General features: G+C 37.0%; 1 protein-coding gene across 1 annotated transcript; it reads left to right on the forward strand.

Annotated features, from left to right (window-relative positions):
* Positions 1-14,530: 14,530 nt before the first annotated feature.
* Positions 14,531-107,897, forward strand: LOC121418537 (lysosomal-trafficking regulator-like). The gene is made up of 51 exons (XM_041612459.1): positions 14,531-14,614; positions 31,142-31,281; positions 33,883-33,974; positions 37,765-38,005; positions 45,540-45,630; positions 58,138-61,190; positions 65,458-65,625; positions 66,345-66,498; positions 68,887-68,951; positions 70,262-70,463; positions 70,882-70,991; positions 71,561-71,912; positions 72,132-72,276; positions 72,885-73,026; positions 73,601-73,793; positions 74,110-74,306; positions 75,589-75,837; positions 76,578-76,751; positions 77,376-77,657; positions 78,162-78,360; positions 78,925-79,050; positions 79,628-80,212; positions 81,147-81,460; positions 81,915-82,084; positions 82,687-82,816; positions 85,110-85,303; positions 86,084-86,325; positions 87,019-87,084; positions 88,790-88,933; positions 90,003-90,179; positions 90,718-90,827; positions 91,557-91,760; positions 92,263-92,439; positions 92,867-93,007; positions 93,450-93,574; positions 94,169-94,417; positions 95,029-95,158; positions 95,857-96,009; positions 96,650-96,961; positions 98,021-98,180; positions 98,558-98,698; positions 99,310-99,527; positions 99,979-100,224; positions 100,578-100,767; positions 101,247-101,383; positions 102,065-102,163; positions 103,432-103,574; positions 104,039-104,145; positions 104,931-105,120; positions 106,130-106,198; positions 106,608-107,897. Exons 2-51 carry the CDS (start codon positions 31,198-31,200, stop codon positions 106,783-106,785), a joined length of 11,820 nt encoding a protein of 3,939 aa, XP_041468393.1. The 5' UTR covers positions 14,531-14,614; positions 31,142-31,197; the 3' UTR covers positions 106,786-107,897.
* Positions 107,898-121,520: the final 13,623 nt, after the last annotated feature.

A 121,520-nucleotide genomic window follows, 5' to 3' on the forward strand; every position in this document is an offset into this window, starting at 1 on the left:
ACTAGACCATGCACAAAGACGAGTTATTGGCTCGGGCGACCCCGATCCGATTGACCGTCAGATTTTCGACACTATACCAAATATATGTATATATATATATATACATATATATATATATATATATATACATATATATATATATATATATATACATATATGTGTATGCGTGTGTGGGGTGAGGTGTGTGTGTGTGACTCATGAAAAATAGACACATATCTCGACGACAAATTAATGTGAGCGGAAAGCGTGAGCAAAATTTTTTTTAGTATACTGAACTGAAAACAGGAAAAAGGTACCTGTTTATAGGACTGTTTGTAGTGACTCATGAGGAAGATACATATCTCACTAAACATATAATGCGAGTGCAGAGAGCGAGCTGAAATTTCTTTATATTCTGACCTTTAAAAAGCTTGATATTCTAAGCATTTTTGGTACATATGATTAAGATGGGTATCTAAAAGAACAATTGATGCGAGCGCAAAGCGCGCTAGCTGATTTTTTTTCATATTTCGATCTGAGAAAAAATTTGACAGTTTAATGGGCGTTTTTAATAGAGAACAAGATATTATATTCAATAAACGATTATTGCAAACCGAAGCGGGGGTTCTATTGAGGCTTATAACTTAAAACGGGACATTCTATTCACCTTTTTAATCATGAAAAGTATGGGTTTTTGCTAAAGAAATGATGCGAGCGCAAAGCGCGAGATGAAATTTTTTTATTCCAATCTGAAAAGCGGACATTTTTAGCACGATTTTAAATAAAGAACGAGCTTGTTACTCTATTTTACTTGCCTATTTCTGCGTAACATTACAATCTGATTTTCTTTTTGCACATCCTGCATTATTGGATGGGGGCAAAACGTTATGTCTGTCCTCCCAGTATTTTCATTGGTGGGGCGATCGCCCCCCCCCCCCACCCCAGAATCGGCGACGCTTCTGGATTTCGGTAACTACAGACCTACATGTATTTCTATTTTGTCCGCATTTTCTAAGATCCTTGACTATGTTGAAAGAATAGTATACGTTAGAACCAATTTTTTTTTGTAAATGGATAATATTTTATCTGATGTTCAGACATCTCATTCAATATCTGCCTGACAGATTTGATTTTGTTTTCATAATCATGGTTTAAAGTCAAATATTGGGAAAAGTTACGAGAACAGTCAGTGGTCCAGTAAGTAAAACAAAACCCAAGATGGCTTCTAAAAATGGAATTTAAATTGACTGCTGTTACTGAAAAATTGATGTAGTTCATTAAAAATCCACCTGGGTGAATTGTGGTGTCGACGTACCTATCTATTCAAAGGCCAAATCATTTTGGGACTGTTAACGATCTTGCCAAAAAATCTAAGATGGCTTCCAAAATGATTCCCATCACTTAAAAATTGTCACAATTCAGACAATATCCAAATGCAAGAAATAATGGTGTTTACGTTAAAACATAGGGAAATGTCATCCCGTGGTTTCAGGTGTAGGAATATGGGTTAACATTGGGTTTATCCCTTGATATGTCCTAATTAATAATAATGCAAATCCTTGCTTGTTTGTATAGCAGGTGATCATGGAATCGCCCTATTCCTTTTTTCCCCCATTTTACACCAAACTCGTATTTTATTTACCTGGAGCGAATGAAAGTGCTTCGAATAATCCAATAGCAAGACCAATATCAGTTGACGATAGTCCTAATGTCCGCTTCAGGTCCGGTAGATAAACCCCAATGCACTTCACAGTTCCTAAGATATGACACGTCTGAAGAAACAAAGCCAACACCGTTTTATGGGCGCTTGAATTTCTAAGAATCGAACAGGTTTCCATCTTATTTCTGACAAGTTTCGAGGTGCGATTCCCTTCTTACAGCCTTGTTTTTTGTTCCAAAAAAAATCTTTCTGCGAGTTTCTCGGAACTGGGGTTCTTCAGGATCGCAAGTCTAAATAATCTTGCAAAAACTTAAAAAGAGTCTTGACCCCGAGATACTTTGTTGCTTCACGGCGTGAACTTTGCTACTGATCGTTCCGATCATCCGCATAGGCAATACAAGATTAATGATTATTCTCTTTATAGTAATCTGACGTCAGATCACCGCAACATGTGCAATGCAATATCATTGCATACAATTATCTCCTTGCGGAGGCGGAGGAACGTCAGGTTCATGTACAATGATAGTGGAGGGGCACCTATTGTTTGGCAGAGCATGATGTTGCGCCGCCTCTGTTAAAGCCCTGTAGTTAGAAATTACCATAAAGTACTGCATCCGAACCGAATCGATATAGCATGGTACCCCATTGCAAAGAATTAGAAAAGATATCATAAACACATTGGTGCTGAAGTTTTATACTGTTAAGGTGAACCCAACTGGAAAGGACCTTTATATATACATATATAAACATGTATACCCAGTAGCGGACCGTGACCCGGAGGAGACAAAGCATGGGGGGCACTGCATTGTTTGTGAACAATGCCGTGCCCCCCAATGCTTTGTCTCCTCGGGGTCACGGTCCGCCACTGTGTATACCAGTACAGGGGTGACATACGAACTGCTCAAGTTTACACGGTTCCCTACACGGAAAGAATGAGTACATGACTTGATTGTAAAAACACCTATGGGACCTGTTTCATTGCCGTTACAAGTTTTCCAATACCGTGTGAGTAAAAAGTTACTCACAAACCCCCAATTTAAGGATAAGATATTTCATGGACACATTGTATGAAAGAATATGGTTTTCCCAAATAATTTGCTACCATATTCAAGTAGTTTGTGTGAACGCTTGGATGAGCAGTATAGGTATGTTTTGTTGTGATGTAAATTTTGATTTGCGCCAAAGTATGACATGACTGAAATGAATGAAACCAGATGTTAATGATGTCGTAATCCTACAAGGGTTGCATTAATATCCATTTCAAAACACCCTTTTAAATAATTTACATTATAATTGTTCAATACACACTTTTTAATATCAATTCTAAAGTTATTTTCATTGAAAATGGATTTGCCAATATATTTATTAAGTCAATATAACTCATGAAGGATTATGACATCACTAGTATCTGTATTAATTCATTGCAGTCATTCCTTACTCTGACGCAAATTGAAATATACATCACTACAAAGAATGCCTACTGATTATCCAAGCGTGAAGACATACAACACAAATATGGTATCAAATTATTTGGCAGAAGCTACTCTTTCCAATCATAAATGATTATGCGTTCATGATATATTTGTGGATTTGAGAGCTGTCAAGATTTTCACTTACATGGTATCGCAGCAAGGCCTATATACAAGGGCTCAGCATCCATTCATATTTTTGTTTTCAATGAGCCTGTTCACAGTTGTAAACTGGGCACGAGCAGTTTTAGGGTCCTTTTAGATAAACCATGAAGGTGGCTTTCAAATTATTCACTGACATCGGCATTTGTGATTTGATAATTATTCATGTATTCCTTTACAAATATTCATTTTATCACATCCATGCTGAAGAGTAACGAATAAAGCCTTCATGATCACTGGTATTTGACAGTATCCTATAAGCAATAGTAAAAATGTGCCATAGGCAGACAATAAAACAGATTTCCAAACTTTACTCCTAATGTACTATTCTAGTCACCTGGTCTATACAATGCCTTTTGTTCTTAGAATTTGAATACTCTACCGGTAAAGCTTACGCAGCATCTACAATTGAAAATGATAGTGCTTATCCTAATGAAAAAATCACAAAGCTCATGTGAGAAAAGTTGATCATGGGCTAACCGTGAACTGTATGGCTTATTGAAATTAATATTTATTTTCTTCCATTCTCACAAGATATCAATTTACAATATAATCCATACAAAATCATTTATTATAAAAGACTGTAAATATATAAAAAGATTTGTCAATAGAAGAAGGCATAATTCCTTTAAAGCAAGATCTTGTAGTTCCGGACCCCGATGTGAATATTCATGATTAAGTCTTCGGAATAAGAATACGCATGCGCGTGGACTTGAAAAATTGTGGTCGTTTCGGGTCGTTCTCATTAAAGGGGAATCCAGCCTTGGCCATAAAATGTTATGTTGGGAAGGAGAAAAATAAATTAAACAGAATGGTGAAAGTTTGAAAGAAATCGGACAAGCAATGAGAAAGTTATAGCTGCTTTAAAATTGAGATCACTAATACTATGTAGATTTCAAATTGGCAACTGTGTAAGTAAATTATGACAAGGGGCAAGGACAACTATCCCATAGGCCATGTACTTTATTATCAGGGATTTGTGGTTTTCTCCTAAGTACCCATTCCCCTGGGGCAGTAATCTAAATATAACCCAGGTAGTATATTGTAGTATGTCCTCATGAAAGAAAAATATAATTTGAAATAAAACTTTTGGGAAAAATGACATTTTAGCCATAATAATGTATTGGAGTACATGGAAGAGTAGTCCTTGCCTTACATCACTATGACATCCCATATGCGGCCAATTTGAAGTCTCCATGGGTATAGTGATTACCAATATTTACAACTTTTAAAAATTCATAACTTTCTTGTTGTTTGTCGAATATTGTTCAAATTTTCACCTATCAACTTGTCTGATTTTTCTTTTCCTTATGAAAACAAGTTTTTATTTGGGTTGGATTCCCCTTTAATTGCATCATTAAGCATCATAGGCTTCTATAGTGTAGATCCAATTCTGAACACTTATCAAATTACCATGAATGACAAAACAAAATGCTAGGCTGTGTGCGAGGCTAGGTTATGGCACTAACTTTATCTCAAATCTTGACCTGTCTGATAAGCCTGCAGCCGAATAATGCCATGGTTAACTTCGAACTGGTTAAAGGAGCTTGTGGAGCGTGGCCCAGTATGTGGAGCGTTGTGGCCTAGTGGATTAGTCTTCTGACTTTGAAACAGAGGGTGGTGGGTTCGAATCCCAGCCATGGTGTAATTTCCTTCAGCAAGAAATGTATCCGCATTGTGCTTCACTCAACCCAGGTGAGGTGAATGGGTACCCGGCAGGATTAATTCCTTGAATGCATGAGCGCTGAAAGGCAGCTCGAGCTAAAGTCAGGGTAATAATAAACAATGTGCCTCGGAATAGAATATTTCTAGATAGATGGCGCTATATAAATGCCTATTATTATTATTATTAAAGATAAAGGGTATGGGATCTAGATTCTAGTTGCAGCAAACAATTGGACTTTTTCATGAGAAAATCTTGGATCCAGGCTAATTTTCAAATTATTTCTAGATCTGGTACATGAATGTAAACTTAAAGGGCCTATTTGTAAAATAATGAAAAGAGTTTCTAACATAATCAGAAAAGCATTTCATAGTTTAGGTCATGTATACCGGAAATTATGTTGAACAATAATTTTCTTTTTTTAGGAATAATTTGATTTGATGATCTTGTCTGAAAGTTATGTTTACTTGGTACGTGCGTAAAAAGGAGTTTGAGAATTTAAACACGTATGTACAAAACTACATTGCTAAAGTTTATTAACGTCATGTAATCTCAGCAGTTTCAGGGAATGGAATAAAGATTTTGTGTCAGTTCACGGTATGTTGTTGTCTGTGGAAATGATACGTAGGCCTATAATCTTATTTTGGAGAGAGTATATTCCTTTTTTTCAATCTAGGTGTCCATGGTAGATGAAACTATGACAGAGTTTGGTAACCATATCTGTAATTCTTAATGAAACGGTCCATTTGTGTTTGTGTAACATTTAACACAGTGGGGGATCCAGGAGGGGGCACATCCGGCCCCCCCCCCCCCCCCCCTCTTCTCCTTTGACAGTCACAGCATATATTTTTAATGGAAATGTGGACACAAGTAAAGACCTTTTTTAAATTTTGCTTCAAATTTTCCTCAGGAACCTGTGCCCCCCCCCCCCCCCGTATTGGAAAATCCTCGATCTGCCCCTACATTAACATTTTGGTGATAAAAAAACATGCAATTTGATTACCGTTCTTTGAAAAGAGTTAGATTAACAGGGAAATGGCATGGGAAGTGCATTTTGATGGGTAAAATCAAAACAAACACATTAGGAATTTCAGCCCATATGCAGCGGGATTTGAATAAGATCAATATTAAACATATCTTTTAAATCGAAAAGAAAAAGGATCCTACTTTTTTTTTTAAACGAGACAGTGCACACCTAGTAACCAAGACAGAGTATGCGTACACTCTTAAAACAAATTAATCAAATTGACTAGACCAGTATAGTCAGCTGGGTGCAACTGATATGACAATCACTGATAGTCACATCTCTGACATAATTATATTCTAGTCAGGAATAACTCTGTTCTAGTAAAATATGACTAGAAAATAGTCAAATATGACTAGAATAACCCGAGAATTGATCCTATCAACTAGTCATTTTCGACTGATTTGATTTTAGAGTGTATAGCATTTTCATTATTTTATTTGAATGCAGGATAAAAGAGCATTGCCGATTTGTAGCCTTGCTCATAGGGCATAGGTACCGCGGCCGAGGATCGAACCACGGACTTAAAGGCCTGGTCACACCGCCCGAGAGTTGTTAGAGCGGTCGTGGAGCGGTGGGGAGAGAGGGTCGAATTTTGCTCACAAAATTGGGGGGAAAATCGAAAGAAAAAAAAAATCGAAATTGAAAATGGTGAACGGTAGCGAGCGGTGATGATTTTTTCTCTCCGCTCCACGACCGCTCCAACAAAAGGCCTGGTCACAACGCCCGAGCGTTGTTGGAGCGGTCGTGGAGCGGTAGGGAGAGAGGGTCGATTTTCGCTCACAAAATTTGGGGAAAAATCGAAGAAAAAAAAATCGAAATCGAAAATGGTGAACGGTAGCGAGCGGTGATGATTTTTTTCCTCCGCTCCACGACCGCTCCAACAACGCTCGGGCGATGTGACCAGGCCTGTAGTCCATGTATAGTCAGACGCTTTAAATCACTCGGCCACGGCACGATATCATTTAAATGGAAGAAGACTTTAGATTATCCCCTGTAAGCATGTAAAACATTTACATGATGTACTCGTTAATTTGCATGTTTCGTGTGTGCTTTGTTGCAAAGTAAAAGTGTAATTGGCAATGGCATTAATAGGGGGTGTTATGCAAAATATATAATTTGAGTGCAGCATTGAGTAGTTGACCAATAAGCGAAGGAAGAACTGCAATGGATGAAAATATGCTTTGAAAGAGTTAAAATGCTCGGTTAGTTTTGTATTGTAAAACGTTTTTATAAAGAATGACAACACTGGGATGCTTGATGGTATATAGTCTGGTATAGTATAGTAGTATAGTATAGTATAGTAGTATAGTATAGTATACATGTATTAACATGTAGTATAGTATATTATAGTATATCATAGTATAGTAGTATATAGCATTTATTTCCCGTATAAAAAAAAACAAAAACGCAAAACGGATGGATTGCCCATTTTCAGTTTAGTCGACATGACTATACTGTTCTTCCATGGGGTCCATATACAATACAAAGTAAAAAGTAAAAAGTAAACACATATGAAAGAGCATAACATATACGGTAAATCAAACAGAATAACAAAAGTGACATGATATATGTTGTTATAAGAAAAGATCATAAAATTAAATAGTTTGGCAAGAATTTACACTAAATATTTTATAAAATGAATGAATTGAATGAATTAGGCTGCTGTCAAGTTATTAAAAAAAGGTTTTCACAAGGAGCAAGGAATAATAAAATGAATAATATGAATGTACAATGAATAAAAATGAATATGTAATGATTGTAAACTGTCCTAATAACACACAATTCTGGTTCACGCAGCATACAATTTTTAGATGACAACAATATAAGAGCGTAAAAATATTGAAAGGAATTCAGGATAAAAGTACAGATTGCATTGAGACAACATCGAAACAAATATAAAGAAATATGTACATACACTGATTGGATTCATATGAGAAGTAAGAAATAAAAAGTAAAAAGGAGAATGTACTTTGTGGAACTGTTTAGTCGGATAAGCTCAAAATCAGTTTGTAATTTAAAGTTTGTTAAAAGAACAATGGGGAAATGGGGAAGTAAGAAAAAAAACAATGGGTAGAAAGAAAAAAAAGAAAAAAACCTATTGACTTTATGACAAGGTAAGCAGGTCACCGAAGTGAGATGATAATTTAGTTTTGAAATTGTTTACAGTAGGAAACAATTTTAAATCCAAAGGTATAGGGCATTATATATCTTGGCACCTCTGTATTTAAAGGATTTCTTATAAGGAATTCTGTCCGTGGTTTAGGTAAAAGTAGTTTTTCGCCATAACGAGAAGAGTAATATCGAGGTTTTGTTTGTTTGTTTTATTTCCGTAATCAGATTTAAAAAAAATACAATATACAAGAGAGATACGTACAATAACGGAGAATCACCCAATTCAGCTGTATTTGCAAAATACTGCTGTTCTTCCTTGGGGTCCTACATTTACCATACAAAGTAATATACAACATTAAAAATACTAAAAGAGAATCATTTCCAAGTACAATACATTGACAGAAAAAAAATACCAATAATATAAAAACAAAAGAAGAAAAAAAATACAAATACAAATGCTCAATCTAAATAATCATATAATAGAGTATGAAAGGAACTTAAAGTTGGTGCATTACGAATTTCATTGGGCAATTGATTATAAATTGATATCCCCCTATAGAAAAATATCCTTTTACAATCGTTAGAATTTGGCTTGGGTAAATTAAGATTTTGGTTCAAACGAAGTGAATAATTTAAAGTTCTTCTAGAAATGCTATCAGACATATAATTTGGAAAAAGATTGTGCAATATTTTATAAATCATTGTACATATATGCTTTTTATAGCGGCATTCAATAAATTCCCAATGCAAAGTCTCATGGATATGTTGATTGGAGACAAAAGAGTATGGATTTATTTTCATAATTATACGGCGAGCTCTATTCTGGAGTTTTTGAAGGGCTGACAGAGAACCTTGTGTAGCGGAATACCAAATGACATTAGCGTAATCAAAATGCGGCGAAATGGCGGATTTGTATATCAAATTTAAGCTTGATTCGTTAACAACATGTCTGTGACCTTGCGACCTTGTATTCATTACGTAAATACTGAGGAGTTAGTTCGTGCATTACCTTGTTCATAAAGACAATAGAATGCTGATTACTCCTTTTGTTAAGAAATTGCCAGCCCAGAGAATTATGCAGCTCAGCGACAGATATGTGTGACTCTGGTTTTACTCTGATATGATACGAGCTGCTCTGTTCTGTACCTTTTGGAGTTGGTCGATATAATAACTACATGCTGAGTTGTACATTACGTCACCATTATCAAAATATGGGAGTATAAGAGACTTATAAATGGAGTTTACAACTGATTCATTAATTTAACGAGCGTCTTAATCGTCCTAGAAAACCAACTATCTTACTTACTTTCTGGATTAGTTTTTCGATATGTTTATTCCAGGTCATAGTTTCATCACAAATCAGTCCTAAGTACTTAAATTCACGCACTTGGTTTATACGGGCATTGTTTAATGATACATTCAAGACATTGTATTTAGCAAGCATATGTTTACTTCCACTTATGATGCATTCTGTTTTATTACAATAAATTGACACTCAGTTTGCTATTATTCATCCACTTATGAACATTCTTAAGGTCGGAGTTAAGAGCTGACTCTACGTTTTGGATCGATGGGTGAGAAAAGTAAAGAACCGTGTCATCGGCGTAGAATTGAACGTGACATAATTTCACACAGTCCATGAGATCATTTATGTACATGATGAAAAATAGTGGTCCTAGCAGTGAACCTTGCGGGACTCCGCAGGTAATGTTAGATTCTGCAGAAAGCTCAGAGTTGACAAGCGTCCTACAAATTCTGTCGGTCAAGTAACTTTCCATCCATAGCAATGGAGTACCCTGTATCCCAATATTAGTAAGCTTCTTTAAAAGAATTCCCCAGTCTACGGTGTCGAAGGCCTTTTTGAGATCGACAAACACCGCACCGGTATACTCCTTCTTACCAATTGCATGGTACCAGTCATCAGTTACCTTGATCAATGTTGTGATCGTTGAATGTCTTGCCGGAAACCGGATTGTGCTGGCGAGAGAATATTGTTGATATGTAAGTACGAGAGGACCTGCCTCTGAACTACACGTTCTAAAATTTTTGACACACATGGAAGGAGGGAGATGGGTCTAAAATTTGATGGAATGGTTTTATCTCCACTTTTATGAATTGGGATGATTTTTGCAATCTTCCATTGAAATTTGCCCGTTTTCAATGAGAAGTTTATCAAATAGGTGATATTGGGTGTTATTTCGTAAGCACATAATTTCAAAACGAATACAGAAATGCCGTCCAGTCCCACTGATTTCGTGTTTCTTAAATTTCGTATGATATCGAGTACATCAGTTTCTTTTACAGGCGAAATGCAAAATGAGCCCTTATCAGTATCTGTGTTATCCTGCAGGTCTCGGGGAAGGTTTGGTTATTTATTAGCAAGTCAATCAGGTGAGAACATTGGAATCCGGATCACCAAAATAAGAGACACTAAGAGTCGAAGACAAACAGAAAGCGTATTATCATAATACAAAAGCGGATATCGGGCGTTGACGAAGTAAAGTAGCTCCAATTTTCACAAAAGAGGTTATCTTAGGTGCGATGACGCGTTCAGTCGTTGTGCCAAGGTGAAAACACTGAATCCAGTTAAGACAAAAGGCGCAAAAGAAGGCGCACAATCGCAATACAGTAGCGGACAATTCAGGGGATGACGAGTTCGAAGACGAGGGGGGTAAATAGACTCTGTAATCCCCTATCCGGAGAACATGTTATCATGTATTCAGTTTGCACAGATCACGTTCCTTTGTAATGGAGACTCGGTTTTTTCACGTTTTATATCGCACAGAATTCGGCCACCTTGTGTCCATAGAGCATCAAGTTCATCTCTGAAACTAGTTTTGACTTTCCAGAAAAGTTCAGATCTTGTTTTGGTGAGGCTCTCATGAACAAATATAGCGTTGTCTTTGGAACCCCTCAATCTTTTTCGATTTCTGTAGATTTTGTCCCGTGTGTCATTAGTAACTGGTGAATTTCACAATTATTCCTTTACTTTTACTCTCCTTTTTGGGCCCTAATCTGTGATTTCTGTCAATGTCCTTTGCATCTAGTTTTACATTCATCCTTTTTTGACAACATAAAGCGATTATAGTTTCATTTTTGTTTTCACTCTCAGATTCGTTAATTCCATGAAATATTGGACAGTTTCTTCGTGTATACTGTTATGAATCATCGTGTTTCTCGAGCAAAGTTTTGATGTGAGTCTTAAGGGAAGCAATTTCATCATCTCTTGATTTTAGTTGAAACTCCATAAATTCACGTACATTTTCTGTCACGTTTTTTGTAATGACGGGTGTGATTTCGTCAACAAAGGTCTTTTTAAGAGTACTTACCAATTATTTGTTAAGCATTAGCTCTTCGGCTTTCGAATTGCGTGTATTCGGTGTTGGAGCCATGCATGATAAGCTTATAGATCACAGAAAATCAGTCTTCCAAAGGTTTATTCACTCCAAAAGTATGTCACAAAACATAAGAAATCACACCCTTAAGAGATAACATGAAAGTTAATTTTATGCTGATCATGAACAGGATGTCGGTCGGGAGGCACTCAGAAAACACATCCGCTCATGACGAAGACTGGTGTATATAAAGGAAAATAGTAAAATTATATTCTTCACTGGGACGTATATACAAGCCCAACCTCTGTACGCTGTCAGAATTGTTTATGTATTTAGGGTACACACTTTGAATATTCTTTCCAGATTTCATCGAACCTTCACCATGTTCACCAAATTATAAGACAAAGTTTTCAGCAAATTCTTCATGGAATATGCGTTTTGGCTAAGGATTTTGTCTTAGACAGAAAGTGCTTAGGTTTTTATTTACTCAATATCTCGTTTGGAATAAGGGCCTAGGGCCTTAGGATGCTATCTTATTATCATGTTGTAATCATAAAAGTTAAATTTTCCTAAAGCGATTTACGAACAAGCAGCCGCAATAGCGCCACCTCAAGTTATCAAACTACACTGGCCAGAATAAAGCAACATACTGGGCAGTGTAGTTTTGAAATAATAGGCCAAACTTGAATGATAACTTAATAATTCGAATTATGTAAAAATAAAAAAAATAAAAAAAAAAAACAGGAACTTTCCTCTTAAGAACGTTTTTGTTTCTCTGTGTGAATAGGCCGATTCTTTCTCTGTATTATATTGATGGTTATATCTCAAAATGTATATAGACTAGATATTTACAACACGTTAGGGACCACACAAAGTGTCTATCAGTTCGCCCCCTTTAAATTTTAGTCTTTATGATAGCATGCACACCAAGCTTTTAGCTCTTTGAAATGGCAATCGGGGAAACTGTTAACCCCGGTCTTTGGTAAAAGCCTGATCCGCCCCTTGGCTCACTACATTGCAATTAGAAATATTCAATTGTTGATCTCAAGGACTTGAACATGTTGAACAGGACCTGTTTTTAATAAATTATAATTTTCTGCTTATTTTACAACATCCCCATGGGTGTCGAACGAAAAAGAGGAGAAAAGAAAAGCTAACCGAGCATTAAGGGGAAGATGGATTTTCCTTATTTGTTTATCACATGAATGAAAACCTGAAAGAGAAGTCTTCCCCCTCCTTCCACCTCTCTCTCTCTCTCTAATAATATTCAATTTTGCCGCCGCGCTTTAAGCTTGAATTAACCCATTGAAAACTAAATTATGTGATTCAATATAGACTTTTTAAAAATATCGCGCGGTTCAATGAGTTAATGAAAAGAGTGCCTTTCCCTCTGTTTCACACATTCAGTTCCTCTATACCCCGCTTCCCCATCTCGGCTATAGGACTATACACTGCAAAAACTCTAATATTGATTTATATAACACCAGCCCGGAATCTAGTTTCGTTTTGGTCTAATACCAATTAGTATCAAATTAGTATCAAAACAGCATCGGTTTGATTCCAAACTGGTGTTGTTTCAATACTTCTCTGGTGTGGACATATATAGATTCCGGGCTGGTGTTAAATCAACACGGGAGTTTTTGCAGTGTAGTGAATTTCTTGCAAGCAATTCAAAAAGTAAGGAATTAGAATAGAACTAGGCCGGAGTATCCTTTTCCCATTTTCAACTGATTACACAAACCATGGACCTAGGTCAATGCACAAACTATACGCGGTTAAAAGTTATAACAGTACAGGGGCCACGGTCATGAAAGTGGGGGGGAGGGCTGATCATGAAAAAAAAATCACAAATCACAATAAGATGGTAATTTATAAGTTTTTGTACACGGTTTGGGAAAAAAGTGCCTGCCCCTCTCCCCCCCCCCCGCTACCGCGTAGTCTGAAGTACATGGTTTCTATCTATGTCTCATTTTCCTCGTAATTAAGTTTTATATTACAAAAATTCATTGAATATGAGCAGGTGAAGATGCAACAGAAGTTGATAATAATTTGATGAAACATCTGCCCAAATTTATGAGAACCATATTTTCCCTGCATACCCGTCTTTTCCTCTCTTTTGCGAGTTAAATGTTTCCTATGATTATTTTTGTAATCAATTCTGCACTTAACGAGGGAAGTCAAGAAATTCTTGACTTTCCTCGTTAAGTTCAGAGTTTCTAAAAAAAATTGTTTTTAGTTTCGGCGATTTGCGCTGGAAAAAGAATACATTAACATTCTCCATTAACTTTATCCTCTTTCAGCGCATTCACAATTTCTTTCTAAGACAAGTTTCAAAATCAAAGCAAAGTGAATTGAATTGGAGCTGAAAATTGTACTCTAGTCGAGAGAAGCGCCTCCTTTTGATTTGATTTGTGATTTTGAGAATCAAAGATTTTACATGCACATTAATGTATTATAGATAGAACTAGATAGAAAATCAACATCTGCACCCCGGCTCCTTTTTCAAATTCCATTCCAACCAAATCTGACTGAAGGTCAAAGCTAAAAGAGGGAGGCTTTTTTATAAGCATACTGCGAATGCCAATAATTTTTCCCCTGGGGTCTTACTATGCAAATATGAGATCAGATGAACCTTTTTACGTTTTAAAATACGTTTAATAGGAGACTGAAGCCCCCATCTGGTTCCGCAGCCTCTGATTGTTCAGGAGCCTTGGCTGGATGTAATTTTTTTTTGAATTTTCAGAAACTATCAAGCTGTGATTTGGTACCAGGAGGACGGACTAGGGCCCCAGAGTAGTGCGATGGAATGGTCCATTGAAAATAGCCACCTCTTTGACGAATCTTGGCAAAATCCAGACTAACTTAAATTTAAAGGGCCCTTATCGGATTGGACTTTCTATTCAAAGGGAACTTGTTAGAACATAAAAGAACGCATTTATCATTTGGTTCACACACTGTTAAATTTGTCCTTTGAGTGAAAAGGAATGGAATTTCCGCTACTAAAATTCGAAATTGACGCATAATTCATTAGACCACCCGACTATCATAATTCTTTTCTTTTTTTCGTTCTGGTATTGGAAATTTCGGCGACATCATAACAATGTTTTCTCTTTATCTGCTCTGTGATCGCTCGGGACACCTATTCTACTGACGCCGTCTCCTTTAATTCCAGAAAGAATTGCGAAACTTTAGGTGTAATAATAATGTGTGAGTATTTTGAAAGAATTTGATATGGCCTATGTGTAATCTTACGATATTAAAAACTTATTAATGCTTTTATGTAGGGTCTAAGCCTTATTTTGACATATGATGAGGCGAGGGAAAGGGGAAGCCAGGTAATTGCGCCGCCGCTATCTGCTGCAAGCCTAGGGCTAGGCGGAGAGCTCCGCCGCCTCGCTCCCGGAGCTTCGTGGCATAACAGTTCCAGTAGCTGGAGTATTCGTTGGGCCAAACTAAGGGCCTTGAAAGTTCATCAAATTTTTGGACGCGGAAATGTTCGAAATTTTTAAATGGTAAGTAAAACAAGAATCCGATTAGGTATACAATTTGACTGGAAATATATTTGAATTATCAAAAAATCCAAACTTACGCGATTCTGACGCTGCGCAGTCCAGATATAAGAGATGCCAGCTACCCTTGTCACAGCCGGTCTCTCGGCAGTCGAGCTGCCCGATGCGCCTGCGGTTGGCAGGGCGATGCTACCCTTGTCACAGCCGGTCTCTCGGCAGTCGAGCTGCCCGATGTGCCTGCGGTTGGCAGGGTGATGGGAGCGGTCGATAGTGAGTCGTTCATGCTGGATTGAACTAGATCGTAAATTGCTTACTTGATGATTATGTTGTGCCTTTTTTGGGAAATCTCTGTCATTATACCGTAGATAATTATTCTGATATTGATTTTAATACATACATTTTTCACAGAAAGATTTTATCATCCCAAGGTTATGTGACTCAAGTCAAGAGTCTAGTCTAGGTGGTTGATTATCGTTTCATTTGGAAACTGGATTTGCTTTTGACAGTGGAATATCAATGTTGACTTTTCTAAAATTAAATTCATGGGTGGAAATCCCAGGGGGACACGTCCCCCTACCCAAAATAATAGGGGGACATGTAACAATAATACATTTTTTTTTCTTTTTTTCTTTTTTGGTCAAACTTTTTGGGGTTAAAATGACCTTACAACAGTTTGGGGATAAACTTTTTTTTTTAACTTGTCAGAGTTGCCGGCATCCATAGGCGGCGAAAGCTGGGGGAAGTGTACCCCCCCCCGCCCTTAATTTGAGGTGGGGGACGATCCCCCCACCTCAATTTTTTTTTTTTGATAACCTTTTTTTTCTTTTCTTTTTTTTTTTGCTTGTCAAATTTAGTTTTCTGCATCCCCCTATAATTTTTGGTTGATAACCTTTGGTGTATTTTTTTGATTATCAAAATAATTTGGTGGTCCCCCCTAAAATTGTTGGCTTTCGCCGCCGATGCCAGCGTCCCCCTACCTTTGGGGCCAATTTCCGCCCATGATTAAAATGCAAAAAATTTGTTGTTTAATTTTTCACTCTCAGAGGAAATATTTCACTTCCACATGGCTCTATTGTCTATTTTTTTTTCTATGTTATTCATTTTTTTTCTATTTTATTATAATTATTATTTTTTTTTTCAAGAAGGGTGCAGGGGCGGGTTGTGTTCATAAGTTGAAATGGGGATGGGATTTGTATAAATTTTTGTGTCACTTTTGTTCTCTTGTTTTGAGTGTTGGAGCTTTGATGCCTGTTTTTGTTGCTGTTCAGAGCTTTATTTATGTGCAGTGATTTCACGCTAGAATATGAACTTATTTTTCATAAAAAAAGGAGTGCTCGAACATGGCCTTTGTTGTAATCATACATATCTAAGAAATGCATATATTAAAGCTTAATTTTTATGTTTCCTTCTTGATACTTGAATTACATGCAATGCTACATCTTTACACCCTCAGACTCTGCTGCTCATCCTTCCTAAAAAAAATTGTAATCGAATGCCCACGGTCTCCAAAATGAAAGCTACATTATCCATCTATAAACAAATTGTTGAAACAATAAAATACATAAAGAATTGGTGAAACAATCAAATACATCAGAAAAGCACACTTGTATTTTTATACCATACAAAGTACATGTACAAAAGGAATGATATTTTTCATTTGTAAAAAAAAAGACCCCATACATACATGTACACAATACTAAAGTTGAAAAAGAGCTAATTGTAATTTATATCAGAAAAACAAAGAAATACATTAGAAATTACAAAAACAATACTTTAAACTAATTTATTTAGGAAATTATCTACATGATGCTGTTTTGATGCCAACTAAATTATATACAAATTATCTCTCATTATCACCTTCATTTGGAAAAAAAAAAGAGGCGAGTAATTGTAATTTGCATAATTAATTAGAATTAATTAAAAGAAATTATTTTACACATAATAAGAAGAAAAATTACCAAGTGAAATGATTACACATCAATTGAGTTTTCTTTCACCTTTCCATTGATACCTAAATTACTTCAAAGGGCTCAAAAACAAAGAAGTTAGAGCCCGTTGAAGACTTGGGTTCAAAATGGTCACAAAATGGTCACAAAAATCGGTTATGCACTCCATTGACTTTACATTAAGACAATGACCACAAATTTGGATAAATATGCGCGACTTAAACTGGAATAACTTTATAATTTCTTGATGAAAATTTGAGTTCTTGGTATCATTTGAAAGGTCTTTTTAAGGGCTTTCAAATGATACCAAATTCATTGAGATTTGAGGATTTTCATTTTTTTTGTCACATACCTACTCCATGATGATGTTATTAAAAAAATATTTTGACTTACCGTAACCCACTTGTTCACTGCAACCATCCTGCCTGTGTGGAATCTACAGGTAGGACTATGGTTGCCAATGTTGTACATAGCACACACTTTAAAAAAATCATTAAAATATCACTTTTGTGACCAAAATTACTAATTTCCATACAGTTGCAATTTATTTTTCATTAGTAACTTGGGAATAATTTTTGTATTCACCAGAGCGCTCAAAAACTTGAATTTTGGGCATATTTTTGTGTATGCCCTCTATTGGTGGAAAGTAATTATGGCAAGAAAATTTTCATTTTTCAAATCTCTATTTTTAATTAAGAAAAAATAATTTAAAGAATCAAATTTACATAAGAGCCAAGTTATATGATGAACTACTGTATAAGAAACTAACAGTGTAAACAAATCAAGCATTTGTCCCATAGAAAAAGAGAAAATAAGCCAAAATTGCCACCCTTATTTTGCCACACATGGAGATGTAACTGAGAACAAGGTTATGATATAACCTTGTTCATTGAATGAGTGCCGTAACCCAGCCCCAGGGAACTCCCGCCTGCTACGCGGGCGGGAGCCCAGGATCGTACGTGCAATTTGGCATACTCACCTGACAAGCGTGAAGTATGGTCAAAATAATTCTCCGAATAAATAGTTAAAACAGAAATCAAGCACTTACCACGATTATATGGATGATGGTCTAACGAGTGGCAGTTTTTCTGACATCTGGGCACAGACTGGAACCTCAAAAAACGAAAAGTTCTCTCCTACCTCCGTCTCGATCGGGCGGGAGTTCCCTGGGTTAGACATACCGCTACTTGTTCATTGAATGAGTGCTTCATCGTGGAGTCTTCCCATAGTCGATAGGCACACAAGTGACAAGAGACTGACCAAAACAAAGATGAATTTCCCTTGGAAATCCATCTTTAAAAAAAAAAGATAAAAATCACGTAAATGGTGGTGATTTTATTTATTTGGAAAGAGTTCCATATGCACCCCCACCAAAAATAAAAGATTGTTGAGACTTCCGGTTTGGTCACTTCAGAATTTTCTATCATTTTTTACTGTTATAGAACTCACCTCGTTTTAATTTTTATCTGCAGTCAAGACCTTTCCCGCTATGCTAGCGAGAAGTGCTGATACCGAAGGGGTATTTAAACGATTATCAGCTGATAGTTCGACTAGTCTTGACTTACAGACCCTTTACTGACAAAATAAACTGATGTCTATGGACAATTACACGCACTAGATCCTGCTCGAAATTTGACGGAATAAAGCCATATTTTGGTATGTATTTTCACTCCCCCATCATTAACCCAGGGGGCTCCCGGCCGCGTAGCGGTCGGGAGCCCAGGATCGTACGTGCATTTTACCATACCTCACGGAGAAGCATGAAGTATGGTCAAAATAATTCTTCGAATATATACTTATAACAAAAATCAAGCACTTACCACGTTTATATGGATGATGGTCTAACGAGTGGCAGTTTTTCTGACATCTGGGCACAGACTGGAACCTCAAAAAACGAAAAGTTTTCTCCTACCCCCGTCTCGATTGGCCATTTTTGTTATGAATTGTAACAAAATGGCCGATCGAGACGGGGGTAGAAGGAGAGCAAGCACATGTACGTAATACACACAGTTCGCTCCACTCGTCACTTCGGCTAAGTGCTGGAGTGGCATTCAAAATAGCTCGAAAGAACAGTTTCTTCCTTTATTCCGCTGATTTTGATTGGTAAAAAATTCTTGTGGTTGCTTTGTACATCTTTGGCAAACATCGGAAATATACTATACAGATTGTCACTTACCGTTATGCGATGGAAAGACCTAATATTCACATATTACTGCTTCTTTGCTTGAAAGCGCCTTCTCGTAATCATCAGATTTTAGTAAAACTCTGTGATTAATGAAATTGTATGTTTGAGAATATTTTATGAAAGTTTTATTGTATTTGGGGTGTAAAGACCCAGCGGTTATGAACTTCAAATTTGAGTGTTGTGAGGTGTTTGCAAATCTGACTCGGCTTATCGAGCAGGGTTGTTATTCAGCTTCAATAATAATAATAACAGTGAGACAATAATATTGATATTGAGACAGTGATAAAAATTATTATTAAGATGATAATTATCATTATGAAAATAATTGTAATTATAATAATCATTATTATAGGCCTAATAATCATTGAGACAACAAAAAATTATTATTACAATATTACATGTATTATAAAATATGATTATAATTATAATGAAAACAAATATAAGTATAATAATTATGATTGTAATAATTATTGAGAACATAATATTAATGAGACAACAAGCATAATTATAATAATGATGGTTATCATTATATAAAAATTATAATTATATGGCTAATAATTATTGAGACAATAATCATTATTATGATAATAATAATTATAATGATTGTGATTATAGTAATTATAATTATAATAATAATTGGGAAAACAATAATGAGATAATAATATTAATGATATTGAGACAACAATAATGAGACAATGATGAGATAATCATTTAGACAATCAAAATCAATCTGTCTTTTTTTATCTAAACATCCTAAGATTATTATTTTAATTCTCTTTTTTTTTTTAAATATATTCATTGAAAATTTGATTTCTAATATTCGGGTTTATAGATTTTTTTTTTAAATTCTAAATTACATTATATCATCTTAAATGAATGCCCGCTATTTTTGTTAGACTCGAATCTTTCTTTTGATACTATACAAATGCAATAAAATATTGAAAATCTACGTTACGGATGATTTATTCCTTATTTTTTTAATTCTTCTGCTGGAGATGAAAAAATGGCAGCCATGTGTTGCTGCCCTCTACGTTCAATGAGTTGTGCTTTTATCAAAGCTTTCCGATTAGAATTTTCGATATCCTGGCGAATCAATGCGAGCGACAAGTTCTGAACGCACACACATAGATTACAAGCGCAAAGCAGTGGCTCAAATCACAATATATAGTGACTGGTAAACACGTCTGTAAGGATGATGACGTCATCCAAGATGGCAACGAAAGGATCGAAGATGACGGTGTTTCGATCATCATTTGAAAGAAATTAGCGGTAACTGTGGTCTAAGGTACAATATTTCTGAATTTTATACATTTTTGGTAAATATGGATGTAATTGCTTTTTATAATGTGACATTTTATGTACAAAAAATGATCGGAAAATTTCTATCGAATGTTAGATCTAACGTTACTGCTAATATGTCGTCTGTACGTACGGGCCTCCAAGCTCTTCAATATATGTGTTGGTGAGTAAGCCAACGCAATTCAGCGGAACAACCATAATACAGAGACTGAAGCTATTGGTCTAAGAAATCATATGCTAATATGCCAAATCAATCTGAGTACTTTTAGGCCCCCCATTTTTCTTAATTTGCCCATCAAATTAAAAAAAAGTACATTAAAATGCAATTTCTGAATTATGTCTTTTGTCTAATAATTAGTCATTTTGAATATTGAAAATCTGTAGACAAGTATAACTATGATGAACAATGACTTGGTCGACGGTAGACCATTAATATGTCGAAATCATTGTAAAAAAAAGCTTTTCAAAAATGAAAAGCATATGTACATTCCCCATAAGCTATGTACCATGCCCAAAACAAAGAAAATAATAAGATTAAGCAATATTTTACATCATCATTACACAGGTATGAAAAAATGAAACATTTATGATTTCATGCAGTAGCATAAGAAAAAGGAAAGTGGGGATGTGACATCATCTGCCCACCTAATGAATATTCATGATGATGTGCATATAACCATCTTTACAAAATATTTATAAATTTTGAAATTCAATAACTGTTTGATAATTTTTGATGAAATTTTCAGCATTTTGCTCTGTGAATATTACTGTGTTTATTTAAATATAAATATTTTCAGCATAGACTTTTCCTTTAATAATGGATCTTACCCATCAATCCACTCAAGGGTCCATTACATGCCGCTGTGCACAGAAAAATCAAGCCATAGATGATTCTTTGTGAACTTTGCACCGTTTCAATCTGTTTTTAAAAATAAATCTCTTTTGATAACTTATAGGGGGAAGAAAGATTCTGTGCATCTGCTGTTTAGACCAATGCCATCCAGTCTGATAGCTACACATATTTTGTCAAACCTTTGGTGGCATATTATACCCCCCCCAAAAAAAAAGAAATGTATGCCATTAATTCAGCGCATATTCCTTTTCTACAATATGATTGTCATTTAGTGTATTTATTGATCAATCTAATTTCCATTTGGTCACAATAACCATTTACCGGTAGATTTTAATAGACCACAAAAAATACTTGCAATGCACCCAGTTCAAACAAACGTTAAAATCATTTAAATGATCATGACAACTGTGATCTTACAAGAAAAAGTACCTCTCTGAAGATAGTACTGAGTCAGCTGTAACCACTATGATTTCTGATAATCCAGAAATCTTGATTGTTCTTTATAGCTATTCAATTGTTAACCCTGCTGAACTATCTAATGGCAAAAAGGGTATTCGTCCCAGGCCTAATACGCAATGATATGACAAGCTACATGGTTAATCTACAAAATGCAAAATACATTTTCGGGGTTTGAAACTTCATATGTAAGCTTTATGTCCTGTCTTACTTGGTGTGAAGCAGAGATTATTTGAACTTGAAATGTCAAATAATACACTGCTAACAACTTTTTATGACATCATTGTCCAACTATTTTTGAACAGCCGATATAAGCATACCACCATTCCTGAACTTACAGGCCGAATTAGAGTACTGTTAGTTTTTTTGCCCCCTTCAGTTTTGTTGTTTGCATTTAAATTTGAAGAAAATATTGATACTGATAATAATGATGATAATATAGTAATTTATAATAATAACAATGATAGAATAATAATGATAATCATGGTGAGGATGCTGATGATATTAATAATAATAATAATGATAATAATTATTGTAATATTATGATATTGATAAATGTAATGATAATAATAATAATGATAATAATAAGTTCCATCTAGAAATTATATATTTTGAGATGCACTACTATTATTACCCCAGCTTTAGCTCAACTCAATTCATATTTTAGGTGGATTTAATTCCATTCCATTGGAGCATGTACATTTGTTATTAAAGACTGACTGTGTTGTGTAGCATTGCCTCTCTGTTTCAGGTATTAATTGAGTAATAGATAAATATTTTGTGTTGGACTGGTGTAAATGCAGTTTGCAAAATGTAGGTGAAAGTAACAAGCTTAAAAATAGCTTTCTGGGAAAAACAAAATATGATTTATTAAGTTTTAAACTTTGTCCAAATTATACATGATAGATGTATATCTACATTATTTCCTTGAAGCGCCATGAGCACCGAAAGGTGGACCTGTGCGCTATATAAGTAGCCACCATTATTATTATACCATGTTGAATACTGCAAGGACAACCTGGCATTTATTGAACTAAGAATTGCCTTTGCCATTTCATATTATTTCTTAGAAAAGTATGCTCTTTATTCAAACTGAAAGGTTTCCAATGTGGAATATGTTTTTGTTTACAATGTGGAATATAAAACAATCTTTTTCATTTCAGTAGATGGGATATCTGTCACCTTCATACTTCACAGTTCAGTTTCACAGTGCTTTTCAGATAACTCTTTTTTTTTACCTAGGGGCCAGGGTTAGACTCGATGTCTCGATCAAAACAATATTATTGCATGATTGAAGAATTGGTATTCATTTATATTACATTTTTTTTTTCTAAAGGTGCCGCTTTTCCGACGGCGGCATCGGCGTCAACACCAAATCTTAACTGAAGGTTAACTTTTTGAAATGTCAGCATAACTTAAAAAGTATATGGACCTAGTTCATGAAACTTTGACATAAGGTTAATCAAGTATTACTGAACATCCTGCCTGAGGTTCAGGTTACATGACCAATGACAAAGGTCATTTAGGGTCAATGAACTTACACCATGTGGGGAAGTCAATATTGAAATCTTAACCTAAGGTTAAGTTTTTGAAATGTCATCATAAGTTAAACAGTATATGGACCTAGCTCATGAAACTCAGCCATAAGGATAATCAAATATTACTGAACATCCTGACAGAGTTTTAAGTCACATGACCAAGGTCAAAGGTCATTTAGGGTCAATGAACTTTGGCAAAGTTGGGGGTATTTGTATAATTACCATCATAACTTTGACAGTTTATAGGTCTGATGCATAAAACTTAGACATTCAATAAGTATCACTGAACATCCTGAGCAAGTTTCAGGTCACATGACCAAGGTCAAAGGTCAATGAACTTTGGCCAAGTTGGGGGTGTTTGTTGAATTACCATCATAACTTTGAAAATTTACGGATCTGATTCACCAAGCTTGGTCAAAAGAGTAATCAAGGGTCAATAAAAATCCTGTGTGAGTTTCAAGTCACATGACCAAGGTAAAAGGTAATTTAAGATCAATGAACTTTGACCATTTTGGGGGTATTTCTTAAATTACCATCATTACTCTCAAATTGTTTATGTCCAGTTCATAAAACTTGGACATAAAAGTAATCAAGTATCACTGAACACCCTGTGCAGTTTCAGGTCACATGACCAAGGTCAAAGGTCATGAAAAGTATGAATTGTGTTTTTTTTTGTGAATAATTATTTTATAGTAGTTTTCTAAGTCGACACTGCTGCTATATTGAATCGTGTAATGCAGGTGAGACTGCCAGAGACGCTCCACTTGTTTCAATTGCAATTACAATTTTTCCCTTTACAATTACTAAAACAATAATTAATTATGTAATTGATCAATTACCTTGTAATTGAGTCTGACGCTGTCACAATCTACTTTATATCATTAAATCCTTACTATTTGCTTTTGGTTTCAGACTGACTATCGTAACCTCACACTATTTGCATAGCAAGGATTCACACTGTACATGTATGCCTCAACCCCGGACTATTGCACAGGTCATGCGATTATTGACGATTTTGCCATGCGGCACGTTTTAAAACAGGATTTCTTTAACTTTCTGACACATTGTCTGTGATTGGCTGAAGTTAGCCGACTTTTCCTTAGCCCAGTTTAGTTTCAGACTATGCATGTAGCTCTAACCCTTCTTAAATTTTAGAAGGGTCAGATACTACTATTCTGACTGTCATAAACCTTTGCATGAGGTTAAAGAGTGATGAATCTGTCAAAAAGGAAGAGTGTTGACTGATCAACAAGTTTTAAATACATGTAAATACATTTTTTTAAATATATATATCAACCACTAGAAGTGGGACAGAAGGCTTATAGTAGCATAAGTTAACTTTTTTTTTGTCCATTGCATTCCAGTGGTTATTTTCTATTATTTTGTTAATTCTTTGTCCTCTGAATTGTTATGTATTCTTTATATCATCTTGTTATGTCGATTAAGTAAATAATGATTATATAACAAGGCGGAATGTCTGAAGGCATGTTTTGAAGCAAAAACCAAGGAGCCACTTACATTGATAAGTGGATGCCATGCGCAACCCCCAAAACACTTAAAAAGAATGTCTCTTTCAACGTAATAAGGGTGTCAAAAACACTAAAATAATGAAAAAAGGGTATCTATTTCGCTAGGAAAGCTACGTTTTTAGGGTCAAATTTGCGAGGTTAAAAAGACTAAAATGTTATATGAAAGATGTACATTTTGCCCCAACAGTCATCACTACGTGTTTAGAGTCGGATTTGTGCGAGGTGTGGGCGTACTAAACCCATTGATTTAGGTAAAGGTAAAATCTACGTCTGTGAAATACATTATGACAATTAAAATATCGCTGTACCTGTTAAGGGGTCAATTTAGGGAACACTTGCCAAGAGTATCGTTTTGTTTCCAATACTTGTTAAGGGGTGCATTTTCAGAATATGAAAAATACCGGTACTTGTTTTAATGGGGTGCTTTTCGGGACCCCGATGATCGCGCGTGGTATCCACTCATCAATGAGAAAAAAACCTATTAGGATGGACAGTGTGTAGAAATGTTAAAAGAATGGGGGTTTGAGAAATGGAAGTGGTGCTCATCCAAAAGGCAAGGAGTCAAGGATGGTAAAACAAAACAGCATTATGGCCAGAGTCAAATGATATGGGCGGGGGGGGGGCATTTAGTTGTGTTTCGGTAAAGTGCCTGGTGGCAACAATTTAGAAGTTACAGAAGATAAGGAGATTATTACAAACAAAACATCAATTAATTGTTATCTCTTGTTTAAGAACTTTGGTTTAGAATGCAGTATATCATACAATTTACAGGCCATGGAGGCTGCCCCAACTTTTTGATGGTGCAAGGACTTACTATCTTATCAAGGGAAAACACTGATTGTTGATTTGTCACAAAGTTCGGGGTATTCAGGACACCAAGGGATGTTAGTTGACAATGTTTTCACTAAAAAGCATGGATTCACACACACCTTAAACATGTTGACTTGACATTGAGTGGCAATATGCAAATAATGGATAGTTAGTTGAAGGTTCTAGGTATGAGCGAATGGACATAATTGTTAATACTCACATTCTCAACACGAGAGTGCCCATTTTGTTTACTAGACTTGTCAAGATGGACATAGCACAAAACAATAAATGGATTGTCTAGACTGACACATAACTTGTAATTAAAATTGATTTGAGCAAAAATATATGTTATTCGGATTGTCGCTACAAGTTTGACTATATGACATTTGCCTATCAAAGCAATCTCTCTCAGACAAGATTTATTGAAAATACATGTATGTAGGCCTATTTATTAAGCCAAATTTATCCTATGTCAAACAGATTTCAGTAGAAAAGACAAAGCAAATTTGAAAATATGATATTGAAATTGAACTGTACCTTGGGTCATGTATAAGTTCACACTTTTTTTAAATGAAAGTTGCCACTTTTAAAATCATTTCACAGAATATATGTTGAAAGGCATATTGATTGACAAAAGTTGAGAATTTTATCAATGCTTGCTTTATTTCAAAGTAAATCATTTGCTTTTTGCTTGATAATGATTTTACGTAAGTAACCTTGTTCTAGCCTATCTGATATGCGTCGGGCTAGTGGGCAAACTACTGCCGTCAGTTTCCTTCAAGCGATCACTAACTTACCCACAAGCCCGGCACATATCAGATAGGCTACACTTTTTCTTGATCCTTAAAATGCCAAGATCTTCATTGATGAATCAACTTGTACTATAGGAAGAAGAAATTTGGAAAGAAAAACAGGTTATTTTCTTTTACACATATTTTACTAATCATGCAATCAAGAATTGATAACTCATTAAATTGATAACTTGTTTCTTTGTCTCAAGGATAAAAATTGTCCTACTTATTTTACCTATGGTACCTGTATACATGTATTTCAGACGATGTCATGATATGCTGTAAATTATGGCATATTCATTTATAACCCCACATCACTTTTCTGCAAGTAGAAAACAAAAATCAATTACCATGTTATCTGACATATTGTTGACCTCGCTGGCTAATCATCGTCCATGGTCCGCTGAAGATTTGTTGACAGCAAGTCCATAGCCAAGGTCTAATGAGACTGACCTCTCAGGTGTGACAGTCTGAATGTGACATGAAGAGTTAATCAAAATGGGTCTTTTGATGAAAATAGCTTTCTGATGAGACTCTGTTTTAAAGGATGTGCTGTGCTCTTGTTTGAAATTAGTCACTTGAATGACATTAAAACCTTCTGGAATCACTCTGAATTATCCAACTATCCAATGGTTGTATAGTATCTCTTAGATACAGAAAGCCGGTGCACTGTGCCTGGCAAGTGTGTCTTGAAACTCTTCTTGGAATGCTCCCCAGGGAGTGGAGAAAGTGCATTCATTGCGTGCAAGCATGCCGGAATCTGATGACAGGATAATGATACATCTATAATGCACTTTGTGACTTTTTTTTTTCATTTGTATTAAATGCAATTTATTAAAGAAAAATATTGTTATTTCCTTACAAACCCTCTTCTGGAACCATCAAAATTGCTGATAAATGAACCTCAGGTACTTTTGATACTTTTTGTATGAAGTGATTGTGTTGCAGATGTAGGCTATGTGTGATGGCTCTTTTAAGGAACACCTTCAACCTTTAATTTCTATGATAGAACATCGATAACATGTGGAGACTGGAGGGAAGCGATCATTCTGTCTAGAATGAAGTCTTTCGGGTTAGGGTCTTGAGTTATGTCTTCGGCTGGATATGTATGACTCTCCAGATGCTGTGAAAATTGGTCTTACTTAGTCTTGTCTTGAAAATAGGAAATAATATTTCGGAATCGTAGCAATGGATGATTGAAGAAGCACTTATCCCAACACTGGTACTCTTTGTTTCAGTTGGAATTATTTCTTAACTCATCAAGAAGCTACAAATATTTCACCTTTATGGGTGATTCCTCTCTGCGGATTGACTTACTATTAGGCCCGTTTCGGGTACACGTGTACACGTGTACACGCACGGTCAAGTCAATGCACGTGCACTAAATTCCATCACCGTGTACACGGTAGCATCTGCATAAACAAGCTCACAGCCTCACATTAAATCTTAGTTCTCAGACACTGCACATGTTTTAATTACTAATATGTCAACATATTTCAATTAATCCAGAGTGAGTTCACTTCCAAAATCGCCAATTTAATCCACATTCTTTCTGGAGACTCACGTTTTTGTACCACGAAATCGGCACGAAATGGGTCTGCTCCGGTCTCAAAAGCTCGAAAGCGTTGCTCAATCACACTCAGAGTCAATTTGAGAATCACAAATTGCGATAGCGATCATCGCTACAACTTACGTGTTATACGCTCGCACACAAGCCTACAAACAAACGCTCTTCAAATTGGCAACATAATAATGAAAATTAATCGATAACTTCAGTTACACTTATTCTGCAGCGATCTGTGCATGCATGTACGGTACAGTATACAAAATGCGCATCCACCGAGCGTCGGCGATAGCTAGGGCCCTGCACTGATTTTCTTTTGCATTCTTTATTAATTTAATGCGCTGCTAAGCCGAGTAAACTTTTAATTTGCACCAATTTTTGTGGATTGATACTTCAAACTTCTCAGGTAAGCTTTAAAACCGTGACTTAGGCTATATAGACCCCTTTTTATGACATATTGATGCGGGTCCGTGTCGACATGAAAACAGAACTCGCTCTCACAGTGTTTACAACGTGTACACGTGTACACGACCGAAAAACACGCCGTGTACACGTGCATCAAAAATGGACTTTCAAAACGGGCCTACTTACTATATAGTCAGCACTTGTCGTTTATAGGGATTATATGGAATATGAGGCACTTGTACTTCTATTGATGGATGTATGGAAATGAAAATAACCATTCTTTATAATGTGACTGAAACTGAAAGCATGTATACTCTGTGCAATGGAAGATCAACATCTATATCATGGACGGTTGACAAAGAGGGATCATAGACATGTTTAGAGTCAACACTGATTGTCCAACTTTTCAGGTGAAAATTAATTTTCAAAAGGTAACATGAAAAAAATGTAATGTATAAAGGGCCCTGGTTCTCAATTCGCATTCCAAAATAGAGTTGTTGAATTGTGGACGGCTTTACATAGGCCCTACTGAGTTCTTATTGGGATCCAGGATGAGCATGGGCGGTATTCTGAACATGGTCTTTTCTCAGAGATACGACAGAATCGGTATCCTGGTGGATGTCATAAAAGTTGTCATAAACTTTGTATCTTCTCTTTTTTTAAAGTCATGTTATAATAACAAATGCCTAACTTCTACAAGTTTACTATCAGCAAATAAAATTGAATGATTTCAATAGCTTTTAAACTGTCATTGTGAATTTTATGAAATGTGCTCTGATCAATTTTAAATTGATTATACAAGTCTGTCAGACCAGCAGTACAGTATATGACTTGTTATGCAAACATTGTGAGGAGCCATAGCTGAAAGGTCTCATCTTGTCTTGTTCAAATAGGATTGTTAGTACAAACACACATGTATGTCAGGTGACTTGAAGATTGATCTCAATCTCTTGTCAGTTATTACAACACATGATTTAGTGTATTATAAGTGCATAGTCATATTCAGCAGAGGAAGTAGTGCTATTAAAACTTATTGTCTTTTTATTGCACATAATTCCGTGAGTATCATTTTATCTTTATATTTATCTTTATTTTACTATGTAGTTTTTAAGTTCAATAATTTCTGTAAAGGTTTTCATGTGAATATTCTTGGTACAATGTAGTAAGATTATATTACAACTGGAAGCATACATGTATGTGAGTCCGTGAATATTAGAAGTTATAAAGAGGGGGGGGGGTCTATGACCTTTTTTATATCTCTAGGTTTTCTTGTACCCAAAAAGACGCCAAAGAACTTTACATGTAGAGCCCACATTATGTTCCGTCAAATCTCAGGTTCTACAGTTATTGGCCAACTGGCATCCCTGAAAACGTTTCTTGTTTATTAAAGTTGGCATGTTTGTTTGTCAGCTTGTATTTCAATCATTCATGTTTTTTCAGGATGCGAGCGAGTGGTATAACTTCTTGAGGAACTTGCTCCATTATCAGCTTGGTCACTCTTTCCTTCCTCTGTTCTGATAACTTCTGTCCTTAAAACAGTTTCAAACTCCCTTCTCTTGGTATCCATGCATATCTGGAAATGAGTTTGTTCTATTTTTTTTCCGGGTTAGCATGGCTTTATATTTCTTAAGCAGATTTGTTCAAGGGTCTTGTCCTGGGATATTTTGAATAGTATGAGCAGATCTGTGCTTTGTTCAGTATTGTCATCTAAATCATCTGACAAAAGTTGCATTTCTTCTAATGTGTATGCCTGCTGGACAAAGTTACCTCAGACCACATGCTAAAAATTGTGTGGCAACAGGACTGTTTAATAAGAGTAGCGTGGATGAACGTTTTGAGGAGCTTATGTCTTTCCATTTGTCAGCTAAATGAAGGGTTAATCATCGTTAACCTTAAGGCCACCGAACACCTTCCAACCCGACTGGTCTGCGACTGAATGAGGGGAGATGAATCAGGTAGTCAGAGGCCTCGACACCACACACCTTGCGATCCCACTACCCTTCCGTCTACGACTCCCGCATGCGCTTTTTGCCATAGCAACTGACAAAACGATGCTTACTACTGCGTATGCACGTTGCTTTTCATGTATTCGTCGGTATATGATCATTTTTCCGCATTCATACCCACCCAAACCAGAGACTTTTGAGGAACGTTCATGAAATTATGAGCATGCGTAGTGTGAGTCTTTTTAGTCCGAGTTGTAGATGAGGCACTTGATTCAAAATCGTTATCTCAGCAGCCCCAAAGAGCCTGCGGCCAATGTAATCGCTAATTCATGTAGCAGTGATTGATGGGATACAAGTTCTCATAATTTACTTTCATACTGCCTATACAGATGAGCTTGGAAAGATTCCTTTGAAATTTCTCGTAATTTTGACAATATAGGAGGTATTTTCTTTCTGGAATATTACAAGTGATTTCCTGCCACATAGGCCTGAATGTTTCCTGATGGGGTTTAACAGAACAAGGAAAATTTCTCGATCAGAGAATACCTGTAATGTGAATGAGAGAAAACCTTGTCTGCTACTCAGACCGTACTATGAATGCTCATAACTTGGAGAACCTACCCCGTAAGTCTCTGGTTCAGGTGGGAATGAATGCGGCCAATTATCAGGTATTTTTAGGCCTGAGCAAGTTCTCGTAAATTTACAGATATTCTGGTGATTGGACAGGATGTTAGCTTTCCGTACCTGTAGTTGAAGTTGTCATGCTTTCTTTGCCCTCGACCTAAGCAAGAAACCAACTGATCAACCAGATCACATTTGAAGAATTTTTATCCCAGTTCTCAAAGTGCTAGTGATTTGTTTTTTTTAATTTAATGTTTTTATATTATTTCATGTTTTTGACAGGATGTCCTCTGTTATACCTATTTGTGATGTGGATGTGAAGTGATATCTCATCCAGGATGGAGACAGAACGGGGATTACATCAGAACCTCAAGGTTCGCTGGGATCGGTACACATCCTGCAACCAGGAATCTCAGTCTCAGGTACGTCAGTTCTTTCCTCTTATAATTTTTGTCATTGAATAATGAGTATTATATTTACCAGGCAAAACTTACCTTCAAGATATAGCTTATTGTACGTGGAACAATCATTAATGATTATCAAAAACATTGATGCCATTTCGTCTTTTCCTTTGCAATATATATGCCAGAAAAGAAATTACACAGGGGCAGGGGGGGGGAAATTAGCTCCGTATTGTGAATCCACCACATTACCTGGGATAAAACATTGAATAATGAGTATTATATTTACTAGGCAAAACTTACCTTCAAGATATAGCTTATTGTAAGTGGAACAATCATTAATGATTATCAAAAACACTGATGCCATTTCATCTTTTCCTTTGCAATATATATGGCAGAAAAGAAATTACACAGGGGCAGGGGGGGGGAATTAGCTCCATATTGTGAATCCACCACATTACCTGGGATAAAACATTGAATAATGAGTATTATATTTACTAGGCAAAACTTACCTTCAAGATATAGCTTATTGTAAGTGGAACAATCATTAATGATTATCAAAAACATTGATGCCATTTCATCTTTTCCTTTGCAATATATATGGCAGAAAAGAAATTACACAGGGGCAGGGGGGGGGAATTAGCTCCATATTGTGAATCCACCACATTACCTGGGATAAAACATTGAATAATGAGTATTATATTTACTAGGCAAAACTTACCTTCAAGATATAGCTTATTGTAAGTGGAACAATCATTAATGATTATCAAAAACATTGATGCCATTTCATCTTTTCCTTTGCAATATATGTGGCAGAAAAGAAATTACACAGGGGCAGGGGGGGGGGAAATTAGCTCCGTATTGTGAATCCACCACATTACCTGGGATAAAACATTGAATAATGAGTATTATATTTACTAGGCAAAACTTACCTTCAAGATATAGCTTATTGTAAGTGGAACAATCATTAATGATTATCAAAAACACTGATGCCATTTCATCTTTTCCTTTGCAATATATATGGCAGAAAAGAAATTACACAGGGGCAGGGGGGGGGAAATTAGCTCCGTATTGTGAATCCACCAAATTACCTAGGATAAAATATTGTAATAATGTATTTCCCCTTTTAATCTCTTGTATCGATTTCAAACTGTTCTTGAAAGATAAATTGGTCAACAGTCAAGAACAGTGTAAGTAAGCCTAGGATACAATTCAGTGTAAGCAGGCCTACAATACATCATTTGGTGAAATACTGTAAGGGGTTTTTTTTGCAAGTAATTGAGATTAAAGATAAGATGATATTGTTAGTCGTAAATAAATCAAAATACAATTCTCACTGGTCCCGCCGACTATTTGACTAATTATCTTCATATGTACATGTAGCAAGGTTCTAGTCCACTTTGTATAAATAGTCATCCAGTTTATTTGATTGTTAAAGGGGTACTCCAGGCTGAAAATAATATGATCTGAACAGATAAAGAAAAGTTAGACAAACAGAACACTGAAAATTTGATTGAAATTGGACAAGGAATAGCAAAGTTATGGCATTTTAAAGATTTGCATTATTCTGGTTCAACAGTTCTGGTATGTCTTCATGAATATTCATTGAGCAAACTGATGATGTCATATCCCTCACTTGTTCTTTTATATTGTATTATATGAAATTAGGTTTATTTTTTTCCTTCAAGAACCCCCAAAATTGGAATGACAGCTGATTTAGTTGCACATTAGATATTGCTGCAACTTATTTCATTGAATGAAAAAATGAAATAATTATGATTTCATTTAATAACATATATGAAAACAGAAAGTGGGATGTGATATCATCAGTCCACCTAATGAATATTCATGACAACGAACATATACAGGTAACTGTTTTCACAGTATTGCTAAACTTTGATAATGCTATAATTGTTAACAGATTTTGACAAAATTTTCAACATTTCTATAAATTTTACTCTATCTATTTAGATATATGAATATTTTCAGCCCCGAGTACCCCTTTAAAGTGCACACACTATTTTTACGGTCAATATCATGTGCATGGACACATGTCTCCAGACTGTTGTGGGTCATGTATATTTATTTTTCCTGGTTATATTTTGTGTATTATAAGACTCAATTCTTGATGGTCTCCCAGTAAATTGTTAACAAGGTTCAAGTCCACCTGTCATAAATGGTTGTGCAATTTATTTGATTCTTAAAGTGTATACGCTAGGCCCTACAGGTGTGTATCTTGTTTTTTAATGGTCATCGTCCTCATGTGCATATACACGTGTCTCCAAATTGTTGTGTGCATTGTTGTGAAAAGGTGGGTCATGTATATTTATCTTCCCTGTTCATATTTTGTTCATTACAAGACTCAATTCTTGGTGGTCACACTCACATAGTGTATTTGATTCTAAAATGATTGTAATTTGTATTGTAGTTTGTGTACCAGCAGCCAAAATATGATTGTCATGCCATTGTTGATTTCTTTTTACATTGTGCATGACAATAAATAAGAAATAGTTTCAGAATATCTGAATATCTCATTAATTTCCATATCCCCTCTGATTTCATCACTACTTTACTAGTAAATTTTAAAGGTCATTTTTCTTCTCTTTTTTTATCTCATTGCAGAAGAAGTCTCAGTATCTAGGCGAATTCTTGGAACTTCTTTACTCTATGTCTATGAATTCTTCTATTGATACAGAGGATCTTTACAACTTCTGGTGAGTTTACACTCTGATAATCAAATGGGAAGATTGTACTACTTTACAATATTAGTTTTTGCCAGTAGTAAAAAAAAATGAGTGATGAATATTCATGATTGTTTTCTTTAAGTCTGTTACAAGATATCTTTAATGGGATTTTGATTTTTTTTAATACATTTTGTGACTTCACAAGCGGTCCCCCAATGTATGTACTTATGATATAAATTTGATAAAATGTCATTTTCTCAGAAAATTAGAAGTGGTTTTACCTGCGTATTCAATGTGTATTACATAACTATTATGCATGCATACTTTAAAATATATTTGATCTTTACGAACCATTAAAACAGCAATTATTAATTTACACTTGTATGAATTTATGATGTCAATTATATTCAGACTTAAAGGGATGCTCCGGGCTGAAGATATTTGTATCTCAATTGAAATATCTGAGTAAAATTCACCGAGCAAAATGCTATTTGATCAAATTTGGATAACAAATAAGGAAGTTATTGAATTTTGAAGATTTGAATTATTCTTGTAAAACAGTTCTTGGCATGTCTTCATGAATAAGGTGGGCTGATGATGTCATATCCCCACTTCTTTTGTATTTTATTATATGAAATTAGGTTTATTAAAAAAAATTGACCAAGAAATAAAACATTTGGATTTACAACTGATTAAGTACATTAGTAATTTCTTGCTGCAACTTTATTTCATAATAATGGAGACACATTATTTACACATTTACGGAAAAATGAAACAATTATGATTTTATGTAATAACATAAGAAAAAGGAAAGTTGGGATGTGACATCATCAGCCCACATAATGAATATTCATGAAGACATGCCAAGAACTGTTTCACCAGAGTGATGCAAATCTTTAAAATTTAATAACTTTGTTATTTTTTTTCTGATTTTTATGAAAAAAAAAGGAAAGAAAGATTAAGGAAAAAGAGAAGGAAAGAAAATAAAGAATAAAGAAAGGATGAAACTTTAGTGGAAGGAAAGAATGAAGTGAAGAGAGAATTACAAAAATAAAGTAATGGAAGAAGGAAGGAAAGAAAGAAAAGGGGAGGGAGGAAGAAGAAAGCAAAGAAAAAATGAAGAAATAAAAAAAAGTACTTGTAAGAAAATGAAGAAAAGAAAAATGAACAGAGAGAGAGAAAAAAAACATCAGGAAAGAAAGCTAGGAAAGATTGAAAAGAAAGATAGATGGAACAAAAAAGGCAAGCGGGAAAGGAAGAAGAAAGGATAGACAAGAAAGAAAGGAAGAAAGGTAGCAAGTAAGGAATGAAGGAAGTAAGAAGGAAGAAAAAGAATGAAAGAGGAAGAAAGCTCAAACTTGAAACAAAAGAAAAAAATGCACAATCATCTAACAAAAATCTTGCTGTTATTTGTTTGAAATATATTTTGAAAATTGTTAGAAATATAGATGTTTTAGAAATGAATAAAATTTCACAGAGAAACATTGACAAACTTAAAAATCAAATGAATCATCATGGCATCAAGGACTTGCATGCATTTTTCTTCCCACACCGATCACAACAACACTCAAAACAGCTGCTGAAACTTGTTATGAAAACTCAATAACTTGCTCCTTCGATCACATCACCAAATCAGTAATCTGAGAATCCAAATAAGTATAAAACTTTCCCGCTGATTTTGTGAGTATTTTGTTGGAAAAAACTATTTTTCATGTGAGCTTGTTCACTTTGATTCGGAGTTTGATCGGGGATAGTACAGGTGTGCACAGTAGCATGGATCTCCATGCGTGCCTGCCACACAGGCGGGATGCGGCCGGGCGCACCAGCCACATATGCTGACTCTGTGTGTGTGTTTTGTGTGTAGATCACAAAAAATGTTGCAAACTGGCCCCAGGGGGGCCACTTACATTGACGAGTGGATACCATGCGCTACCAAAAAACACGTAAAAGAATGTCTTTTTCACGATAGGGCATGTTACGTACATAACGTGATAAGGGTGTCAAAAACACATAAATAATGAAAAAAGGTTATCTATTTCGCTAGGAAAATTACGTGTTAAGGGTCGAATTTGCGGGGATGATAAAACAAAATTAAAATGTTTTATAAAGGATGTCCTTTTTGTCCCAACACTTCGTGTTTAGAGTCCGATTTGCGCGGGGTTTAGAAGGTGGGGTCGTACTAAACCAAATAAGATAAAGCCGACGACCGAAGGACCCGTAACAATAAAACATTCCTGTATTTGTTTAGGGGTTCATTTCAGGGAATATTTGCCAAGAGTATCGTTTTGTTTCCAATACTTGTTAAGGGTATGGTTTCACACGCCAATACTTGTTAAGGGGTGCATTTTCAGAATATGGAAATTACGTGTTTAGGGTGCTTTTTGAGACCCCATGGTCGCGCATGGTATCCACTCGTGAATGGAAGTGGCCCCCCCCCCCCCCCCCCCCGGGAAACTGGCTTGCAATTTGAATTGGGGGAAGTTGTTAACTTTGTTTTTTCTCTCTCTCTCTTCTGTATTTTTGTGTGTGAAGTATGGGGAACTTTGTAAAATTTCATTTCACAGTGAAAATTTTGCTTGCCCGAATCGGGCAAGCAGTTTTTGTCTTTACTTCAAAACACTTGCCCGACTTTAACTTTTACTTGCCCGGGGCAATCAGGCAAGCACTTATGTTGCACCCTGCTCAGATAAATATTTGGTAAAGGGTCTGTAATGTGAATTAAAATTTTAAAAAATCTTATCATGCCAATGTTTCAAAAGTGTAGTACCCATTCAATTATTTTTTCAACTCCCTTTTCTCTGGGAAAATGTCAAGTATTCACGTCTTAGATATCTGGTGCCCTCTCTCTGCTATATTTTTCTTTTAAAAGGGTTATTTTATTTGAGCACTTGCCTTACAACTCTAATGATTGGATATCAGAGCCCTACAGATAAAGTTTATATCCTAAGACTTGATCAGCCAGTTCCATAACTTTGGAAAACCTGTAGGTTTTATATAAAAAAGAAAAGAACACAAAAATATTTTATTTTGATCAGGGACCTGGTCAAAAGAAACCGTTAATCTAAAATTATGAAATTTGTCCTGTAAAACAAATTTTAATTCCACATGCTCCACAATGTTCATACATGTATAGCTGATTATACACATTCATGTTAATTTAGTAATGAATTGAAATACTGATAGACAAATGGGGGGGGGGGTGGCCAAAGCTAAGGATAGCCTTTAAAAGCTAATAAGTTTTAAAGGATTTTCACCAGACATCAATGAGTATTATTTTACTGTCATTTAACTGTTTTCATTAAAATCAAAATGACATTTGTTTCTGTTAGGTGGTAGGATCTGGGGCTCATAAAAAGTCAGTAATTTCTTTCCTTTTCTTCCAGTTATTTTTCAGAGGCAAAAGTAAGGGAAAGCTCATGAATTTATCGGTCTCTGTTGGAAAATAATAGAAAATAATAATTATATTAACTCGATATATATTTTCAATGAAGTTCATTCAGTCTCGACTACAGAACTTTATTCCAGACTTACTTGTAAATGAAAGGAATATTATGTTTCATCTTACTTATTCAATATTCATGAACTGCATGGATGTGATCTAACTTTATTTTACAGTTTAGGTTTTCAATCTTGTTCATTGTATTGTTTGTTTTTGGATCCGTTTTTCTCTTAAGGATTAAAATGACTTAATTAGTTTGTGAATGAGTTGTCAACACTCCTCTCATTGTAGTCTGGTCAACGTTTTCCTGCGTGTGTGGCTAAATTTATCAACATGACATGTTATAACAACCATTCTTTACACTATCATATTCTTTTACAGCAATGACGTACACAGCACCTTCAACATACTCGCCCTTGAATTCATGACCTCTGTGAAGGACATCTCAACCCAGCCACCAGCAACAGCACTGGCGTCATCAATGACTGATTTCCATAGAACCCTGGACAGCGCCATCTCTAGTCAGGTTTCACCAGAGCTTCCACAGGCTGACCTGATGGACTTTCTGATGCATGGACGAGGATGGTTGCTCCTCAATGCTATGTCTACATTAGCCACACAGGTGAGATAATTAACATGTGCATGATGGTAGTATACTAGCACAGACCCTTGGTTTCCACACAGTCCTTAATGCAGTGGCTGAGATAGGAGACTAGATTTCCTCCTTGTGTACTGTGACTGCTCATGCATATATAGACAGAGCTTTGAGTCTTGTCTCCTAACAAGACATGGTATAATTTGCCAAAGTGTCAAATTGGAGTCTGTGCTAGCAGACTAGCATGGTTGAAAAGGGGAGGGGGACTTTCTAAAACTTGAAGCAAGGTAAGTGCATGGTCACTGTTAAACATGGATTGTCAACTTTGAAATATTAATTGTGAATAATAATTTAAACAGTTCATGAAAATATACAGTAACAATGCAATCAATAATTGCTATTATCTTATCAATCCAATTGATTATTTGAATTGTAATCAATAGCAATACCATAGTTATTTATATTTTTGGGGGGTCAGGTATGCTAATGTGTAAAATTATTTGTTGAATGTTATAGCTGCTATTTCTTTTACCATTTACCAAAATTTAATGACATTTTCAGAGATTTTAAATATAATGCTAACCTCTGCACAAAAGTGCTTTTGTTATTTTGAAAATGTAATTTATGATGTACACTGTACGTTATACTTATAATAATTATGGTGAGTTTTTGTGTAGCAAATACTATGTATGTCTGTGAAATATAACTCATATTGCTCGACAAATTATACCATCCCAATATCTGCTTGTGAGGTGCTTCAGCATTTCATGGAGTGAATTCCTGTCTGACCATTAACCTCACCTGGGTTGAGGGTGGCAAATTTAAACATCTTGACAAAGTATGTTAGTGCCACAAATCCTGAACTTTGTGATCTACTTGTCCAGTGTTATATATATCAATTATACAGTGGATCTGTTGGAAAGTGATATTCTAGAATAAAAAAAAACTTGCAAATTTCGTTGCGTTTCAAAATTATTAAATAAAGAATTTCATTTTTGATGGACTTTCATCAAACTTTCATTCACATTTTCTTTTTTATTAAAGTGGCAACTTCATTTAATAATTGGTGCATTGGAATTGAAGAATTGTACATGCTAGTACATGCTAGTGTTACAATATAATTTATTTTAAAATATGCACCATGCAAATCATGGGGGAGTGCATATGTCCCACTTTTTTTATACAAATACATGTATGTACAGAAATAGAACCATGTGGTATACAATGTGTTCCCTCTATTTTGAAGGGAGGCTGAAAAATAACGTTAGGTTTGGTGATTTTGGACTTTTAGAAGACCCCTTTTCATTTTTTTTATTGAGAGAAAAAGTGTCTGATTTTTACGTGATGATGGGGGAGGGGGGGTGACATGCCTTTACTTCTCAAACCCCCCCCCGGGGGGGCCAGTCAAATATATTGCTGTACACACACATGACCAAAAAAACGCGTTTAAAGGGGTGATTTTCAGTTTTGGACGCAGTCCGCGCATGGACTCGTTAAGGGTATCAAAAACACCGATTTTCAAGAAAAAGGGTGGGTTTGAAAGACTGGTCAATTGTCAATCGCGGGGTCAAACGTATTTAGGCTATGTTTTTTCTCCCCAAAGTTTTTTTTAAAGACTAGCCAACTTCGTGTTTAGGGAATGTTTTTTTCCCCTAAGCTTTTTCCCCAAGGTCATATTTTGGCGACAACTTGTTTAGGGGCCAAAATGTGTATATAAGGCCAGCAAAAAACTTGTTTAGGGGGTCATTTTGTACATGGAGAAAAACTCGTTCAGGGGGTGTTTGGAAATTCCTTGGTCACGCGTGTGTACATCAATATATTTGACAGGCCCCCTCGGGCAAATCTCCTCCCCCCCTACATGCAATGGAATATAAAGATTGAATTATGTTGTAATAAGTGAGACTGAGGGAAAGACTAGACATTTCCATGTGAATCCTCTCAGGCATGGAAATCCTTGAAGCAAACAAATCTATTATTCTCATTCTACCTCCATTCCAATCCCCTGTCATGAAAGCTTGCCAAACAATACCACAGGAATTGAGCGAGGTTTGTGAGCTTCTATTCTAGGCTAGCTTTTCAAAAGGAAGGTACAGTGTACTATTGAAAATGTCTTGGTCCAGTTCACTGTTGTTAATTGGGACCAGAGCGTATGCTGTGTGATATAGGTATGCTTAAGAATGATTTGCTGAACTGTTATGTGACTGGCATGGTTTTGATCAGATCTATCCAGATATGTTACATCCCAGGAATATTCTCTCTTTATGGAAAAATGTGAAATCATGAATGGTGTGATATGCTCAAGGTTTTAACTGAGGCATGGGAATATTGGATATATCATATTTTACAAGTCATTTTGAACTACTTCTGCTAGAAATAAAGTGAGTTCATACTTTATAATTATTCTATTAGTATTAGCTAGTATTATGGTCGATCTGGCCAACTTTGTTTGCCTAGCTGCAGTGCCTTAAAATCCGCAAGTTCAAGTGAATGTTCATTTAATATTAGGTTTCTTGTTGTTTCATTATTGAAATTCAGTTTCAGGTCAAATATTAACAGCATAATGTTCAGTTAATGATAAGTTTCTGGGTTTTTTCATTACTAAAATTCAGTTTCAGGTCCAATATCAATCAATAATTACTGAAAAAAAATATATTAGCACTCAAGAGTACTCATTCAATGAACAAGGTTATGATATAACCTTGTTCTCAGTTACATCCCCATGTGCATGATGTGTGGCCAAATAATGGTGGCAATGTTTGGCTTAATTTCTCTTTTTATATGGGACAAATGCTTGATTTTCTTACACTGTCAGTTTTCATTACAGCTATTCATCATATAACTTTACACTTATGCAAATTTAATTCTTTGAATTATTTTTTTCTTCAATTAAAATTAGAGATTGAAAAATGAAAAATTTCTTGCCATATAACTTTCCACCAATAGAGGGCGTACACGAAAATATGCCCAAAACTGAAGTTTTTGAGCGCTCTGGTGAATACAAAAATTATTCCCAAGTTACTAATGAAAAATAAATTGCAACTGTATGGAAATTAGTAATTTTGGTGACAAAAGTGATATTTTAATGATTTTTCCTACATGTAGGTAGGTTTCATGCCAGTTTGAGGTATATTTGTGTATATATGCAAACCTACTTTATTTCTTCCGGGGGGGGGGGGGGGTATTTCATGAAAGTATTTGATACTGGTCCCTGAAACTAATAGGCCTATATACCTGTAGCACAAAAATTGATTTGTCAGATTTTTTTTTTAATGTGAATTTGGCCAACTTTCTAGTTAATTTGCTATTTTTTACTGATTGTATTTTAAGGAAACTTGTTTCAGCGATAGATTTCACTATATGTTTTAACTATAAATTTGATACTCATGGCAAGAGTGGAATCTCATCTCTATTTTGAAACCTTTCAGCTATTAAAGGAGAATAACACCTTTGGAAAAAGACAGCAAGTGTGAAAACAGAAAAATCAAAGAAAAAGATCAACGAAAGTTTGAGAAAAATCAGACAGATAATGAGAAAGTTATGAGCATTTGAATATTGCGATCACTAATGCTATGGAGATCCTCACATTGGCCTTGCGACAAAGAAGTGTGATGTCACTTGTGAACAACTCTCCCTATTACCGTAGTACAGTATATAATTTATTTAAACTGCCTCTTTTATCACATCAGTAGATAATGTGTTCTTTCTGTAGGAGGGCATGTAAAACAGATTTTTAAAGAATACATCATGGATAAAGAGTTTGTATCACCATAAGAAAAAGCAAAAAGAGGCATTTTGGGGTAATTTATAGTCCATCAAAGGAAAAGTTGTTCACATATGACATCACATACATGTATCCTTGTCGCATTGCCAATGGGAGGATCTCCATAGCATTAGTGATAATTGCAATATTGAAATGCTCATAACTTTCTCATTATTTGTCTGATTTTTCTCAAACTTTCTTTGTTCTTATTCTCTGATTTTTCTGTTTCGACACAAGCCTACTTGTTCCAAAGGTTTCATTCCCCTTTAATCGTTCATGCATGGCAGATTACAAACAATAAATATTGATGCATCTCAGAAACGAATCGCACAGAAACTCACTTGTGAATCTAAATCCACTCTCATTTCAGAGATCAGTGAGAGAATCTTAACAAAGAGTACAAAAGAAATGCTAATGAGCCAATCATCAAAGGAGCAAGGTCGTCATATCTCGAACCAATTTTGTCCCATTTTTCTGCGCAACCTGGTTTTGATATTAAAATTTCAAAATTCGTCTCGCTCATTAATGCGTGAAGTGTTTGTCTCATGATAGGTATTAAAATAAATAGGAATAATTGAATTATGACCATGTAAATGAAATATCATTATTGCCTTTGAAGAAAAAAAGGCATTGGAATCCCAGTTTCCTTTTTTTCTGGGACACACTGTACAGTAGCCTATACAGTTGTTGGAGGCAATCCAGTCAAAGTCACATGGCTGGAAATTAGACAGGCTTTGTGTTATTACATGACCTAGACTTCAAAAAGGTCACATTTGTTTTTGTCACATGACTTTGAGGTCAAAACCATATGTTGAACCTTTATAGAGCTTTACTGTAATACATGTATGATGGAGCTGCTGTTTCTTTGTAGACACGTATGGTATTATAGGATTTATAGCCATATAAGAAGAGGATAAAGTCCTACATTTTTGGCAAGTATTATCTACAAGGGTGTGTATTGCCAGTCTTGCGTAAGTTGTTTTATAATCATTTGATTTAGTTTTAAGTTTCTCTCTATAAGTTTCATGGTTCAACTGATGCTGATGAAATCTCAATGAAATTAGCAGTTGACCAAGCAGAGATGCCAAGTTAAAAAAAATGTTATGCGTGAGATTTTCATGACTCGACGTCTCTGTGCGCGCGCGGCCAGTACGTACTCGTACGTTGCGAAAAGGCGCGCGCGCAACGCATGCGCGCATGACAAATGGGCTTCAAAACCATGCGATGCACACACGCGATTCATCATATCACGTACTAGCTGTGCGCTAACTGCACTCTTGATTCGTCTCACGTGCCGGGCTAGACGCGAAGGCGGTCGGCCAGTCGTATAATCTGGCGAATAATGCTACTTTTTCTCTTTTTTTCTGTCGGGTCCCGATGCTTGAGAAAAATGGGTGCCATGCATGAGATCGTGAGACGGACCCTGAATGCGTGAGTCTCACGCACAATGCGTGAGACTTGGTAGCTCTGGGCCAAGTGATTCAGAATCATGAATGTTTCTTAACTTTCTTTATACCACTTCAGTTTTCCATGTATGTAGGCCTATTTAAAAGGTGTCCTTGTTCAGTGTGCCATATGTGGGTAGGAAAAAGAAACCAATGATTATTTAAATTATGAATTGAAGTCTTGGAGAGGGGAATTTTGGGGCCAAATGCTCCCCAAACAGCTCACAGCCAAGAAAAAACAACAAAAAATGGTGAAATATGAAAGAAAAGGAAAAGAAAATGTTGAAATATTATTTTTTGCCAAGTATGATGTCAAAATCTATCACAAATTGATTAGTTTTTTTGTTTACATAAAAGTAAATTTGCTCGTCGCTCGCAGCTTTTTAGAAAGTTTTACCCCATACATATACACGATGTCTATTAAACCCCATCAAATCTTTTGGCTCAACACATCTGAAAATGGACCTGTATTGAACATGCAGTAATTAATGGAAAAATTCACTTATGCACATTTTTGTAGTTATTTGTGAACAAATTTAAGCAAGAATTATTACCATCTCTCTTTCAGAATTCTACGGAAAAAGGAGGGATTATAAGTGAAATTTATAAGAAGTGATAGAGATTTCAAATTATTTTATTAGTGAATGAAATAATTTTATGAAGTCAGACATATACCGTGCACTCTTTAACACTATTTATCCATCAAGGACCACAAAAAAATGAAATTAAAATATAATTGACATTTTTGTAGCTTATATCAAGAAGCAGATCACGAGATTTCACAAAATTAAAATTTCAAAATCCGTCAACTTTGGAAAGAATTTCACCAAACTACAATTCTTCGTCTAATTTTTCCAGCTTCAATTAAGATCAACTTTAATGGTCAGGGCGGTGAACTTCCCCTTTAATGGCAAAGTTGCAATAGTTGTTTCATAAGAACATTAAACAGTGTCCATGCACTTGTTCATGTTTACATTGGCATGAGTCAAGATAAAAAGAGTAATCAAACAAGTTAACCTACATGTACATGGGCAAGTATCTAGATAATGCTACAAACAAACATTCCAACCCTTAGTACAGTGAATTACTCATCGAATGATAAGATTTGTAATCATTTATTCATTTGATCATTTGAGATACCATGATAGCATGTGTTCATTACATGCAGCCAGTCCAAATACACTGTTACATTTTATTGACCAATGTGAAATACAGTGTTTCCTTCTTTTTATCAGAATGGAGTTGTGGAGTAGATCTAAAATGTAGATGAAGTTCTATTTAATTATATTTGACATGAGGAAGCATATCAATCATGTCTTCATGATTAATATTTCTGTACTTACTGTTATATTCATATAATTCATCAAAATTGATTTCTAAATCCCCCCCCCTCCAGTCAGTTTCCTGTACCTGTCAGGTACTCAGGTAAAGTGAAACTCCAATATCTCCATACACCGGCTGTATTTTCATCTTTTTTGTGTGCCCATTTCCTCATTCAAGTGCCTGCAAAGATCCAGTCACAACTACACCAGTCACAAAAAGTACACTTTCTCTGCCTTGAATACTTGTTTAATGCCTTGATTGCCTTCCCAATTTAATAATAATAGACAGTTCTTGTATAGCGCATAACACATTATAAATAACGTCTCTATGCGCTTCCAAAGGACTTGGATATTATTACCCTGGCTTTAGCCCCGCAGCCTTTTACAGCGCGGTGGCATTTCAAGGAATAAATTCCTACCAGGTACCCATTCACCTCACCTGGGTTGAGTGCAGCACAATGTGGATAAATTTCTAAATTTAGTAATCTATTGCACATGTTATCAATGTACTATATACTTGAGATTTACAATAGACTTGAGTCACTATCTACTTGAGTTTTACAGCAAATGTACAATCTACTTGAGTTTTTATTCAGTTTGGAGTGACAAGGGCATTGCTTTCATCCAATATGAAAAAAATGGTGCTGCACCAGCCCGAGTTTGCTCAATCTCAAGATTTTAGCTCGATCGGCCCTCTACGTGCTTAATCTCGAGATTCAAGAAACCCTGTCTCCACCATCGCAAGAAAAGCGATTCCTCCTCGAGCGAGGCATCGATGCAATATGGTCTGACGCCGAGAATAAATAATTCTGAGTGCGTCTGCACCTGTGATTTAGCGGTATAATTTGTAAAATAGCGTTCTATTTTGCAAATAATCCCAAGTGGACTTGGGATTGCAACGAACTAGCGAGATAATTGCGTCTCCATTACAAATAAACTCGAGATTGTTCAGATCAGGATGATTTGCCGGATCAGAAATAGCGCGCTAATTTGAAAACTCTGCCCTAAAGTCTTCTTTGAATTTCTCATTGCAGGCCTTGTCACACCATGTTGAATTCATCCGTCTACTCATTGCTCTCCTGGAAGAGACATTGAAGGTGCCCGTAAAGAGTAGACCAATTCGAGGTAAGCACTAAACTCTTTTCAGGTCTTCATAATTACTGGTTAATGCATGGAGACATTTTCATGGTCTATAAAAAACTCTATTGTAGCCTAGCTGACAAAACCTCATACCTCAAAATTCAAACATTTTGATGACAGCTCAGAATAAGCTAGATTTTAGAGTTGTAACATGGGAAGCAACCTTCTTTTGCCTCGAAAGAGTTCTTCACAGGTATCAGCAGACTGTTTTCAGATAATATGGCCAGAATTCACAAAGGTGGTTTTGAAAACCCACAGTTGAGTCCTCGGTTTATGCAGATTTCCTGTATAAATTACGCTTATTTTACCGCGTGTATTAAAAAATGTCCAATGCTGATGCGCGCTTTTGTCACAGTGCGCCAAATTGACTCCTGTTGCCGTGGTTATCCACACTATTTTATTCATGAGTCCACTGTTTTTATTCATGAATCCACTCTTCAATTATTGGACTCATGAATAAAATAGCATTAATAACCATGGCATCAGATGTCAATTTGGCGCACTGTGACAAAAGCGCGCATCAGCATTGGACATGTTTTATACACGTGCCCGATACGCACTCAATTAAGCGTAATTTATACAGGAAATCTACATAAACCATAGACTCAACCGTGGGTTTTAAACATCACCTTTGTGAATTCGGGCCTGTGAGACTGCCACCATTGCTATATTTTTAAAATGTACAGCTTTTTCTATTAAGCTGGCCTCAAAATTATTAAATTTTGTGATACATGGTGTTATTGGCCCAGCCATGTTATGTGTGTCTTGTGAAGTTTATAGCCTCTGTATCTTTTTGAAGAAGATGATAGAACATTGCAATATACTGTAAGTATTTCATGGGATCCACATCAAGATAATTCCGTATTGCTAATAGCCCATTGTCCCAAGCGGTTCCATGACATTAGCTCTGGGATAATTGCTCAGATGGAAAATCTGGGATCTGTTGCATAAAAGTTACTTATATGATAACTTTGCCATCCAATGGTAACTGGACTATCATGATAACAATACTAATCAACCATATCAGAATCAAGGATTTCAGGGAAGTTGCCATTGCATGACAAAGTTAACATTTATGCAGCAGGGGCCCTGCTTCAAGCAAGACATAAAACCTTAACTCCAAAACGAAATAAACCCCAATCCTTATCTCTACATCATTCTGAACCAAAAATTCTATCACAATCCTAACTCTAACCCCTATGCCCTCTGAGATATTAAGACTGTGGCAATTGTCGCAGGAGCAAATGTTGTGTTACCGTCCAAAACATGCTAAGATATGTACACATCAAATTAATCTGAATAAAAGTAATTTTAATGAAGACTTGTTAGTGTTAGTGTGTGATATTTCCTTGTCATCCTCACCAATTAAGCTATTATGATTTTAATGGAAGAGAAATTGTGTACATGTAAATCTATGATTGTTACATTAAAAGCTCATGAAATGTATTTCTTATTTACTAGTTATATACAAAAATCAAATTTAGACAGATGAAGTGTATTGTAAGGTGAACAAGAACTTGTTATACATTTTGTTGTGTGTAGAATTTCTATCAAATTTTAAAGCTTGCATTCTGTATTGACATGGATGGTTAGACATGGACTTTGGGTGTACAGTATATTGAACTATCTAGTAGGAACCAATATCTTTTCATTTGAATTGAAAAGTTCTCAAAGGTCATAAAGTTCAAACAAGCGTGAATGGCTTCTATGGTCAAGGAACACAAGCATCATAGTTATGCGTGCTTTGTTAATTTAAATTTAGGCACAGATCCGGGGGGGGGGGGCACAGGGGCCCCAAATATAGAGATGGAAGTCCCCCTTCTACTTTCCGTATGTGCAGCATTTTGATTGGGATGCCATTCAAAGTTTGAATTTCATTATTTTTCATCTACATGACCCAACTTTCTGTAACAAATTTGATATTTATAGATAAATTTATTTTGGGTGTACATGTAGAAGTACATATTTTTAATAACTTCCAACAATAAAGGGACTTCATGTTCACTTCACAAAATATGATTCATATATTAACATAGCACACCTGGCTCATGTCATAACCCAGTTTAGGTCACCATGAATTTAAAAACTCTGGAATCAGATAGAATTTGTTTAAGGTTATCAGAGGAGGTTTTCGTTCCTATTTGCTTGTAAAAAAAAGAAAAAGGAAAGTCCACATTGAATTTTTTGTCCTCTTTTTGTATTCATCATAACTTTTATTATTTGATACATTTCTTAGTACATGGTAAGTCTGCAGTGTGGCAAGAGATATATAGGCCTTCTTCCTTACAAGGCCTCATCATGTTTACATGTATGCCTATCCTTATACAGGTCTACATGGTTGAGTCTCAGTCAATACCTAAAATTGCAAATCTCTTCTTCAAACATCTTGAGGACCCTGTTAGTTCTGGAGGAATTGTTTGTCATTGAAGTTGTCATTGAGAAACAGTCCCTCCATCACATCATGCATGTTTCTAGGCCTATATGATAAATAATAACATTTATAAAGCAAAAAATATGCATCCTTTCTAAGCACTAGATAATATATAAATAGCCAGATAAGTTGAAGTGTTAGATAGAATTAATAAAATACAAAATGATATAAACTTAACACTACCAAAAATTGAAGGAAAAATGCATGGAGGATAATTTAACAAATTGCAAAGATATACCAAATAACAAGAATTACTTTGATTTATTACTGATTAAAGAGGTAGGTATTCAATCTAAACAATCACCATAGTGGGTCTGGGTTTGAGGACTAGCGGGTCTGGGTTTGAGGACTAGCGGATCTGGGTTTTAGGACCAGCGGGTCCGGGTTTGAGGACTAGTGTGTCTGGGTTTGAGGACTAGCAAGTAAGTCTGGGTTTGAGGACTAACAGATCTGGGTTTGAGGACCAGTGGGTCCGGGTTTGAGGACTAGTGGGTCTGGTTTTGAGGACTAGCAGGTCTGGGTTTGAGGACCATTAGCTAGTTGAAGATGAGGATGAGTGAAGTTTGATATCAAGTCTATATATATATCAAACTTCAGTATGTAGATGTAAAAGACACTTCCTTTTTAAACCTCCCACCCCAAACACCCCCAACCCCTCAATTACCCCCCCCAAAAAAAAAAGTAAAACAAACAGCAGTACTGTAGCAGCAACAGCCACAGATAAAGTGTTGCATTGTAAAATTTTCAGATGCAGAGAACATGATTCCTTGTTAAATAGTAATGAATATACACACAGGTGCACATTAAAGATAAAGGAATATTAATTGTGTGCAAATAAAATTTAATTCTTTAAAAATCCAAGCCAAGATGAGATAGTGATTTTCTTTAAAGTTACTATAAAAAGCACCTGAAACCTACGTAACAACCAGAATATAACCTTTTAAGGTTTGACTGAAATGGTCATCAGGTGTTACTCGGCATCGATAATTTGAATTTATAATTCACAGATATTTTTATGAACTGGCCTTTTTATAAACTGGTTTTTAAACCTCTGTTTAATTTATGTTTATGTATGTAATACTTCATTTTAATACCCCTCTGAGTTTTATCAGCTCAGTACGATTGCTGTAAACTTCAAAGTTCATTTTTCTGGAGTCATATTTGCTCATGCACGTTCGAAATGATAATAAGAATGTGTGCTTTCCTTATTTGAAAAGCGTACCATGCACAGTTTGCATGCAAATAAATACAATCAATATACAGCATAGTACATGTTAAAGGAGAAATATATTGATTATGAATGTGGTCTTATTATATATCAATGGAAAGGTAATGATGTGGGGATCATCAGTGGGTCATTCAAAAATACCGAAAATAATACAAAAAGGTGAAAATCGCCGATTAAAAAACGCTAAAATGCCCCTCCGAAATATGCCTCGCATCGGTCTCTGAATTGACTGGAATTTGATGACGTCACTGTCTGTACGAGAGGCGTGATTGGCTCTCCCATGTGAAGCTCCACTTGCATGCAAAACCTGTTGCGTGGGTACGTTTTCTCCACACTGTCACTGAATACTTCTATCACGAAATGAAAGAAAACCCAGAATTTTATCTAGATTTGGATTTTCAAATTGATGATTTTAAAGATGAAGAGAATGATGATGAAGTGAACGACACAGTGAGGTAGTTGGAGGTAAATAATGGGGGAACAATGCCGATGATTATGATGAAAATTCAACTTGCCTGACGATCACAAGTAAAGTCATATACATGCCGATTCGCTACCAACTCATGCAGCTGCTGCAAGTGGTAGCTATACGTACACCGTGCGGGCCAAATTAAATCCATGAAAATGAGTAACCACATCCAGAGAGAGTCTATCATAAGAAGGAAAATAATGATATAACTGTACTTACAAACAAGTGAATAATCCGAATTAACGTGAAAGCAAATCAACTCAACGAATAGCAGCAGACGATATGCACCGACGATAAACTTCATGTGGCTGGGATAGATTGTCACTCGTTCTGTTAGATGTAATTTGTAACTCATTAATTTGACAAAATTACGAAACTCGGGGAATTATTTATATATATAAAAATATAGTAACATCTCTTATTATTTTTTGTATTACGATAAAACCTCTTTTGAAGGAAAACGTTGAGATAAACTACAATTACTTTTAAATCCCCCCCGCCAACATGCGTAGCTTGTATGTCATTGCAAGCAAACCATCGCAAACATGCACGTATTCCTTCCTTGCTGATTGAGAGCTGTGCAACACGTGCATAGATCTATTCTCTCAGTCTCAGCCAAGGCGAGCAAACAATACGGCATGTGTTGTTGTGATGGTTTGTTTACGATCACATAATGCTACGCATGATGGGATAATCTTTTACATCTAATTTTAATTTACCTCAACGTTTTCCTTCAAAACAGGTTTTATCGTAATTCAAAAAATGATAAGAGATGTTACTATATTTTTATATAGAATAATAATTCCCCGAGTTTCGTAATTTTGTCAAATTAATGAGATAAAAGTTACATCTAACAGAACGAGTGACAATCTATCCAGCCACATGAAGTTTATCGTCAGTGCATATGCCATATCGTCTGGTACTATTCGTTGAGTTGATTTGCCTTCAGGTTCGGATTATTCACTTGTTTGTAAGTACAGTTATATCATTTTCCTTCTTATGATAGACTGTCTGGATGTGGTTATTCATGTTCAGCATGAATTCAATTTGGCCCACGCGGTGTAGCTAGCACTTCCAGCAGCATGAATTGGTAGCGAATCGGTATGTACATGACTTTACTTGTGATTGTGTTGCAAGTTGAATTTTCATCATCATCGGCGTAATTCCCCCAATTTACCTCCAACTACGTCACTGTGTTGTTTCACTTCATCATCATTCTCTTCATCTCAAAATCATCAATTTGAAAATCCAAATCTAGATAAAATTCTGGGTTTTCTTTCGATCATTTCGGGATCGAAGTATTCAGTGACAATGTGGAGAAAATGTACCCTTGCAACAGGTTTTGCATGCAAGTGGAGCTTCACGTGGGAGAGCCAATCACGCCTCTCGTACAGACAGTGACGTCATAAAAAATCCCCAATTTCGCGGACGTAATTCTGCGTGTTTGAAGCATTCAGAGAGAGAACTTTAAACTATCAATTAACTGAGTTTCATCCGTCTCCATGATAAATGATGTACACCATCGTGTTCTCCTTATTTTCTCCTTTATTGTGATATATGATTCTCCAGTTTTACGATTTTCAATATATTTCTACTTTAATCCAACAACTTTACTAATAAACAGTACTTTACTCCTTATTATGACATGACACTAAAAAGTACCTTTGATTATTGCAATGTGCATAACACAGGGTCTGGATTAGGGAGACGAGATTCAATGCATTGGCTGCTTCTTCCATTGAGTTTTGAGTATAGTCTCCACTATTGAATAGTCTAGATATACATAACTATAGAGTCTTTGCTGCAAACTAACTACAAAGCACCCACTCTCCATATATCATAGAAGTTCAAATATGAATCATTTCATTTCAATTTCATGTAGTTAAGCTCAGTTATTATTTTTTTAAATCGGTTCAGTTTTCATTCTATATCAAGAATACATCATTGGGGAATGAAAACTTTGGAACAAGCGGGCTTGTGTGGAAAGAGAAAAATAAAAAAATAAGAACAAAGAAAGTTTGAGAAAAATCATACAAATAATGAGAAAGTTATTGAGCATTTCAATATTGCGATCACTAATCCTATTGGGATCCTCTCATTGGCAATGCGACAAAGATGTGTGATGTCTCATGTGAACAACTTTCCCTGTGATGGACTATAAAAAATACCCCCAAAATGTCTCTTTTTGCTCTTTCTTGCTCTTTCTTATGGTGATACAAACTCTTTATCAATGTATTTTTTTAATATGTATTACATGCCATCCTGTAGAAAGAATACATGTACATGATCTGCTGATAGATGTGATAAAAAAAGGCAGTTTAAGTGAAATATGATCAAAAGCAATGGGAAAGTTGTTCACATGTGTATCACATATCTTTGTCACATTGCCAACTGGAGGATTTACATTACAATATTGATCTAAACTTCAAATGCTCATAACTTATTATTCATTCAATTTTTCTCAAACTTCTGTAGATCTGTTTCTCTGATTTTTCTGTTTTCACACAAACTACCTTGTTTCAAAGGTTTCATTTTCCTTTAAACTCTGTGGCCCATAATCTGAACTCCAATTATAACTCACATTTGGCTACCTGAAACCACATGGGTTATTAAAGCTAAACGGAAGTTCAGAATATTCCCCCTTCAACTAGCTTGATACGCCTCCCCGTGTCAATGTTTAAAATGATCGTACTTTGGTCTGTAGGTTCTCTTCATATGTTTACTCTGAGAAAAAAAATTATGTATATAGTTATTGCAAGGCTTATATCATATTGTAATCCCCATCTCTGATGTAAGATTTCAGTGATTGTCTGACCATGCTTTTGCCGGTGAATCGTCAGCTTTGTGCTGAGAAAGTGGACTTTTAGCATTTCGATTTGATCTACATCTAGCCATTTTGATATAAATTTAGAGGATGGTAGTACTATATTGCATTTAACTATGAAGATGATACCTTGATGGGTGGATCCACTTCATGTACATGATGTTATATGTCTTGGATTGAACTGATTTACCCGTGCTGAATATGCCAGATAGGCCTACATATACATATTAATGGATGTTAGAAAGATAGAGAGATTTGTCATGATTGCCTAATTCAGAACATTGAAACTTTAAGCTCCCGGTTTTGAGATTGTTCATCATAATGGATGTACTTAATAATGATGTAGATGTCCATTCCAGAAGTGAGTACATGTTTGTTTTATAATTATTATTGTTAACTGCGTTTTTGAAGAAGAATGAACACCATAAGAAACTGTGATAATGATATCCCTAATTCAGAAAATTTGAACTTTTAGCTCCTGGTTTTGAGATCTAGTGGACTTCCTTAACAATGGTATAGATGTCCATTCCAGAAATACATGTACATGGAAGTATATGTGACATTTTATATTGCATTTTGGAAGAAAAATGAAAAATGATATGCTTGACTTTGTTTGTTGACTGGAGATTCTCTAGCAAGGCATCTTTGGGGATTTAGATTCAGGGGACATTTTGTTTCTTGGGGCCTATTAATGAATTAAGAACTCTTTATTTCATATTTTAAAGAATACTTGAATCCAGTTTGCATTCACTACACATTAATAGAAAGTCTCATTGATCCTTCCAAATAGTTGTTGTATGATACTTACACAGTGATCACATTATTGATATTTAATCTGGTTCTGAACAAATTTGCTCAAATAAATTCCTGTGTTTGAAATTGAAGATCCATGTGCAGTCACTTTTCCCTTAATACGGTGGCTGTGCAGCGAGTCGAAAACAGCAGTTTTATTCCCTTTTTATTCAAACTGCCTGTAGCTCTACTACAAAAATGTTACAACGGCTGTTTTTTACTCGCCGTATTGCCGCTGTGGGGGGAATGTGACTACACCATTAATATCAATATTTATTTCATTCACATTCTAGCTGACAAAAAGCAGTTAAGTATCAAAAGCATGAACTCTCCAACCATTGTACACTATTAGAATTTTCATAACCGAGGCTATCATATGTGTTTATTAATGTGGGAAAAGAAAAAGACAAGTCTGGAAAGATATGTGTTTGATAATACTACAAAGTGATCATGTGAAAGACATACCGGTACTTGTAGAGTGTATTTTATTATTTTACAGGAAATATTAACAGGATGGTAATTCTTCCTGTACATGGGTAGCCCTTTGTCATCCTCTTCCTCTAGTAATAAGACTCAAGAGGCCGATAAGTGGCTTACCATATTTCTTAAATGAATATTGTTGCTCGGGAAAATATTGCTAGACAACAATTTTGAAATTGAATGTAAATAAAATTTATGTCTCATTGTTTGGTTATTGGCTAGTCTGCAGGCACAGACCCTGATTGAAACTTTGATCAACAAGTGTGTCTCCACACAAAGACTAGCACATACAAAACTTGCTGTTCCTGAGCGAGAGGGCTTTCAGTACAAGGCATAAGTAGGCTGCAATTCAGACCCTTTACTTGAAGGATTTGCACAGCAGACTAGTTATTGGCCACAATTGTACCATTCCATCTGTAGTGATTCAATCCTTGCAAACTCTATATTCATATCAAAATAAATCATATTAATTAACAAATAACAAAGTTCTATTAAAGTATTGCTTTACGTGGTGAAATGGGTTAGGTCTATTCAAGGCTGGTTTCCATGGTGAACCTACTCGCTGCAACAGCTTTCATGCTCAAATCTGTAAAAATTATGCTGGTTGATGCTTTGATTGATGCTCTCATGCATATACATGTATGCACAGTGGTGCTCAAAAGTTTGTTAACACCACCAGAAAATGAACATATAATATGTTCCAGTTCTGCCATGTTTGAGAAATTTAATTGTGTAGTAAGGTGATAAAATAGTACATCCATTAAAGTTTGTTTCTCTGGGCTTGCCAAACATTGTAGTGTTGTCTACATTCAATACTCAGAACGAAGTAGTGCATTTTGTTTTGGGGTTCATTAGATAATAAAGGGTATTTATATTGCGCACATATCCACCTTGTTAGGTGCTCAAGTCGCTCTTATATCACCCAGCTGAGCTAGGCATTTATAGCGCACACCATTTACCTCACCTGGGTTGAGTGCAGCACACTGTGGATCAGTTTATTGCTGAAGGAAATTATGCCATGGCTGGGATTAATCCACGACCCTCTGTTTCAAATTACGAAGACTAATCCACTGGGCCACAACATTAGCCACAACGCTCTTCTCACTAACTCTTGAGCACAATTGTAAGTGCATAGTTTGTGATATTTTGGCAGGTCTAATGGTATTTTGATACAAGTCATGTAGCACATGCATGTACAATGTAAGCATATATCCAGTGCTTGAATTTGATGCACTACCTTTTAGTGCTTTTAATATTCCTTTCCTACCTTTGTACTGTAAGGTGATGACCTCTACTAAACGGAAGTTCACAACTTGATTTAAAGGGAAGATCATCAGTTAAAGTTGGCTGGGGTTTCGTTACATGTACATTCCAGAATAAAAAAAAAAATGTTTGGTCACTTGGGTGAATCTTGATCAATATTGATTAAGAATGAGAATTTTGAAATATTCAGAGGATTCATATTTGGAATACCTGCAAAGCAAAATTTTTGATCAGCTTCATTTGCCATTCATTGTGTACACTACCCAATTCCTGAAAAGTAAATTTCTCCTTCGAAAATATGTAGTAGTAAAAAGGACTGGAAAAAGGTCATGCACATCATTTCTTTCTCATCCTTCTTTAATACTGAAACCTGATGTGAAATCGAATAGAAAACCCTGACTGCCAGAATCACATATTTCTCTGAAGTCAGAACACTTGCCGACACCCTCCATAATAAACCTAGTAGAATGATTTTGTTTTCTACGAACTGTTTGAGATTGATTGCTTAGTTTATGATCTGAAAGCAAACCAATTTTCCAGAGATGTTAGCATTAATTTGTGGAGTGCTCATAAAAAAGAATTCTCGTGAATAATATTCAGTTATACTAAATAGGTTCATTATTGCGGATTGAAATGATATTCAGTTATATGTTTGTGTGTATTTAGAATTGTTGAAATGAATTCAAGTACAGTTAATAGATGCAGATGCAGCTCAAAGGTACACGTGAGGAGTAATGATCTGTGTGTGACCTTACCCAGGTCAACCTGGCATGACTCCAAACATTAATGTAAATTTGAACCCTTGCATTGAAAATACTATTACCCTAGCCCATCATTGATGATACTCTGGATCTTGATTTTTTTTTTTGGGGGGGGGTTGTAAACAAGTAATGGATGTTTGTAGAGGGTAGTCCATTTTACAGTATCCAGGGTCCACAGAATGGTTTCGAAAGTGTGGGGGGAGTGCTGACCATATAGAAACTAACAATCAGATGGTCATTTCTATGTTTTCTGTACATATTTTACATTGAAAGGGGGATGGGGGCTGAACAATCATGTATGTGAAACCTGGTGTTGAAATGCTACCCGGCTAACATTCATGCTTCCCTGGATCATTAACATTTGCCTTTTTTTTACACAAATACTGGATGTTTGTAGAGGGTAGTCCAATATACTGTATCACAATGATCCCAATTCATCTGAAAGCATCAAAGATGGCATGTATGGTCCATGGTCCATTGTTTGCAATGCAGTGGAAGAAAAGTCAATAGAATTGTTCAGATCAATGCAGTAGGCAAATTAAGCAGTGTATTCTATACTGTAGAACCAATGGTACATTGTTTCGTGCAAAGCGTTGAAATGTGACAAACATGACCTGGGAAATGTTTGAGAGTTATTGATTTACATGTTAACCTGGTATTGGCAGGCTATGGATGTGTATATATATATATATATGTACTTATAACATACAAAATATAAGTTATCATGGTTATAATATAGGGCCTCAGAAAGAAATGAATGGGGGCTCGGGATGATTTAGTCCCTGAAGTAGTGCTCAAAGAGCTCTTCAAACTCAATAAGGAGCCTGGAAACTAAAAAGGGAGCCCTGGAAACCCCCATTCATTAGAATGTTTCAACTTTTATAATGTTGCAGATTTAGGCAGTAAGTGGTCAAAAAGTAGCTCAACTGAAAATAAAAAAATATATATTTGTGGGCCCGATTATTTACCTGTACCCTTTTGCATACTGTGTATGTACAAGCATGTATGCATAGTTCAGTTATTTCCTAACCAAACCTGAGTATATCTCATGCTTTGAGCCATAAAGATTAGTGGTGCAAAATGGAAAAATTTGCTGATTCAAAGCAGTTTCATGAACTAAAAACCAATGGGTATTATTTTCAAAATTTAAATTCTTGTCTTAAGTTGTATTTTTACTATGGGTGCCTAATGTGACATGGATCTCCATAACTACACGACCATTCAATTTATTATCACACTTTGCACTCACAGCATTGCAAATGATCTAGACAATGATTTTCTTTGAACATCATTAAGTCAAGGGAAAGATCCCAGTAAACTTACTGAAGCATAAGGGGTTCCGAACTGATGGATGTTTCTAGCTTCCCATAATTATATCCCAGACCCTATACTCTTCAAAGCTTAGAATACTGGTGTATGAAGAAATTTAATTGGACAAAATTTACCATTTTGCTAGCCATTTTTTAAAAGGGCTGTAAACTGACAATAGAAAGGGAGGGAAAATTCCCAGAAAATGCCTACAAAATGGCCAATTGTTCACCGTGATATCTATCCGGATTAGACACATTCTTTGGATCCGACTGAACAAACAATATTGGCCATGAAATTTCTGGTGTTATAATATTGAGAAATGCCTTCATAATGTATTTTTAAAGTCATGAATCATTTCACTGCACATATATTGCTATGGTACCCAATTGATTTATTTACTGAGAAATAAAAGATTCACAGTGAGATTCCTAGTAAAATAATCATTAAAGGATTTTTTTTTTACATTTTTATAATCGAAGTTCAAATATGTACATCCCAACTGGATAATCAAATTTCTTTTTTTTTTTTTACATTGTATTTGGTGGAGGTCTACATTTCCAACATCATTTCTCATCACAGGTAACAGGAAGCAAAAGAGATATTGGTGGTTTATGTTGTGCATCACCTGCATGAGAGGCAGATTCACTTAAAAACAGTCCTTCCCATTCTACCCTCTCTTTCCCCTCTCACCCCCTCTCTCGTTCTCTCCTGCTCTCCCTCTCTGTTTTTGTGAAAGCATGTGACCTCTTTGACTGTTCTCATGAAAAGTCAATCTAAAATTTAATGGAAAGAGAGTTTTAATATTTATTTGTTGAGTAAAGGGATGTAGCTACGAGATGAGTATACATATTTCCTGTTTATTCAAGAAAAAATAAGCCTTTCCTGCCCAGCAGTACTCTAACAGGAATACCTTTTCCTTTATTGTTCTTGCAGATGTGGGCACTCTGGTGCCACCGATGGAGACGTGCTTTCCTGCCAAACTAAACCTGAGACAGGCCAGTCAACTAGACTCACCTACAGTGATGGCTTCTCACCTTACCCACGATGTCTACCGCAAGAAGACAGCCTTTCTTAGGACGACCACTTCCTTCCAGGGAGGTGGGAGGGTACAGAGGACAGGCGTTAGCAGTCAACGTAAGAAGAGCATGCTACCACGGAACCGAGAGGAGCAAGAAAGCACAGATTCTGAAAATGAGCCTGGGAGACGGTACAGGGGCAGGCATATCTCTGGCAACATCAGAAAGCACAAAGTGACTGCTAACTACCTGATGGCTTTCAGGAACTCCATTCCAAAGTACCAATGGAATGGTGGAAACCTAATCATTAGGCACAGGATGAGTGTTGATGATGGACTCTCAGGTATGGATCTATCCAGCACTACACCATTCGACCTGTGCATAACTCTCTTGTCTCTCTTGGAGAAGCTGTGTTCTAGTGAAGCCATGAATGCAGCTCATAGAAACTCACTTAGTCTCTTCCTTGCACCGCAGCTCACCAACTTGCTTGTGAAGATTGATCACAAGTGTTCAGGCCAGGGTATCAACTTGGACTACAACTGGGGACCAGAACTCCTTGGTGCACTGAAGAGACTTATCCTGCGCATTGTCTTGAAGGTTTGCTTGTACAGTCTAACGCAGCATCAGAAGATTCAAGAGCTATCGTCTAGTGGGTTGCTGCAATCTCTCCTGTCGGAGGCAAAGAGCTCTGCTCAAAAGATCATGCATTCTCTGTCGGAAAGGACTAAAGAGAAAGAAGATGATTTTGCGCGAGATGAGGCAGATGAGCCTGAAGTGTCAGACTCTGTGTTTGAAGGATCAGGTGATGATCAAGGAAGTTTGCCAGAGAAGGATTCATCTGTGCCCGGATTCAAAGTTGATTCAGCAGGTATGACATACATTAGCGAAATTCTGCAAGGTGTGATTCTACTCCTTTCATATGTGATGTATAGTTGCCATGACAACCAAACTGTTTTGACTCAGGGATTATCCATGTTAAATGAGTTTGAAGAGTATGGAGGATATCAGCTCTTCCTCATGGTAATCGAGGCAATGGATGGATTGCTGTCAAGTGGCGAGGATAATGGTGAGAAGGTCCGTAACATCAAGGAGATCATCATCTCTTTGATAACCTCCATGTGTAAGCTTACCACTGCTACTAAGAAAGCAAAGCTAGAGTACCTCCATAAGTTCCAGTGTCTGAAGAGAACACACAGTAATTGCGATTACAGTCATTACATGCATCACCATCACAGCATGCTGGGAATGACCTACACTGCGTTTGAAGAAGATAAGCAGGGTCACCCTGATGCTGGTCATGTTGCAAGTGGTGGATTGGTGGACAGGAATCCCATCAGGGCAAACAGGAGCAAGTGTTGCATCGCTACAGTAGTGGACGTGGTCTTAGAATTGATATCAAAAGTGCAATGTCGAGTAACCCTTGTGAGGTTACTAGGAATGTTGGAACAAGGAGGGATCTGCTGTTGCATACCTCCACATGTAATCCTCAGCAAACTGTTGCATTCCATTGAAAACAGATCCCTAGCATTATCAAACTATCTGCTCAGTGTTGTAGCAAAGTTGATCCTGGAACAGTTGCGTGGTGGTGAGAAGGCTGAATCGATTCCAGTCGACCTTTGCCCAGAATGTGTCCAGTTAGATGTGAAACATAGGATGACAGGCAGTCAGTTAGACATTGGAAGCATCACGGATAGTAGGACTAGTGATAGTGCAATTGGAAGCGATGGTAGCATCCAAGATTGGGATGTCACCAAGTCTCGGTGGCAGGTCTTGGGAACATATGCTAACCTTATCACGAGTGGGGTTAATGAAGTCTTGAGTGTCCAGGTGGCTAGGCATCTGCTGCATCTTGTCAAGCATGGAAACTACCAAATTAAACAAGAATTGTATCTTCATGTCTATCTGCCATGCTTTGAATCATCTAGACCAATAGGCCCTGAGGAGTCAGTTGTTCATACTCCTCGGCTGCCGTACCGTATCACTTCATCAACTGTCTTGGAATATTGTTTTAGTGCTTTACCCATTCTCTTAACGTCCAAGTTTGCCCAGGAGCTGTTTCTTAGTCAAGGAGGCTTGAATCAGCTTCTGCACTTGCTGCAGTTGGACACTACAAGACGTCATGTCCTTCAGGTGTTTGAGGTCATCATCCTTTCTGGTGATGAAGAGAAAATGAGACGAGACAGGAGTAACACAGCAGACAGTGTACTTAGTACTGCATCATCTCTAACTGCAACAAGCTCTACTTCACAACTCAGATACAACACATCTAATTGCCGGAGAGACCATGCAAGCACAGTGGTTAGTGTCCTAGATGCCTTTACAGGCATTGTCCAAGAAGTTATCCCTGAGGACCTTCACTCTAAGAGTGATAGTTCCGAAGGCAGTAGCTATCAAAATCAGTCTGGAGGATTGCATGAACGCTCTCTTGACCGACTTCTATCATCCTATGAAATCGTAGATGAACCATTTGAAAGTATGGCACATCAAAGCATCGAGTCAGTACTAGGCACTCTCCATGAAGGGGTAGCAGCCTTTCCTGATAGGACAATGTCAGACAGCAACGGTTCAGATTCCTCTCAACACAACACAATGACACCACCGAAGCTCTTCATGCCAAAGGACAGTATTAGTGTTCTCCCAGATGCAAGACTTGCCATGGCCAGTGATGTCTGGAGGACTTGTGCTAATCTAATCGTGTACAGTCAAGGTTTCTCAGAACACTTCATGCAAAGCTCTGTAGCCAGTCAGATCTACAAGATCTTGAATGAGTCATTCCTTGCGTTAGCTCAGATCACCAAGGAATGTGAAGTGTTGGAAATCAGCCTAGAGTCTCTGCAGGACACCACCAGGAACTATACCGATGATGAAATCAACAAGAGGGATCGGTTTCATATCATGCTTAGCATTGTGGGATCTCTTATGAGGATACAACTTAAACTTTCTAAAGAAGTAGCGGCAGGCAAGTTTGAGGTAAGCATCATTAAACATATTGGCCGGTATTCTGAACTTGGATTTTAACTAAACCCTGATTTAAAGTTGTAGTTTAACTATAGAGAGTCGATTGGGGCACAACTCTCTAACATTACACATCCAATTAATTAATTCATATGACACCCAAATTGTTCATAATTGTCTGGGAATGATAACTGAGGTATTTTGAAGTATTATTCCTCATTATGAAAGCAGAATGATACAAAATAGTAAACATAAGAAATATACAATATAAACTGATTTTTGAACTTTTGGCTCCCCATACTATAGCATATAGAGTTAAACCATGGGCTAAGTTAAACCGAGTTCAAAATATTGGCCATAGATTTCAAATTGAATACTTCTCTGATCTTCAAGTATGGTTCACGTAAACATGGAAGAAACTGTCTCAAAATTATTGGAAATATTGATTATAATGCATTTCAAATTTTAAATCATTTTATTATTGCTTCACTCATCATATGAAAAAGGTCATTAGGGTGTTGATTTGAAATCAAAATTGTTTATTGTTGAGTTTTAATCTTATTAATCATTGCATGAATTATCTGAGGTTTCCTGTAATAATATTTGGTTAACCATCAAGTTAATGTGGTTTGGATAAATATCCTATAATTCATTTATTTTGTTTGCAATGTGCACATGAATATGTCAATATACAAAGTGCATTTGTCACTTTAAAGGCTCTCCTTGCCACATTCAGTATGAGAATAGCTCATCATTTCCCTGTTCTTTTTTATACATTTGCTATAATGATCTGTTTCCAATTTACTTTTACCATTAATATGTTTGTTTGTTCATTGATAAGCCTCTTGTTTTAGTTTTGTGGCTCTATCAGAATTTAAAGTCTTGTTTACTCTTTTGAGGCCCTACAACATATATGTAGTTACAAAATTTTCGTAATTACACATTATTATTTAGAACAACATACTCATGGTATTATCAAAATAATAATAATAGCAGGGCCCGCAGGGAGAACAGTTTTCAGAACTGAAGTGGCTTCCCTTGGTAAATATACAGATATTTACCGTGTTTACACAGTGACACGGCTCGGGGGTTCGACACGCGAGCCGTGCTCAACACTGCAATTTTATGCTGTGTAAACGCGATCAGTGTGATCCGCGAGCCGTGTCGAACACGGCTTTTTTGATCCGCCAAAATCGTAGGTTTCAACCCGCGAGCCGATTCAGACTCGGCAATTTTTTCGTGTGTAAACAGAAAGCCGTGTCGAACTCTCTTGACCAGGTCACTGCGCGCGCTTTCACTTTTGGCATTGTTGTTGTTCGCACGGACAAGATTCGATTCCGGCGGTGAATTTCCGGCGTTTAATTTACGACGTCATAATTCTTCTTCCGTTCGAGATCCGCGAGCCGTGTTGAACTCGCCTTTTTATATGTACGTATAAATGCGATCTCTGATCCCTTCTTCGCAGTGTTCAACCCGGCTCGCGGATTCAACACCCGAACCGAGTCAATGTGTAAACACGGTAATTATTATTATTATATTTTTGAAATACATCGTGTGGAATTATAAAATGGTAGGAAGGTGTGCATAATTAGCCCCATTGTTATTTGCTGATGATCATCATCAATTCTTAAGTTAGTTTTTATTCAGACTTATATCAATTGCCTTCAAATCATCCCAATTTTTGCTTTTCACTCGAGATTGGTTAAGTCAAGTACATGAAACCCTCCCCCCAAAATGGACCATTTATAAAGCGCAGTTACTATATTGCTATACTCTGCTGTGCTTAACACTTTGCATCATATTATTATCCCCGTTGTAGCCGAGCTGTCATATGTAGTGGTGATCAAAAGTGAACCCCACCAGAAAATAAGCATATTGTTGTTCTTTCTGCCATGTTAGAGATATTTGATTATGATTTGGGGTGATTCAGTAAAGTTTGTTTCTCTGGTCTCGCTGAAAAGTGTAGTGTTGTTGTTTACATTAAACAGTCAACATGAAGGAGTGCATCTTGTGGTGGGATTTACAAACTTTTTAGCATAACTGTAGATGCTCAAGCATTCAATTAATATCTGTAATATATAAAAATATATAAAATATTAACTGTAAGACTGAACTTACAGTAATTGAAACCAAGTACATGAAATGCACGCAGTACAAGTTTGTTAAAACAACAAACTGTTTTTAAGATTGATAGTTTGATACTATTATTTTCAAACGGCTTGAATTTTTCATGATTTTAAAATACATTTCATTTATCAAAACTTGAAATCATGCTAGTTGCCATCATTTTAATACCTTTAATGTTCTTAGATAATGACATGTATCCGTAATGAGATGGGAACTGAAGAAAAAATTGTTTCTTTGTACGTGATCTTCCAAGTAAATTTGTCAATTGAAGTGAATTGCACTTTGGTTCACCTTTGCTATCATTCTTATCAGCACTTGTTTTACTTTTCTATTCAATCGTTGTTTAACTCTTGAATTGGGATAATTGAATGCTTCAAATCATGTTTTTGTACATGTACCTGTAAGACATTTTTGATAGTGCGAAGTTGCCCAATACGTATTTGTATGCCAAAGTGCACTGTTATTGCTCAGAATAAATTAAAGGTAAGAAAGTGATATATCTCAATGTGCCCAACAAGTATTAATTGAAACACAACAGGAAGAAATTCCTTGCATACTTGGGTTGATTGTACTTGTTCTATAGACCCTGGACAAAAGCAAGATTATACATAGTGTTGCATTATGTAGAATAAATTGAATGGATTTAGTTGAAATACCCAGTAGATGTAGCTTGTAAGATGGAAATGATAAAATATGTTGAGATGAATTAGTACAATTTGAGCATCCCCCCAAAAAAAATTAAATAAATAAATAATGAAAAATGAAAATGAATAAATAGATAGAAATAGAAATAAATAATGATTTTTTTTATTAATGGCCAATTTAATTGAGCACATTCCTAAGATATTTTTATGATAATTTAATCATTGGAAGTCAAATATCCACTTATTGTACATACCTATCTGCATTTGACTTCCTTCAGCCCTGTGTGCTGTTGATTAGCAAATATATCATAAAAGTAAAGTCACCCTTTTGTTGATAATTCTCATATTCTCAGAGAGCAACATAAATCAAGGAAATAGGAAACCCTTAAACTTCCACTGGACCGTGAATTCTAATGGAGCTTTAATGATAGAATATATGTTTATATTCAAGGTTACTACAGACATATGAGTTATAGACATTGGTTAGCATTGCAAAGATCTTTTAAAAAAAACTGTACTTGATGCATCCTGTATATTGGTTATGTGAATTTAAAAAAATCACACAGGAAGAAAATAAAAATCAAGTTTGTGCTGTAATTTTCAAGATAAATATCTAATTTTGATGCTGGGGATTCTAATTGCAATACATGTAACATATTGAATCAAATTGTGATGGCTTTCTTTTCTCTTTAATTTTCACTTTTTGAAGGACTGATGATTTACATGTAGGTGCAATGTTTTCAGGGTCTCATATTTACAGCACATCACAGACACTTGTAACAAATAGGATCGTATTGTTCAAATTCTAATGTAATGCGTATAACTGTAAACTGGCTTTTAATGATAAAATTCTTCTGATAGCATATCGTGCTCTGACCTCATTTCACCAGAATGCATCTCATCTCTTCTTTACTTTCATAATTCTGGGGCCTGTAACACAAAGCTTAGCAATGGTCCTAGAACATTTTTCCTACGATTGATTGCATTGACTACAATGTACAATTAATTGTGAAAATCAAGCGTGCGATTAATTGCTAACCTTTGTGTTACAGGACCTTGGTCGTTCTGGTCTTCACTCTTCGAAGACTACTTCTCGTGATCTTTTCTATTCAAAAAAGCAGTCAGTCATGGGGAGATCACGCATTTGCATCTGATGCTTTCCATCTATGTAACAGTCTTCCAACTAAATTAAAAGACTATAGATCAGTAGAACATTTCAAGGCTAGTTTGAAAACTTATCGTATGTCCAAACCATAAATTTTAGTGACATAAAGGGTAATCAAGTATCACTGATCATCTTGCACAAGTCTTTGGTCACATGATCAAGGTCAAATCTCATTTAGGGTCAATGACCATAGTATTTTATCATCATATGATAGGTGTTTTTGTGAATAATTATTCAATTTTTTTTTTAGTCAGCACTGCTGCTAAATTGAATCGCATAATGCAGGCGAGACTGCCAGAGGTGCTCCACGTGTTATGATATAATTTCATAATTATTTTCTTTTAAGGGAGAAGGGATGAGCCTCATTCTTCGGAGTGTAAAGCATCACTTGACTGAGTCAGACCTCTTAGGATCCAACCTAGGTAGAACTGTAGCTGATACCTTGCTAAAGCTGGCCCAACTAGAACCCCTAGACTCATCACAGTATCAGATCTGTAGCCTCTCAAGGAATTCAGTAAGTATGCCAATCCATTATAAGGACAGACCGGTGTCCTATAACACAAAGGATAGCGATTGGTTATACAGTTGATTTTCATGATTGATTGTGCAACCCAGTCAATGTAATTGATTGTAAAAGATATCTTCTACGATGATGGCTAAGCTGTGTTTTGAGGGCTCAAGGACAGGGTACTGTAACACAAAGATTAGTGATTCGTCATGCAATCGATTAATGCAATTGATTGCACATATCATTATAGAGTCAATCATAATAAATCAGATTTGCAATCAATCATGAAGTTAGTGTCACGTGGCTCTTCATGTTTCGTCAAGTATTAAAGAGATGACTCCACAAATGATTGTAATATGAAGTATTAAGTAAGATGCCTAATATTTCTCCTTATACATGTAATTTGGACACAATCCCATATTTTGCAGAGCACAGGTCAGTCTAAGTCAGATCTTTTGTGACCACAGAAGTTTGTTCAAATCTAAGTTGAGAAATTCAACTCAAAAGGAATCATGGTTACAAGACAATAATTCTAAATGGTATTTAGGATGTTCCATAGGAATAGAGAGGACATTTTATAGTAAGGATTATTTGGTTTTTTATATATTTGTCTACAAACTGATGATGAGAGTAATATAAAGCAAGAATTTTAAAGTATTAAAATGAGCTATATTTTCTTCAATTTTACATGGTTTAATGAATAAATCTTGTTTGTTCTTATCCAGCCTAAGGATGATAGTGTAGATGGATTGAGTTGGAATCTTGAAGAGCTCCAGGAAGCCTCTGATGACCAGAGTAGTGAGATGAGTGATCTATGGAGTGCTGAAGGGGGTTATGAGGCTGACAGCGAGAGAGATGATAGAGATGATGCTCTGACAAGTAAGGTTTATTATTAAATACTAATACAAAAAAACAATGATATTGCAACACCTATTTTTCCATCAATGCCACATCTATGGCACAAGATACATATAAGTCGAAAGGTGGACTGAGGCCGGCCTGAAGGCGGATTGACGTATATGTCTATGCTCACTATTTTGTATTGCCAGACCGGACTGAGTACACCTAAAAGGTGACTTGACCACTGAACTAAAAATGGGTATGATAGCGAACAATAGTTATTGCTATTGAATAGAAATGGATGATGTGAAAAGACAGGCACACATTTCACTTGAGTATTCGTCATGGATAAAGAATATAAAAGCGATTTATTGACAGGTGGCTGCTATAGACAGATTCTTATACATACAATTTGCCTCCATCAGAGCCGGTTTTAGTGGTCACTATAGGCAGGTGGCTGCTATAGACAGATTCTTATACACACAATTTGCCTCCATGGGCATGGGTTTTAGTAGTCACTATTGGCAGGCGGCCGCTATAGACAGGTTCTTATTCACACAATCTGCCTCCATCGGAGTGGGTTCTAGTGGTCACTATATTCAGGTGGCTGGGTGCTATAGAGGGGTGGCTGTCAAAATGCTTTAGATGATTAGGACTATCGATTGACAGTGATATGGAATACTAAAGGAGCCTCCTGTTAAAGATCAGTATACAAATAGCGAGTAGGCATGAGTGCGATGGTGTGAGATTTCACATAAGGTGAAAGATAGATGCTATCTTCAACTCAGCTAAAACCTTGTTGAATAGTGTGTCTCTTTCTTTCACCGAAAGAACGCCTCAGAAGTTTTTTTCCTACATATATGTACTGTCTTTTGCTTTGTCTGGGGTTTTGAGGTCAAGTATCTTTTTTCTCATATGTAATTTATTACCCCTTTCACAAACCCATCCTCCAATTATCCACTTTAGAGTAATGCAGATAATTCAATAAAAATTGCATTCACAAACTCCGAAAATAATCCGCACTTTGTTTTTACGAGCGTCCGACCTGAAAAAGTCGGATAATTGTCATGGCAACTGCACACGCCCCCTCCGATGGGGTTGTGTTGGAAAAAGGTGACCTTTTGTGACCGCACCATGGCAATTATCCGCATGACTTTGGAAAGGCGTTCACAAAGCCGAAATCTGGTCCCGATGCTGCTATTATGCGGATAATTACAGCATCGAAATAATGCGGATAACTCTGGTCCCGCTCCGATTTTACAACCAAATTATGCGGATATTATCCACATAATTGGGTTTGTGAAAGGGATATATGTATTCCATTTATTCTGTCATTGGGGATTGACCTTGATAGATCAATATGGCCTTTTTCAATCCCCTCCACATTTTGATCTTCTATGTCTTTTTTATGTAATATATTGTAACTATTTCTGCTTGTATTGTAATTATCTGTGTATGTATTTGATTATACAGATATTGTATGATTTTTACTCAATATGTGGAAAATTAATTGAATTGAATTGAATTGAAAAATAAGACAGAAAATTTTGAAAGTTGGTAAGCCCTACGCGTATTGCACCTGCTTTTACTAAGCGCATGCAATGCGTTGAATCATATTTTTATAGTGACGTCGCCTTTTCCTGATCCGTACAACGGTACATTATGGACGGTACGTTTGCGAACGTTTGACATTCAGCCTCTCATTTGCTTGCATACAACAAGCCAAGTAGTCATTGTACAATAAGTGGTGATGTCTTGATATACTGTACCTTCATGTGCACATTGTGAATAAAATCACCAAAATGTACTTTGGAATTTGTGCATTGAAGCAAAATTACTGAACAGTCTTTCTCTCAGTTTAACATGGTTGATGTAGTAATTGTTAAAGAGAACATACATGTAGGCAAATCAACTATATTGATGCAGGAAATTATAGTCTTTTGTCAAACAAGGTATGAGCCATGTTTACCATGATCTAGTTAAGTATTCATAATACTTTACATGAACAGTTTTACGGTTCTTCGCACATGCCACCTGCTATTAAAAAATAAATACAATAGAAGTTGAGTCACCTAACAAACAGTTTTGATCCAAAGATTCTTACAATTGATTAAAATCTCATGATGATCTTAACATTGAAAAGATTTAAAAAAATTTTTTTTAATATGAAAAAAAATTATCTGTTATGGAAATTTTATAGCAGCATGAGCAGTGTCAGTCACTGGAGTATACTCTCATTTTATATTTCCCATATATTCCTGTTTGCTTTTCTCTGTTACAAATGGTCACACCCTTCCCTTGATTGTGGCATTCTCTTTCTACAGCAGCAGTAGCCTGCTGCAACGACTAAAATAATGTTATCAATCAGATTCTCTACATCATGCCTATTTCAAATGTTATTTCTCACTTTGTTTTCTTTAATTACAGATAACAAGCCAGACAGAGAAGACTTGATTTTTGCCCAATCTCAACAGTCATTGGTTTATCCTGAGGTTCGTGTCAAAGGTCATTCATTATGTACTTGATTGCTATGGTAACAATAATAAAAGAAGATCTGGAGGTTCATCAGAAGTATATGTATTTTTAATATAATGATAATAATAATATTCCGCATTTATATAGCGCTTAACACATCGGAACGACATCTCTAAGCGCTTTACAGATTATTACCCCGGTCATCGGATCATTGCATGCCAGCATACAATGTATGCACCTTCTCCCCTCCCTGGGGAGCATTCCAACAAGAGTTCCAAGACTCAATTGCTAGGCATACTACATAGGCTTTCGCATCCTACCAGGTACTCATTTAAAACCTGGGTGGAGAGTGGCAAAGTGTGGATTGATGCCTTGCCAAAGGATGCTATGCCATAATGGGATTCGAAGACACAACCCTGTGATCATAAGGCGAGAGAGTCAGAACATATTATGAAAATGACATAGCTGCTATTAAGTTTCGTGGGAGATTCTGTGATATTTACTCTTGAATTATTTCTGTAATAAATATTTTTTACAAGATTTTAATATGTATTCTCAGTGATTGTTAAGAATTAATGACAGTGAGATTCTGTGCATTCAGTCTCAATGTACTGCTGCTATTCCTACCCTCTTTACTCCTATCTGCCTTTTTTATTCCCCTTCAGGCAGAGTTTGTTTGTAGTAAGTTGATTTGCCCATCATTTTGCATAAATAGGAATGTGAATGTATATACCTGTCCTGCTTAGATCAGTGCTGTGTTACAAGAAACTCACATCCAATTCTAAACCAAGCTCAAATCCAATAATCGAGTTCTTTGATTATTAAATGCAAATTTGTAGTTGATTTGTATTTAGCTGCAACTCAACTCTCTTGCAATGCCCATCGTACTTGATTTCAGGACTTATACTTGATTTGCTATTGAAAGTGTGGAGCGTTGTGGCCCAGTGGATTAGTCTCCGGACTTTGAAATAGGGTTGTGGGTTCGAATCCCAGCCATGGCATAATTTCCTTCGGCAAGAAATTTATCCACATTGTGCTGCACTTGATCCAGGGGAGGTGAATGGGTACCCGGTAGGATTTATTCCTTGAACGCTTTAGTGCCAATAGGTATGGTGGCTCAGCTACAACCGGGGTAATAATGTGATACCAAATATCAAAGCGCAGTTGAGTATATGCACATAGTAACTGCCAAATACAAATGGACATATTATTATATACGTAAGTTTTTTTGCAACTCCTTAGAGGTCTGATGTGACATGTTCATTAATAGATTGTGAACAACATGTTCAAATGTTTGAAATTCCTTCTGAATATGTGTTTCATGTAGGTGTGTCAGGTGATGTTAGAGGTCCTTTCTACCACGGATGGGTGTGCTAAGAAGAAAGTCCTTTACTTTCTCCTGAATCAACTCATCTCCCTTGTGAAGGGCAATGAGTCATGTAAGACGAGTCTGAATCAATGCGGAATCCCCACCATCATCTTGGATGGATACCGCACCATTCTACAAGATAACCATCAAGATACCAGTGGTAAGCAACATCTGCAGGACAGAATGTGGTCTGAAAAACAATTAATGAAGCAAAAAAAAGGACAGAAAATATTGGCATGAACTTTGAACTGAAGAAGATATCTCTGATGTAGAACCACTTGACTGCACACAACATAATATTAAGGGGTTTTCAAGTTTTTATTCTGTGTGGTCCATGTAATATCACATGCTTTTCATATTGACAGTTTGAAGCATCGCATCATATTGTTCATACCCCTACTATGTAAATAGTACGTGGATATTGAATAAAAACTGTCGACAACAGATGATGTTACTTGATATATTCTGTAGCAATATTGAATGAAAGTATTTTATATGAATTATACAATGTCCTAAAGCTAACTCTAATGAATCCTATGAATAAATGTGACTTTTTATCTGTTTCTGCTTCTTCATAGTTGAGAGGGCTTTACTCCTCGAGTTATTTTCTGAGTTGGTTGAGAGGAGTATTACGTCATCTCAGTTAAGAGGATATCTTTCCCTATTCCAATCACCATCATCACCTATGGTAAGCTATGCGAGGGTCATGTATGGTAAGCTGTCTTATGGTTTATCATTGGGGTTACATCTTTCTCTGTCTGTATTACTCCATTTTGGATAAGGAGATATTCATATAATGGTTGAAATTAAGGAGGGATATGCACAGAATAGTTCCAAAGAGGAGGGAAGCGGTAAGACTAAGAAACCATGATTACTACTACAATACTAATTTGGGAGAACAAAAAGTGTGAGAAAATTGCATTCCCTCAACTGGGATTTGAATCTGGGACCTTAGTTTAAGTAATCAGTGTTCCAGCAAATATGCGCTGTGGACTGATGTCAAGGCAATCCAACTTTCTGACACTTGCCCATCGCATACCAACGTAGCAGTGGAGTACTTCAATACCACTCAATTACATGCCAAATGGTATGTCTTTTTGTTGCACATACATCAAGAGTATTTATTGGCTCTGAAGAGTTAAGGATTTATCCAATTGGACCGGATTCAGGCCGTTGGAAAGACACAGTCATGACAGTTTGCTCATTTCTTTGGCTAAAAAATTTGATGTATTTTTCTTGGTTTTCAACTTTTTTCAGAGCTGTTTATTATCATCGCTCTTGACCATCGCCAGTAGTACAGTCACCCAGCCAGCCACCACCATCACCTTTCCACTCCTTCCCAATCCCTCCAACACACAAAACACCCCTCTGCCAATGAAAATGGAGTCTTCCAGCACTCCAGACATCAGTGCATGGACTGTTGCTGCAACTCAGCTACCTCTCAGGAATAGTGTAACATGGACTGTTCCACTTAGCAAGGGGGTGGGTGTTGCTATGTGGTTGAAGGTGGAAGAGAGGAGGAAAGGAGAGTCAGGAGAGAAGATGAAGAAAAGTAAAACAAGAACAAGATACCTGCCAAACTCGTCCAGTGCATCCTCACTCTCCAGCTGTAAGAAATTTTTTTGATGAAATCTTTAAAAACTAAGAAATATCAGATGCCAACTCTTTCTTCTTTTTCTGTACACTTGCATAAAATACTTCACAATTCATGGACAAATCCATTGTACTACTACGCATTTCTGTTGCAGCAGGAGTGTGATTATTCAGACATATATAATCTGAAGCAATTACTTAGTTTTCTTAAATTTTGTTTTACTTATTTAAACAGTGTCAAGGAACCCCCTGCAAACCTCATCGCCATCGAGGTCAGGGTTGAAAGGTCGTCAGCTTGACCTACATCTGGTGACCCTTGGCACCCGTGATATCACCTTTGAAGTCTGGCTGGAGACAAAGACTATGAAGCTGGCTTTCAGGTAAATCTCAGGCAATCAACCAAGTGAGCATGCCGAAAATTGGCATCCATGTTGCTAATGACATAATCTACAAAATTCCATAGTTAATCTTTATCAAAAATATTTTATATCATCTATTATTCCAGGTAGACATGAAGCATCAAAATTCTGCTCTAAATCAAGAGATAATAGTCCAAATTTTATTTGTTTTTTTTCAAAATCATGTGTACTGATGGTCATTTGAAATGAATATTTTCTAAAGAAAGGCAGGGTTTTCTTTTTGCTTTTATCCTAATGAAATATTTTTTTTTCCTCGGTTCGTATGAAATCCCTTTGTCTGATCCACATATATGTATTTTTTTTTCAAAATCAGTAAAGTGAAAAACAAAACCATCGCTAAGCTCCTTGATGGTTGAACAAATAGATGAATCCAAAATGAACGAAATTGAAATTAGTACCTAGTTCCACTAAGTGATGTACGTATAAATGTATAGCACTTATTTACTTTGCAAAGTCACTAAGCGCTCTTCGATAATGTGGTGTAATTATCCAACTTAAGCAGAACAGTTGTTGCGAGATTTAAAAAATGCATTAACTTTTATTATTGTTGTTATCATATTTTCAAATAGAATTGGTCAAGCATCAAGTGACCATCAGAGGACTTTGATACTAGCAGAGACTACCTGTGGTGGTATGCTGACCAGTGGTCAATGGGAACATCTTGTAGTGACCTACCATGAAAGGAGAGATGAATCTATGGTGCTTGGCATGGTGAGGAAACCAGTCCAATATGTGTGGTGTTGATTATTTACCTTTCTTGTCAATTGATTGGGTAAAATGAGTTCAATATTTGACCCATTTTATGCTTCATACATAGTTTATTTTCCATTGCATCAAACTAGACTGACTGTGTACACTTAAATCCAATAATTTTAATCAAGGTACTTCATAAAAGAAAGCTATGTCCTACATGGAGAAAAATAATATGTTGGATACCCAGGCCGACTAATAATTATCAGACAAAAGTGAGAGAAGTTGAAGAGAAAAAAAATCAATTGCCAGATTATATTTTAATGTTATATACCCGTGTGTCAATTATGATGTTTATTTTTACAAGATAATATTTGGTTGGGGGTTTGGCTTTGAGCAAACATTTACTCACAAAGCCTTCATGTCGTTAATGATTAATTTGCTGGGATATTTTAATGATAAAATTACTATGTGATGTTTCCTTTCAACTTATGCATATCAATAAGCAAATTATATCCATTTCAATAAGAGAATTCACAACCGATGAGGACCATCCAATATTTTTTTCTTTTTTTGTTGTTGTTGATTGTAACAGATCTCTGTGATAGCGAATGGTCATCACAGAAAGGATGTCATGGTCGATTACAACCACTCTTCAGTAATGGTCAAGACTGCCCAACAACCCATGTTCTGTCTCATCGGTCATTCATTGACCACTGGTCAGATACAGGGGCATGATGCAAAGCCACAGGGAGCGTGGAGTCTTGGACACATGCACATCTTTAACGGTAAGTGTTTCCAAGCTTATCAAGAAAATATGATTTAAGTATATGAATATTTGAAGGCAAAATTTTCTTTTAATCTCCAGAATATGTATTTCAATTTTTTTTTTAATTGCTTAGCGTACTAGCAGATCCCTTATTCTCAAATAGAACAATGTGTGGACTTTCCTAATTATTTTATTGCACTAAGTATAACAAGGCTTGTTGTTAACTTAGAACACTGAGATTCACCACCATGAACCGTTCCTTCCATGGCTAAGGGAAATCGTTTTTACTAGTAAGCAAATTAAAGTGTTATTTTGATATTCTCATCCTGTTATAGATGCCAGTGCACTGCAGAAGGAAGCTGCTGCATTCCACCTCTTCTCCATGGGACCAGACCTGTACACCCTCAGCCAGTGTGAGGGCAGCAAACATAGTCAGTTGTACAGTCGTCAGATAACCAAAGACATCATGATTGCTGGCATCAAACCTGATATCCTCTTTGGAGACAGGGAAATCGATGAGAAATTCTTGAGGGTGAGCCCGAGTTATTTTCAAGAATTCTTTATTACCATTATAGGTAAAAGATGCAATGGTAGACAAAAACTATTAAGAATAGAGGAGTAATAACAATAACTTGTTTGGAAAAATTTAAGTTTAAACTTCAGAATTCTCAATACAATAAATGCGTAATAGTTTTCCTCACTAAAAGAAAAACCTGATTTTAGGAAAAATATCAACACGAGCCAAGCTGGCATTATTTAAGAGTGATTATCCTCTGAAATACTTTCATGATCTTCGGCAAAGGAGATTATGTCGAATGGTAGGTAGGATTCACCATCAAATGCGAGTGCCAAGATACATTATTTTTAGAAAAGCTATATCCATAGATACACATTATCAGAGCTGCCAAGTAGTACGATTTTTCCGTATTTCATACGGAAATCAATTTAAAATACGGCAGTACGCTTTTTCATGATAAAATACGGGAAAAAACAAATTAGAGAAGAAAAGGTATTCCGTGTGTTGCTGCCCTCTACGTTCAATGAGTTATGCTTTCATCAAGGCTTTCCGATTAGAATTTTCGATATCCTGGCGAATCAATGCGGATGACAAGTTCCGAGCGCACGCATGTAGTTTACGTTTACAAGCGCAAAGCAGCGGCTCAAATCGCGATATTTTGCGACTGGTAAATACGTCTGTAAGGATGATGACGTCATCCAAGATGGCAACTTACGTTGACCGACGGAAGGATCGAAGATGACGATGTTTCGATCATAATTTGAAACGAATTAGCCGTAACTGCGGTCTACGGTACGATATTTCTGAATTTCATACATTTTTCCGTAAATGTGGATGCAATTTCTTTTTCATAATGTGATATTTATGATTTTATGTGCAAAAAACGATCGAAAAAAAAAACGGTTTTCCGTCGAATGTTAGATCTAACGTTACTGCTAATGCGTTGTCTGTACGTACGGGCCTCCAAATTCTTCAGTCTATGTATGGGTGAATCAGCCAACGCAGTTCAGCGGAACAACCAAAATCTAGACTGAAGCTTTCGGTCTCGTGTGCGACGGTGTGGGGCGCAAAATAATGTAAGAAGTGATCGAACTTTGCCATTATGTATGCATATTTATCTCATGGTAAAAATACGGATTTTTTGGTCAAAATACTGATTTTGGGGGATAAGAATACTGAAAATGCAAAATACAACTTGGCAGCTCTGCATTATCTTTGACATGTTGGCTTAATTGGTTGTTTTTACTCATTTAAACTATCAATGCTCTTTTTATGCTCTGTTTTGATCATCTTCCAGGAGAGCCTCGTGGCGACCTACTCGTCTTCGTCTCCATCTACCTTCAGTCTCTACCAGTCTGTATCATCCGGTACCCTGAGTAAAGTACTTCCAGGAAAGATCATTCCTCCTTCCCTGCTTCACTCACCGACCGTCATGCAGGCGATACTAGTACATCATTCACACCCAACCGTTAGGCATCACATGGGACTACACAAGGCAATCTACCAAGTTGGAGGCATCAGCGTCTTTGTCTATCTCTTTGCCAAGGTACGTAGAGATCCAAAATGAGTCACAATTTTCTTTGATAACCATGCTGAATAACAAATTTATTCAAAGTTTCAAACCCAGACTTCAGTGACCACCTTCAAGGGCAGCCTGAAACAGACATGTATAAGGGTGCTTTTTGATAGACATTGACTTATTGTTCAGACATGTATTATATGTAAATAGTTTTTGTTCTGCTCTAAAGCGCCTTGAGCATCTAATCAAGATGGAAAGTGCGCTATACAAATCTCATGTATCATTATTAGAATCAATTCAACATACCCACTTGTCAAAGTGTCAAACTGTATGCCTTGTAAGAATTTATTCATAAATTTGTCTTTCAGGTTATAATCAGTGGTATTAATATTGTTACAAAAATACATTTACGTGTCTTTTATAATCACAGTAACAGAGATATAATGTTTTTTTCATTCAAACCTCATTATTTTAAAAAGTTAAATGGTCAGTATTAAGAGGAAAAACATGGCTAATTTTGTCCAGTTACATTGTATTCCCTTTTGATGTGGCATATTACCCCCGTTTTTCAAGATTTTAACAGAATATCACTGAATAAACTCTGTAATGATGTGTTTGCCAACTCTGAGATTCACATGGTCTTGCCGTCCATTCAATGATTATCAGATTTTTAAGCTATTATTAATTACCTTTATCCAAACAACCGTCAACCGTATGTCCAAACACTTAGATGTAGTTGTAAGTTTACTTGTGCTTTCTTGTTCAAGGTTGTTGAGACGTCCAATGATGGTCACCAACAGGCCAGAGCCCTGCAGCTGCTGATGCTGCTTCAGAACAGCAGTTATGAGATGGCCAGGGAGTTCCGCTCCATCTCTGGCCCTCTGATGGTCGCGAAGGTCCTGGCCTCCGAGAGATGCCACGTTGGTCCGGAAATGCTCAAGGTAGGATGGTACAGTGATTGGTATATTGCTGCTTGGACTGGACCCGCTTTGTCTAGCTTTCCATTTGTTAATATATCTTGATCCCTATATTTATTTCGATTGTCATTTATTGAAAGTTGCTTTGTAGAAGCGCAGATACCACACAGGCATGGTTTACTTGAGCCTGTAGAAACGACTCTCATAGCACTCCACTGTAATTGGACACATCTGATGGACTCGATAGGCAAAATGTAAGAATGTAAACCAAGAAACATTTAGAATATGTAATACTCTCATTATTCTGTATTGATAGTTGGACTTTTATATTGTTCTAATGATTAGACTTATCTTTGGCATATTAGCAAGAAAAGTGTTATACAGGTCCTATTTAATAAGAATTTGAATCCCACATTCTAGATAGGATAATGGAAACATGTACTGGTACATACATTGTATAATGGACTTGAAATAGGCAAACTTTAGAATGTAAAATTCAGTATTACTACATCTCATATGAAAATAGATCACTAGGATGAAACTCCAGACCTGATATTTGAACTAAACAGGACTCAACAGGATGAATGTAAATGAATAAAATGTACACAGACATCATTTAAAATTGTTCTTATTCCATATGTACAACAGGTGCTATTTGATGCCTGCTGTAGCGAGTCCGTGGTCTTCCAGTGCTCCCTCCTGCACCATTACAAAGTGAACGAGGAATCAACGGCCATCCTACAGGACACAGAGTTCTTCACCCAGATGCTGCTGAACTGGAGGGTATGGGATCGGGCCAGGAAAGGAGCCTGGAGGATACTCCTGGAAGGCATCTTGGCCTTGATCAGGCACGACCATCCGTTCTACTCCTTCAACATCAATCAGATGCAACGGGTCGGGCTGGTCCAGAAGCTCTTCACCATCTGTAGGGTAAGCAGGGCTTCGCTGACTGTTTGTTATAAGCTACTGAATTCCTTGTACCTGATTGGCTCAGAGTAAGTTTGTCTGTGAAAATCACCCACCACATGCTTCATAGGACACTCCCCAGGTCTTTCTCCCCAAGAATAACAATCGGCTGAAACAAGTCAGACTGGTCCAGAAGTATGCACCATTATGAAATGATTATGTTTGATGTGTGAATGTTTTTTTTATGTTGAAATGTATTTATTTATCTATTACAAGTATACCATGGGTTTTTACACATATTTGTATGTTTTGCTACATTTGCACACAAATTATTGTAAATATTAAGTATTGTAAACATGGTAATTTCTGCCTTTTGGCTGTGAACCATTTGTAGAATTTTATACGCAGTAGTCTATTCATTGAATAGAATTGTTTTGAAAGTACAAACATATGTAAGAAAACATATTGTGGAAAAATATGTTTAAAATTTCTGCTTGACCAAACCCTTCTCATGTCTCCTATTTCTAGGAGAGACACAGTGAGGATCTGCCTGCTCTCCCTGTAGACACCTACTCATCATTGATTGAGATTATCAAAACGATGGTAGGGATTCCAGCAGACCCACATCTAATGGCTGAGATCAGTGACTTCCTTCTGGCCGTCCATCCTGCGGTTAATACCTTTGTCTGCCATGCTCCATCAAGCTTCTTCTTCCTCTTACACAAAGGTAGTGTTTCACACCAATTTTTGGTTTTGAGCTAAGTTTCATATTCCCAGACTCATAGACCTTTTGTCATGGGGAAATAGATTCTATCAAGCAGAAAATGACTTACGAATTAAACATGTAATTATGTTGTTGATCATTACTACCATCACCACCATCACCTTCATCATCATTATCATCATCATCAACAACATTATCATCATCGTCATCATCGTCATCATGATCATCATTATCTTCATCATCACCATCATCATTATCATCATTACCATTATCATCATCATTATCACCATCATCATCATCACCACCACCATTATCATAATGATCATCATCATTATCATCATCATCATTATCATCATCATCACCATCATGATCACCATCATCATTATTATCATCATCTTCATTATCATTATCACCATCATCATCATCATCACCATCATCATCTCCATCATTATTAAAATCCTTGTATGAATTGAAACTCATTTCGTTTGGGAAATAAAGGAAAGAAGCAGAGATGGGAAATAGAGCATCATAACGAACATATACCTACATTCTGGAACGTTTTTTCAGGGAAGTGGTACAAATCTCGGTCTAGTACACCTTCGGAGGTCTCATCCCATGACATGGATGAAGTACGTCGTCATGACTTCAAGCTCAACCTACCCCCAACATCAAGGGAGGAGATGCTGAAAAGAAGTAAGGTTTTTCAGCATATTCACACCATTTGAATTTGTAGGAAAGAATATGAATTTTTCGACCATCTCTGATGTCTTGTTTCTATATCATTTTCCAATTTTTTTTCTCCATGAATTTACTGCATGATCTTTGGCACAAAGCGTCTTTCCTATTTTGAAGAAAACTTATCTCTGTTTTCATTGTTGTAGCATAATATACTTAATTCAATAGTATGATATTGGGTAGAATGCAGAGCAATGTATATTTAATGTATAGTATAATGCAGCATAATATAAGAAAAAATAATGTACTTTAATGAAACTAGAATTAATAATTTGTTCAATTTTTTATGTAATGAATTATCAATTTGTAGAGTGCATAGAGATCATGAATATTGTATTCTATATGCATATCTCTGATGTTTAATTTTCTAATTTTGTTTTTGGCTCTGTAATGTGGAAGTATACTGTTTACCAAATTTCCAGATTAGTATGATATTAAAAAAAAGAGTATTTCATTATATATGAAGTTTTGTTAATTCAAAGGAAGAAAGGAATTATGAATTTGGCTACTTCTTTCAACTCTGTTTGAATTACAGAGAAGTTAGTGAAATCCCAGTCCCCCATTGAGCACCCAGATGAGGGGAAGATTGATGAGAGTCGGCATATAGTCAATAACAACCCATCCGGAGAGGGGGTACAGATACCAAGAGATGAAGAGATTAGTGGTGGAGGGGGAGGTGATGAAGCAGATGGTGGAAGGCCATTAACAAGCAGTCCTCGCAAGAAAAGAACTCCAAGAGACTCAGATGGGATGTTAGGAAGGGGAAGTTCTTATGATTCTCCTACCGATACCAGTGATGAAGTCTCGTCCTCAACGTCTTCGTCGTCAGGGGAGAGTGAGATCTTATCGAGCGGAGACGAGCAGAGGAAAAAGGAGGAGGCGAATGAAGAGGGAATAATCTACACTGCTGGGCATGATGGCGATGCAGTTGCCAATGACAACCGTCAAGATGCGGAAGATGATGCCTTTGCGGGTGGGGACGTCGGAGAAGATGATGCTGGGACCAGTGTTGGGAGGAAGGCCCCAGCTGTCAGAGAACGGAGAGCCCAAAGTGCTAATTTTGGTGGTGTGCAGCTGGCTGCTATACCAGAGGATGGATCGATAGAGCTCTCACAAGGTGGTAAGCACTTCAGGGCTATGGGCCCGTCCTACAAAGAGTTGCGATTGAACTGACCAATTGCAACTATGGAAAGCCAGCAAAGTCAACATATTAAATGCATGTTTGCTCAAAAACTTTTCTAGATATGAATGTATATCCATAAATACATTGATTTCTTGACAATTTGGTGTTTTCTCCTTTGTTCACAAAGGACATTTTGCAAATTTCCTGTAGAAAAAATTATGACACTGATGGATTTCCATAGAGATACAATTGATTGAATCAATCGTAACTCTTTGTAAGACGGGGCCCAAGTCTCACAAAGAATTTTGATTGATCAGATCAAACACAACTATGGGAAGCCAGCAATCCTACTATTTAGAATTCATACGTTCGTTCAAATTGTGTTGGATTGTGATTTATAGTCATGCAAGCATCTGTGTCTTGACTATTTATTGTGCTCCAATTTGTTTCTAAGGGGACGGTGTATAACTTCCTGTATGAAGAATTACAAGATTGATGGCATTCCATAGTTGAGGTTGATTGGATCATTCACATCTTTTAAGTAAGATGGGGTCCTGGCATGTAATTCTCACTCTACAATATTGCACTAAAAACTGCCAAGAATCATCAATAATGGTTTACTTCAGTAGATATGCCTCTACTCTGTGTCAGAATTTTCATATTTTTTGTAAATGAAGTTTTTCAAGGTTTAACTATCCTTGCTTGAATGTATTTGTATTTCCAACTTCCCATTGTATTAGAGTCAGTACCTCCTGTGGTTTGGTTTATGTTTTTGATCAAGGTTTTTTTTTTGTTCTGGCATTTTTTCTTAAAATCTTTAATGATAAAAACCTTGGAAATGAAATCATTGTGATCAATGTTCTATTTCGTAATTGATTGTTCTTTGTAAAGTGATAGTTGAAACTTGATTTCATTGAATCCCCTTTCTCAGACGATGACATGGCCACATCCCCCCTTGATGACGACTCACTGTCGGATCCCAAGAACCAACCCTCTGAGGACAAAACCACCATGATCGAAGATGATGGTAACTTGGTAGTCTCGAGCTTTGATAGTCTAGATGCCAGTCATCGGGACATCACATTGAGTCGTCTCTGCTCGGGATTGCTTGATCTGCTGGCAGAATGTCTCATTTTCATCTCAGAGTCCAAGTTGGATAAGGTCTTGGGGATCGTATTGAAGCCAGAGACCCTTATTGTCATCGCTCACCATCACTCGGAAGAGATACGGACCAGTGTTGTTAAGGTTAGCCAGAATCCTTTATCAGAATTCTTTACCCATTGCCCTCTGGAACTGGGTTGTTCCTGTGCAAAATACTGATAGGTATTCATATGCATACAAAAGTTTGTCTACAAGCTAATATCAAATCGAAAAGTCTTCCTTGTGTCACTTTTCAGTGAAAAAAATTACATGTACTCACATATGAGTGCTCTTGTTCACTTGCAGGTGTATGTCTGTCTATGCATCTGTGCCCTTCCCCCTCTCCCATATATCCATCCCCACCCCTCTCGCATATATCCATGCCCCCCTCTCCTATACACCCTTTCACCACCACCTCTTTGATTCTGAAAAAAAGAATGTTCTAGAGGTATGTTGAAACAAAAAATCAGTTCGGTCATAGAATTTATATATATGTTATATATTTTAAATGTACATTTCTGCATTATTTAAACATCAGTCTTGCTCTTTTACATTTCAGCTTCTTGATGTATACTTCCACCGTGCTAATGAAGCTCAGCTGTCTAGCTTCCTTCGAATGCAAGGCTTCCATCAGCTGGCCAATCAGCTTCATCAGTATCCTGTCACACAAGAACTAGCTGAAGCTTGTCTCACCATCACCTTCGGCAAACCTGTTCATCTAGATCAAGAGTTAGTACTTCAACATTTCATAATAAATAAATATATGAAGAAAAAAATCCCTTAAAAATTAAATCTGAGGTAAAATGCACAGAATTTTGTTGGTATTTTACCCTTTCAATCAGACAATTATTGTTAGATGCTTTTACTTTAATTTGTATTTGCCTTGACTTAATTTCCTTACATATCTACAAATTTTTATTATTGTATTTTTATTGTTCTTCTTGAAACAATTAATTTTATGTTTCATGAATTTCTTTTCTCGTTTGCTTGAAATTGGAGTAATGGTTTGTAGCTCTCTACATTTAAAAACTTTGCTATTGATCCTTGTGAAAAACAGCATTTGCTGGTAGATATATCCATCCCATGAGTCAATGAATAAATAAATAAATGAATAAACAGATAAATAAATAAATGAATGAATGAATGAATGAATAAATGAATAAAAAGAATATTTTGTACTAAATAAGTACTCTAAGCTCTATAGAATTTGGTGAAACTGAATGTTCATGTTTGTTTTTCATATCAACTACCGGTACTAGAAAATTACATTTTTAGAGCTGTTCTAAGATGCAATTTTATTGTAGAAATCTTTAAATCATTTCTCTTCACAGACTTGACCTAGCCTTGATTCAAGACCTACCTCGGTTTCGACAGCTGTCCGTGGTTCTTATCTGTTCTTTGATGGAGAATTCTACCCATGATGCTCAGCTGTGTCATAACATCTTATGTGCAATATTACATGTGAGTCATAATTACCTTTATATGCAAAGGTAGCTTAAAACCATGGTTCATGCAGATTTCATGTATAAATTGCTCTTAAAGGAGATTGAAACCATTGGAACAAGATAGCTTGTATGAAAACAGAAAAATCAAAGAAACAGATCACCAAAAGTTTGAGAAAAATCGGACAAATAATGAGAAAGTTATGAGCATTTGAACATTGCGATCACTAATGATATGGAGATAGCAAATTGACAATGTGACAAAGATGTGTGATGTCACTTGTGAACAACTCTCCCCATTACTTTAGTATATATTGTCTCACCTGCGAAGCAAAGTGAGACTATAGGCGCCGCTTTTCCGACGGCGGCGGCGGTGGCGGCGGCGGCGGCGGCGGCGTCAACATCAAATCTTAACCTGAGGTTAAGTTTTTGAAATGACGTCATAACTTAGAAAGTATATGGACCTAGTTAATAAAGCTTGGCCATAAGGTTAATCAAGTATTACTGAACATCCTATTAGAGTTTCATGTCACATGACCAAGGTCAAAGGTCATTTAGGGTCAATGAACTTAGACCATGTTGGAGGAATCAACATCGAAATCTTAACCTGAGGTTAAGTTTTTGAAATGTCATCATAACTTAGAAAATATATGGACCTAGTTCATGAAACTTGGACATAAGGTTAATCAAGTATCACTGAACATCCTGCATGAGTTTCACGTCACATGACCAAGGTCAAAGGTCATTTAGGGTCAATGAACTTTGGCCAAATTGGGGATATCTGTTGAATTCCCATCATAACTTTGAAAGTTTATGGATCTGATTCATGAAACTTGGACATAATAGTAATCAAGCATCACTGAAAATTTTGTGCAAGTTTCAGGTCTCATGATAAAGGTCAAAGGTCATTTAGGGTCAATGAACTTTGGCCGAATCGGGGGTATCTGTTGAATTAACATCATAACTTTGAAAGTTTATTGGTCTAGTTCATTAAACTTGGACATTAGAGTAATCAAGTATCACTGAACATCCTGTGCGCGTTTCAGGTCACATGACCAAGGTCAAAGGTCAATGAACTTTGGCCGAATTGGGTGTATCTGTTGAATTACCATCCTAACTTTGAAAGTTTATGGATCTGATTCATGAAACTTGTACATAAGAGTAATCAAGTATCACTGAACATCCTGTTTGAGTTTCAGGTCACATGATCAAGGTCAAAGGTCATGTAAGGTCAATGAACTTTGGCCATGTTGGGGTTTTTTGTTGAATAACCATCATATCTCTGTAAGTTTATTGGTCTAGTTCATAAAAAGTGGACATAAGAGTAACCATGTATCACTAAACATCTTGTGCGAGTTAGAGTAGTATTCAAAGTCAGCACTGCTGCTATATTGAACCGCGTGATGCAGGTGAGACGGCCAGAGGCATTCCACTTGTTTCACTTTAATTGCCTCTTTTATCACATCTATCCATAGATCATGTGTTCTTTCTACATGAGGGCATGTTTTTCATATTTTTTAAGAATACATCATGGATAAAGAGTTTGTATCATCATAAGAAAAAGCAAAAAGAGACATTTTGAGGGTATTTTATAGTCCACCAAAGGGAAGTTGTTCATCAGTGACATCACAAATCCTTGTCGCATTGCCAATGGGAGGATCTCCATGGCATTAGTTATTGCATTATTCAAATGCTCATAACTTTCTCATTATTTGTCCGATTTTTCTCAAACTTTCTTTATTCTTATTCTTTGATTTTTCTGTTTCCCCTTTAATGTCACACATACATCGAGAAATATACATGAATAAATGCATGCTATCATTATAGTAATCTAAATTCATACATGTAGGTATGGTATGAGGCACAGACCCTGATCTAAAATCTGATCAACAAATGGGTCTTCACACAAGACTAGTGCAAGTGCAACTGAGAGGGGCCTTCTGTGTACATGTCACAACCAGGAACTTTGGGCTTCATATTCAGACTACTTTCTTTGAGTGAGGGATTTGCACAGAACTAGTATGAGGCATTGATTTGTTGTCCACTCTGCATTTGAATATATTTGCAGTATTATAGTAGCATCAACTTTAAATCTTAACCAAGGTCAAGTTTTTGAAATGCCCTAATAACTTAAGAAATATATGGACCTTTTTCATGAAACCTGGTCATAAGGGTTTTAATTTTCAGGTCTCATGAAAAAGGTCAATGGTATAGTCGAGCATGTTCACCGTTGTTGATCGTAATTCCTATATTGAAGATGATAATTCTGTGGTCTAACTCCGAAATCGTATGGACCCTTTCTCCACATGCAGTTGTTTGAGGGTGGTCCCCAGCTGGTACCAGCCTTGCTGGAGAACGGTCTTCTGGAAGCCACCACCAACACGCTGGCATCACTGTGTACAACCTCAATGGAGGATGTTGACTACGAATGGAGTAGCTGGGCATTGACTGTTCTCTTAGATGACGTCAGGCATATCTTGGCTTGCATCGCTAATAGAGTCTTCAGGTAAGTGGGTTCCTTGGGTATTGGGTGATTTCAAGTTCAGTGTTGACCTTTGGTGTTGGTGTTAGGTCAATTTTTACACGATTATAAAACCAAACATAAAATGAAGATGGTCCTGAAAAGTCACTCCCTAGTTGTTGAGATGTCAATGGTGTGATCTGGATCAGTTTTACAAACTCCAAATAATTTTTGAAGCTAGAGGAAGCAATCCAAATTTCAACACCAAGGCCAACACCGGACTTTAAATCACCCATTGTAGATTGTTGTAGTTTGTTTGGATCTTACTAAGTTCTTCTCAGCAGTTATTGATTACGACAAGGGATCTTCTGGCTTCTTGCTAGCTGCTCAGTATATTAGAGCAGATAATATAATAACCTGACTTTACTATGCAGAGTCCACTAGAAGAGCAGTGTGATTTTTCATAAAAGTGCAAGTTATGCATAACTTTGTGCTTGGCTTTATGCATGCCTTTATGCTGAATGGAACATGTTCTGAGGTACTGAGTCAGCTGCATAGGGTTATACCATTTAACAGAAAAACAGGTCACCAGTAATGTCATCCATAACTTATAAGCGGATTTATAAAATGGCCCCCAGACTAGAAAAGCTTAAGGATTTACCCTTAGTAAAGAACAGTTGATCATTTCCTGCAAGATATATCAGTTAAATTATGCTTAAAATCTGCTCTTTCACATTTCAAAATTCATTTTGACTGACACATTGTGGGTTAGAGATTGACCATCACATGTACTCCATCTTTTTTTTGTCTTTCCACATCCTCCAGCTTATCAGGTGATCAATACCTTCAGCACCTGGAAGATATGTTAACCCTCCTGGGTGGACTGGAAGAGATGTTCCAACGGAACTACGGCACATGCTCCGCTGCATGCCGTCTGGTTCACGATGTAGAGTGCCATGTCATCAGAGAAGTCCTAGAACACTTTCAGTCTACCTCCAAGGCTATAGAGTCTAGCCTAACGGCTGGTGCTAGGTCAGGAACACTACAAAGAAGCATCAGCTACTCAGGTATTTCTTACTTTTTAACCGCTCACCCATGTTTTGGCTACCATTGCTCACCTTGTATTAATTAGCTTGAACTGCTACACGAAAGTGCTTGAAAAGATTATATAGTCTTCTTCCATATTTCGGGCTTAAAAGTGTTTGATACAAACAGACATCCTATTTTTTTTATTTTGTTGAAATGCATGTTAGACTCTGAATTCCCTTCCCAATTTTTTTTTGCCAGCTCTTGTGTGTCAGCTATATCTAATGTAACAGTGACTAAATTATTCTAACTTAAATAAAAAAATTGTGTGTAATTTTTTCTATTTGATTGTAAGAAATACAACCCATTACCATAGATATTATTGTATTTACATTGGACCATACAGTTTTATTCATGAATTTGATATTTATATTCATAGTATTGTTGTGTGCATTGAAATATATCAAAAGAAAATCAAATTTTGTTTTTGCCTTCTTTGCTCCATGAATAAGAAAAAGAAATGATCTTTTTCACTAGTCAATTGATTTTGGATGGATTGAATAAAAAAGATACACATGGCATTTTATTCAATATCAACTCTACTCTTTTAAAACTATTTTCAATTCATTGAAATACATTTTAAAAAGAGTGATAATGTTATTTCATGACATTCCTTTGATCATATTTCATGCAATTCATATTCATTGGTATATATATATCCATGTTTTTATCAGAGCGACAGTATGAAGCATACCGATGGAAAGAACGGATGAAATCTATTGGAGATAGTCCGGAAGCAGGTCATTATTCATCTCCTTTCTCTTATCTTCCTCTAATCTAATCTTACCTTCCCATCATCCTAATAAAATCCATCCATACAGACAATGCAAGGGAAATGAGTATGGTCCAGATAGATTTGATTCTAAGATCTAACACCATCATGACTAAGCCCATTTGGCAAAAATGCAATTTTATGACTAAGCCCATTGCCAATAATTGCAATTTTGTCCAGCTAGGCAAAAAATTCTTTTCCCAATTTCCAAGGGCTACTTTTCACAACCATCTCCCTAATTCTGCAAAATTGGGTTGCAATAAATGCGATAATCCAGGGCTCCTCTATGAGTTTCCAGGATTCTTTTGAGCATCAAATTGAATGATTTCAGTAGCTAAAACTGTTATGGCAAATTTGTTATTATAATGGGCCCCTGGCTTTATTGAAGGGAATGTTGTAATTCTGTATTGGAATTGTTAATGAAAATGTTTAAAAACCAGTTGTTTTCCCCCTTACTGTTTTTCCTTTTTTTTTTGGGGGGGGGGCAGTTCAATTGTTTTTCTATTCCTACCTTATTACATCTTCACCACCATCATGATAATATATCCATATAAAAAAGACAGATCTGGCTTTGAAGCAATGGTACGTGCATACATGTATATAAACTCAGTTTATTATTCTAACATTCTCTGAAATCATTTTAAGTTATGTTAGCACTCTCAGTAATGTTGCAGGGCGGAGGTGTGTTTAGTAATGGTTAATTTTCATGAATTTAAACATGCCCTTTTGTATTATATGTTGCTATCACATTGAAGCCTATTTTATTTTTATTTTTATTGCATTTTGTCATTATTTTTTCATGTTATATTCTAAATGACTCCATTTATCATTCTAAATGATATCAAAGGGACTGAAGAGTAACATGCAATTTTTTTTTTTTATAAACTGTTGATGAAAATTTTTTCAGGTCGAGACCTATCTTTGTATTGAAGTTTTAACGTAAAGTTGAAAGATATATGATAAAAAAGAACAATTTCTTACATCACCATTCATAAAGTTAGACCTGATAAAAATGAGGTTAACTAATCCATTATTATTTTATTCAAAATGGTCTGTTGACAAATTAGACATCATTTGCAACCAGGAGGTCAAATTGCAGATTTTCTACAATGTAAAATTTCAGAAATGGTTATATGAATAAAATAAATGTTCATAATTTTTCTGTAAATTTACAAGGATTGCTTTAGCACCTTTTGACACTGGAGTCTTCATCTGCTGCTATTTGCATTGATGCTCCATCTGGATTGTATTTTCAACACTTGGCATTTTGATTTTCATAGCAAATTGCCAATTTTGTGCAACATTTAAAATCATGAGGATGTTTATAAAACAAATTTTATTAAATTTGGTTTGAATTCAATATAATAAAAGGAATACAATCTATATACAACATACCTGCTAAGGGAAAAATGTATGTTTTTTCCATTTTTGGAGGGCTCCTTTCCAAACCCACCAACTGAATCTGCAACATGGAAGAAACTTTAACATTGTAAAGAATTGGATTTTTTCCTGGACTCTTTTTTGTGGGGGCTTTTTTTTAGCATTGGGGTGGCGAAAGGGCGACATTGCTGCGAGCCCCTCTGTAATTATTTTCCCTAATACCCACTAATTGTTGCTTTAGAATAAACAGCTCATCTTCATGTTGCCATAACCCCTGCTTATTAACCCTACAGCTGACATACGAAGCAGTAGCACAGGTCAACCATACACTCATGATACTTTCTGGGACTACACCAAGAGACCTAGGACTTCAGTACCAAGTATCCACAGGGATCACTCCTCTTCCTTCACGGGCCTGCTCCCTTCGTCTGCTGCAGGTACTAACACTCGCTCACATGCATGTGTCATTTATGAGCACTAATACATGCATGATGCTTGTTATAATCCTGAGTGTGATATTCTGGATTAATATCGTGCCCTATATATTCTATGTCTATTAGTTTTTTATATGGCTTTGAAGATGCATATTCCATATCGTTGCTGGGCGAGGAAATCTCATATCCCAAAATAGGTCAACTATTTAGGAGAGAAAACTTTTGACATGGTGCAATGACTGTGATTGTATCGAGAAGTGGGAGAGAGAGAGGCAGACAGACAGACATGTATATAGGCAGACAGACAGACAGATGGGGAGTGAAAGAGGAACAGATGGGGAAGGATTTGGACAGAAAATCATTTGATAGATTATCTAGCTTTAAAAATCAAACCTGATTGTTGATATGATGATCTGTCACCCTAGTGATATTAGTTCCTACAATCTACTTGAATATTCTTGATGAAAATGTTGCTCTCATCTTCTTGTATTGCAAAGGCTCAAAGGCCATGTCTTTTTCACCTTTTATTTATTTATGGTCTTATGTAAACTTTTGTACAGAAATGTGTCAGATTGTCATAAACAACTTCAAAAATAATTTTAGGGATGCTTCTCTTAATGTTAACAATGGTCCAATCCTTTTGTTTGAGGAGGATTACAGTTATAATAATTTGATGAGGTCAGGCAAACGTCTGAGATCACTTCCCGGCAGAACCTCACGCTTCGTAAATTCTTTTGTTCCTGTTTTAATCCATATATTTAATAGCCATACTTGAAATTATATACCCCCCCTCCTTCCTTTATCTTGATTTCTCTTTTCTTTGTTATATCTGTATAATGTTTACTTTTATGTATCAAGTAACCTTTGTGTGTATCATATGACATTCTAAATTATTTTGTGCAAACAAATTAGATTGTCATTTGTACCTGATTACATTATGGACAATAAACAATATCTGAATCTGAAATCTTAATGACAGAGTGTTTGGGGATTTGGCTATGTTGCCTAGCAATGCACATTTTAGTTCTATAGTAGAATGGGAATGAAAAATCAAATGTGTTCTCTATTGAAGCTCGCCGTTATTCAAGCAACCTGGAGTCTTTGCTGCGATCAAGAAGAGTAGATAGCTTGAATCGAGGTGGATCTGGGCGTGGAGGGAACAAAGATGGTGCTCAGGCTACCGAGCAGGAGATGGCGAGGAGATTCCAAAGGCTATGTCTGCTTGCTGTCAATCTGGTCGTTAACAGTGGTAAGGATTGAGACGAGGATAACTGTTGATGATGGTAGCAGCGGTGGTGGTGATGATGCTGATCGTGCTGGTGATGTTGATGACAATGATAATGAGGAGAAGGAAGAGGATGGTGATGGTGATTGTGGAGGTATCGGCACATTGGTGGTTGGTGGTGCAAGTAATGGTGATGAGGAGGGGGAGGATAAGTATGGTGATGAGAATGGTCATGGTGATTTAAGTTGAGGTTCTGGTGGTTGATGGTGGTGATTGGTGTTGGTGGTTATCATTCCTAATTGTGATGGAGAGAGTGGTGATTGTCAATGATTTTGATGACGAATAGAACTGTAATGATTAATGATTCTTTACTTGAAAGCTACAATCATAATGAGCTAATGAGCACCAGAAATCATTTATGGAAAGAAACATCTATAATTTTTTTTTTATTTTGGGGGGCTCATATTCATTTAATACTTACTCATGCATGTCACAAAGTACTGCATGTAACCATGGTTGTAGACTGATATACAGTAAGCTTTTTTTTTTCTCTATTCATTAGATCTATCACACCCATCCTATCGTCCAGTCATTAGCCTGACTGATGACCTCTCAACACAGCTTACCAAGGATCTCTTTCACTTACTCATTGAATCAATGGGTGCCACCATGGTAAGACCCACACCCTTTAAAAAACAGTTTGTTAGTATTTTTACAAAGATTATTATATTTTACTCTGTACATTTAACTTGTAATTCTACTTACATATCAATGCATAAATATGTTTGGTTTGTTAAATCATTTTGTCATCTGTTTTTAAAAGGTAAACATCCTATAAATTTACGTTTTTCATATTAAAATTACTAATATTTTTAACAAGTGTAGTTTCCTATTTCATCAATGAGTATCGATTTATAAATTTATTTTTAGATTTATTTTCATTTTTAGAGATAAATTTATTTTGTTGCATATATGTCTACATTGAAATTTGTTTCGTAGTACTTAGTTATTTTTACCTTGTCATTGATGATTTGTTTGAAATGTAAACTTTTGCAATTTGGCTTTTCCTGCAAAGGAAGTATTTTGAATAAACCAATTTGAATTGAATTGAATTAAATTAGACTCCATTTTAAAAAAAAACTCTTTTCTACATGTGTGATTTAATCAACTATGGGTTGCCAGATACGACCGAAGTCTTAACAATAGATTCATTCAAGTCACTTTCTGTTTATTCTACATTTACAAAAAATATTCTGTCATAGTCGGAAGACTAATAAAGTTTGAAATGTTTGAAATAAAGAGATTGTATTGTAAAATATTAGCTTATACAGCATACAATAGAATATTCGACCTGTTCTCATATGTACATGGTAAACAAAATTACTTCGGTTTCTCTTTCAGGAGAAGAAGGTTAGCATCAAGCGACGTCAGTTTGACAGCATCGTGTGGTCCTCAAGACCGACCCTTCAGCTTCAGCTAGCTCGTCTCTTGGTTCATATGATGTCACCAGCTCAAGACCTGACCCTAAGGATTTTTACTTTGCAAGTGGCTCATGTTGACAGGTCCAAGCAGATCCTCAAGTGTGTTCTACAAACAAGCATGCAGGTATGCTCTCACAAGCACCCAATGTCGAGTCACAATATGATGATTATAGTGACTGTGGGAATGGTGATGATGATGAGGATGAGTATGATGATGATGATGATGATGATGACGATGATGATGATGATGACGATGAAGACGACAATTATATTGATGATGTTGTTTATCATTACTTGGTATTGATGATGTTGGGTGATGATGGTGATATTGGGTGATTTCTAGTACGGTGTTGAACTCTGGTGTTGGTGTTGTGACAACACTTCAGCTAAAGCCGGGGTAATAATGATAATAACGACGCGCCTCCGAATAGAATATTTCTAGATGGTGCTATGTAAATGCCTATTATTATTATTTTTATTAATGTATCTGCATTGAATGTATTTGATTTTTTTTATGATTTTGGAATTTTACATATACATTGCACACACCAGAATGGCAATTTCTTTTTTGTTTATCTTGTTATTCAAAAAAACTTTTATATTCTGTTCTGTTTTCTCCACTCTAGCAATATGCCAGCAAGCTGGAGCTGTACCTCTATGACCTGCTTCATAACCATCACGATGACCTATCAGAAACGGATCATATGTTTGGTATGATCCTAGTTGATGTTCTCAAGGAATGTGGCTTCCAATCCTTCAATCCAAATGAGGATGATCCCCAGGCTATCAAGAGTCTGGAAGAGGTACGCCCAGGATGTGGATATAACCTGTAAAACAGAGATTGACATATTTGACCTATTTGATCTTTGTGTGAACTGTGCTAGTGCTAAGACACTCTAATGTCTAATTATGTGTAATTAAAAGTGAACTTTATTCGAAAGACAAAATATACCATTATAGTAAACATTTTTATAGTGAACTGACCAAATTGAGTTTTTTTTTCACCAAATCCAACTTCATACATATCATTCAGTCAGTAGTCATTCATTTTAATTCTGGATTTGTCATTATTGCTGGTTTACTGACTGAAGCATAATTTCAAAATCTTAAGAGAGTAAAGAAAGCAGGGATCTTGTATTGGACATCTGTTGCTGCAAAAGTGCATAGGTGGCAAAAGAAGAAAAATTATGGTATATCTTACAATTTTCCTTTTCCTGTTTTGTTGTTCAGGACTTAAAGACAACTTGGACGGATCTTGATGTTGCTAGGTCAGCGTGGCACAAACATCGTCTAGAGAAAGCAACCAGATTGAACCAAAGAATGAATGATATGGCCAGGGACATTACTCATTCTGCTATGGAAGTCACTCAGGTATATTGAAAAGGGGAATCTTTTTCATCTCAACAAAACTGGTGGAATGGGTGTCGCCTCATTTTCTAGTGCAAAGAGATCCATAATCATCCCATCATATATCGACCAGATAGCTCACAAATCCTCTGCTTCATCCATGAGGCTATCACTTGAATTAAACTGTTCTACAATTAGGGCCAAAAAAGATTATGATGTATATGCTAAATCTGCCCCTGAGCTTGCCAAGTTTAACCTTAAGACATCCTGGGGGGTGTATTAGTGCAAATTCCCTTTTATTTAATGTAATTTTTTTGAAAATGAAATGTGTCAATGACTACTGATTCATTCATGTACGTGTAATAAAGCAGAGTGCCCTTTTTTTGCAAGATAGCATTGTACTTAACATTTCTACCTCTGTAGTAAGCAAATATGTTATGTTGATGTTTTCTTTTCTTTATCATAGGTTGTTGGTAAATACCAGAATAAGCAGCGTTTCCAATTCTTGGAGCACATCAAACAAGCCATGTCATCGGCTTTAGATGTGAGGACGGCATGGCAGCATCTCATCGAACAGCTTACACATGAAAGGTAGGGTCCTCATATTGACAAAAGTTGCTGTTGATATTCACATTGTACTTATACCAGATAATTTACTAGCAAGACTTGCATTTTGTATTGTTGTACTTTGATATATTTTACCCCTGGCTCATCAACATACAAGGATATACATTGTACATAAAAACTTAAAAGATCTTATTATACTGATGTCTTTGGGTCCTCAGCAGCAGACAAGAGATCATCAGTGATTTGGCCATTTAAGTAATAGACGCTTTACTCTGGCTGGCCAGTGCTGTGTTAGGGTTCTCTAAACAGCTCCACCCTTTCACATCTATACTTGCTTCCGCACAATCCATGCCAATTTTTTTCTTTGTTGCTGCTCACACCCTCCTCACCTACCTCTTCCCTCCCTCCCCCAACCCCATCACTCAGCTCCATCTTCTCATCACAGATCAAACTGTTTCTTGTTTTACTCATAAGTATGAAGTTTAGCATGTTTTCATATGTATTGTTGATTTGAGAAACAGTAACAATTTTTATTGCCCCCCTCCCTTCCATTGGTATAATCACAAATTGACATTAACTAATACTCCTTATTTTGTCACACGTTGCATTCATCTGCAGGGCTGTTTGGTATGACCCAGAGACCTACCCGTTACACTGGCAGCTTGACCCTACAGAAGGACCAGGGAGGGTGAGGAGGAGACTCCAGAGATGTCATCTACTCATCCCTAAGAAGTTCTTTCTCCCAGAGAAACAAACCAAACACAAGGAGACCTGCTCTCGACCGTTGTCCTATCTCTTTGATAGCAGCTCACAGTCTCAAAGCTCTTCAGAACTCAAGAGAAGACTGCAGATGAATGAAAAGATCAGGTACACCTGACCTACACTTGAGCTAATAATAATGTGCTCTGAATTGAAGGGATTTTAATGAATAAATTGAGATTGGTACAACTCGAGATGTAATTCAATTTGGGGGCTTTGTATCTTGACGTCTTCATTAGAACTCTGAAAATTTCTTTACTTGATATTTGATTGATTCAAATCCAGTATAGTCTCGGAAAAAAATATCAAATGCAGCTTCTGAGCACAAAGTTGGTATGTCTATTTGAAAGGAAGCATTATATTATCAAGATTTTATTTATTCAAGAAAGGCTATAATATCTTTGATTTGATAGTGCACTTGCAATGGTCGGAATCAGCTCAATGTTATGTTACCTGTGTTTCGTAGGACTGTTTGTAGCTTACGAATGCCTACGCACGACTGGTGATCCTTTCTTGTGCTAAATGCTATTTCCCTCTTAAACTGATTTAGCACCTAAGAACATGTTCCAGTCCTGCATAAAGTCATTCCTAACTTTTTGAACAGCTTTATGAAACACCCACCAGGACTTTAACTCATAAAAGAAGTTTCTGAATTAAACTTTTCAATTGAAATCATTATTGATCAAACTTCCTATCCTCTCTCTCTATCACCCATGCAGTCTTGCATCGACATGTGTCAATGTTACACCTGCTACGGAGACAAGGGGTGAACTGCTGCTAGGCAATAACAGCATGTACTTTGTTGGAGAGGAGCCTCTGAGAAATACCATTGATGCTAGTCTCACTAAGGTTTGTTGTACAGTCTATCCCAGCGAATTTCTTTTCACTTCAGGGGATCGTTTCAGGAAGTAATTGTGTACTTATTTCTATTGACAACCAAAGCTATTGAATTGCTGGCATTGGATTGGCTGAACGCAGATTTGCCTGTGAAGAGTAATGAGACTTTTCATGAAAATGTACTGGCTGTATTTTGCAAATTCATTATTATCTAGACTCGGGATTGGGACAGGACTTTCAATTGCTGACAGGTCATTTCATGTCAGAAATGCAAGAGGTCCTGCTTGTTGTCATTTCTGCTTAAATTTAGCCCTCTCTTTTTCCTTCAACTGCTGCTTCATCTTGGAGTAATAATATCACTATAAATGTCATGTTTGGAGCTGCTATAGGCTTTAGGGTTTTTTTTTTTTTTTATTTGTAGATATGAACCTGACTTTTATTTAGTATTTTTCTGGGGATTACAAATTATTATTATTATTTTTTTATTCGGCAAATAATATACAAAAATACATATCAGTGTAAACAATACAAAACAAGAAATATCAACCATTGGAACGCCAGGGACAGAAAAATTTAACTTAATTACTGTGGCATGAAGCCTCCTGTCAGTGGATGATAAAAAGAATGCTCCCCACAATTACATACAGTATACCCCCATTTTCTCTGCAACCTGTCAGGCATTTACCTCTTCTGAATTCTTGACCCTTTAGGTTTCTATGGGTGATACTGACCTGATGACCATCTGGTGGACGTACGATGAGATCAAAGAACTCCATCTGAGATGGTATCAGTTGAGAGACAATGCTCTGGAAATCTTCCTAACCAATGGCAAGACTCTACTGCTTAGCTTTGACAACACGGAGGTAAGGGTTTATTTCCGTCTCATTCAGAGAGTATAAAGACATGGATTGACAGTGATAAGCAAGATATAGTTACAAATACAAAATGAAATGACAAGCTCATGACAAGATGCATTTAGATACAAATGACAGTATTTCAATAAAAAGATTTGCTTTGGTAAATTTTCAGGATATGAACTATTTAATTTGTAAAGTTGTTTGAAAAGGAGAAGAATTGAATATCTTCTGTCAGGACACGGTTTCCAACATTCCTGCTTATCCCAAATAAACTTTGTATCAAATCTCTTTGTAGAAATTTATATCAGAGTACTTTTCCAACGTACCAGGGCTATTTGACCTTTTCGGGAGAACTGCTCTTTGCCCAATGTAGTAGTAGCTGCTATTGTTATTCAACATTTCTGAAGGACCTTTTTAGAAGTATTGTGTTTCATAATTGCCATACAATATTCTTTTGGCAGCATTTCATGAAACGGCTTGTTGGATATTTTAACCGACAATCAATTTTTTTTCCTGCTGTTATTGTAGTACCTTACCAAATCTCCCCAGCAATTCAAAATAAAGGAAAATTGCCAAATATGACATTTTCTTGAACATTGGAAATGTACACTCATGGACCACTTGAATTTTTTTTCATCTTCACCAGGAGCGTCAGACCATCTTCCAAGAGATCAAGTCCATGGACCTGCCTAACCTGATTGAGGTGGACAGTGTCCTGGCCCTCACTCAGGCCTGGCGAATGGGCCAGATGACCAACTTTGAGTACCTGACCCAGCTCAACAAGCTTGGAGGTCGCTCCTTCAACGATCTGATGCAGTATCCGGTCTTCCCGTTTGTCCTGAATAACTACGTTGATGAGAAGATTGACTTGACGAAAGAGAAGTATTTCAGAGACCTCACCAAGCCAGTGGCAGTGCAGAATAAGGACAGAGAGGAGAGATACAAGGAAAACTTCAAAGTGAGCTTCAATTTGGTTTCTGATTATAGAGAAATTAAAATGGAAAGTAAAGGAGTTCTGAAAATATGTATTTTCTTCCAACTGTTAAAGAGAAATTCCAGTAGTTGCAGTAAACACTGATTTCATGAGAAAGTCTGTAAAACAGGGCTTAATTGTCAGTATATCATCGAGGATCTAGATCTGGTAGAGTTACATAAACTGAACTTTGTGAAATCTTGAAATCTACGCTGAAAAATGTTCACACTGAAGATCACCAACACAGATAGGCACACGTGGGACAGTGTATTATAATTGCTGGAATAAAGACCCGACGAAAGTGACCGAATCTGCGCTTATTTTGCTTATTTCTCAGCAATTACACAATTTCTTCCAGAATCCTTTGGCACATATTTTTTATTCATACAAACAGACACTTGGGTGGTCATTATATTAGATTCTGTAAAAAGTCATTTTGAGATCGTTACCAATACTGGAATTTATCTTTAAATGAGAATCTAGTTGTTTCCATAGTCTAAATGAAAAAAAAAGATATATGACATCTTTAAATTTCATTCTTTTCTCTTTCCATCTTTCTCTTTTAACCCATCGCCAAGTCGAACCAGGTTGTCCTCGTTCAAAGCCTTTGGGAATTACAAAGTCAGTAGTCACAAGTTTGACCCATTGCCTACTGGAACGGTTGGTCACTGTACAGAGACTAAGGGAACTACTATATTCTGTGGTCAAAGGGTTAAGAAAACACTGTTGCTTTAGAAGGATGTCATAGTTTAGTTTAGTTTTTTATTCTTTATTAAAAATCACACCTGTCAATCAACAGCTGGCCTAAGAAGGCCTATGAGTGATGACATCAAAAGTTACATGTAAAAGTCTCATACAATTACAGGAAACGGAAATCATAAGGTATTCACAAAGTAAACTTAACATTACAGGTATAAATAGCACCTTAAAGTAAAAACAAGATAAAAAAGATGTGAGACATCATTTCATTGATATTCATTGTCTTAAAGCTAGTTACGAGCTGAGATTGTCAAGTGTTAAACCACTGTTTGTTGTTCCTTGCAGGCCCTGCAAGAGGAGTATGATAAGAACCATCGTATGGGAGAGGAAACCACCTTGGTAATCGCGCCATACCACTATGGTTCTCACTACTCAAACAGCGGCACAGTCTTGCAGTACCTTGTCAGGCTCCCACCATTCACTCAGATGTTCCTGCACTACCAAGGTTAGTGGGAGATGAAGGGTGGTGTTCTTGTTTAGGGTGGTGATGGTGGTGGTGATGTTGATGATGACATCAACAATAATGATGATGGTGGTGATTGTGATTATGTTGATGGTGGTGGTGATAGTAGTGTTGATAATGATGATGATTATTAGTTTAATGATGATTGTGATGATGGTCATAGTGGTGGTGATAATGACCAACAATGACTCTATACTTGAATAATTCAAATGAACTTGGATTGCTGATCTTTTTTTCAAATCAAATAACAGTAGCTTTGTCATCTCTATCACATTAGCTTTATGTACCAAAGAATTATTTAAAATCGCATATAGAACTGCTGTGAAATCTTTGAATTCTGTCTTGTTCTCCCTTTGCAGATAATCACTTTGATCTCCCGGACCGGACGTTTCATTCTATCCAGACCTCTTGGTTTCTGTCTTCCTTCCAATCTACCACGGATGTTAAAGAACTCATTCCTGAGTTCTTCTTCCTCCCTGAGTTCCTCTTGAACAATCAAGGTTAGTCTGGATGACAATGATTACAGAAAATAGCACACTTTTCTTTTTTAATTGAATGCTCAAGGCACTTCAGAGCAAAATAACAGCAGCAGCAAAAATACATAACAAGAATAAATCTTCAACAATGGATGGATGGATGGATGGATATTTATTATACTGGCAATTCACTTTTCTTTTTGAATAAATTTCAAAGTGTCTAATTAATTGTCATTAAGTTCTATGACAACATTTATTAGGTAGCAAGAGTTTGCTGATACTTGCAGTATCATCATTTTCAAACTTTAATAAGTGCAGATGAAATAAAATAAAACCTGTGTTCTTTCCTCTTATTTTCTCATGGACTCAGACAGGACCTCCATTCTTATGAAGAGGAGTGAAATTATTGGAGTTCTGAAAATTATCAGATTTTTCTAGATACTTGGTATTTCAAAGCATAATTGATATGTTGGTATGAATTGAGTAGAAAAGGATCATATTTACATGTATAGAATCAAATCTTGTGGTGAAATCTTTTATCAATCATACAATGCCAAATGGATAGAATTCTACATTTTTCCAAACGACAGTGATGTGCAACTATTATTTCCGAACCACCATCTTCCCTTTCACAGGCTATGACTTTGGCTTTCGTCAGTCCGGTGAGGCAGTACACAATGTCATTCTACCCCCATGGGCCAAGGAGGATGCTAGACTCTTTGTCCAGATCATGAAGCAAGCCCTGGAATCTACTTACGTCTGTCAGAAGCTCCACAGTTGGGTGGATCTAGTCTTTGGATACAAGCAGCATGGGCAGCATGCAGTAGAAGCCATCAATGTCTTCCATCCTGCCGTAAGTGAAAGACATCATGCCGAGTTGTCTCTAGTTGTAAAGGCACCTGTCACATACTCTGTCCATTGGAAAGGAAGCTAGTTGGTCTCTTGTATGAGAGAGTCACACCCTGTGCATGTTTAATCAATACACTATTTGTAAAGAAAAGGGTGTTTACCCGCTGTATTGCACCTGCTGGTTTCCGGTACTGCAGTACCGGAATAATTTTCTGGGCCTGTTTCATAAAAATGGCTTAACTGCCATAATAGCGAAGTTAAAGTTGTTGTACGTCCTGTATGAAGTGGGTGCGAAAATTGAAGGAGGAAGTGTAGCTAAAAGAAGAAGAAGAAAAATAGCAAGTTTGTGCATTGGAAATGTTTGTTTACCTCTCTTACAATGTTTATTAATTGTATTAAGTGCTGATACACAGTAAGGTCTTCATTCTATTCCTATTCAATTCTTATTCCTCCAGACCTACTTTGGTCTCGACACCCGCACCATCAAGGACCACACCAGAAGACGTGCCGTTGAGACCATGATCAAGACGTATGGCCAGACCCCTAAGCAGCTGTTCACCAACCCTCATCCGCAGCACAATGATCCAGACACCGTCATTGCAGATTCTGCCATGATGGGCACCGTCAACATGGGCTTCTTGTCATCCTTTACCTCGAGGTCTAGGACAGCCTCGGTTTCTAATGATAAGGGCCTGTTCAGGGTGAGTCCTAGAGAGCATTTTATCAAGCATATCTTATCACTGATAACTGTTATAAGCTTCTTAAATCCTTACATTCTGATTAGCTGAGAACAAATGAGTCGGTGAGAATTTTCTTACTGTGGTTTTCCAGAAAGGCTCCGCTGAGAGCATTTCCTCAAGTGTATGTTAAGTGTTTGTCACTGACAACTGTTAAAAGCTTCTAAAATCCTTGAATTGGATTGGCTGAGAGTTAATTGATGAGAGGTTTTATGATATACAAGTGGCATTTATGCATAAACAATCGATATCAGTGTATCACTAAATAAAAACAATATAACATCCATAGTCTTTTATCTATTGTCTTTTTTTTCCAGGAGCCTCTATCCCATGTAAAGGGTATGCGGTGGGGAGACTACCTCGGATCACCAGCATCCAGTGAGCCCATGGTCAAGTGGCAACAAGCATTCATGACCACACCCAATCAGCTTATTCCTCTACCGACAGGCAATGTGTGTGGGGTGGCCAAGAACCAGTGTCTACTTGTCATGTACAGCAAGGAGAAAAGTGTGTATAATTCTTCCTTGTTGCTCTATTCCTTCAAAATTGTATGAAAAATCTACGTATACATACATTTACCTTGTCTGAATATTGAAAAGTGATTGTGTTTATATCGTTTTGATGGATAACGGTAAATGAGTTCAGAGATTATGAATGATAGTTTGTGTATATGTACTGGTGGTTTTCCCTTTTGTTCTACCAGTATTCACATTTGTTTAAATAGTATACTAAAACACATCATTTGTCAATATTACATATATTAGCGTTGACATTGAAGTACACATACAATTTTTAACAAGATGAATAAATGAAATAAAGTTTAAGATAAGACGATAGTGAAAGAGAGAGAAAAAATGTAAGTGGTAAAGGCAAAAACATATTGTTTATAATACAAAATGGAAAACTGCCAAAGAACCTAGGAGACTGGTGAAAACTTGTCAATCACATCCAGATATTAAGCTTGAAATAACTTTCTCTTTGTACAGGTGTGAGCAGCATGTACGCAGTGGACATCAAATGGTCAGGATTCTTGACCTGGGGTCATTCTGATGGCATTCTTAGACTCAAACACAAGGCCAAGACCCCTCCCATTAACTTTCTGCAGTCAAATACAAATGATGAGGCAAGAAGATAGTTTTAGTCTTATTAAAGGTCAAGTCTACCCCAGAAAAATGTTGATTTGAATCAATAAAGAAAAATCTAACAAGCATGATGGTGAAAATTTGATCAAAATCAGATGTAGTATAAGAAAGTTTTGACATTTATTCAAATCAACTTTTTGTTGGGGTGGACTTGTCCTTTAATGCTGGTTAATGGGGTAATTCTAATGACATTCGACTCAAACACAAGGCTAAGACTCCTCCCATTAAATTCCTACAGTCAAATCCAAATGAGGAAGTAAGTGGATAGGCATTATATATTTGGAAGTTTGCTAATTCGACATCAGTCCAACAATGTTTTGTGTTTATTTGAAAGTGGCTTTGCTGGACTGGTACAATATACAAATGATGCATGGGTTAGAGCGGGTCGGTAGGTAACTTTGGCGTGGTTTAACACCCGAGGCGCAGCCGAGTTGATTTAAGCCATAATGCCTGAAATCCTACAATTTGATTGGCTGTGGCATATATTTCATATAATTTGCTTATGATGGGAAGTTTTATGAAGATGGGACAAGTACATGTTAGAAAAAAAAGAAATCTTAGAGTGATCACCACAGAATTTCAATCAATTCACTGAGCCTTTTAAACTGATTAATGAATTGTAAAGAGTTAATCTTGATGATTTTGTATGATCCACTCACTAGATTACCACCTGTAGTTCAGTTTCTGACTGTCGACTGATGTTTACTGGAATGGCTTCTGGTATGATCATCGCATATAATATCAAGTTCAATCCATACAAGGTAAAATTTGAAAACTCTAAATGTTCAATTTTTTTCTCTGTTTCATTTTTGAATATTTTTTTCTTTTATATTTTATTCCCTCTTTCTTTTCTCGTTTTCCTTTGTTGTATTTTTTCTTTTGTCATCTGATTTCCTTAAAATAAATTTTTGGCCCCCCCCCCCCCCTTCTTTCTCTTGTTTCTTTTTTTTATTTCTTGATTGCTTGCTTATTTTCTTTCTGGCACTCCCTTCTTCCTCTCTAATTTATGATAAAGGAGTTCTTAAAATATTACTTCTTTTCTTCCAATTGGCGATTAGGAGACAAGTTTTTTTCTCCATAATTCAAAAATTATCTTCAATATTTTCAAGAAGAAATATTCTTTCTCTTCTTTCTCTCCTACTTTATATAGCCCTCTTCTTTAATAGCATGAATAGTAATTCAGTTTTGGTGAAAGTGACTTTCAAGATGATTTCATTGAAATTATTATAAAGTGCAATTCAAACTTAACTGCCTCCTTTTAGGATTCTCATGCTGTTCATTTCATCCAGAAATGAACAACTTAAAATTCTTATGTTGTAGATTACAGGATGAAATTAACAAATCAAATTCTTCAGTTGTTGGTTACAGGAGGAAACTTACACTCTGCAGGTGTTATGACAGGATGAAATTAACAAGGAAAAAAATTTGATGTTAAAGCTTTCAAGTCCATTAATTTTTGTGCCAGTGCAAATGAGAGTGCAATGATCTTTGATTTGATCTTTTATTCTACATACAAGTAAATGAAAATGCTATTACACATATTCTTGGTAATATGTGTGCACTTGTTAAAATAAAAAAATAAATAAACCTTTTTGTACATCTGACCCCCATTTGTCTAAATTCTTCCTTCATTTTATAAACTGTCCAAGTCATGGTCCTTTGAGAATATTACAGACTGTCATAAGAACCAGTAGTCAGATACAGAAAATTTCATGAAGCTCTCACATACATGGGTTCAGATGTACATGTTTTATGGAATTGCCCAATATATAAATGCAAGTAGAATGGAAATAGATAACCAGTATATGATCGCATCTGCACAGATAATAAATTTCTGTGAGACTCCCATAGGCAAAATGATATAACTAAGAGTTCAAATAGATACATGTAGATAAGAATGAATGGTAATAAAAATCATATACAACTAAAACTATATGTAGAATAAGGGCAATTGTTGAAGCTTATATAATGTTAGTTGCTGATTAATGTAAGTCTTAATCATTTCCCTTCTTTTTTCTTTTTCAAACAGCAAAGCAGCATTGAAGTGACCAGGTCAGTTGTTCGTCTTCTCGGACACACGGGACCGGTCACCTGCCTTTATGTGTGCAGACCATACAGTATACTGGTCAGTGCTAGCCAAGATGGGACATGTATCATCTGGGATCTCAATAGGTAATATTATATTAATACATCATCAAATATATTCTTATCATATCTATTTGAAAAAAAATTAAGTCTTGTAGCATGCTTTGTATGTTTGTTTTATTAAATTCTTGAAAATGTCAATCCTTAAATTTGTATCTGATTTATATTACTTTGTTTTACTGCATTTTTTAATTGAAATGAGAAAAAGAATTGAAAAATATTGGAAAAACAGTTCAATAGTGATCATGACAGAATCGCTGGGAAATTTCTCATCGCATTGGCTAATCTTCTCAAGAGGTAACCATCTTCCAAAAGATATCTCAAATATATGTGGAGTATCCCATTAAATAATCCAGATTTAAACTATAATAAGGATTGTACTAAAAAGCTGCCAGTGCCATTTCACGTGTAGTATTATGGTGACGTTTAAGACATTACATGTAGGTTGCTGTGAGCTGCAAGTTTTGTTGCACTTGTTTTTTCACATTTAGGTTGTGTTATGTGAGATCATTGAAAGACGAGACCAAGCGAGGGGGTAGTATCATAGCCGTAGCTGTTAGCGAGGTTTCTGGTGACATAGCATCTGTCTCCAATGTCGGTGAGTGTAATTGTTCTCTTTGTATGTATAAGTTGAAATGAAAAATGAATACTTTCCCCACGATAGCATAATATTACGTTTATTTATATTCAGTTTTTCTGTTATCAAGATATGAATGGATGTTCTTAATCATCTGCACCCTACCCATCTTAATGAAATAGAAAGAAATTGTTTTTAGTGATATTATAGCCATTTCCACTTATTTAATTGTATAATCATGTCTTGTTTTATGGAATTTTTGATGTTTAAATTTCTACATTTCATTTTTCCCCCTTCTTTTCAATTATCTAACTCACCGTCCTATATATGTGCGTGTATATGTTTTCTACCTTCGTTCTGCCTCTATAATATGATGATCTTTATCCGCTAATTCTTCCTATTTTATGTTGTATTGCATGATGTATCGCGGATGAATGCCATCTTTCATCTTATCAATGCAATTCTGACTGGTATGTCTGCTAAATTATCACTCCTTTGTCTTTTGCTGATCCCTGTCTCGTTTTGTAAATGTCTTTAACCTCTGCCAACTTCGGTCCCGCCATATTATTCACGTTTTTGTCTCGTACCAATCCTCATCCCACTTTGTAAATGTCTTAAACCTCTGCCAATATTTATCCCTCCATAATGTGATGATAATGCACCCACCCTGTTATCTGTACTGGGGACGCTGTACCTATACCCTAAATTATATTATCGGAATGTGACTAATAATCACTACCCACCCACCCTTCACCGCACCCCACCCCCTCCTGCCTGCACTGCACCCCACCCCTTGCTAACCTCAGCGTCTGCTGATGATCTGTCTATGTCTCTGACAGCGGCCGGTGTGAGTGAGCTAACCCTGTGGAGTATCAATGCCGATCTGATAGGAAGGGTGTTCTGCCACAGTCAGATGCTGTGCCTCTCCTTCTCCAATGCCCCCGAGGGCATCTCCATCAATGCCATAGCTGCAGGGTGCTATGATGGTGTCGTCAGGTATGTCTCAACTTTTGAGCCCCCCTCCTCACTTGGAAATAATTATTTGATTGTAATTTCATATGCTTGTTAAGAAGATTTATTGTTGCTGATGTTAATTTGTTTGTGATCATCAATAAACTTTAAAAATAGAAAAACCTTTCATGAAGTATATGTTTTAATATAATGAATGCATTTGAATGAACAATGATTCATAATAGTTCTCAACCTTATTTCACTTAATGAAATGGTGGTGATATTGACATATTTACATTGACATATTTAAAGTGATCAAGTTCTGCCATGTTTATGATATTTAATCGTGAGGTGAGGTGTTGAAATATTATATTCAATGAAGTGTTTTTCTCTTGGCTTGCTGAACACTGTAATGTTGTTTACATTTGAGAGTCAGCATGAAGGAGTGTATTTTGCGTTGGGGTTCTCTAACTTTTGAGCACAACTGTACTTGTTGGCAATTCCATAAAGTATGTATGTTTGACCCGTATATGTAGGACATTCCAGTTAGGATTTGTCTTTGTTTTCTGTTTTGTATGAACGCTTACTATGCTGTCATATTGTAATTGCATGAGCACTTCATGAAGTGAAGCAAGGATCCAAGAATAGGAAGAAAACGGGGTCAGACATACAAAAAGGTTGATTGTGTTATGGAATAGTCCTGATGTAAATTTTCAAGTGATGGAGAGTAGATCAAGGATTATCTTGAAACCAGTCTGACAGCTAGAGGTATTTAAATTGGCTTGTTTTGCAATTTGTCTAGTTCACAGTTTCCTCTCTGTTTATAGTAGATATACATGTATGCTTTGTCTGCAGGTTAGTTCTTACATAAAATGCTGTGTTACTTATTCTATGAATACATGTATGATAAAATATGAATGTGACAATTGCTGCCATCAAGATACATGTAAGAGTGTGTGAATAATGAAATGTTTTCTCTCTCTCTTTCTTTTCCTTTTTTTTCTTTTTTCTCCTCTCTCTCTCTCTCTCTTGCATCTTCATTTTGTTTCTTCAGAATGTGGAGTACATTGGACTTGAGTCCACTCAGGAACATCTCGGTAGAAATGCATCGACCAATTACAAGGTCAGTTTTAGTAGCCTTTCAGTAAATTTCAACTAAAAGTTATTCCTAAAAAGTAGTGGAAATTGCATACTTCTAGGTGTTTATCTATCATATTGTAGTTCAGGGATACATACATCAAATGAAGTAGGATCTGTCTCCTGATAAAGTAGAGAGTGGATTTTCCCAAAGTTATTTCACTCTTTCTGGTAGAATACAGTATTGTGATGTAAAAGTACAAGTTTGTAGCTTACCCCCAAAGATTAGGACAGTATTTAATTTTTTGACCAGATTGTAAATGGCCTGTGGTAGTTATAGGTTTTTTTTTGTCTGTTTGACTAAAACAGAATTGTTTGCCTCTTTAAATATTTTTCTCTTGGTCTATTATCAAACTTTCAGTTTAATATAATATTGATCTTCTTTGATTTGACAGCTTGACATTTAGTCATGACTCTCACTTCCTGTTCACCTGTGATGAGGATGGTCTGGTAATTGCCTGGGGGAAGAAGGATACCAACAAGAAAGTGCCAAGGTTTGAAGCCTTCCTCAATGCCCCCAGGAATAGCGGAAGCAGCGGTAATCTTGAAGCAAGTATATCTTCACAAAGGTAAAAAGGAAGGTTTCAGCTGTGATAGAGATGCTGTGGTGACTGCATATGGGAAGTAGGTGCAAGTCTGAAGCCTTCCTCAATGCCCCAAGGAATAGGGGAAGCAGCAGTAATCTGGAAACAAGTATATCTTGCCAAAGATACCCAGAAGGCTTTTCATGTGACGAAAATGGTATAGTGATTTCCTGGAAGAAGGATACCAAATAAGAGGTTCCCAGGATTGAATGCTTTGTCAATGCCTCCAGGAATAGCAGAAGCAGCAGTAATCTTGAAGCAATATTGTCTTCCCAAAGATTTACGGAAGGGTTCACATGTGATGGGATGGACTGACAGTTACCTTGAAGGATACCAATAAGAGGTTCCCCATAGTGAAGGCTTCCACGATGCCTCCAGGAAAAGCGGAAACAGCAGAAATCTTGAAGCAAGCTTCTCTTCCCAAAGGTAAACAGAAGAATTCAAACAAGAAGGTGCCCAAGTTTGAAGCTTTCATGTGTGATAAGGATGATTTGATGATTGCCTTGAAGGATACAAATGAGAGGTTCCCAAGAGTGAAGCCTTCATCAATGCCCCCAGGAATAGCATAAGCAGCAGTAATCTTGAAGCATGTTTATCTTCCTAAAGGTAAACAGAGTTCTTCACGTGTGATGGGGATGATTGCCTTGAAGAAAGATGCCAATAAGAGGTTCTCAAGAGTGAAGCCTTCCTCAATGTTCCCAGGAATATTGGAAGCAGCGGTAATCTGGAATCAGGTTTGTCTTCCCTAAGGTAAACAGAGGTATTAACATTTGATGGGGATGATATGATGATTGCCTTGAAGGATTGAAAGATACCAATAAGAGGTTCCCAAGAGTGAAGCCTTCATCAATGCCCCCAGGAATAGCGGAAGCAGCAGTAGTCTTGAAGCATGTTTCATCTTCCCCAGGGAGAAAAGCAAAGATGCTATAGATGCCCAGATTGTGATGTTACCTCATGAACACTAACCAGTGGAAGCAGTAGCTTTATCTTCCCTTGGTTTAAAGGGAAAGTACCTGAGCCCCATCTCACAAAGAGTTATGATTGACCCGATGAACCTCATGTATATGGAAATCCATCAATGTTATAATTTTTTCTTTGGGAAATTTGCACAATGTCCTTTTTAAACAAAGAGAAGCACAATGAATTTTTCAAGAAAAATATGAATCTAGAAAATAGTCTGAACAAACATGTATTTTTGATGTTGACGTTACTGGCTTTCCTGAGTTATGGTTGATTTGATCAATCGTAACTCTTTGTAAGATGGGGCCCTGAAGTGGATAAATTTGAAGACTTTTCCAACAATCCATTAACAGAAGAAGCTTGTATACCTTCCTTGGAGGTGAAAATAGACTTGAGAAGTCATTTAACTACCAGAAAAAGCTACAGTAAATGTTCTAAACATATTATACAGCAACAACAAAAAAGGACCAAGATATCCTTATGAAAAGCTATTCACGCTTTACAAGAGTAAGAGAGTGATCATACTATTAAGAAGGTTGAAGAAAGCATCCTCCAGTATGCCTCGAGTTAATGGTGAAAAAAATCTGGGTCTTGAATTGTAAACTGCACCTTTTCTGGTAACTTTGACATTGGTCACATAATAATGCTCAATACACAATTAAATTCATACCAAATTAACTACTGATTCTAAGTGGCTAGTCTTGTGCAATGAGATGTTGGATTCTCCCAAAACAACAATAGTTTATACGGAGCAATTATACTGTCAAGCTTGTAGAAGGAATCTTTGTTAAATGTGCCAAAGTCTGAAAACATACACTTAAGTATAAGTGAAAACTATAAATAATGGTGTATTAAGTTAAATAAAAAGATTGCATAAATGCACTTTGTGACACAGAATGACCAGGTGCAGGTAGTAATAGCAAGAAGTTTCTATGACTGGAGTTCCAACAGGCAACAAATTATTCAAGCAGCTGTTCATTTCTAAAGAAGCACAAAAGAAAGAACGGCAGTTAAGACCTTTTTGATGTCCGCCTTCGAAGCCGCCAGTTTCAGTGAAGAAATCCGAAGTGAAATTTTACGAATATCCATTTGGATCAATTTTCCTTCTTTTATATAAATAATCAAACAGAAATTTGTACGCATGAGAAGACAACGATAACCAAGCACTAATACGCTGAGATATTTGCCCAGATTACATCAATTTACCTTTAATTAGTGGAAAAAGTAAGAATTTGACCTTTACTGAAACCAGATTTTAACACTTTTCCGATCGTTTGCGGCAAATGAAAATTTCAAATGTGGTCGATGGAATATTGCTATTCATTATTGTATATGCCAGATGAGTGCCCACACATGCCCAGTCGAGGAAATTTCAGTCATATTTCAGGACATATTGCATAGTTTATTTTCGCATGCCTCCGAATTATGTACTACACATATAACCAGACCAGATGCGGCGAAAAGGTAATTATCATCACAATAGCATGTTTACCTTTATATATGACCTATAGCTGCGGAGTCACGCGGGAATCATTTGTCTACACAATTGCAAGAGATGTTGAGCAAAGTGCATGCCTGACATACTTTCTGCGTGCGGCTTCAAAGCTTGTTCTAAGGGATTTTGTTTGCTGTTACTCCATCTCATTTAAATCTCCTTGGTAATAGCGATAAAGTGAGAAGTGCATCATTTTTGTCACATTAGATAATTGGAACACATCAAACATGTAATGTGACATTCATAAATCCATGTCTTTATTATGAGACAGATCGAGAGACACACATTAGTGCACTCATTGAATAAAACTCTGTAGGCTGAAACAAACTAGCTTTTGTCAATAATCAACTTGTTTTGGATTATATTTGTTATTTCACATTCCAAATGGTGTATATTTAAATGAAGAAGCAGACTCGAAGCAAACACAATACATTTTAATACTGCCGGTAACGACCGAGTTTGTCATCAATATACATGGGGTTTGTGAATTACAGTAACTGTTTGTTGTTCATTCTGTTTTGTTTGGAATAGTTCTGGGGGGGTTCATTGTTGGCATGAGCAAGGACCAAATTTCCAAATTCTGTATTTTTCTTTAGCTAGTTTCACTGGGTAAATGCATTTTTTACATACTCACTCAGTTGATCATGGGCATCTGTTGTACTCCTCGCAATTTTAGTTTAACATATTTTATCACTTCACCTTTTTTTCTGTTCTTTATCTTTTTTGCTGTGACTGGGCAATTTATAACATATTGAAATATAGTTGGACAGATCTTTTGCCCATGATGGATCTTTTTCTATTTACACAAGGCTGTATTGTTATGATATTGCACTCTGAAATAAATCACTTGGCTTCCATTTTAGCAAATCAAGCAATTATTGTTTATTTGTTAAGAAACTATGCGAGTTGCACTTATTTCAATTTTCTTATGTATTAGGTTCATTTCAACACTATTTTCTTATGTACTTTAAATGAAATGGGGAATGTTTATCCCAATATGAAGTTTTTCCTTCAAATATCAATGATATAAATTCCATTATGCTAATACCAAATTTCATATGTACATAATATAACTGTTTATTGATTTAGATTTTTTGTTATACAGGTGTATATATTTGATACTGCATATAAAGATATTTTATAAGAAAATCACAACTAGCTTTGAAAAATTATTTTTGCAATACTTTACTTAATAGTGGTGGTGCATTGCCTTTAAAGCATTATGTAAGCCTATCAAGTACTTAAATTAGAATTGGACTAATACATGAATTTGTGAGTTTGCATTGTTAAATTGAGTTTTCTCTAAGATTTACGTTTTGTTGACCTGTCCCGGAATTGTTTTCTTCGTTCAATTCCCTCTTCCCTCCTAGTCTTATATATTTTTTTATTTCGACAGGCGGGCTCTACGATTCCCTTTGAGGATTTACTGTGTCGTTCTTCCTCTTGGAATCGTTACTAGAGACGTTCCTCCTTCCTCCTGTTCTGAATTTCTTTACCTTTCCACAGGAGGTTACTTTTTTTTTCCTCTTGGAAATTATCGTAAAATTTCTCTTATCTGGAATTATTTGTCTCTCAATCCCTTTTCTTCCTGCTCTGAAATGCTTGTTTTTGTGTTTCTTCGCAGGTGGAAACTTCGTTCTCTTCTGAACTTGCATTCATTTTTGAATTTTTGTTTCGAATTTTTCCTTCGGGCACAAAAAAGAGAATATAGTAGGGGGACCTTGTAGGAGTTTCTTTTTTCAAAGTCTCCGGTCTCCTTTTTATTTTCTTACAGGCAGATACCTAAACTATTCTTAGGTTCTTCTTCCTCCCTACCCCTCCCCTCTTGTTTTGTTCTGTTTGCTCAAACAAACTCCTTTTAGGAGGAGGGAAAGACCACTCCGGTCTCCACTTTTAATCTAAGCGAGATCTTTGTAAAAAAAAAAAAAGAAAAAGAAAAATTCTTGTTTTTCCTTTTTCAGGGTAGAGAGAGGTATCTTTGAATGGGACTAACACAGCCCCAGAGGACCTGGTGCCCTCCACGGGGACCGTCCCGATTGCAAGTTACAGAAGTCGGCCGCCTCCAGGCGAGCAGGAGGGACGCCGCGGTGAGCGCCCAGCGGCGGTGAGTATGAGGGTGCGTCGATCAGCATTCCGAATTTGCGGTCGGATGCTAAGAGAAGGAAGGCCGAGACTGTGGTGCCACGGTCTCGGACAAAGGAAAAAGTGGTAGCCAAGGCTTCCAAGCCTAAACTAGGTCCTGCCGCCGCAGCACCCATAGGGCTATGCGACCCACCGGCTACCGGGTCACCAGAAGTCCGGAGGGAGAGTGCGGTTCTCTCCCCCCGGCACAGGTCAGGATCTCTGCCGTATAAGTCGTCCTCCGTTGACAGCATCGGGAGAGATCGCCCAGCCCCTGACCGCGAGAGGCGTCACACAGACTGTAACCACAATCTGATCGTGACCACAATCTGACCCCGTCAGATTCGGGTGAAGTTTCGTTGTTGGCGGCCGCCCTGCCAGGGGCGGCAAATCGTAAGAGATCACCCGTGCCTCTTGTGCCTTCTTCTGCTCCGGCCACGCCGGCGGAGCCCGCAAAATAAGAAGAAGAAGAAGAGGTCGAAGGAGAGGTCGGCCAGCCCTGTTGCCATGGGCATTCCTCCTTCAGACCCTCTTATCGGTGGCCAGATATTACAGTCATACATGTTATGCTGCTATATTCTGCTACCGCGAGAGGCGTCACACATCGGGCTGTGACCACAATCTGACCCCGTCAGATTCGGGTGAAGTTTCATTGTCGGCGGCCGCCCTGCCAGGGGCGGCAAATCGTAAGAAATCACCCGTGCCTCTCATGCCTTCTTCTGCCCCGGCCACGCCGGCGGAGCCCGCAGAAAGAGAAGAAGAAGAAGAGGTCGAAGGAGAGGTTGGCCAGCCCTGCTGCCATGGGCGTTCCTCCTTCAGACCCTTGTGTCGATGGTCAGATGTTACAGCTATTCATGCTGCTACATTCTGCTACCGCGAGAGGCGTCACACATCAGACTGTGACCACAATCTGACCCCGTCAGATTCGGGTGAAGTTTCGTTGTTGACGGCCGCCCTGCCAGGGGCGGCAAATCGTAAGAAATCACCCGTGCCTCTTGTGCCTTCTTCTGCCCCGGCCACACCGGCGGAGGCCGCGAAGAAGAAGAGGTCGAAGGTGAGGTCGGCCAGCCCTGCTGCCATGGGCGTCCCTCCTTCAGACCCTTGTGTCGGTGGTCAGATGTCACAGCTATTCATGCTGCTACATTCTGCTTTCGAGTAGTGCGGGTTCACCCCACCCTCGACGTCTACTCACCCCGCTGATGCCCCTGAGCATCAAGCGAGACAAGTGGGCAATAACCACCAGACACCCGGGAAATCCTCGAGCGATTCTGTTAAATCGCCAGCCAGTGCACCGACTAACCGGGTGCCCCAAGATCGTGTGTGCTTTCCAGCATTTTCGTCGATCTCAGAGCACGTGTCCCAGCCGACACGCGGGGCCACCCCGGCGCTTACTGGACAACCTCCCGGTTCAGTCCATAGAGCGAGACTCCCTTTACGAGGACAACCCCTATCCCGCGGGCGACTTTTCAGTAAGCGCTCAGGCGCTGCTTGACAAGTATCTACCTCACATCTACCCTCCGAGCGGGGGTATTGATGAAGCAAGGGAGTCCATATTTTCTCGCCCCGCCTCTTCAGGCGCTCCGAGCTCAATCGGCCGAATTGGGGGTCTCGGAGAGTGACGGGGTCGCTCTAGACGAGGCGGCTCCTACGACGAGGAAGCCGCCAGCTCCGTGGGTGTAAACCCACCCCCGCTCTGCTGCTGCCCGGAAGCGCCAGGCTCCGGCGCCGCCGTCTCGAAATTTTCAAGCCTCTCGAGGCTAGCGAGAAGGCAGAGGCAGGGGGGGGGGGCGATTATTATGCAGGTACTCCCGAATTCGCCCTCTACGTCAAGCTCACATACGGCGACGACTCCTTCAGCGGTAACTCTCTCCATTCTTCCCCCTAAGCGGGCCCGTAGATTGGAGGTATGAATCTCTTACATACCGCATACCGCACTTCTCTCGTGAGAATGTTTGGCTGCTTTGAGAGGACAACCTATCACGTCCGCGGACCGTCCGCCCAGGCGACGGGACCGTCGCTTTTCTGGCCTGAACCTCACTTTCTATTCGAAAGTAAGGGTGCCCTGTCTTACTTAGCTCCTACCCTTGCAACGCCAGAGTCAGGGCTATAGTACAGACACCCGTTCTCCAACGATCGCCGCTGAAGAGAGGGCGACTCTGATATGAGCACCATCACCGCTCAGCGGTATGTCTCACTATCTCATAGCTCTCCGAGCTTATGAGTATGTATATCGGATCTGAATGTCACGGCGATTAAAAGTTCTCCTGTGCTTAATAATCGCTATGCCTTCACCACCCGGTGCATTATGGTTATGTTAACCTATTTGTCTCGTATTCGGGCGGCTCGTACGAACCCTGCCCGAGCTGCCATCACCGGTCGTCCCCCCGGACACCGCCGGCAGCACCCGCACCGAATACGTGGAAGGAATCAGCTTTTCATATGCTAGATATCCCTCCTGTTGACATTCACAGCTGTTCCCCGAGTCTTTCCCGGTTGGGTAAACATCATCTCGGAGGAAAGTAACCGCCGTACATCTCATGAGATTGTTGGCTATGTACGTGCGTTCAAACTTGTTTAAAGCCCCAGGATTCTCTGTCGGCATTCTATGCCTACTTTCTGGGCACACCCACCGTACCGGGTCGGCGAGTTCACACCAAACTGTACACCGCCAGACCATCGGTCGAGCTCTAACTGTCTATCTTATAGACTGCCCTCTATGTGGGTCAATCTTGCAGGCGTCTCCGCAGCTCCCTCCTTGTGCGGAGTGGTCTACGGTGGATGTCTTTACCGTGCCCGTTAGTCGAATCGGCTTCTTTCTTAGAAATTTTTTCACGGCACACTCGAGTCGCCCCGCATGCTGCTTTCATCCTCCTTCCATGCAAGGCATGTGGCCAGGGTCACCGCACGACCGAGGATGATGTAACAGTGGATGGATGTATGCTTATGCCTTCCTAACCACGATCACTACGACCCGCCTTCTCTCGGGCCGACTGTGGATGAGCCTCTCCATGTAAGTGATTTACTTCACTGGAGTTCTTCTTTTAGAAATTTAGATTCTCATCCCCCGCTGCTTAGGGCGTCATTTTTGCCGCCCCCCGCAGCTTTTTGGAGCTCCTTATCTTACCGATATCGGACTGTTCCACGCTGCCGCAACCGGCGCCGGCGGTGCTCGCTCTTACGATCACCTGAGAAACAGGCCTTGTGACTGTTTTCATAAACAACTGGTTCTCACCGCAGACTGATGGAAATTTTTGTGATTACTTCCTCAAGTCTCCTTCGCTTGCTTCTTCAAGCGAGGACTTCGACACTCTTAGCCAGTTTCCGTCCCTAACTTGATAGGACAGGGCCGTTGCTACCTCATTCGATTCCGTTGGGAATGTAACGGTTGAGGTATCATATCTGGCGATGTCTGTTCGTTTAGAGCATCTCTTGATGGTCGTTTACACGTAATATCGTGACAGATTTTTTTTCGCCAGCTCCCTCTGGCGTACACTTGCTGCTGCTAGGGATTCCCCCGCCCAGCGGACAGCCATCGCAGCCTAGCCTCACGGGCTCTCTCGGCGATGGTGGCTTGAGCCAAGCCACCTCTTCCACCGCGGGCACTGCACCCTCAGATGGGTGCTTCAATCAGTATGGGAGAAAGGGGATCCTGAGTTCTCTCTCGATCACTCGGTCTAACACACTTTTGTCGTGATGTGTACCGCGCTGTATCCCTGACACGCCCGGTTGAGCTGTTTTGACCAGACTGCTCTATTCTACATAGGCAACATGTCCGCGGCATTCCTTATTAACAGGATGGCACTCAGTCGCTTTCTCGACCCTTGTCTGCCTTACGAGTGGTTTTCTTCTTCTAAATCCCTACTCTCCGTCGTTCCTGGTCCCCTTCGGACCGCTAGTAACTTTTTACCACAGCTCTCTATCAGAATTCTGCAGATTTCTGCCCTCACGCATTTGAGACAGATATCGAATTCTGGCGCTTTCTTTCTCCCACGCGGAGGCTTCCCCTACAGAAATTTCCAAGCTTGCGGGAAGCGTGCGACTAGCTTGCGCAAGCTTGCGGCATGCTAGTAACTAGCATGCGGTTAGCTTAATAAGCGTGTGATATGCGTGCAGAGTAATAGTTAAGCGATCTTTTAGCGAGCAGGGACTGTTCGCTAGCATGCACTCGCTTATTAAGCGAGTGCCCTGCTAGTCGCATGCTAGTTACTAGCAAGCGGCACGCTTAAATTTCGGTAGGGTTTCTGAGATATCTCGCCTTCTCAGACTGGTCGATTGATCACTTACTGAGCCTTAAAAGCTTCAGTTTTCCGATCACGATTCTTGTTGAAATTTTCAACAAATTTCGATTCTTACGCTCTAGTCAGCAGGTGATGTTGTTCTCCTGACACTAGGCCGAGGGCCCATGATACTTAGTATTCCTGAGTATACAGGGCATTCCTCTCGAGGACATTTTTGAGGGCCGCCTTTTGGCGCTCAACTAACTCCTTCACTTCTTTCTACTTGAAGGACATTCCGTCCAGCGAGGCGAGATTTTCTGCTTCGGCGCTTAAAGCAGCTGCGGCTTTTCCCCCTCTCCCTAAATTTCGTTGTTTTTGTTTTTTTCTTTTAAAATTTTCTTAGGCTTACAATTGAAAACATGCCTCCCTACGGTTTGAGTCCGTGCTGGTCTAGCAAATCAAGTAGATGTATGGAGTTATTGAAGTAAATTATGAAAATACTTACCTGATTTTCTTATTTACGAGATAACTCATACATCTACTTGATACCCTCCCACCGACCCTCCGCCTTGCGTAGCAACATGTTTCAACGTATGGGCTTGCGAAAGGTGAGGAAGATGGACGCTAGTTTGCGCGGTGATCATGGGTAGTAAGCCTGAACGGGAGAGGGCGCGCTCGCGCTTTTTAAATCCTTGAGAGTTCTATTCGGGTATGGCAGTCCAGTCCATTGCACTCTGAAATAAATCACTTGGCTTCCATTTTAGCAAATCAAGCAATTATTGTTTATTTGTTAAGAAACTATGCGAGTTGCACTTATTTCAATTTTCTTATGTATTAGGTTCATTTCAACACTATTTTCTTATGTACTTTAAATGAAATGGGGAATGTTTATCCCAATATGAAGTTTTTCCTTCAAATATCAATGATATAAATTCCATTATGCTAATACCAAATTTCATATGTACATAATATAACTGTTTATTGATTTAGATTTTTTGTTATACAGGTGTATATATTTGATACTGCATATAAAGATATTTTATAAGAAAATCACAACTAGCTTTGAAAAATTATTTTTGCAATACTTTACTTAATAGTGGTGGTGCATTGCCTTTAAAGCATTATGTAAGCCTATCAAGTACTTAAATTAGAATTGGACTAATACATGAATTTGTGAGTTTGCATTGTTAAATTGAGTTTTCTCTAAGATTTACGTTTTATATCGTATATGCAAATAATATGAGGAAACAAGAGTGTTCAAAATATTATGAGCATTATATTACGTATATAGTTTTTCTGAAATAATTCCATTCTTCGAAAAGAAAATACTGTCATTAAAAATTTTCTTTCTTTGAAATGTAGTATTTCAGAAATACATTTGAAGAGAAAAAGTTAAAATCTGTTGGTGCAATATTTCTTCTATTTTTTTCGAATTCATAATTTCTTGTTGTGTAAAAAAGTTTGAATGTAATGAACTAGCAAGTGTTATATATTTTGTTTTTAAATATAAAAGTCATTCCGAATATCATGTTTTTTGTGAACTTTCTAGAAATGAAGTCCTAACTGACATTGCACATAAAAGCATTTTGTCCAGGATTTGGTGACTATGTATGTAAGCTTTTTTTCATTTTGTAAAAAAAAATGTCCATGGTCTGATACTTTGCTCATTAATTCTGTCAAATGAAATTGTAAAGGGCAAATGTCTGAATGTAGTTGTACATCAGAGATTAGGATTCATCTTTCAGAATGTTCCCCCATTCACATTTAACTGAACTTTAAAAAGGGATAAAGCTTTACAAGTCTGCTGCAACTTGAAATTTAAGTGTGATTTCCAGTCAGACTTATATCTTTGTGTAACACTTCAAGATAGCCATAAGAAGACTAAGCATTAGCTAGCTTTGACCATCTTGAAGGCCTGGGGGAGGTCGGGAGGGGGTGTGAGGAGTAGGATACTTGCAGTGTATTGACATATGAGGATGTACTGCTAGGTCACTTTCTATGAAAAGTCCTTAAACATGTGATTTGGTTTTGGGCTGGAAAGTCCTTACACATACATGTAACCCCTTGTTTGATCTTGATTGATCTTTTTTTTTTTGCTTAATTCTTTTCTGTTTGTAAAGTTATGCAAAACTTTACAATGTAATAATATATACTGATTTATATAGCGCAGAAACTATGTGCATATATTCTACTGCGCTGCAATTTAGAGCTGTTGAAATGCTTGAAAACAAAATTAGAAAAGGGGGTAAAGAAATGTGTGGGAATTGTTTGAACAGGTAGGTTTTTAATTTAAGTTTGAACGTTTCTACTGATGGACAGGATCTCACTACATACGGCAAACCACTCCATAACTTTGGGGCTGCACAGGCAAAAGCACTATCTCCCAAAGTTATCTTTGTATTATGAGTGGGGATATGAAGAAGCAAATTATCATGTGAACTGGAACATGCATAACTCTTTTTTTTTAAGGAATAGTAATAGGTATGGGTTTCAAGGCTTCAGCTGCACAACCCCGTGTAAATCAATTCTTAATACACCCCACCCCCCCCCCCCCCCCCCCCCCGTTTGCTCGTAATCCAACCAGTGGTAGCCAGAAGTGATTACCGAATTCTGATTCCCATTTATTGTGGGCTGCAAGTTTGTAGCATGACAAGAAACTTTAAATGGGTTCCTGGTAGGAATTTATTCCCTTGAAATGCAGTGCATGTAAGAGCTGCTCTGCTAAAGCCAGGGTAGTTATGCTACATTACTGTAGAGACTTCTGATAAAGGAAGTGTGAAGCGTTATATAACAAGTTTGATTATGATTCTCTGAAAGGAATACTTTTTATAATTATACTAGACATAATTTCCCTCTGGTAATGAGTATGGGTTGAAGAGAATTTGATATGGATCCATCTCTTAAATTCCCCATTTTATCACTGCCTACACTCGTTTATTTTCAATTTTTGAGAAAAAGATAAACGCTTGCACTAATATTGCCTATAGCATCTTTGTTTTCAATGGGAGCAGGTTGGATCAGAATTAAAAAATTGGTAATTTAATGACCGACCATTTGATCACGGTCAAAAGCAGGCAATAATGCATTGAAGTTGCCCTGCTCAGATCTCTGATATGGTTAATAATAATCATTTAATCTTAAAACAGCATTTGATTTAATGTCTTGCTCAAGGACATACATGTAGATGCCATGGGAGTCCATATTCAAAAGGAAACGTGCTTTAAAGAAAACATCACATTTGTTTGTGACATGTATAACTCTTGTAAATTTCAAAAGCTGCATTTGTAATTATATTAATTGAAATACATGTGAATGGGGTGTGCCTTTTACAAGTATAGACCAATTTCACAACGTGAGAGGGCAGCAGACTGGTCGCCATGCTGCGGTGGGCGAATCAACTTTTATAGTACACAAGTCAATAGGGTATTTGGTACATTCGTTCGATTTTTTTTTTTATTTTGTAACAATTGAGCAGATTTCTTGTAAGATTCACAATGAGCATTAATCGGAGAAGTTCAGGTCGCAGCTGTGCTGTGTTCAATTGCCACAACAATTGGAGAAAGCTTCAGGATTGGAAGCAAAGTGAATGTGAAATTCACTCGCCTTGGACTCATGAAGCCTGTTTGTGTGTGAAGCCGTACTCCCTGCATAGGTTTCCAGGCCGTGATGAAGGAATGCGTCGCCAGTAGATAAAAAAGAGGGAGGAAGGGGAAGAGAGGGCCAGGGCCCTGTTTCATAAAAAGTTGCTATGATAGCAACTCCTGCTGGAACGGTAACTACCATGGCAAAAGTGAGAATTCTGCTTCCTGATTGACTTTTATAATAAAAATTGCCATTCCAGCAAGAGTTGCTATCATAACCTTTTTATGAAATGGGCATTCTCACTGTTACCATGGTAGTTAACATTCCAGCAGGAGTTGCTATCATAACAACTTTTTTATGAATCAGGGCCCTGGCCCTCTCTTCCCCTTCCTCCTTCCTCGCTGTTTTATTCTCTTGCCTTGCTCCCTCCTTTTGGACACTTATAGGCCTGCATAAAATGTGGTGGTGGTGGTTTTTTGTGGGGGGAGGGAGGGGGGATTTATTTGATCATGCTTAGATGGAAATATCAGTCCCTCTCTCTCTCACTACCCCCCCCCCCCCCTTCTCACTATTCCCCTCTCCCTATCCCCCTCCTCTCACACATACTCTCATCCTCTCTCTCTCTCTCACTCTATGTCTCGTTCACTCTCCCACTACTCTAACACAATTTACTAGCAACAAGAAGTGAGCTCCCTGATGAAAACCAACAGCGATTCTTGGTCATCATCAACTCACTTTTACTGACAAAACTAAGGGGAAAAAGTAGCCAAAGTGCAAAAATTCATCATACCTTCATCGGTCAGATATGGCCACTGTCTTACATCGTCTACCCAGGTGTCCATGCGTTATTTTATTGATTTATGATGAAGTTAATGACACAATATCAGAGCTTATCTGTAATCTTTCATTGAATTTGTACACAGAGCCAGTCGCGGTCAGCGCACTTGCACACCGCAGCAATGGCGTCGCCGATAGAGGGCCAAATACATAAACCGGCCGTGAAATTGGTCTATATTTTAGCATGTAAGCTCAATTATTGGACATGTTTTGCTGTGCCTGATCATAAGCGAATCATTGGCCAGTCATATTGGCCGCAAACATCTGAAAAATCCAATTCCCATTCCTTTTACAGGATCCAAAAAGAACAAAATCTAAGAGCATAAAATTTGTGGAGTTTTGATTTCTGTTGCCTGTGAACAACCAAGTATCATGTATTTTTCAAGTGTGTGTCAGTATGTCAGATAGACAAAAAAGAGATGACATATTTATTGTAGAAAATAATTACATGAAATCTAGAAATCTGCCTAGGTTTTGGTACTTATTTGGGATGCATTCAATATCAGCTAACTAATCAGAACCATTTCATTTGACATTTTAGATCATTTGATTTAACAACTTCTAATAAGAGAATTGTGATTTGTTAGTACTATTTTACTTTATTTACCAAGGTTTCGTCTCGATGCAAATTCATTTATGCAGCATGTACATGGTGTATTTTTATATATGCAAAGAATAAATATATACAAAGTACTATGGTGAAATTAATATTGTTTTTTCAAGATAAGTTTCTTTTTATTCAGGATTGTTGTGTATGGATACGGATGTGTGTTCTGGGTGCCTTTTCATTAGAGTTGAACTATACACGGTTATCTCGCGTAGCGGTTGAAACTGTAGAGAGATGTTTTTTATTTTAATTTGTAACAAGCTCCTGTAATCCTTCATATCATTGTGAGAGTAATTCACAAACGAATGTTTACATGGAACAATTTAAAGGAGAGATAGGAAAAGAGAGAGAAGGTTGGAGCAAATAACGACATGAAAAAGGGGGGAAAAGATGACAAGGGACAATATAAGGAAATCATTGGGACGAATGGATGTAATTACAGTTCTGAAATATTGTTTCTTTTATTGATATTCATCAAAATTCACAATTATACACATCTATCTTGAGCATGATATATCATTATCAAATGACAACAAATGCCCAGAGTTTAAACAGTCGCATTATTTGACAGCACATCATTTTAGCCTCATGCTAATTTGTATGTGATTATTACAAATATACAGGTTATACTACAAAACTTCTGGATTACAATCTACAATCTGAAATCAGGACAAAGGTAAATTCAAGAATGGTTGTCCAGTTAAAGGGAAATTAAATCTTTGACACAAGTAGGCTTGTGTGTAAACAGAAAAATCATAGGATACGAGCATAGAAGGTTTGAGAAAAATCAGACAAATATTGATAAAGTTATGAGCATTTGAATATTGCGATCACTAATGCTATGGAGATCCTCATATTGACAATGCGACAAAGAAGTGTGATGTCACATATAAACAACTTTCCCT

This window comes from Lytechinus variegatus, chromosome 7 (genome assembly GCF_018143015.1).
Source record: "Lytechinus variegatus isolate NC3 chromosome 7, Lvar_3.0, whole genome shotgun sequence".
Taxonomy (NCBI): Eukaryota; Metazoa; Echinodermata; class Echinoidea; order Temnopleuroida; family Toxopneustidae; genus Lytechinus; species Lytechinus variegatus.

What these genes read in the sequence shown, in the direction of transcription:
- LOC121418537 (XM_041612459.1), top strand. Translation starts at nt 31,198, where the DNA reads ATGGAGACAGAACGGGGATTACATCAGAACCTCAAGGTTCGCTGGGAT. An exon ending in AATCTATGGTGCTTGGCATG is followed by an intron (nt 73,027 to 73,600) that starts GTGAGGAAACCA and finishes TGATTGTAACAG; the next exon opens with ATCTCTGTGATAGCGAATGG. An exon ending in ATCGCTAATAGAGTCTTCAG is followed by an intron (nt 85,304 to 86,083) that starts GTAAGTGGGTTC and finishes CACATCCTCCAG; the next exon opens with CTTATCAGGTGATCAATACC.